This window comes from Rhea americana, unplaced genomic scaffold, assembly GCF_003343005.1.
Source record: "Rhea americana isolate MKP2758 unplaced genomic scaffold, rheAme1 scaffold_57, whole genome shotgun sequence".
In the NCBI taxonomy this organism is placed as follows: Eukaryota; Metazoa; Chordata; class Aves; order Rheiformes; family Rheidae; genus Rhea; species Rhea americana.
Window position 1 is genome coordinate 4687619 of NW_028186723.1, and position 144179 is coordinate 4831797.

The following is a 144179-nucleotide window of genomic DNA, read 5'->3' on the forward strand; positions in this document are numbered from 1 at the left end:
TCCTGCCTCCCAGAAAATGCTCCTCGGCCCAGTCATCCAGTTTYGCCAAGTCTACTTTGCCAATAGCTTGCTTCATGATCAGCAAGAAAAAAATGACACACCTGCAAAAACTAAGCACTGTATAAAGGATTCCTGTTTATTTCACCATATTTCTCTGCTTTTTAGCAATTCATCTCTCTATCCTAATTATAAAATTAATACTCTATAGAAAATAAGTGTCATGAATTTTAAAATACTACACAATCAAACAATCTGCCTTTCATAGTGAAGGAAAGTATTTTCAGTTTCACCTTGCACTGTGACCCAGGAAAATAAATATGAATTCTCAGAACTGTATTCTATCAAATCTTTTTAAAAAAGCTTTTCAAACTTCCAAAGCAAAATGCCAGCATCTAAAAGCAAAGTATTTGCTGAAGCAAAACACCTTCAGTTTACACAGTCCATGTATGTAAACCAAACTGGACAGCAACTTCTGATCTAGTAGAGGTTACATTTTAGTCATTAAGGCCTTATCCCTTAGGTAACACACTTTTCTGATGAGCTTCCATACTTAGATGATTCTTTAGTTTTAGATGAGCATGATTTGTTTTAATTAAGTGCATGATTTGTTTTAATTAAGTGCATGCTGATTTTCAATAACTTTGAGAAGATTTATTTATCAGACAAGAATTACTGACAATCTCAACAAGGACATTAGGACTGACATATAATTACATCAGATTTTAGTCATTAAAGGCATTAAATGGAGCATTCGGGATAATAAAAATATAGCCATTTTTAAATTAGGTACTAATAAYAATTATCCCACCAGCAATTGACTTAAATTGTCTCATAAAAATTTCTTAAGTTATCATTCAATAGAAGTTCTCATTACTTTCCTCTTCTAATTGTCGTGCCAGAAGTATCTCCACAACCAAACTGCAATCTTTTTCTGTATTAAAACAGCCTGACCAAGACCTGAATATCAAAACTACCTGTTTACAAGATATATACAGCAAAACCATGCATTTTCATTGGCAATGAATCAATCTTCTCACAGCACTTCTAGTGACAAATTAAGCCTCATAGCTTAATGAGGTTATTGTTTTCTACCTTAACAGATTCACAGAGAAGTGTGAAGGTCAGAATGAGTCACTTAGATAGCAACAGCTTCATCTAAGCACTATTCTCTTATATTAATGGCTCAAAAGCTATGGTACATTCCTAYCCATGAAAGAATGCAGCAATCAAGCACCTAGAAAACTTGAAAAGTTTAGGAATGTTCATTTTGGTGACTTGTATCCCCAAACAGTATAAAATGTCAGACTTGAATAGCCTTCTTTCAAGTAGTAGGTGGATTCAGTTACAAACTTTGTACCACAGCTGAGGTGTGGGATGCAGTTAGGTGTTGCTTGCAGGGGAAATAAAAACGGATATAGAACATGCAGGAGTCTCCCATTCGGTGTCTCACTGGGGACTCAGACACTCTCTCTGCAGAGAAACACTAATAATAAAAATGAAGCCCATAGATTTTCTTGAAGCATCTCCTGGAGATCATCTACTTATGCATGAGTTCCAAAGGTTTTACCTTAGCTCCTGTGACAAACTCACACTCATAGACAAAAGTGTAGGAGCGGGAACTTGGGGAAAATTAGTAAGAACAAAGCAGCTAGATACTGCACAAAATGCAAATATGACAGAGAAAATGGAAGCAACTCATCTGAGACAGCCCTGGAAGCAGAATTCCCACAATCACAAGGCATCTTTAATCTCTTTATGCATTAAGTTGATTCAGCAGTCCTAGCAGCTGTCTAAGCATTTAAAGGTTAATTGCAACGAAGATCTCTTAACAAAGATATGCCAAAGAGTAAAGGTTTGTCTCAGGAAATGAGACAACTATAATTAAGAGACTGATATCGCGGATTCATGTCTACCAGTTTTGTACAGTGCCTAACAAAGACTTCTCTACCTTTCTCCAGGACTCAAAACAATACAAGCGCATACGCTTCTCTGTGAGRTATAAGACCATAAAACCCAACAGATCATTTCCATTGTATCTAATCACTAAATCCATAACTAGATTTGGAAGGTTCTAGCTTTTTCTTTAAAAGTTCTGGATGAGCCATCGCACTTCGGACACACATATTTGAATTCTCTTTTTTGTGGCTATTTTGTTAAGAGTTTTACTTTTGCTTCGCCTGCAGATTATTAAAGACAAAGTCCCATAGTGACCCATAAAGGGGTCATTAAAAGCTAAGTGGATGGGGAGTCACTTCTTTCTATAGCAGATGGGAATCTCATTGGCTAACCTGTGGCCTCAGTAGACTTCATCATATCTTTATCTTTGTGTTTCCGTGCTGTCAGGTTTGGCTGCTGACTCTGCTCTGGTCTGAGATTAATCTAACTCTGAACAACACGGAAAACTACAGGATATAACATGAGAAATTGCTGGATGCGACAGAGAGCAGTATAAGAAACTGGCAGATGTTACTGAAGTAAGGTAAGGAATGGCTGGATCCACAGGTGGTTGCAAAGGCATTATACGAAAAATGGCTACACATCACCAGTTGAAGGGGAATACTGAGAACCTTTGGGGGAGCAGAGTCTTCAAGACTCAACATTTCCTAGGTAATYACATCAGTAATATCATATAATGCCAAGATTAGCTTTGCAATGGCATCAGAAATACCAAATTTAGCATGGATGTGGCAAAACAGATTAACAGGCGAATATGAATCAGGAGCAGAATGCTTATTTTAGATGGAGTGACAAGGGGAGAGGTTTACAAAGGTGGTGAAAAGGAGGGTCAAGAAACAAGAAAAGAGACAATTCAGAAAATAAATCATGTGACGGGAGCTGTTTGAGGAGCAGCTGGTGAGAAACTCAGCACTTGATCACCGCAGCCTAAATCAGGACAAAAAAGCAATCCTGTTGCTCTGAGGATATCCCAAGAATCAAATCTGCTTTTGCAGTCAGGRAGAACTGGGTGGAAGGGTTCTTTTCCAGGCTGGCACAAAAGCACCCAGACAGACAGATCAAGATCATTCCAGTGTCACTACGTCAGTGCCCATTCCAGCCCTGACYGCACTGACATCCACCTACCACCTCCTAGGGCTTACATTTGAACATTTACTATTTAGCTCATCCAGGGGAAAAGAGTGAAAGCAAACAATTGGCAGAAAAGAGTCTGGGCTGGTGACAGCTCTCAACAAGCAGGAATCYCAACAGCCAAGACATTTCCAAGCAGAGACACATAACAATTTCTTGCCCTAATCCAACCATAATCATTTCATTCATTTAGCATTCAGCCCATTTCACACAGAAGTGCTCTATGAAGATATTCTGAGGCAAAAAAGCAGACAAGAACCAGATCATCTGTAGAATCTTTTGTTTCAGGTAGCACCTGCCTGCTTAAGAAAACCAACAGAAAGCTAGAAACAATTCTCTTCATCAGTAGTGTCTTACAGTGCAAAGTTCCCCACATTGGGAGACTGTTTGTCTCACTGTACAGGACAAGAACCAGCTGAGACGTGGGGTTGGCAGATCTCGCCCAGTGATCCCAATATCAAATTTCTTGGTTCTACACCCAGTTCCTCTCATGTCAAGCAACATTCTTCAAAGCTGAAGATCATTTATAAGTAAAAAGAGATGCCCCAAAGCAGACAGAGTAACAAAGTCTTACCCAAGCACACAGGATCTTTGGACTAAGCTAAACTCCATGTTTATCTTTCTATCTTTACATGAGTGCCTAGCAGATATAAGATCAGAACTTTGCTACTTTAGAATAGTAGGGAACACAAAATGTAAGTGAAGAAGAAGCAAAGAAGTATGTACTGGTATCCTCTAAAAAAACATGACTGTTGAGCTAGTGACATTTCACTTGAGCAGAACCAGATCTTTGCTCTTTTTCTAAAGGGTATCTGGAGGGGTTAGTGTTGTGCCAAGAACATCCCTATTTATGAAAAAACTCAGGAAATATTTTGCATTTTCTTTAGAATATTCATAGCTCAAAACCTCTTGTCTAACATCCTACGTGCCCATGTTTTAAGACTCTTAAGTATTTCAAAATGCTTTAAAGCCCAATTACCATGGTAAAATTTAAATGTTTTGTTCAAATTTCATGGGGAGGGAGAGCGCCAGGAGAGACTGAACAAAAAAAACGCTTTCTAACACTGAATAACTGAGAAATGAACTCCTGGAATTAACTGTTATTACCTTTTATTTGAGGATTTTTTTTTACCTGTTTTACACACTTTTGTGCTACTGCTGTTCAGACAGTAGCTTAAAACTGAAACATGGAAGTACAGATGTACCCTTGCAACATCTTCTCTTAACAGAAAGAAGCAAAGCAGTTTCCTCCAGGTTTGATAAGAATTCAAAGATATTTTGCGCGGTAACTTCCCAGATGGAACAAACCTGAAGTACTGCATTTACAACTTCTTATAGTGCAYTTTGGTCCATTTGTTGTCCCCAGGAGGGAAAATGCTCACTCAATCTTGATCTTGCTTCTCATTAGCAAGGTTGCAAACTGAAACATTGAGCTAGCTGACTTTAGAGCCAGAAGGACCTGCAAAAGGAAGTGTGATAAACAATCAGTAGGAAGAGTTCTCAGTTTTTAAAAGCCATAAAGCATACRTAATGAAAATACCAATGATCAGGTCACAATGTTCTGGGCCAGAGAGGGGAAAAAGCAGAAATGCAATTTGGTTGTTACATTTAGCACCCAATTCAGCCACCCACACAACACAGAAAAGACATAATTCTTGCAATCAACATGGCAAATAAAGGCTGTAATACTAGGTGTTTTCTATTAACGCTAGTATTAATTTCTATGATGTTCTGTTAACATCACCTATTACATGATGTTAACAACCCTCTAAAACTGAGAATTAGTACCAGGCACCTCAGGCACTTGAGATCAGTCCTTCAGAGCTGTAGAGAGAAATGTAAGCGATATCAAGACCAAGCCCAGGGAATTAGCTTTCATCCATAATACAACAGCATGGCAGAAAATTATGACTTTGTCTAAGCCTGAAAAATAAGCTGAGTTCCATTTTAATAGCTTTTCAAAAGTGATTAGGGGAGCATTTTGAAGCAATAGATTCATAGGAGCCCTATTTGAGCTCAATTTTAGAAACGCAGAGGATCCCACATGGAGAAGAAAGAACACTAAAAACTAAGAGTAGTTAAGTTAAAAGACACCCATGATGACCTCAGCCTAAGTTCAAATGGGACAAGTTTTTATGCTGCCATTTAAAGTATGAAAGGACTCTTCGCTGTGCAGTCATGCAGAATCACTGGGAACAGTCTTGGCTCTACACAATAAACGAGTGGAAAGCTGTTTCATCAGAGATTGCTGGGAGGTAAATGGGAATGACACCGTATAAAAAGGGTGTGAGAAACACTGAACATCAACTATCTAGGGCTACTGTATTGTTAGCTTTACTTAACATCTGCAGAGCACTTCACATCTGCACCCCAACATAAACGAATCCTGACTGTTTAAATAATAGTAGAGAGTCTCTGTGATGGAGAGATCTACATTGTGTACGTGTGCATGCACTCAGGAGTGGTAGGGACTGGGATATGATACTCGGTCCCTTTTCTTTAGGGAAACAACCCCAGAGGACTCTCCCTGAAGTCAARCTTTGAGAATTGATGGTTAGGAAGGGAGTACAGTTCGGGCAGCTTTGCTTCCCTGTATCTGTGAGCAACCTTTGCTAGCAGACTGAGCCGAAAGGCTTCTGCAGCTCCTGCTTTCAGGTCCTATAAAGACACATTTGCCTCCACTACCATGAACAGCAGAACTCCCCAGGMTAGCAAAAGCAGACTTCTCAAGTCTAGCAAAACCTCATCTCCTCAAAATACCCCATTACACACAATCCTCCCCTGACAAAAGCAATAGAAAAACCCATGACAGATGCTAGATATTCTCCTTAATGAACTTCTAAAAAGTGTTCTGCTACTGTATCAACACTACCTGTGATAAGCTCAGCTCARTAACTTGTACAGAACTGATATTAGGCAATAGTAAGATCATTTGGAAATTAAATTCTAAGAGATATTACACTTTCAGAATTTTCCAGCCTCTAGAGGGCAGAATTGAGTTGTTTATTCAGACTCAAGCACATCTTACTAATGTAGAATTTGTATTTAATTGACACTGATGAACAATCAAGTTGCTAACTCATTTCACTTGTTCATGAATGTGCAGAAAGCAATCCATCACAGATCATTATACAGGAAATACTGTGTTTCAGCAGCATGCTGAAAGTCTTCTGCAATGTTAATCACAGCCCATTTAACAGTGACATTGATGTTAGGCTTCTCCAAGGAAGGAAAGGCAGCTCTGACCATTACATATCAACCGATATCATTAGAGTCAATTATCTTATTACCACTGAAACAGACCATAGACCTCCTCATACATGAGCAAAGAGCTTCAATACTCTTTTCAAGGCAATGCTTTCAACTAGAGATCAAAAAGTGGACATATGAAGATATCCAGCTACTTACAAACAGCACTTAGCACCTGGCAGAAYTGGATCCTTAATTAGAATTTAACAAGCTGGTAATTGTAATGGCAATGGTCTCATTAGCCTGATGCCTCATTATTGTGTGAGCACAGATCAAGTTGAGAAAGCTGGTCAACCTTGCAAGCCTTTCCAAACAATGAGTGAGACTAGAGTTAATTAAAGCAAGCACTGCTTTTGTGGCATTTACTAATGAAAAGAGAATTCATAGCCAACGTGAAACTAGCAGTAATTTATGTCACTCTTTTCAAGAATGTCTTTAGTAAGACTGGACTGGAAGGACTTCCAGTGGACTGGAAGGATGTTTGCTTCAAAGATAGTTTATGGAAATTAACAAATGACTGTTCATTGTAAAATCTCTAAAGCAAACCAGTATGTTTCTATGTTTCTAAGTCATAAAGAATTTAATGGCCTTTGGTTACCCATTATGCTTATTTAAGCTGTCAGTCCAGGTATAAATTTGGACATTGCTCAATAGAAGGGGGAATCATGCTRTATTTCATTGAAGTGTTCAACTTACCTTTGATCAAGCAAATAATGATTCTTATCTGCCTTTATTTATAGAAGATCATAGGTATAGKCCTAAGATATAGTTGTGCATTTATTAAAAATTATGTTGCAATGCTTTTTATAATGCTTTTTTTCCTTTYGATTTCAGAAATTTAGTGGAAAAGCCAGAGTTTTCCACAGACAAAACTGGAGTACAAATGCCATCTCAGATCTGTGCTGGAGAATGCTCTAAGTGCCTATCAGCTAGGTATTTCTGGATGCAGAAGGTGGATCAAGAAGGTGAGTCCTCTAGACTCTATTATTTATCTTCTTTCAATCAAGAACATTAAGTTTWCTGAGGCTAGGACTCTGCAGCAAGTCATTCTACATTTTTATCTCACCACAAGGTAGCAATGTGAGCAGAGAGTTGGTAAAACGTTCATTAGCAAAATAGCTGACTCCCTTAAAAAATAAATATGTAAGCAGTTTTAGCAAAAACAAATCACCAAAATGAAATAATATACTCTTGTGAGCTTGACTTCTGGGCATCCTATTAGACAATTCTGAAGTTTCTGTGATTACAGGGGGAAACATGTGTTTGAAAAATCTTGTACAGRAAGGAATTGAAACTTTTCAACTGAACAGTGATATAAAGAATCAACCACAAAATTCTTAAAGTGAACAGATGGCTGTAGAACAAATCTTTATATAGACTACTCTTCAGTCAAAAATACAAAGGTTGACCTACCACAGAGAGCAAACTGTGCTGTTAGTGTTGTGAATCATTTTACGCTGGTACAGGTTGTATTTGCCTTCTAAGAAGCAGCCTTGAAGAAGCAGCCAATAATTACACACTGTATGGATCATAACAGATCTCATTTAATAACTGTTATGCAACTGTTAAGAACAGTAATAATGTTCTTGACCATCAAAAGTGGAGAAACGCCTCATGAGCCTGAGGTGGTGATTTTGCAGCCATTAAAGAGTCTTATTTTATTAAGCTGACTTTAGTATCGGTTCTCCTGAGGGCCTGTCTGCAGCAGCATTACTGCTCTTTCCCTGCACAGGTACTAGTAGCTACCTGATTCTGCAGGTGGCAGGTTCAGGGAGGGCAACCAGCAGAAAAACACTCACTTTTCTTTTTTGCTGAGTTATTCCTCTGCTGGTCTATTTCCCTGAACCAGCTCACCTTGGAGTCACAAAAGCATCAGTATCATCACTTAGAGCATCAGCTGTAGACTTACAGAATTGGCAGTGAATAAAAAGCATCACTTTTATTTATAATACATACAGACAGATCCCTAAGGATGGCCCRAGACCATTAAAAGAGAGTAAAAGTGAACTTCACACAATGAGTTAAAACAAAACAAGAACAAAGAGCAGTAACACTAAGTCTAACTGGCTGTTATTGATTTTACACCACARGCTACTGAAATCCAGCAATGATAGGATTCACAGAGCAAGTCTTTGTGGAAGGCTCCTCAGTCAGCCTTCAGAGAGCTAGTTTCATTAGAGTTTATTGCAGCAAACAGATGACTTTGGTCTTGTAAAGGGATTTCTACCATCAAACTATCCCTGTGAGCTGCTGAGTACCTGTTTTACCAGACAAATTTGGTGACTCCTAGAACAACAGTTTTCTGTAAACAGCAARATCCTCAAGTCTTGCATGCAGGACACCAGGAAACTTTAACAAGTTGGGTTATTCGTCATCTTGTGCTTTATCTTGGGCAAATCATACAACCATCTGTTGTCCAAGAAACCTTAGTGGTTCAGGCATTTATGATTTGCTTCTCTCATWACTGTGTCTTCTTTGGAACATTAATGCCTTCTTCTCTAGGCAGTTTCAGCAAAAAAGAGTGTATTGGGGCAAGTAGGGGCACATSAATTAGTGTTGTCATTTCTGTAGCTGTATTCTCCCAGACTGCCTCTGAGCAACAGTGAGAGCACAGCTGAGATTTTCTCTCTTTCACTGGAGAGGAAAGAGAGGGATGTATTCCATAGCAAAACCTCAGCAGCTTCTCCACTCACATCAGAGCTATGGAGACTACCACCTCACCTAATTCTTAGCCACAGTCAAAGTGTGCTCAGATAARGCATGCAGTATGAGAGGGCTTGCARAGCTATCAGGGATAAAGTGAAAATTAGCATGAAAACTCCACTACCTGTTGGAGATTACCACAAGGACCTGCTATGTGTTTCTCACTAAGTGAGAAAGGAAAAGATTAGTATGTAGTGCCTTTCTCCAGCTATAGAACAAGAGGCAGCATTTGCCTGGCCCATAAACTGACCAGGAACATCTTGTTTCCTTTTCCACAGGTTGCAAATACTTTCAATGGAGCTGTACAAATGTAAATTAGGCCTGATTCTCTTAATCTACTATTTTGCACAGAACAATGAAGAAGCATCTGATATGTTTTAATATCTCCTCCTGCTGTCAGGTGATGGGTTTTCATTGCATTGGTATGAAACTTCCAGGCAGCTGCCAAATGAACAGAGCCAGCACAGGAGCACTGAGAGGAACATCAGAGTCAGGACAGTACGTGTTCATCTGCCAGCAGTTATCAGTTCCRCATTCCCTCTGTGAAGCAGAACACAGCAAATATGATCTGAGAATGGCAATCCCAGTAAACAAACTTGCAGTGTTAAACACAGCCAGCCATGATACGCAACTGTTCTTTTGAAGGAAATGTGTTCCTCACTACCAAAAGCACCATTTTTAGAGATTTAGCAGCACCAGTAACAATTGTATAAGTTGCAGTATTATTTAGAAGGAGAAATCTGCACCCAAACCTTGCTGTGCACCAGAAAACATACTGTCTAAATCAGACCATAGGATGGAAAGGAAAGCAGACAGGATGTCAAAATCAGATAAAGTGTTCCTCAATTTGTGAATTATTTAATGAGGTAAGAAGAGCCTGGATTTAACCTGTGTGCACCATTTATGGAGAAACAAAGCTAGTCAGACTGAATTTATACTGAAGATATTCTGCTTTGTGAAACACCCCCCTACTGAGTCATAGAAAAGCAACTATGTGTTTTCCATAGGCAAGGAATGGAGGTTTATTGTGACTAAAAGTYATATTTTAAATTTTAAGTACTTCAATATTTGGAAAAGCATCTAGAATACTCGACAGAAGAGGACTAGAAGGTACCCAGACATCAAGCTCCATAGATTTCAGCTGCATTTCCATACCTAGTTGTTTTTTTAGAAGTTGAAATAGATATTTAAGTAACCGGATATAACTGAGGTGCAGCAAGAAGTGAAATCACTGGCATCTTTCCTCCTACTTCCTCCTACCGGACTGTAATTTCTCTCCAAAAATTCACAGTGAAATCTCCATAGTCTGCACAAATTCAATAGTATGGCTTATGGAATTCTTACCTCCCCAGGCTCTTCCTAGGGAGAGGCAAAACAGCCAAGATAACGTGAAGGTGCAGTAGAGAAAGAAGAAGCTGAAAGATTGCAAAACATAAATCAGTATCRTGACAGCAAGGATGGCCCCAAAAATCCAACTTCCAAAGAAAACTGTGAGTAGCAATGAAAAACATTATGGTTTACAATCTTTGTGAATTCATCTCTCAGATCCATGAAAAGGTCTGGCATTTCACCCAGGAAAAACAATACATGCCAACGTTAATGCATAACAGCTGATAAGTGATCAGGACCCTATCCCACAACACCTGATTAACATGCTTCCCTAACACTTTCGGTAGTCCAGCTGACTTCACAGTAAGTAACTAACCATTGCAAACTAAAGGCCTCTGTATTTGCCTTATTCTAGAAGGATTTGTGGAATCATCGTGCAAGGGATTGTCATATCAGTAAGCTGTGTGAGGAAAAGCAGAGCTAGATTTTTTTTTCAAAGTTATAATTTTGTTGTAAATGTAAGTGCTGAACACTTTTTTTAATTGTTCATAAAATTGCAGTATTCTAATATTAACATTAGTTTTGATGTTAGTGAATAATTGCATTTTATGGAGTTCAGTGAATTATATCAAGTAAATTCTGATTTTAAGCAACAGAAAAGATCTTGTAAGTGGAACAAAAAATCTCTCTACATCTTATGCCAAAACCATAAAGTTATTTATTAAAGTCTTTGGCATTTTTCCGACAAAGGCATATATTCCTTGGTATAGAGAGCAACAACCACCTTTCAATCTACATATAGTCATTTGGACTGCTAACAATTTCTATTAGTTAACTGCCCATCAGACTACCCTGAAAACTTCCAGCCATCCCACTTGTACACAGCCCACAGAGAGCAGACAGAGATCAAAGRGGATCCCCTCCTGCAGTGCTGAAGCTGTAACTTGCAGAGCAAGTTTAAGGTCCTTTTGGAGAGCCAGAACCTTCTGCCCATCTAATTTATGACTTTGTCTGTTTTATGTACCTGCTGTACCTGCTAGCTGTACTTGAAGATATGGGGATGGGGACAGACAGGTGACAGGGTATCTAAGAAAATAATTTTGAGATACAAATCTGAGTAATTCGGCAGATGGAGGGAGTGCCTAACAGCATACACAGCGGGAAGCCTACGGAAAAGAAAGTACTTCAAGGCACAAGCCTTATGCTCTGGAGATGCAAGTTCAAATCTTCACTTCTCAGTAACAGTCCTTCATGATCCCAGGAAATCAAGACTGTCTGTTTCTAACCAGGAGATGTTTTCATCTCCCTGGTTCAGGGAGCTGCTATGAACAAAACTACCTGAAACACTGAAAAGCACAGAAACACCATAGTAACAAGAACTCATGTAAAATTACCTAAAGGATAGTTAAGAACAGCACAGCTAARCACTGCTCCAGGACCAGAGCTGTACAAAGGTATCCATGGCATCTGGAGTTTTGCAAAGGGCAGTTGGATTCTTAAGGTGTTAAGGATAAACTGAGTCAGAGATACTAATCCTGCAACTTCCCACATGTATAAAGACTCTTCTCGCCCTCCTGTCTCACTAACTTCATTTCTGCAGATAGCACACCACAGTTGTGTGGGTTGCATAGTCCATGTTAAGGGTTCAGATGTCTTACTAAAACTCTCAAACTTGCTGTTAAGCTTACAATAAAAAGCAGCATTGTTTTCTTTTCCTCCTCAAAGCCGGTTCAGTCTGTAAGGATGTATTCATAAGGAACAGAAACTTGACAAAAAGAAAAACAGCACCAGACTCGGTGACCACAATCTCCCTTCTGTCTTCCTGCTTAAAAAAACAGCATCAGAGACAAGACTGACATTTCTTTCCTTCCTCCATCCTCCCCCCTCCTCTCAGAAGGTGCACCACATATTTAACATGCATAGGAGGTTTTCCTGCTGTTTGTGCTCACTAGAAAGAGAGCAGCAATGTTTCCCACACGGCATATGACTGCGATTTTTGTTAACAATAGACAACAGACTCTCTTACGTAAGTGTCCTAGGAGGCCTTGCTCTCCCTAGCCATCGGCTGCACAAGTTCAGCTTGCATGGTACATGCCTACATTAGATCAGATGTCCTTTAACGACATTTGGTGCTATATTATGTTGCCACTCAAACTTGCAGGTTGCACTGTATTTTCCCCAAGGCCAGGCAGCTCTGTTGCCTGATAAGGAAATCTATCTATCCAAGCACTTAGAGGCCTGACAAGATTTGATAATGTTTGCCTCTTCTGCCCAAATCAATTGTGCGTTTTTCCCATTTGTTCCTCAGCAGCACAATGTTTGCTGTCAGGAAGAGTGGAATGGGCCAAAGGGCACCTCACAATCAAAGACATTTTGTGTTTGGCAGATACAGCAGACTGACCGCTTGCGCTGCCAAATGATTTCTTTAATCTTTCTAGTACTGTCATTCTTCAAGAGCTGTGAGCAGTCCCATTTCTTTTGGGCAAGCTTCTACCCTGAAAAAGGCCGCTTTGTGAGGTAGCTACCGAAAAATCAAACTTTGGTATCTGTGAAGGATTGCATACCTTTGCCAGGTTCCTCAGCTCTAACTTCASCACCGCCTGTTTTATACCTTGAGACAAAGGCAATCTAGTTCCAGTGAAATCCTCATTAGAAGTCTCCTAAGTAGAACAACAGTATTTTACATCTGTCAAACTCTTTGCCTATATGCATAGCTACTGTAAGTCAGCCTCTCTCCCTGACTGCCACCGAGCAACACACACAGAGGCTGGCACACAGGAATCCATTAGCTGCTTGTTTTCAAGACGAGATAGCTTTCCAGCGTGACAGTGTGTTTAGATCTAAATATCTACAACCTCTCCCACAAACTGAACCACAAGAAGTTCAACCCGAATATGAGGAGGAATTTCGTCCCTGTGAGAGTGACAGAGCACTGGAACAGGCTGCCCAGAGAGGTTGTGGAGTCTCCTCTGGAGATATTCAAAACTTGCCTGGTTGCAATCCTGTCTAACATGCTCTAGGTGACCCTGCTTGAACAAGGGCTTTGGACCAGATGATCTCCAGAGGCCCCTTCTAACCTCAACCACTCTGTGATTCTGTGATTGAAGTCTGATACGGAAAATTGATCCTGACACTGCCAAGAGATCAGCAACAACTGGTGAGGATCAGCRGTCTGAATGCCCCTAACACTCACACTGAAATGACGTGCTCTACCCCGTGAGGCTAGAGGAGGAGGTCATCCCAAATAACTGCAATATGGATCGAGTTGAACTCAGCATTTGCAGAGCAACAGTCCACCAAAGCACACCTTAACTCCTTCTCAGAAGCACACGTACAARGGCACAACGCTCATTTAATTAAATTGCTTTCAAGGCCTGCATAAGTAACGTGCAACTTCTGCAGGTTTACTTCCAACTTTGTCACATGGAACAGACAACGGTGTAACACATGTGGCTGAGAGGCTTCAAACACTAGTAATGAAAACAGCAAATAGCAGCTTGGATGGGAGAAGTGGTTCATTCTCCCTTATTACAGAAGCTACAGCCCTAGACTGAAACTTAATATTATGTGGCTTCATACACATCTGCTGCCAAATGCTTGTCAGCAACTCTTCTTATTGAAGACCTGTCCACATTCAGAAGATGTCCAGCTCTAGTTTCCCTTTTAAAGTAATACATCTCACTAAGCATTACACAGTTATACTGACATAAATCCAGTAAGCCTGGAGTAACTTTGAAATAGAGSAAGATACATCTATCCATTATCTTTTGTTATTTCTCCCTTTTCTTCTACTAACATTATTTTATTTACTTTTGCTATTGCTACAACCAAAGACAGATTATTGAAAGTTACATGTTTCTCATTTCCTCCACTTCCAGGAGATTGCCACAAAGTAAGAACAAGCCTTTCTGAAATTTCTGACTCAGAGAGAAAGCCAGAAGAAGTGACAGGTTTGCATAGCTTGAGAATAAAAACAGAGAAAACACCTGAAAATGACATCTCTTCATACATATGGAAGTAAAATATAGAAAGGTGACAGATGAAGAAATTCATACATTGTAGGAACTCACAAGTCAGGAGTACTTGACTGACAGCATAATAACACCTAGAAAATAATAGACTAAGATTGCTGGTAGAAAACATATTTAAAATCATTCCTCTGTGTCTAAGAAAGCCATTATGTTGACACTGGAAGTATGTAAGATTTTAATCTTTTTTTGGGAACATGAAGTTGCCAATATTTTCATCTTTTCTACAATACCACTATTAGGGAGAACTAAATTGCAGCATTCCTAAATGATTGCCAGTACATCATCTATGCAGGAAGACAGCAAGTTGCTTTGACTAATGCAGCTTCATGCAGCTATAGGGAGAGAATTGCTTATGATAAATAGCTTATGCTTGAGCTGCAGTCAAGCAGAGCAGCTCAGAAGGGGAAGACTGCAGTCAGCTTTAACACAGTGTAAAGCCTCCTTAGAATGCATCTGGAAAATCCAAAAAGCGCAGTCGTCAGTGGCTAAGACAGTGTTACTAAGACTAAGTCACATCATTTTTGCTTGAGAAAGGGGAAAGGAGACCACCTACTTGCAGTCATCTTCCTTCCTTAAATGAGTAGTCCTGTCCCATCCCACGCCTTCCGTTCAACTTTCTAAATACAGCATCTGCTTATCAAGATGCAAAATCAGAGTAGCCCACTCGGAAGCATATTATCCACAAGGAGTGCCAATGGACAGGCTAATGGAGGTCTATGCCCTAAAGCTAGCAGAGGAGTCAGTGGGATTTGAAGRTGTGCAGTACCTCTGCAAATCAGAAGACTTGAGAGAGCTAAAATAGAGGCTTAACATTTGACATCTATCTTGGAAAACTTCAGTTACAAATTTCAGACATTTCAGGTAACACATTGGAGGAGCTCTAACATGATGAAATTGTGCCTAATAAAGGCTTACACAGAGCACACACATTCTCAGCATGCKATCAGAGACAAGATCTTCCGAAGCAGTAAGTGCTCCCTCCTTTCTGCTCATGAGTTATCATATTTAACAAGACCTGAAAGTTCTTCAGAAAATTTTAAAAGATTAGTATCTAGGACTGCACTTTTTTTCCCTGAAGTTTATCTAGCAAAGAGAAGAATTATTTCTTTTGTAAGAATATCACTCATTGGCTTTTGGTGCAGTTTATTAGCTTTACTTTGAGCTTTATAGAAAGCATGGCACAATGGCTCAGTTAAAAGCAGCCAGCTCTGGGTTATTTTCCTATGCACATGTACATCATGGAAAAAATAAAGAGACTACTTTAATCATAGCCAAAGCAYTTGTCTGTATTCAGCACAAGAGGAATTCATCAGACTGAGGTAAGCTTAGAAAAATCCATGCTAAGGATGCAAAGTTCCAGTACTAGCTTTGTACACATTATTTTGCAGGATGCTTTAACTCAAAAATCAATAAAGCTCTTGAGATGACTCAAATATAACCAATGACTTGCTGCAAAGTAGCTAAATCTGTTTAAGAATGGAGGTTTGTTCTACCCTGGGAATTTCTAAATTGAAATACAAGCACCATTTGGTGGTATAAATAATAACATCCTCCACAGACGAACACATGCCTCCAGCATAGGTCTGAGGGCTAGCTGTTCTTTCACAATCAGTAGCAGTACCTACACAGATGTTGGATAATCCTCCTCTATTCAGCATCTAGCTATAACACTTAGGAGCATGTCGAAGAGTTCTGTTAGCCAAGAGCTCTGCCAGCCAGAAATCCTTGAATAGATCCTGCTATTCTGGCAGAAAACTGCTTTTGTAGCTTGCCCAAAGTAATTCAGCTTTCTGCTGTATTCTTTTCCAAAGCACAAGGTTAGCCATGGGCTATAGGCACACTATAATTACATCTTTAATTAAAAACTTTACTGCAATAAACGTGGTATGCAGTACATCTGTCCTGGTCTTGGGTACCACAGCTCGCCCAATCCTTCCTTAGCTGTACTGAGAATCTCAGAGAAGTCACGTTCATCTCACACAAGCTTCAGAAACTGAAAGCCAACATTTTCATTCTATTTCAAAAGAAAGAACCATTCTGTAGCAATGACTGCAGATGTTAAATCTCAGCTGTATCCCCTGTATTGCTGCTGAACTACTCTGCTCAGTCTCCTTTGTTCAGTTTGGATCTTCAAATACAAGTAGGGTCTTAGAAGATAAGGAGCTGTGTTGGCARACAGACAAGAGGACTTGAGCAAATTATAAACTTCCTTTCTTTCTTGTCTTAATACTGGCAAATCATGAAGTGGCTGATGATCAGCTAGCTTGACTTCAAAGAATTTGCAGCATATAAAGTGCCCCACTTGGACTTTTATTACTTGTGATACCAGAGTTCAACACTTGAGTCTGCCTAGTTATACTTACATGCTAAAATAGTACGCTATAAAATATGAATGATGAGGGCTTGYTTCAGTAGTTTATAGCATGGTTTCATGACTTCCTATGACAACAGGTGTAATCAAGTTACAGTAGGGCAATTCACCCATAGTATGTGGCAAGTGAGATCTTTTGCTACAGTCTATTAATACTTCCACAAGGCATTTAGTGAGCTCCCTCACTAAAAGCTTTTAAAGAAAAGAAGCTACTGAGAGATAATGGGGAAGGTTGTCTATGTGAAAAATATGCCATTTGAATGCTATAAAGAGAAGGATTAAGTGACAGTTCTCACAAGGAGAGGACACAAATGGAATCCCCAAAAAGCTCTGTGATGTGGATCATTTTAATTGCCATATTCATAAAAAGCTGAAAAGGAGGTGAACAGTGAAATGTAAAGTTCACATACTAAATCATCAAGAGAAGTACAGATGAGAATTGACTGCAAAGAATTCTATTACTCTAAGTAACAGAGTAAGAGCTCCAGATTAAGTCTACATTGATAAAAAGATGCACTGGGAAAACACAATGCTAATTTTACTTATGCAAGGAGGATCTCTGAGTCATTATTACCCACAAACGACACATTGAGATTATAATAGCTAGCTCTGTGAAAATGTTAGCTCAGAATGCCATGACAATTAAGAAAAGTCAAATTCAATGCTAGGAATTATTAGAAAAGAAATAAAGAACAAAACAGATTATTATGCCATAACATGAATTAGGTGAAAGATTTATGTCAATGATTTTGTGCCCAGTATTGCAGTTCACMACACATCTCTGGAGAGAAGCATGAAGCAGAGGTATGCATGAAGAATTCCATTTACTTCATGGGTTTCTGTCTCTTGCTTATCTGTACTCAGCAACTATGACATTCTCTGAAATAGAAGATGGAAGCAGTAAACTGGAAAGCACTAATCACTAGAATATGTTCTCAGAAGCTGTAATTAAGGGAAGAAATAGGATAATGAGCTTATTGATAAGACAATCATCAGGTATGATGCACCTCTGTATTTTAAAGGAAATGGTTCAATAGCTTGGGTGAATTCTGCCTAGCACTGATTCTAACAGACTTAATATGCCCATYATGAAAACACAGCAGTAGCTAAGACAATCGTGGCTATTACCAAGATATAACAGTAAAACACCCATGTGATTACTACACAGAGCAAACACTTTACATGTGTAATTTAAAGGGAACTTCAGGCTTGCAGCAGTTAAGATCACGTGCCTTGAACAATTTGTATTATACAAGCAACTGGGAAACGGTAGACACCTATGCAGTGGAGAATAACACAACACTCCTCTAAGAGCAACAAACAGGTCTGTTTTCTTTCTGCCCTTGCAGAGGTAAAACAAGCTCTGTCTGGCAAGTTCTGCTTCCAGCTCTTTCAGTGAAAAGGTTTCAAGCACCAGCAGTCCCTGACTAGCAACATGCCAGAACACAGAGACCCCCCCAAAAAATCTTTAAATCTTCAAGTAAGTACCGTGTGGTACCTGCTGGAGAAGTCTTTTGCTTCACATTGACTACATAAAGAATTTAATGTCAGACATCTTAATGAAAAAGTACTCTTAACATCTTATGCCTTGACCCACTACAACGTGAGGTATATGTCATTGCTTAGCCATATCTGGTACAGGAACAAGTTACTGTGAAGATGTGAATTTGCAGTACATCAGCTATTCCATGGAAGCTAACTGTGTATATACATTTTAATTATATGCTCACAGACTAATTTACAGTCGCTAAATGTGTCTGTGGGATAGCATCACAAACCTAATCATATGCACCACCTACCTCTATCACCTCTTTGGTAGTAAATTCCTACCCATGCTTATCTTGTTGTACCTTAAACAGATAACTCTTATCCTGACAAAGCACCTCATGCATAGGGTAACATCTACTGAGACTTTCATTTCTGAATTTTTTTTGTACAAAACTGTCTCCCTTGCTGATAGAAGGCAAATGGAGCACAGTGCTAACAAACAAATTACCCGCTATCTGGCAACAGAAACTAGTGATAACCTAGGTCACCTCAGAAATGACAACAGTTTGTTTTAAGGAACGATTAGTTGAAAAACAACACTAAAGAGTCGATTGGCACTATTATTAATTTCATTTTGATGTCATCAGTAGAGGAATCAGCTTCTCTGTTCTGTTAACTAAATCAGTTAGTAGAAGCTCAGAAACAGAAACACTAACCAAGTCMATCTGGAACATCCCAGGGACAGATGGAGAGAAAGCCAGAAGGGATATCTGGATAYTCATATGAAATTTTGGAGTCCTCTTAAACCAGTCATTCAAGCTGAGACAAATGAATTTAATCCTTCCACCCCCTCTGGTAAAGTACAAAGCACTTTGTCAGAGAGCTTCTGAGGCCATGATCAGGTAGTCTGTTTCGCCAATCCATTACATCTTCTGCACATTCTGATAGAAGTCAAGACTTCCTCTCACACATTACTGCGCTCCCCTCTCAAATCTAGTGTATTTAAGTGATGATAAAGATGAAATTTAGATTCTATTAACTTATTCTGTTAACGGACTTCACTGATATAGAAAATAAGTTGTTAAAYCAATATCACAAGTATTTATAGCATAAAAAATACTGTCCTATAAGACAAAATAGTCATCTGTACTGTAATTACTAGGAGAATGACACCTACCAGAAGAAGCCCACCCCTGCTACAAGTCTTCTGTGAGTGCTTTTTATCTGAAGTTTGCAAGCCTACCAAAAGATTATTATTTATCCTAGAATAAATCCAGAATTATAATCTTGCAGTGCTCTAATCGTAGTACCCTCAATACGGTTGATCCTCTTGYATCAGGCTGCCTTAGAGATCAGCAGTCAAAATCTGAGACAGATGACTCATAAACCGCTTCCTAGAAGGAGAAAAGATCCTTCTCCTCTACCAGTCAAAGAATATTTCAAGAGAAAGGTCCAGAGAGAAAAATTCCTAGTTCTATTCCCAGATGATCTTCTCTACTTTATGTAGAGACAAAAGATGAAATATTACTCAGAGTTCTACTCTTCCTCTCACAAAAAGCACAAATAGGTACAGACTGAAATCAGACTCTCTCCTGAGATCTACAGGCTAGGACATGAGTACGTGCTACAGCACTGATGTGATTTGCACACAGCAGTCTAGCAAACCAACTGTGCCAGAGGATTGCACCCTCCCCACTGTTGCACTCAGCCACAGGAATGGCACAGAGAAGGGTGCACCTCACACTACTGAGGCACATTTACCTGTTGTCTGACCTCACACAGCATATTTGTTGCTATTTTTTCATGGCACTGATGCCTTCATTGATTTTCTCTCTTTTCCATGTGCTTGAGCACCAAGTTGTTAAGATTAGACAAGATTTAGAGCAGGAAACAGCTAACGAGAGAAGGCTAGGCAGAGAAGAACCTAGCAGAGGGAAACATTAAGCCTGTAACAGTGGACCTCATTCTCAGTTTGTTTTTAATGCTATTTCCATTAGGGAAGGCCTGGGAGCCACAATAATTCAGACAACTGAGTTTCTAAGGTAGGATCCTGTCAATCCAGTCAAGTGATCCTCTCCACCAAAGATACATTCATATATCATAGAACAGAGAAGGCTAGTATGCTTTCAGGCAAACAGTAGAGTTTTGTGCCATCAGAACTCTTAAAAGCTTTGCTTGGAGGAGGAGCTCTCAGGAAGTGAGAGACAGAACTAACAGGAAACTCTCAGGCACAAAAATCCCAACCAATGTTACCAGAATACAGAGATATGCCTACCAGCAGAGCTGGGAATCTCTCCTCCTTGTCTTTTTATGAATAGTATACAGAGAATAAACAGAACCAAAAAATCTGAAGCCTGCAAGTAAGTTTACCCCATTAGGGCTTTTAAACACTGTTCTCTTAGACACCACTTTAACAGTAACTAAGACCTACAGCACTCTCTTAAGTACATGCCTATGCTTACCTAAAGAGAGAGGAATGAGCACCCCTCACTCACAACTGCTTTTCTACTTTGTACACAGTACCCTACTGACAAAGTGGAATCAAGACATAAGAGATGGTGGTTACAGTTTGCTGGGCAGCCCTTCCCTGCTGCAGTTAGGGGTCTTCACACCAGTATCTGGGGGCATAGTAGGGAGAAGAAGAACAGACGTCTAGTTTCCACACAACTTGCTACATCTGATTGGGTAGATTGGCTTCACACTTCCCACATAGCTTCCTCATTACAGCTCTCCTTACAGCATCTTCAAGTTTGTCCCGATAAAATATAGCAGTTACTCAGCAAAGTAGGCTGAAACTTGACCTACAGTTGTGTTCCATTTTGATATCTCTGTACTCTGCTGTATTCCAATGCATCCACTCTTCCATCTTAAAGAGTTCAACATTTGAATTTGTACTATGAKGGACAATAGATTCTGTTCTTCAGTTCAGAGGTGGGGGGGGGGAGRGAATCTCAGTGTCACAATGCTTCTCCAAAAAGGATGATACTTGCTGCTCCCCTTAAAAGCCAACAGGCACTCACATGCTCCTTCAGACCAAGCAACATCTCATAACACTTGTTTGTCTAAAGCTGAACTGTGTGGAATCGAGGGCAGATCATGCAGAAATCAAAGATTCAAGGCAGTTCTGGTACACAGGAAAGGGAAGATAATTGGCTAGAACTATAATCCCCAAAGTGTTTTAACTTGCTCACTGTAGGCTGAAGCAGGTGCCCTCTAGATGAGTGCCTGTGAAGGCACCAAAACATGTTTTCTCTCAGCTGGATCTGCTTTGAGGACAAGAGTCAAATCCAAGCAGGAGTTTTTTTTTTTATTCTATAGTTCTACAGAACAGTTCTTTCACTGGGTTTGTCATAGCATACATGAGAAACATTTTTTAATCACTCAAAATATTGCTTCTGTGGTTTTATTTACCTGCACAAGGGAAATAATCATGTCTAGGAAAATTAAAATGGGTATAAATACTAAGCACTGCACTCTATTYAAAGTGATTCTGCTAAAGGGATGAATCTTGCTGATCACATTTCTATCAAACAACAGGAGTCAAAAAACTTTCTTGAAAGTATTCATTTAAACACTTCCTCAAAAACTGCATAAAGGCAGCAAGGAGATCCAACTGTGCAGGAGTTGAATGCTTATCTACATAGAATGTCCATCATCYGCCTGCATCAAAGATCACCTTGGCCACACAGTGACAATTTCCCAGAAACAAGGTAGTCAGCAGGACAAGTTGAAATATATTTATACTGTTGAATATTTATATTTTCAAAAGCAAGAAATAAAATTCATCCAAAAATATTTTAATGTAGCAAGTTTGGCTACAGAATCAATGCAACATAAAGAGGACATCCATTGTATAACCAACTTTACTGCTTAATCTTAACAGAGTAAGCTACAGATGCAATAAATTTACCACAGGTCATTGGGGTAAATCAAATAGTGTAATTAGGATCATGCTGTTTGTAGTCATGGCTTTACAGCACCAATGTTTAAACTGGCCAAGTTAGTTTTACTGTAAGTAAAATGCAAGTTTATAGAGAAAATAATTTAGTATATTATGCTGTACTGTTTCATGCTCAGTCACAATGATAAAATCTTAGACAGATAAACAGTCTTTCAGCATTATGTTAATAATGCCAAAAAATACAGAATGTTTGATGCCAAGTTTACAACATAATACAGCGCTTTACAAACAGATGTCYTGTGTTTCATGGCCAAGTGAAAATGCTACATATGACTGAAAAGCATTCAAGCACTATTCATAGTGGGTAAGTGAACCACACTAACAGGAATGCTTTACCTTTGATGGCATTATTGTTCTAGAAGTTTGTGTCCAAATATAATGCAGTGTAAAGTGAATGTTAAAACCCTTGCCTCAAACGTGTGACAAAAGATCTACACATTATTTACAAACTCAAACCAGTAAAATCATTTTAAAAATAGAAAGAATTGTGATCACTTGATAAAGCTGACAAAGATTGTATACTCTATTATGTGAACTAGAATTGTAATGAAGTTGTAAACAAACTTTAACAAAATTAGGTTACTGCATCTATTCTTAACTCAAGAATATTGTCATCTCAGCACACAGATTAAATTAAAAAGCTAAGGACACTGTCAGAGTTTTCATTTTTGTTTAAAGCCAAAAATGACTAAAAAAATAGAAGATGGCAAATCAGTATTTATTCCCTGTTAGCATTAACTTTTCCTTTGCGTTGAGCTGGATTTAAAGCCCCTCAGTTTTAGCCTAATTCTGCTTCTACTGAAGTAGCTTGGAACAAAGTTGGAACAAACACTAAGAACATTTGAAAATTCCTACTAAGAGTGGTTCTGTTTTCTACTAATAGGTATGAGATCAGATTGCTGCCATTGTTCTACAAAGAAAAAACCCACTGAAGTAATAATTTTTAATTTAAAAAGAAAAAAACTGCCAAAATTAAATAGGCTTTGCAAATATGCAAAGAAATATATAGGTAATCAGACTGGACTCTGTTGATCACAACAGTATCCTTTTCATTCTCATCCCCCCCCYTTTTTTTTCCTCCCAGCCTCCAAACTGAAGGCATTGCCTAAGTGATTAATGTGAAACTGATAGAATTAAATTCATTTACACAAAGTCAAGCTACAAAGTAGAAAGAAAAAGAAGTTTTGTCCCTGCCGCATCTATTTTTTTTTTGTCTTTTTCCTGCATTTTGTAATGAACTCATACAAGCATAAAGAGTGAGTGAGAGAGAGAGAGAGAGAGAGAGAGAGAGAGTGTGTGTGTGTGTGTGTGTGTGTGTGTGTGTGTGTGTGTGTGTTTAATGCAGGCATAAGAGTTATGTGAGACAAAACTGAATAAACTTCTGCTTCACTTCAGAAAGGTCTTACATAACCAGCTCATTTCTCTTTGTAAATAAAGCTGATAAAAAATAAATCCATAGTCACCAGTTAATAAAAAATCTGTAGTCAAGCTGCTCTTTCAAGTACATTTCTCCCCTCATAAAYGAGCTGCATCAGCCATACTACAGATTAAAACCTATGTCATAATGATTAAGATTCAGACCATAGGGCCTGATCTACCGATCTCAGTCTCCTCAACTGCATCCCAGCTGAGTTCACGCAAGACTGGAAGCAGGGAGGGTGACGGGTACATATGGATGCATTACGCCACATTTATAACTTGTTCTTTCTGTTGTGCGTCTCTTGCAATTCAATGTGGTGATACCCTGACTGCATCTACTATCACCTTCCCATCACATCCCCTAAACAAGAGAAATGGCACAGGAGCCACAAAGTGATCTCGGACAGGTACCATCATCCTCTGACAATGAGGTGCAAGTCTGCCTTGGGCTGATGGAGATACTTTGTAGACCTACTAGACTGGAAAATCTTACCCACAATCCATCCTAAAAAATTTAGCTATGACAGTTTTTTTTTTATACAACACGGTATAAAACACATCTTAGCATTTCATTCCATCTAGAATTCACATCTTAATCTATTGCAATTATGGAAGCCAATGAAAAATTAATGAGAGGGATTCTACAAGAGTTGGTCCCAGTATTAAACATCAATATATATGAAAAATAAAAAGGGACAAACCATCAAGTCACTGTTAGCGACAGTCGTAAATTCAACTTTTCATCTTTGCTTCCTAAATTCATTTCCTACTGATGCAAGAGAAAAGCGTGACTTTGCAGCATGTTTGTTCACATCAGAAGTTTTCCCTCAGGAACATATTTTGCGATAACAAAATATGGTCTATAAAGTTGCAAAGTGCACAAGCTGAAGGCACGGAGTACAAACATACAGGGAAACAGATTTTAAAACAGAGGAAGTTACAAAAAAACAGGCTAAAAAAATTTAAAATTTAAAACTCCCTGACAGAAAATATATTTATATGGGACCAACTCTTAAAAGGTGATAGCATTTTTGTACTAATGAACAAATACTGCAAAATAATGAAACTTTATTATTATTAAGTAAAAGCTCCAGAAAATACCTTAAAGTTTAAAAACTAATACACTGATGTGTTAACTAGTTTTAAGAATGTTCTTAATATTAAGAAAAGAGTGCAAAAAAGATTCTTCCATTCTAATACTTTTGGAAGCTGCTGATTTCGGCTGCCCATTTCCACTTTGAAAGGATTGTTTTTCAAGGTGTGTTCCTCATAAAAATCGCAGAACAAGAACTTATTGAGAGACTAGACCAAGGAATCACGTCTTTCAAAGTCATCCCAATTGTAGCAGCAACTGACATTTTATTATATAAAGAAGAAAGTCCAAAACTCTTCTTCGAGGCATAGTTCGTATCAGAGCTCGAGTATCAGCAGTTGCCAAAGGAGGCTCCGGATACCACCTGTGCTCCTCCAGTGTCTGTTCTGGCTAGGATTAGAAGCTGATCCAGTATATTCACTATCTGTACCCCCTGGAGCTTGCACAAGCTGATGAGCCATCTGAAATTATATAAAAAAGTTGAAGAAATTCTCTCACATTAAACTTGCACTCCATGTCCTTTGTCCCCCACCCCCCTCAACAATCCTAAAAACAACATTACCTGCAAAACATTAACAATGTAAACTGAAGCTGATGTATCAATTAAACAGCCATTCATTTATTTCAGATTGTAGTAAGAGCTCAATGCCGTATGACATTTTAGAGAAGGATATAAAGTGATCATGCTTAAAGCACCATAAAAAAATAGGCAGAAAGAATGCAATAAAGTGAACTGAAATCARCAATAGCACCAGAATAGACACCATTATTCAACTCCCATGGCTACTTAATGAAAAGCTATCAGGACCTTATTTCTAAATCCTGACCTAGAATATATGGGACTAGATTTTCTCCTGTGTAAACTGTTTACTCAGCGTAGAAAATAGTCACCGATTCTTGATGGACTGGTTGTGAATGCACACCAGTTAGGGATCTCTGGAATAGAGCAGCCAATTGGGAATGGAAATATCACTCTCCTCATTCCGCACCCATCTCCAAATTTTATCAGAGGAATTAAGAAAATAAAGTGAAGAGCCTCACAGTTAAACCTGCAGCAACAAATTTTATCTACAATTGGAAGAGAATTTCCCTGCTGCAAGACTCTTGAACATTTGTAATCAAATTGCAGCTTTCAGTATCTCAGCTCAGGTTATTTTTTATATTAAAGACATAGTTGACCATTCCAAGTGGTAAGTACAACCTCTCTAAACTTTCCACTCTATGTACAAAAATAAGCAAAGAGTAATTTAGACCAGAGGTGGACTGGCTCATCATTTCATTGCCTATATGTGTATACAGACTAGGTAAAGACTTTGGGCAATCATGCTCTTAAGACTTCAGCTGTGTGCTTAAATGAAGCACAAGCATCACAGCATCAAAACCTCAGTAGCTAGGGTATCTTTCTACCTTAAAAGGCAGCTGCAGAAGCCTTGCAGTCAGCCAGGCTCTGCACCTGAAGTGTGTACTATTACTCAGAATGCTAGTGGTTACATCAGCAGACAGCTAGCTGCATTTGACACCTCCTTCTCTCCTCCAAAACCCAAAGGCCCATCATTACTTGTATGCCCAATCTGCAACAGGCCACAGCACACTAAAAGGCAGGGGTAGAATTCATATTCAGTGTGCACCCACATTATTCTTTTCCAAATTTGTTCATAAATTCTGATTATTGTACCCCTGCAGAGCCACATCGGACAGTGACCATCTGACATCCCTCAATTTAACAGAAGAAGCTCTGCTTACTCCTTTGAGAATACTCTACTAGACAGTTCTGCAACTATCTAGTTACAACTGAGCCTATGTTTCCTTGGCACACTTATGCAATTGTCAGGCAAGACTGTCAAAATCCTTATTAAAAGAAATAAAATCCTCATTAAGAAATAAAGCCAAGACTACTGCTTCTAAGCTGCCTGTGAGGTCTATCATTCTATGAAAGGAAATTAGATTTGCAATAAAATATAAGTAGGACAGTTCAAGAGGAATACCAGCTAGAGAAACACATGCACAAAAATAGTCCATCTCTTCTTGCTTTCTGGCACGAACTATAACCAGAGCTAATAAAATACTAGAGTACAAGATTCATACGTACTGTAAGTTAACTCTTCTCCAGCTCTCTTGCGTGACTGGTCACCCCTACAGAACAGCAGAAAGATAGATATTATATGTCTACTCAATTTCAAACCATCTCAAACTTACTTCTCAGGACAAAAGCACTGCTCTTCTCAGCCCACATTTTATGGCTTTGTTTTCAATGCCTTACTTTACATACAAATCTATCCAAAGAAAGTTCTCTCTACAGAAAGTCAATGAACAAAAGCAGTTTCCTCTCTTTCCTACTTTACAAATGGTGAGTCTACAAAAGCATTTTCATTTGGATCAGTAGTACAATTTTGAAGCTCACTCATTTACCAGATTTTGTAAAAAGAGAGAGATTACCTTTAAGTGAAACTAGAGCATGGAATCCAGTAGCAGGTTTAAGATTTACCATACCCATATCAGGCATGTGTTCAAACTATGGGGCCCAATTCTCTCTATTCCATTGTTGACAGTAAAGACRGAAGTTTTTTTTCATGCAGAAATAAGTATAGCAGAAACAGCACGGTAGCTTCCCCAGCCYGATCTTGGTTTATCGGGCTACTATAAACGTAGTACAGTGTTGTGGCAAAAGTGCTGTGCTTCTGCCTAGACAGATCAGTAAAAGACCAGACAGCAATAGGCACAGTTCTGTGCAAACAGTATAGCTAAAGAACATTTTCTGCTATCCCTTCTATTGTTTGCTCYTTTTTTTTTCCCCAAATCAAGACCCACTCAGAAAAGGAATGTCCTTTTACAATAAATACTAAAAATAAATAATAAATTTACAACAGTCAATTGCACTGTTTTAATTAATTCTGGGGACAGGGAGAAGCAATCAACTGACATTTTCAGAAACATCATAAAAAATTATCAAACCATCATTTTATAGAAAATAAATGGCTTAGGTACAAGGCTGAAAGAATGATTGTGTCGATTAACTCAAAATATTTCTCAATATTTCTAGGTGCATACATTTTTACAGTTTCAACATTGTCCAGAACAACTGCTGTTGAAGGCTAATAATTATTACCTAGTAAATCCATTCTGCATAAGCTCTCTTTGAAGTTTCTGGTCTTGAGCAGCATATTCCTGAAGCTCAGATTCCACAGCAGGGGGTAGAATGTTTGGGATGAATTTTGAAAATAAAGCTGGTGCCATCTGTACCCATTCTGTAAGAAGAGCGAAAATGACAAAAAATAAAACGTGGAAGAGGGTTTTTTTGTAAAAAAATTATATTCTGAAAAGAATTAGCATTTTTGATCTAATTTAAAATAACTTTTAGGATCCTGAATTATATATATCAGGCAAAAATCACATGTATGTTTATTTAAGAGCTTTCCCATCAAAAGTATGCATCACCATTGGTACTAAAGCTATGTAATTGTAGGACGCATTCTTTGAAGTCTTTCACTTTTGTAGTCATTTCCCACAGCACATATGAAATGCTATTAGTTCATAACAGTAACTATCCACACCTTTTATACRAACATAAACAAGGTTAAAGTGTAAAGAATCTGGACACCATTCTCAATATTTCACTAGACACTTAGACCTCAGAATCCAAGTCTTAAAAGTAGAATTCAGATTGTTAAAATCAGATGTCTACATCTAGATTAAGATTTTTTTTTTATTGCCCTCCTTGTCGTTAAGGTGAAAGTCGTTTCTTGTTGTGCCTCACAATAAACCCATGCAGATAACCTCAATTATGACATTACGAAGCTAAACAATCCCAAGGATACACACAACCACTAAGCCAATATACCTTAACAATCAGATCATCTGAAACAGTTTCCTCAGGGATGCTGAGTCAGAACCTCCTCTTCACATGGAAAAAAGGGATGCTTTTAAGTATATTCACTAAGGCACACAGCAAGTTTTTATCCAATTCCAGGGTATGGTTACTGGTTGAGGTAAACTAAGCTCCAATTACTTCTACTTTGACAAGTAAATATTAGGATTAGTAAACATTGAATTCCTGGAGAGTATTCTGCTGAGACATACCGTAACTGGAGTCCACACTCCAGTATTAAAAAGATCAGACAGTCCTGGAGAATTTACTCCTTAGCCTGTGAGAGCTTATGAGTCAGGTTAGTATTTCACAAGTTCTTTCTCAATAAAGAAAAGTTTTAAACTGCAGCCAAACATTCTAATAAAGAAATCCTCTAATAGCTGTATTCCTAAAGGGAAAGAAAAATGAGAGGACAGTTTCTAAAGAGATCGATTGCACATTTCTATGAGCCTGCTGAAGAGAGCTGCTCTGGGCTCCCCAAGTTCAGCCGACAGGGAGAACATTTTTAGAAGAGTGGCAAAACTCTCCATTGCCATTACCCTTTTTGCTCCTCTCCAGTTAGTCCTGTTACTCTTCCCACCTCATTGTTCTGTAAAAGTATTTTTAGACAAATGCTATTCTTGAAGCTTAGGTTTCTGTGTTTCAGTGTGACACCATCGTAGACTGTGTGGAAACTTACTGTGGAAAGTTACTCAGTATCTTCCCACCTCTGAGATTGCTCCATAGTCTAAGAAAAGGCTTCCCAATGCTGGTCCAATCCCCCAGACACCTCTCAGTGACCAGATTTTCTGCTTTATTTCCATGGTTCTCCATTTAGTCCTCTATTTCCATGATACATAAAAAGGAACATGTCCCATTGAACAAGAAATGCAGCACAGTATACATAACGTGGGTAAAAAAGAGAGGAGTAAGGAAGAGGCACTCCAAAAGTTCGAGAACCACTACCTTAGACAAACTCTTGKTGTAATTGTTTCAGAATTACTTCTCAAGGACCAGCACCAAAGAACACCTTTTTTTTTTTTTAAAAAAAAAATAACAGAAGTGTTTCCTGTGCTCCTTTTGTTTGAATGATGTTAAAGTTCTTTATTTTCTTTCTTTTTTCTCTCCTTCAAACAACAATCATTAGCTTTGCTGAAAGATTGTTCATTTAAAATTAAAAAATAAAAGCTGTCTGACCACAGTGCATATAATACATTGAACTGTTATACTCTGCTTTAATAGTCTGCTTTATTCATAGAAGACAGATATTCTTCACAAGYTTGTTCTAAAATTGACCATACAAACCCTAATCATCACCTGCACATAAATCAAACTTGCTCTTAAACTTATCTGAATGCTTATTTTGCATGCAACATTCAAAAACACTACACAGAAGATAAAATTTGTCTAGCAAAATATGAACTCCAATCCTGATGGATATCTGGCTGAAGCACTTAAAAAGAAGACATGTTCAGAGTAGGCAACACTAACTCCTGATTTTTCTGGAAATCTTGCTGGACAATATTTGGGCATTTGCACCAAAAGCCCAGAACTTGAATTAATACATTTTTTTAGTCTATATTACTAATTCCCAAAGTTATAAAGAAAGAGTTTCCAAAATTAAACCTTCAAATTCAGAAGACAAATGGAAAAAGGAACAAGTAGTATTTTGGAAGCCTTCCATATTCCTCAGGCATGACTTACAACATATAAGAGTGCTGCGTTAGAAATATGAAATCCAGTCACCTTCAATTGCAGAAAAGTGGTTCGTATGCTATTTTGCACTTTGCTTAAAAAAAATGTGAACTGCCATTTAAGCACAAAAATCAAGTCCATAGCAAACTTCAGGCACCGTTTATCTGTGGGTATTTTAAACACTTCCTGCACTGCTAAATTCTTTTCTAATACAGTCTAGAGTTCTACTGAAGTCTCCAAACCTCAAAACAAAGTTTTCAGTACAAAATTGATTAAAATCTACATGACGGGCTTCCTGTCAATGCAATTATTGTTGGACAAGTTGCCTATGATGTACTCAGGAACTAAGCTCTTCCATGAAACAGTATCAACTAAATAATGGTTTCACAGAACAAAGCCATTTATTTCACGTCAAGATCAGGCCTTCTGAAGGACTATTTGCAATAGAACTCTCAGCATTTCATTAGTTCCACTTCTAAATTTCTGCCATAACTGACTCATTAAATAGCCTTCTTTCCTTATGTGTATAAAGCACAAGAATTATGCTTCCGTGTCACTTTCACTTTGGGGGTGGGTTTGTTTGTTTTGTTTTTAGTAAGATGAATGATATCCATGTGGACATCATTCCACCTTGTACAGGTCACAGAGATGGGCAGTAAGCAGTCAGGGCCATTACACAGTACAGCTAAACATTATGATGGACTGCATCTTTTTTTTTTTCTTTTTTTAAATACACATAACATGGTGACTACATATTTAGGGAAACATTTTAGAACCACAGTATGAGCTACTCCTAAAGATTTTTCTTTTTTACCTGGTCTTAGTGTATACAGGCCTTTCACAATATTTGCCATGGTTGAAGGAGTTATTTGAAACGGTGTTGACTGAGCTTCCAAAAGTAAAGCTGAAATAAAATTGAGACATAATTAGCCATCATCTTAGTCAAAAAGAAAGGTTCCTACACATATAGTTTTGTGTAAAAGAAACTCGTTAGTTCTACTTTTTCTGTTATCTGATGTTCTCACAAAGGAAACAGCCAGGTATCTGACTGACAGCTTCATTCAGGAGTAATAAAAGATGACCTTATGTAAGAGTATCCTATTCAAATTATGCATAATAAAAATGTGAAATAAGTTATTTTCATCCTTTTTCAGTTAGGTATCTGGACCTGTAAGGATATAAAAACAAACAAGCAAAAGCTTTTTAAGTATTCAACACAGAACTGAAGTAAACTATTTTTAGAAGTAGTCTCTCACTATGAACACTGCTGTGGTAAACACCAACAGGCCCACAAATCCTTGCATGATGGTATTTAACATCTTTTTCATAAAATGGAGGCTGGATTGAAGATCTATGAATGAAGTACAAGTAAGTATGAAAATGAATATGAAATCAAATAAGAAAAAGTTGTTTGTTCTTCAAACAAGAAAGAACATTTCTAATTCATTCTTGGTATCATCTGTAGTAAACATATCAATAATGCATCTGTGTCTTGTGGAAAAACCTGTTAGTAGCAGCAGATTGTATTTGTCTATTTTATAATTCATATATATGCACAAACCTCAAATTAAATTTAAGCCAGGCTAAAGGCTCAGGTATCATAAAAAAACAAAGAAACGAGTAAAGTTACTCCAGCTGCTGCTTCTCAGTTTTTAGTTTTCTACAAAGGATTCGTGCATTATATAACCTACTATATAAAGGAGAAATGACTGTTACCATTYTATCTAAAAGGCATATCTCTTCTGCTTGCAGTATGGATACTTTTTTTTTCCTTCCCCAACTCCAGAACTTCTCCAGTTCTATCTTTAGCATCTGCCACTATGGCACTTACCAKAAAAAGGACAACTCTTGCATATTACCCTGAAACTGGGTAAAGCAGCTCACAAAATAGGGAGACTGACCAAGAAAACAATTCTTCTCTAATCTCTCAATCCAAGTYAAAGCAGCTAAATATAACTGTTACAGATAATTTAGTTTACAGATAACTTCATCTTAAAAGGGCCCTTCCACAGTTGAAGCCCTGAAATGCTAAGAGCCTATGATTTGATTTGTAATGACTCATTACAGCCTCTTCCCTAAACACTGTTCTTAAAACAGCTTCCTGGCAGCTAAGAAAGTTCCAATTTGTAAAACTGAARAGAGAAGGCTTTACAAGGCAGATATATAGATATAATACATAATCCATAAATTATCATGTTTTTAATTAAACTATAGCGACTTCAATACAAGTCTCACCAAAAGATCTCTAAAATGGCCAAAGAATTGTAAATTTGTTATTCATATTTTCTATCATACTCTAACATGTTCTATTACGCTCATTCTATATACACATAACAACTTAAAACAGAGTAAATCTAAGCAGTAATATAGACCACAAAACCTGGAGTTAAGTCACTTGAACATTAAAATTTTAAAAAATTCTAAGAAACAGTTGGATTAACATAGCTACCTCAGTTATTACTGGTAAACTGAGAACTGCACTCTCCAGTAATGTCCAGGTTATAGTCAGTAAAAGCAATTTAAAAATATTTCAGAAGCTATTTCATATACTTGTACACGGACAGTACATACTGTGGGAGAAAAAAGCCACTCAGAACTGCTTGGGGGACAAATTCAAACTTTAAAGCAAGCTACCCCACAGCTACAGTTACACATGTAACTATTTATATCCTTTGAGTAAATGAGAAACTTCAGGGCAGATGCATTCCATCCATTTCAGCTGAAATCTGAAACAAGATGCACATACCTTGACCACGCCTTTACATATACTGTCACCCTACAATTCACTTTTTGAAAAATAATACAGAAAAGTAGGTGGCAGAGACAAATGAAAGTTGTGTTTTATGGTATATATGGATCACAGAAGAGTTTCCAAGAGGCTTAGAGTCCTCTAGATTGTCTCCCAACCTCATTCCTCTCAGATATGTCTCATGTATTACAGACATGCCAGGTGTGCAACATGTTCCTCTTTTCTTTCAACTGGTGAAAGCCAACACTGCAACCTGTACACACACCCCACAAGCAGTCCCTTAATATGTTCAAAGTGCTGCTGGATGGCAGAATTATTTGCGTAAGTAATAGTTTAATATAATAATCAAGGATAATTCACTAGTACAAACATGCAGTATTTCTCCTAGTTTTCTTCTGAAGCTAATTTTCACCTATGAAACTCAATTTCACTATGATCCTATTAGATCACCTGTGAATAGATGTATTTGTGATAAGTCAAATGATCAGTAATTTTTTTTATTCTAGATTGTTGACCATACCCCAGGTAGAAACTAATTTCATGAACAAGATCAGTGAGAGAATTCACCTGGAGATCAATTCTCTTAGTACAGAAGTTATCTTCTTCATCAGTCTGTTGCAGTGTGACAGGTCAACACTTCTTTGGTCTTGGCAAACACCTTACACCACATGCTACAATGCAAGTCTAAATCGCCCACTCCTGATTTACAGTCATGCATACAAACACAACAGTACTATACTCAACATGCCATTACTTTGTTATATTATTGTTATTTCCTGTTGTTTCTCAACCAGATTAAAAAAAAAGAATATTTAATTCATTAAACCCTACAATACAAATTGCAATCCAGCCTATACTTTTTCCAAAAGCTAGATATCAATATCTAAAGGATGAATAATGTCGCTGTAGGAGATGTATTTTCAGAAGGATTCCCACAGAAATGAACAGGACTCCAAATCTCTCTGTATTTGGAAATCTCAACTCAGTTTTATAGACAAAGATGTAAATATAAAATGGATGTAACTCATTCACAAAGTCATCCTCAATTTTGCAATGAAACCTAACGAATTCCTACCCAAACGTTCAATCCAATATTACTTTTTAAACAGAGCATCATTTGAAAGCCGAGAAAGAATAAGAGCTGGAGCAGCTGTTACAGACACAGAAGTTAGTTTTACAATCTTACATTTACAAAATACCTGCAATTCATAAAGTTTAGGCTCTTACTTTTTTAATGTGAGTCTATAACAGAAGCTACGTAGACTCCTTCTACCTATTTCTAAACAGCTCTGCCTGCAGCACTTACATCAATAGGGCAGGGCAAGGCAGAACAAAATAAAATCTCAGGTGAACAACAGTGGTAATGATAGACATGATGCTATCTGACCACCTCCACAATGTTTAGTTTGCAAAATGCAATTTTACTTCACAAGTAACCAATATGCAAGAGATTTAATTAACCGCAAATAGCTTTGAAAATAACCCATGGCAGAATCAAAGAATAGAAGTGTGGGTTCCCATGATGAAATGCTTTGAATGCAGAAAGCTGTAAGATGATTTAAAATATTGTTAAACTGTAGTAAGACAATACCCGTAATTGCCTCAGGATACTGGAGGAACAGGTGGATGAACCATACTGGAGTCACTCAGATATGAACCTGCAGCACTTCAGGTACTCTGCAGTAACCAAGTGTATTCTATTACTCCATAGTAATACTGCAGCAGATTATTCCTTAATGAAGGTTTAAGCTACTTCATAATTACAGTGGGGTACTTGAGGCAAGATAAAGAACTCCAGTAATCACAAGAGGAGTAGACAATATGCTCTAGACAATAGACAATACAAGTTCATTGGTTCATAACTCAAGATTTACTTGCCAGAACTAAGAGTTCACTATTCTAAGGTTCTTTTCCTATCCTTTAAAATTCCTTTCAAAGCAGAGTTATTTCGCTTGGCAAAAATGTATTTTTTTCTGGGCAAACAGTGAAACTTCTGCATGTAGGCTCACAAGATTTTTCTTCCCTTGTGGTGATCAAGTAGAACTTCAGAATAAAATATTTTAACAAATCATATACAAGTATGGGTTAAGGCAGATATGCTCAAAAACATAATTATTCAACACTTTAAAAAAGTGTAAAACATATTCACAATAAAAGCATCTCCAAAAACTTTCACAACTAAAGGCATTAATTAGCCATTTCACTCAAGTCTCTCTAGAATAATTAAAGACTGCAACAGAGAAGCTATGCGGACTCCTTCTACCTACTTCCAGACAACTCCATCTGCAGTATTTTGCACAGATAGGGCAGAGTGAAGCAGAATAAAACCAAATAGAGCTAAACAGAAGTAGAACTGATATGTGTAACAAAGCTACAAAATAAAATAAATTCATTAGAGAAAACTTAATCCCAATGTATGAACTCTTTAGTACTTAACTCCAATATTTATACTACTCCTCTGAACTCATGGGAATTTGCAGAATAATCATTTTTACATTTCCACAGAATTTGAGTCCTTACACAATGGTAAGAATGGAGATTCTACATACACAAATGCACAATAATAACAATAGAATTATAGTAACTGCACAGTTTAAACAAAGCTTAGTTCCTTAGCACAGGTTTATATTTTTACAAGAACAGAAGCCACTTCTGAATGCAAAACACAAACATGAAAGGGAAGAAAAAACGCTAATAAGTGCACACAAGCACACACAGGTAGAAATAACTGAAGTATCAAAATGATACGCTAACACGACCATGTAGTTGGAAGTGCCATAAGTAAGCAGTTTGATATAACCTAGTCCCCCCCACCCACCCACAACAGGGAGAGAATACTACTGCTCTTAACAAAGAATAAGAAAAATTATTTTCCTCAGATTCCGTCTCTAAATCCCTCCTCACCTTTGTGACCAGTTTAAGTTATTGTTGCTTCTCAATACCAAGATGCTGCAAAAACCTCCCAGAGCAGGGTTACAGTCTAATGCTCAACTTCCTTTCTCTAGCTTCTAGGAAGAGAACAGACGTAATTGCTAACTCTTGTAATTGAAAACCAATTGATCCATCCACAAGCAGAAACAACAGTACACTGTTATTCACTTGTTTATTAACGTTTAAAAGTAAATTTGCTTTGGGCACAAAGCTGTTGATCTCCAAAAAGATAAAAACAGTTGTTACTCATAAACCACTCTCTACCACTGATTTTTATCTACTGCAAACACCAAGAATTATGAGTTTCAGGACCTGTTAATTTATTTTCATCACTAAAGACACTTAAAGTTCATATAATTTAACATTCTTCTAAACACAAAAAAAAACACACAAGCAGGATGTTTCCATGGCACTGAGATTATATGTCAGAAAACCCAGGTCTATCCTACTAGAAAAGACAGTGACTGCACAAGGACAGAAAAGCTGTACTTTTCAAATTTTACTTTTTGCAGTAGTCTCATGCAGGACTCAGCAGGAACAAGGACAGCATTCTCCACCACCACTTCCTCAATGGCAAATAGGTATTATCTGCATCTTTTCGTATTTCRGAAGCTCTTCTAAGTAAGATGGTGCATTTTTGCTTGTTATATTTAGTTAAGTAGTTTTACACAGAGTAAGTTCTCCTAAACCTCCTTACCAGCAAGAGCCAGCTTTAAGCTTTASAAGGAAAATAATTAGGTTATGTTCATATGGGGTCTACTTCATATTATTTCATATGAGTCTACTTTCTTTTGATGAGCATCAACTTGACAAATACATGCAAGCATGTATTTCGCATAAACATGACTGTGTTTGTACATCTGTGTACCGTATAATTTTCAATAATATTTAACAGCTCAGAAGCACTCTAGATACTAACAGACTTTTTTTTTAAATTTCCCCTGTCCAAAAAGTTGGACAAGTTTGCCCAAGTCAAGTTCACTTACACAATACTGCGAATAAAAAATTCTCAGCCTTGTTCACAGATACTGTCCATTTTTTTTTTCGTTTTGTTCAAATTCTCCCACAAAAAAACTTGGTATCCAGAGCTCATTTTGCATCTTCCTACCTTCAACTAACCAGCACAAGGATTGGGGCCTTTTTAAACAGTAGAAGTTTGAGCAAGATCGAACACTAAGAAATCAGTGCTTCACTTTCCCTATCTGCTAGTCATCTTTTGACTGGTTGTTTTAAATGGAGTAGGAACATTTTCTTAAATCGAGTGAACTTGAAATGTAATTATAGTCCTTCCTGAATACAACTTCAAAAAGAAATGCCAGCTTCCAGGCTTTGACAGAATGATAAGATTCTATAAACAGAAGTCTCGGTGCATGAAAAAACATACTAACAAGTTTCCAGAGCAAAAATAGATGTTATTCTTTCCCTCTAACTCTAGTTCTCAAACTGATTAAACTGATTTTTTTTCTAATATATGGAGTGGAGAGCACGTTTCTTCATGCTGAAGTGGCAGCTACATCTCTAAGAGACATCCAAGAACTCCATTTTTGTACATAAACTAAAAATTCAATGACTAATTTCCTAAGCACATCTACTCAAAGCCTTAATCTTTTTCCCCACAATACACCTTTCTGCTGAACCAAATCTACATTCAAGTATCAGAAAATAGTATCTCACATAGTGGAAGAGTATACCCGTAAGTAAAGTATAAACACACCCAGATATATATACTGTTTTCCTATAGCCCTTACACTTCTGAAAATGAAATTAATAAATCCACATCTATTCAGTAAGCTAAAAGAATAMGTGAGAAAGACAGAAGACAATACTACAACTTTCCCAGTACTTCTGCAGTACTACACCACACGCCATGCATCTTCAATTATTTTCCAGTAAATAACCGAATTTCCTAATTAGTAAGTTTAGACATTTATTTAGACAYACTTCTACTTATTTTAAAGGCACCACTAAGATCTAACAAAGTTAAATCACAGTTAACAGTTCATAAAAGTCTTTAGAGTAAAACATATGCTAAACAACTTAGTTTTAAGAAGTGAAAGTAAGACTGAAATGAAATCCAAAAGGTTAACAGTGCTCACCATATATAGCAACAAAGCAGGCAGCAGCTTTATTAGTTCAATGTATTTTTCTTTTGATTTCTGCAAACACCACACAGGYAGGGAAAAGTAGGAGATACCAGAATTTTTTCTCTCACATCACAGTACTTTTCCTTTCATTACAACTTTATAATTCCTATTTGATTATCATAATAACAAGTCACAGAAAATGAATTATATAGCAAGACAGTTCTGAAGATACTAATATCCTAAGAATCTGACTATGTAAGACTTTTGTTTTCTCATTAATATACACTTTTTCACTGCCTAGAACACGCACATACAATTAAATTGAGGTCTTGTGATAGGCAGACATTACCACATTTCATGACATTCTTAAATCTCTCTAGCATAAAGTAAAGCATCAGGTCCACAGGTTGTCATTTCTTGTTCTCCTGCTCTTTTCTTGGTGACTTGATCTGCTACAAGGCTAAAAGCTGTTAGGAGGTTTTCCAGATGACAGAAACAAGTTGTCACTAGAAATCATCATTTCCCATTCTTYCAGAGCACAAGATTCCCTAACCCCAGGACATAAATCTTGTTCACTCATTTCTCTCCCAGGATGCCCAGGTTCACAGTGACCCAAAACCACAAAGCCACCTTCCTCTAGCCTTTCACTGAAGAAAACAGAGCATTACCACCTAAATAGAAAGAGAAGAGAAATACAGCTTGATGCCAATCACCTTAACTTGGTCTCTGTATTGCATACAGATAGTAACTGCTTCAGAAAAGAGATGCGGGGAAGCTGGATGAAAACAGAGACTCAGCAGGGCCAGCATACCACAATGTAGGGTGTAAGGCTAGATAATGAATTCCATACAGTTCTGAAGAACTATCATACTGCATAAAGCACCTACCACTGCAGTATTGCCGAGGTGTTAGTAAACTGCCCGTCACTAGTGCAAACATTCTCCAATTTAAACTCCAAGACTGATTACCTCAGCYTTTGCTATTTGTCCTCTCTAAGAATAACTCTGCCAATAGCAAGATCCCTATGCCTACCCGAACACACACTGAYGTCAGCAGGGCTGCAGGCAAGCACAGAGGTTCACCACATGGAGTTAACTACACGAACACTTAAAGGGAAGCTTAGCACTAAGCATATTTTATTTGCATTACTCCTTCAGCTTTACAGAGAAAGGGCTGTCAATATTAGGCAATTCACTAACTAGTTGGGAATTCTATAGTACAGCATGACAATATCCTGTATCTTCATTCTTTGACCATGCCATATTCTTATGGCATCCATAAATATTTTAATAATGAAATTAGAAAAACAAAAGCATAAATAGCAGCACAATAAAAYGTTAGTTATCAAAATCATGACGCATCAAAATCATGAGTCTTAAGAGAAAACATACACTGCTTCTCCAACATACTGGGGCAACCATGACTTCATCGAAAATCATGCTAAAAAAAACACAGCTGAAGTGTGCCATACTCTTTCACACAGAATAAAAGAAAATGCATATGTTGTAACAAAGGCTCAACTTCAAAACATTTTTTACCAGTAACTAAAAACAAAACAGAAAAAAGCCAGCCTTCCTCAATATGCCTTGTAAAGGAATGTATTTTTAAGTCTACTAGCCATTTGTCATTTTCTCCCTATTTGCTGTGGATTTCTACAACACCTGAAAAAATGGCAGCTTTCCAGACTCTCAATTTAAGAAAAAGTCAGTAAGTTTACTTACGCATTAGGTTGTAAATGTGCTTTTCTGCAACATGGTCCGTAAACAGCTTTATAAGGTCATCTTTTAAGTCTCTGTTAAGCTTGGTTTCTATGTAAAATTTATTCTGGAAAGACAGACAGAAGCTTTTACATTTGGTTTTCATAAATTAGGTAAACGCTTTCCCCTGAGTAAAAGCAGTTCAAAATTTTTAAACAAATTATTTGACACGTAAAGCGCTCTACTTAGTAACTACATTTATGTTGTTCAGAATTGTTCTATGCAATAAAAATGTATTTAGAATTATGAATGCACATGCTACTGTTCATACTAATGAAACTACTTACATACTTTGAGTTAACAAAAATAAAAAGAAAYATGCCTAGAAGGCCTATGGGAATACACTTCATTTTAGAACTTTATGAACACTATAATACCAAAATAGGACATCATGTTTATAACAAAATAAACATTTTACTAGTGTCTAAAAATGATTAAGCCATTAAAACAGGTATATTGCAATAATAAATCATYAGTAGAGCTAGCTGCTTTTGTGCTTCATTGACAACCTCAGAGGATCAAGAGTCAAAATAAATTAAAACAATTGCAGAAATCAGTGATATATACAAAGTTATACAAAATTGAACTATGCTAAAATTTTTAGAATTTTATTACCTCGACCCATTTGGCATTAATAATAAATTCTTTTCTTCACTCCTCAGAGGAAATTCTATTGGTTGATTCCTTGAGGAGTTTTAAACCTAATATTATATTTCATGTTATTCCTCAATTCCAAGTCTGCAATAAATAGCAAGATTTCCTGTCTACATTTCATTCATAGGTGGGTTTTAGATACTGAAATAAATAGCTGTTTCAGAATAAATCTGCTATCTTTACAATACTGATGTACAGACAGACGTATTGACTTCATTTGGACAAGATATATAATAAAAAGTTAACTAGACATWGTAACAGATCAACTTAAGTGTGCTGGTACATTATTTTTGATTATCTGGAACAGATTTATTGRTTGTAAAGAGGAGTTTAAGGGGAAAAAAACTTCTCATAATTTAAATCGAGTCTTCTTCTGAAGCATTGAGGAATTTAAACAAATAGAATACAYCCTCAAAAAGCTATTAGAACAATCTTTATTTTTTTTCCTGAAACCCATACTCTTAGCCATTACCAAAACTACAAACCTATTATAATAAACTTGCCATTCAGAAACCATGTACATATTCAAAGAAAGTATTCAGCATCAACTGCTGTTATTTTATTTTTAATAAAAAACAAACTTGTTAAAACAAAGGCATTCTTAGGGCTGAATCATACCCCATCAAAGCTTAGGTTTCCTTTGCAGCAATGAACAAAAATAAGATTTTTTAAAAATTTAGCAGCTTCCCATTGCCAGTTCTCATTTTAGCTACCCTACAATATAGCCTTTAATAAAGGGCTCAGTTGTTTCCCCCTCATCTGGGCCTGTTCTTTGTAAAGATATTGAAGGAAAGACTCTACAGACAGAGCTACTTACATTGTGAGAAAAAGACTAACTTCATTTTTAATATTTTTTTGTCAAGGGTTAATTATCTTTGCAACAGAAATTCATTAAAAAAAAAAAGTGGTTGTACATTAGAACAGGTTGCCTAAAGATACGGGCCTCCACCCTTCCAAGATATTCAAAACCTGACAGGACATGGCCCTGGGAAGTCTGCTCTAGCTGACCCTACTTGAGCAGGGGGTTTGGACCAGATGATCTCCAGATACCCCTTCCAACCYCAACTGTTCTGTAATTATATTATTCTGTGTAACAGCACTTCGTAGAAGATGCACTGGAAAAATTCTTTCAAGTGCTAAGCAACACACCATAATTTAGTCTTTCACCATACTTAKTTTCCTAAACCATTTCTATCTTGAGCTTTGAGTTAGTACTATCACATAGGCATTGGTGCAACAYACAGGAATGACCACAGTATCACAAGGCAACAGTCTACCGATTTGATCCAGAATTTGACAGTGTTAAATTAATGCACCTTCTAAGCTGACAGATGAGATGCACCCAACTAAAGAAATAACTAACTCCATTCCTTTCCAAGCATCATATCCTTCTTGCATGCATCTCGCAACATGCATAAGCAGCGACTCTTCTGCAAGACTTGAAAAAGCATATACCTTGAGTTTTATAACTAAACAAGCAACAAAAACAATTTTAAGGAGGAGAGTTACAACACAGTAGTACTYGTACACAGGAAGAAGTTATACTTGAAGATTTAACTATGAAACCCTACCTAAAATAAATCCTTTGCTTCCAGTCAACAGCGCTGAAAGGAGACAGCACAAGAACTGTAGCCTTCTCATTCTTGTTGGGAGAAAAGTTGGCAGACTTTTCATATAAGATGTCACTACCTAAGCCATATCAGTATTACTTGGAAAAATGCATCAAAGTCACTTAAAGGCTTACTAGACAGGTAGAAAGATAAGCAGGTATCAATATCCGAGAAACTCAGGTATGGYTTAAGCCTTTCTTCTAGAGGTCAGCTCATTGTACAACAATCTGACCAACACTGAAGACATGATTGTGTTAAGGCCATTAAGAGGAATGAAATATTGAAATCTATTCAGCAGTTACACCTTGTCTAGCCAAAAACAAAGGTTTTCATCATTATCATGAACATTCTCTTGGATGTTACAAATACTGCAGTCTTAACTGCTGAGGATGGATTTTGACCAAGGACCTGACAGATGTGAGCCTTCTATAAAAATATAGACCTGAACAGCTTATAATTTAGTATCCATTTACAAATGCAGAGAAGTATGAGGTCACTTAAACATCTGCCTGCAGTAAACAAGTTGAGCACATACAGGTGGTGAAACAACTGGCATCAAAAAAAAAAAAAAAAAAAAAGCCTCTTCCTACTTTTTCCCAGCATTTCAAAGGAGGAAACAGGGAAAAAGTCTGTAGCAAATGGATTCCATTCTATATTAACTAGATAAAGAGTAGATTAGAGGGCACCCAGTTCAGGAAGAAAGCCAAATTTTTCTTTCAAGGTAACAAATCTACATGGTTACCCCGTACTGAAAGACCATACCAAATTACTTGGTTTCATGTACATCTACTAAAACACAGATTAGCTTTTTAAAGATACTGCTTTCCAAGTTTTTGGAACCTATCAACAACAATCACTTCAGAAATTTAATAAGATTTAAACAGATTTTGATTAAATAACTTTTTTATTCTTTTTAGTTTATGAACAAATATTTCCTTTACTCCTTATTTCTGAATGATGCCAATGCAAATATCATTTCTGAGAAGGTCATAACCCAAACTTATGTTATTCATTACAATAAAAAGGCAATAAAAATCTTGGCACTTTGACAAAAACTATGTAAATAATAAACCTCAGAGATATAGAAGACTTCATATATTCCAAAATCTGCAGGACAAACAACTATAGCTAATGGTTTCTGAACTTCTGCAAGTATGCCTGACAGAGCTAAGAAAACAAATTTGCTTCATCCAGTCAATGCTCTAGATTGACTGACCAAGTGACATAGACAATAAACAATACAGACTATTTTTCTGTCTGTAAGACAGAAAACATTATCAGTCTCGTCTGAATCAGTGCAGTCTGGAGGAAGAAATCGTCGTCTTTGTAACCTAGCAAAACTAYCAAGCCATATAACAAGCCAATAAGCTATCTCTGTTCAAAAAATATAAATAATGATCTAATTACCTGGGAAGACCTTTTTCCAATCAAAAGAAAAAACTTTTCCYCCTCCTGAGAAGGAAGTATCAGAGAAAACCAATTGTAAATTACTCAATTTAAAAGCACTAGTTTACCTTCCTTTCCCCATAAGATGTGATCATAACTGTTATGCAGGTAGCAAAATCAGGCATTAATAAAATTCTACACGAAAAAATAATTATAGCCACATTTTACTCTTCACTTTCAGTTAACATCTTGTGCATGGACATACTTGAAAGAATTTTCTAAAACTTACCATATATATGAAAAGAGGCACAATGCTCTGCAATGCTCCCATATACTGTCCAAGAGCTATGTTAAATCTTTCAATATAGAGATCTGGAGGGCTGGCCTGCAAGAAACCGTAAAAAGCAGGTTTTAATTTTAACAAGAGAAAGATCTGGAACACCATGGGCTATGCTTTCACAGCAAAACTCCAAAAATTAAAAAGTATTTGATCGATTAAGTCCACACAAAGCAAGCCACACATTATTCCAGAGTTTCTACTATAACTCCCTCCAACAAAAATGGTTTTTAATAGCAACTGGGTTTTGCCAATAACTGCGTGTCAGTGCCTAGCAAATGGCATATCCAATATTAAATGGTATGCCTATAATAAGTTAGCATTTAGCATAAGCAAATCAAAACATTTAAATATCACACATTTTTGAAAAGTTCTATGTTAAGTCTAGAATCCACAACCAAATTTGAACAAGTGCTGTGGGGTGTGCACTCAACCCTTTTCTAAGCCAGCAGGGTGATATTAAGCTGCTGCTTAGCATCTGAGCTGGCATAGAGCACATCCTCCAGCCCCAGAAAGCACTGTYCTTCACATAAAGTATTTCTAGGTGTTTGCTGGGTCACATAAGGCAAGACAAACATTCAGAGATGTTGAGCTGGARGGACTACAAAGCAACGCCTCCAAATAATGCTCTGCATTTGGCATTCAAATCAGGCCCAATAAGTCAACTACAGTCCTCCAATGGATAGCCTTATCCTACAGCCCCAAGTAAAACTTTGCATTTCAAACACTAAATGAGTCTGCTTTACGATTGGCTTTGCAAAGACCACAGTGACAGCACTGTATATTCTGTATTAAATACCATCCTTCCCAAAGAAGGAAATAAGGCAGCTAGAAAAGAACTATTCTCAGTTAAATAGACAAGGTAACCAGGAAAATGGGAAGCACTAACCACTGCTTTTTTCACAGACATTTACTTGGAAGGAAGCAGACAGAACATTCAGGAATGCCGACGCACACCCAGAGTAGGAAGCAGAGCTGCAGAAAACWGTATTCCTACAGTATCCCCATCTCTGTCTCAACCTACCTGCATACAGTGCTCYGCCTCTGTCTCACCTTCTCCCTTCCCCCTACCTTTTTTTCTTTTTAATTTGGTGGGAGGAGGGGGAAGAGGAAGAGGGCGGATGGATGGAAAAGAGGGCCACATGAGCTGCCCTACTTTCTACTGTTGGTACACCTACCATCACCACCTCACACCCCAGGGCAAAGCATAGCTTGCTTGTAGGAATCAAAGTTTGTCTTCCCTTGCACTTTTTCCTCTCTGACAGTGCTAAGCAAGAACAGTGTGAAAAAATAAATCAGCAGCAACTAGTACCTAGCAAGAAAACAAGCTGAAAGATTTTTCCTCAAGCCAAAACATACAGTATTTGTTGTTAGAAATACTCTAGACCAACTACATCTCAACTACCTCATCACTAAGGAGGTTCTTCATTCTTGRTATGGACATTTATCAGGGCACCAGAGGACAATTCAAATTTACACAGACATTTTGCTCTATGAAGCATTGTGAATTTATTTTTTTCCTTTACATTAGCTTCTTTTACTTCCCTCCTTAATGATCTTAATTAATATGTGGGTAACATTAATTTTCATAGTATACACCTAATGATACAAATAGACATTTCAGAAAAGAAAGCAAAACTGGCAAAGGAATAAAGAAGGTTATTTCATATGCTGTTGCCCAAGGTTATATGCGGCTATTTCTTATCTTGATCATAAGCTTTTAATCTTCTTGCAGATGCAGTTCTCAAGGGTGGCCAAAGTATAGTTCAAAATGCCATCAATGTATAAAAGCAACTACCAACTCCAATGGCTCCCTTTCACATATAAAATATATCYATTATTTGCTGCAAATAACATTCCAAGAAATCTGCATTTCTAAGCAGCATGTATTCCTGCCTCTTCTCACTCTTGCTCCACTTTCTTTTTAAACTTCAACTTTAAAGTATGGTTGTACCAGCTTGTCAAGACTTGTTATATAGTTTCTTAAGAYTAAAGAAAAAAGGAAAATTCTGCTTCAAAGAATGTGTCAAACTAAAGGTGACAGCAGTCTGACACAAGAGGCTGATCTTCCTACACTGAGAAGTTGCACTCTCCATTAGAGGAGACAAGAGTTATCTGAAAAGTATATGATTTAGCCACATTCACAAATTCTATCTAACGGAGTAAGTCTGGTTTGCCACTGCTGTTTACAGGAGCCTTTAAGATTTTATTTCTTTTTCCCCACTGAAGATGAAAATACACTCTTCCTTCACATCAAAGTCCATGTCATACTGAGTTTAACAGAATAATTTTAAGAGGAAACAAGAACTGTACACCACACTGTCTTCCAATAACAAYATCAAGACTTCTTTGTTTACTAACTACTATAAATTTACACTTTATCAAGGATCACCTATAAGTTGTTGACTACCGCCACCTTATAACCGAGCAGAAAACAATTGTTCTAGGTCAAGACCAAAACACGTAAGACCAAGCTGTTTCAGGGAAAGCATTTACTAGTATTAGGTAAATACTAAGCCTTGGTCTTAACCTCTAGAATGCAAAATTATAGTGTTAACTGCTTAATAAATATGTTATGTTTTTTTTTTTTTTTTTTAACATTTTATTCTCCTAATAATCTTTCACAACAAGCCTCACAGCTTGACAGTCAAGACCTTAACAAGAAAGCACTGAACAGGCATTTCCACTTGTTTCCAAATAAAAACTTGACAAATCAAGCCCTCCTCGTTTCTTGCTTGACCTGTAAGCTAATAAAACAGACAAGCCAAAGAGAATTCAAGCACAGTATTTTCAAAGTTTATATATGAATTACTGTAATCTGTGTGGAGAAAACATAGCCACCTCATTGCTCTCATTGTCTTCTGTTCAATCTGCTACTGCATGGCTGTTCAAAACTGCTAGACTGAAATTAATTTTCTTTCTCCACACATCTGTATTCATATTAATAAAGACAATCACTAGAGTGGGACTAATTTTATATATACTACTTACATTTTATAAACTAAAAAGCAGTGCTTAATATCAAATCTACTAAACACATGCTGTCATGACTACATAGATGTTGCTAAAATTTTCCTATTTAATGACCATCGTTAAAGTAGAACTCGCAGGTAAAATCTCTATATATTCAGTTATAACCATCATAAAAAAAAAAAAAGAAAAGAAAAAAAAGGAAGCAAGATTAGATTGAAAATTTTCACTTTTGGTCTTCATCCAGAAAAGACAACACATTCATTCAGCTGTTTTAACTAAGAGGAAAAAAGGTATCACATTTGCTTCTTAAAAGCCACATCTGTAAAAACCACTCTTCTTACCTCAGGGTCTGTATTAAAGTAGCTGTTCAAACACAGAAAGAAGAACATACCGCTAACCTAAGGTTTTCCAGGAAGGAAAAGGATCCTTCACCCTCCATACTGAATCAAACTGACAGCTAGGTTTATCTTGTTCAAGATACTCTATTAGGGGAGACAGCTTAAGTCCTCCCCTACAATTGCTCTCACCTGTCATTCATAGTGCTAAGAACAGTTTTCTAGCAGCAACTCTATAACGCATCTGCTCACAGAAACTGTGAAAGTTTGGTCAGATTTCTCAAATTGTGATGGATTGCATTTAACATCTTCGGCTTGTTGTTGAGAAGACTTCTTTCCTAGTATGACTTCCTATGGCTGCTGTTAAAAGTTAATGTTAAGGACATCATTTACCCTTCTCACATACCACACTGGACATCTCACAGCACTGAGACATGAGAAATACCAAAAAAAACACATTTGAGAGAGGATGACATGGAAGATATAGACACCTTCAAACAGAAGAAATAACTGGAGATCCAATATACTAAATCACTTTCTCTGATTTGAAATCCAGTAACTAGTCATTCCAATTAACTTCTGAGCAGCAAACTGAACTATATATGAAAAAGGTGTTGATTTTTCAGTTTGAGAGTTCAAAAATATTGTCTGAATATCATGCTTTGATTCACAATATGAAGGAACACCAGAACACAGGCTGCTAGCTCARAACAACTCAGAAGTGGCTCACGAGAAACAAGGACAACTTTCTTTGGCTTGTAAGTAAGYGTTTGAGAAACTAACACATCTCTGAAGTACTTCAGAGAGGAACTAATTTCAAATTTAAAGTTAATTTCAGTATTATTTCTGTGCTACAAGAGATGAGACATCAGTTCCTGAAGAAGGCTTTTTATTTCTCATTTGGCTAGCAAGCCGACACACAATAGAGTAAGGATAGGCTTCTTCACGTGAATGGTGTATATAATCTGGCCTTACATAGCTACATTAATAAAGTCTGATCTTAAATTCATTAGAAATCTGRTTAACTGAGATTACACAACAAACAGAAGCATAGATGATCCTGTCAAACATTCTGTCATACAGTCTGGTACAACTCTTCAATTACAATATACACCACTATATAAAGGTAAACATTGTACCTTAGAAGGAAAGCAAAATATATCTGCAAAAAGATTTACAGCAGAATTACCTAAAGGAATGACCATCAAGAATCACTGTGACAGGGCAACCTGATACACAACACTGTACAGTCAGGAAGAGTTCAGTTTCATCACTCACTCAAAGCACTATTTGGTCACACTTTTACACCACTTAGACTATATGCAACACTCATAACAAGGTAAACATCACAAGCTTCTTCTAAGGTTTATACTTTACCCCTTCTGTAATCAGAAGAAATAGTGAAGGTTATACAACCATTTCTAAAAGATTAATGAGCACAAAGAGCAATCCAAGGCTCGGAAGCCAGGCCTCTGACAATTACTAATCTGATAAATACAATAAGGCTATCAGATTAATATTTTAAGACAAGATGGGGAAGGAAATTACAGTTCCCTCACAATTGGATGGTGGAACCTCATATACTCAGAGGGAATAAGTGGAAGGTAAACATGAAACACAGAATGGAAAAAGAACAGAAGAGGTAAGGAAGGACAGGTTACCCACAACAGCTATGCTGCCAGATATTTCTGGGGAAAAAAAATACGATCAACTGAGCGATATGATACAAAGCACTCTATTGCTAGAGATTTGACAGTCCTCAAGGCTAGGAGAGAAGAATGGTTTTTACCAGACTACAATACTCATCCTTCCAAGTAAAAAATGGCTAAGGAGGTATTGTTATACTTCTAGRCATACAGAATTCAGGTGTTTTACTTCTACTGCTTCTGTTTAGTTTGGAATAAACATCATTCAAGCAGATTCGTATTTGTTTACTTAAAGAAAGACTAACTCTCACATATTAACTTCACTGAATATAGGAATTACCTACAGTTAATGAATGCAATCATTTCTCTTCTGCTCTAAATAAAAAGTATGCAAAATGACAGAACAACTGCTTTTCTGCTCCCAGTCACTTCCTAAAGAAGTTTATTCTAAAATTAAAATATTCATCCGCACTTGCACAAAAAGGCTACTATTATCTGGCACTAGCTCAACATGTCAGTGCATTTTGACATTTAAATGTCTTGAGACACAGGAGTAGTCTCTGTCTGAAAAGAGCTAATGGTCTCATGACAAGCAATTAATATCACCTAAGTTATTTCTCCTTCTCTGTAGGAAATGTTCACCGCTCTTCCCCCAACGTCTAACGCCCAGGCGTATCCAGCACTCCGCCCATTTTCATAGCGCCGCTGCCAGAACGGCAGAGCCGCGCCGCGCCGAGCCGAGCCGCTGCCCTCTGCTGCCACCTAGAGCGCGGAGGGCGCGCAACGCGCCCGCTCCCAGCGCCGCGGCCGCGGAACCCCGAGTGCGGCACGGCACCACGAAAACCACTCAGGGGGCTCTGCGGGGAACGCAGCGCAGCAAGAGGATGGGCTCTAGCAAGGCTGGAAACAAGCCACGGTAAGTCTGACTAGTTCCCTGAGAGGCTCCTGCTCTTACATTTTGGGATCTGACAATTTTATAGCTTGTGCAGTAGAGGAGTTTCTTCTGGGAAACAACTTGCTCTGACACGCCGCTTACACACGGATATTCCACAATCCACCTGCCAAAGAACCGTTGCACTTTTATGCAAAGCAACCGCTCAACTTGTCCAAAATAAGACACTGCACTTGCCAGTCATTTTATTTTTCACCGTCACCCACTTTCTCACCCCAAACCAATATTCCCAATATTCCTGCCTGTGCTGGGCTACATTTGTCTTCCTACATGGGAAAAAAAAAAAAAAAAAAAAGAAGAAGTATCTTGCATCAAGTCACATGTTGCCAATTAAGCAGAGCTCAGCAATTACATTAAATATTGCTGGCAGTTGGGATGACTGTCATAGAAAGCAAGATATCACATTGTGAATTAAAAGCATTCACAAATAATGCTTTATTGTTTGGCTGTACGAACTAAAAACTTTCAGGAATTCAATAACAGAAGTGACTAACATCTACAAAGTAATTGGGTAAACGTCTATCACCATATAAGAACCAAGAAAGTGAGTCAACATATTAAGATTAAAAACATATCAGGATAATAACGTATGTTCTAGGAAAGTAATTCCTTAATAGTCAGTTTCATAAACTAAAGTATATAGTTTCTTTGCAAGACGATTTTCTAAGGCATCCTAGTACTTCAAGATGCTCAAAAGAGATTTAGCATTTGAAAAAAAGTCATATTTGCTTCAGTAAAAATCACATCATACAATTAAATCAAAGATTATATCATGTTATATTACAATCATCTTTTCACCCRTCATAAGGTGTGTCTAACCTACAAAAGGAAACTTGCAGGACAAAGACTGCATTAAAGAGTTATCTCAATTATTCTTTCAACAACTCATGTTCAGCAAGGCAACTTTGTTTTTAAGCAGACGCATTTTAGTGCATCTAGGGGCTAGGGCAAACTTTAAAACCAGCTGCATCAATCTGTTTTGAAATTTGAAAAGAAAGCACTGAGGACAGCCACAGAATTCTGGTATTCTCAGAGTCAAAACAAAGCAGTATGCTATCATGGATATATCAGAGGAACTGGCCAAACCCGTACAGCAGCAACGATTCTTAGTTATCACAGAGAAAAAAATTTACAGGCTACACCGGTTCAACAGGACCAGGGAAGACTTTATTCTAAATATTATGTCCATCCACGCTGACCAACTTTACGGAACAGCTGAGGCTATCATTATCTAAGGAATAAAGACTGTAAAGCAGAAAAGAAACAAAGAATCCAGCTCAACATGAGTTAAATATTTCATAATCAAAGACTGTCCCAAAGACAACATCCCTTAAATTTAGGGACTCTTTTCTTTTAAGGAAACTAAGAAGAGGGAGAGGGTGAAACAAGTGAGAATATCATCAGAATGACAAAAATGCTGTATTATATGGGCATACATGTTTAGCCATCAGTATCTGACATGGCATAAGAAATTAGTTATCAATTATTAGAAGCACTGTGAAGGGGCTGCTACGATTTAGGTTTCCTGAGTATTTAAAAATCTGTCTGACTCATTGCTATTCAGCACAGAACTCTGGTATCAGTTTTGGAAGTAACAAAAGCTGTAAGGAAATATAATAGCGTTGTTGCTACAGCAACAATAATTTGGAGATTTGAAAAGGAATTTCAGACAAGGAACACACAAAAAACAAACATGGATGCACAAGTAAGACATGTAGAGAAGGACAGGCATACACAAACTGTATCAGGACCGCTGTAAACCACTGACATCTAGAGATAGGTACAAAAAATGCAGAATAATCTGTAGCATAAAATTTTCATATGCAGTAATTCATTATACATATTTCATAACTCATATCTAATTCACTTCAAGTATTTTCTCTGGATATTCACTTTAGCACTGCTTCTGATGCACAAGGACCATAAGCAGTTTATACAGATTAACTCAGTATCAGCTTTGATATCATGTGCTCAGATCCTGTTTGACTGAAATACTTACAGCCTAGATTACACTCTAGATTTTTTAGTATCCAAACTTTGATTCTTTATTATATTCAATTTTAGCCATGGTGCTTCATTTTTCTAAGGCTAATCAGAGGCACGTAATTTGACCTAAAAGTTGGTGTTCTATTTCACAGCCAGTTAGTACTGAATCAAGTAGTCCACAGTTCAGTAAACTAGTGTAAATTAGTCTTAATTGCAATTCCCTCCATGGTCCATCTACATGCTGCTCTGATATAACCACAGATCCCAGAAAATACAGAATTAGATTGTGCAGCTTCTTACCTGCAGCTCCTTTGAGACTCTCTCTAAGTGGTTAGTTATCTTTTTTATTAGGTCACTATACATCTGTTCCGAATGCTGCTGGCATACACACTTATACACACAACTGCAGAAACAAATATAGGAACAAACAATGAACTTACAACAGTTTGCAATGAAGAGTAACAGACTTTAAAATATTTTGTTCAAATCACAATTTAGAGGATAATAGGTTTAATGGAATGATTGCTGACGTTTCAAATACAACCTAAACTTGCAATGAGTTCCCAGTGACTTCCCAGTCACACCAGAAGCTGCAGCATCCCATTCCCTGACTTCACTTAAATTTAAAGTGAACTCTCTTAACAGTGTGCTTCTAAAAAACTGGGATAATTCTCAATAGCATGTCTCCAATTCTGGCTTTTGTTTCTGCATCCCCCCCMAAAAAAACCTATGTGAATAAAATCTCCAGTACAATAAGGTTACATAAGAATTATGTATATTCTAGGGCAAAATTCTTCCTAAAAGATGGGCAACACTGAGAAATAGTTATAAAAGTTGCATCAAAATAATGCTGGTGTTTAAAGGGAATAGCAAAAGTTACAAAAATAGATTCAAGCAAGTGACTCCATCCATTGTTACTTATATTCTGAAAAATCCCTGTATCTTCATAACATAYGAAGATGCAGTGAAAGAGCAACGAACTATACATTCCATGGCTTGGCTGTATTAACTCTGATCTTCAGTGTTATTTCTGCTTTCTAAAAATATTTTATTATTCTTAATTGGCATGCTATAACAGCTTGTCTGCAATAAGTCTATGTACTATATACAATACATTCAGAAACAGTTATAAAAGTGGATATTACTTTCAGTAAGAAATTACATTAAGTTAGTCAATCTTCAGGACTGACACTAATGTTATTGGTATCAAGTAGATTTTAATTTTCTTTTAAGACTTCATTCTTTAGGTCAACACTTTGAAAACTAGCTACAAAAATCCATAGGCACAAGGGAGACTTTACTCGGTATCTTGGATAAGCTGACTCTCATCCTCCATGCCACTATTTCTGCTCTCCTCTCTCTACCCTTCTACATGCACTACTCGAACAGCAAGCAATTTAGACCAGTGACTGCTCCTTTAGCACATATCCATAAAACACTATTTTCAGTAAGGTTCAGATCCCATACTTGAATTCTGTCTGCTTTCAGTAGCACTTAAAGGCAAAAGCCATGGCACAGCAACATTCTTTATGCCTCTCTGGTGCAGTGACTTGAACTACAACATTACAACTCTCTTCTGAGGAGGTAGTACAAAGAAAAACAACTGCAAAGATTAAAAAAAAAAAAAAAAAAAAAAAACTCTTATCCTATTATAATCTTCAAAGTTATTATCTGTAGCTAGACGTTATTAATCTCTTGGTAACAGAAGTCTGTTGTCTTTGGCATAGAGTCTACCAATAGTAGAACCTATTTTGGAATAAGCAAATATAAAAGGCATTTTTATATGATGCAGTAACAGCAAAAATAGCAATCTAATTTGGATCAGAACAAAACACACAGGTGAAAAAAGCCAAATTGATTTTTGTGATCTCTTACGAACCAGTCAGCCAGGTAACAACAGCAAACCTCTGTATGGTTTTGTTTACTCAGTAACTCACCAGTATACAGCCACTTCCACAAGTGGACAATTTCATTTCATTCCTATAATTAGACCCAATTTTAAAGTACATGCCTGCTTAATGTTACACACTATTATTGTACCTACACTTGCAATACATTCTGTCATCAAACACCAGTCTTTGTATGTACATGCATAACGTGTTTGTTTTGTTTGAACACTTCTACTTAGAGGTTACTTCCCCATTTTCAGATCCTGTTTTCAGTTCCTGATTGTGGGTAGATCAACTGAATCATCCTTGCCCTCCTACCACCCAAAATAAGTCACTAGCTGGTTAGTCCTTCAACATAATCCAAAACCTTAAGAAAATAAAGCCCAAGTAGGATATGAGAAGATAACCAATTAGTAGAGTGAGAAGAATGTAGATCTGAGATTCTCAAGTTATCTTAAAGAATATTGATATAATTGCATTATACTTGATAAGTAGTTATAAAAGTTGCCAGAAGTACAACTTTTTCACATTTTCCTCACCTCATACGTTTCCTTTACAAATTTCTGCCAATATTTAAGCCTTTTAATAAAAGGTGACTATATACAGGCCTGCTGCGGGCTCAAACGTGAAAACAGTAACTAATCACACTGTGGTAACTTACACATTAACTGATCCATGTAAATATCTATATACACACTTCTTTCAGTGCTGTGTACTAGACACCTACAGATACCACTGATCAGATGAAATACAGCAGTTCTGCTATCCAAAATGGTATTTCCACTTTGTATTATAGAAACCTTGACTCCTTTAGTGAGCACGAAAGTGATCAAAAAGACCACCGCATTTTCATCTCAGCCTCACTATAAGAAATATAAACAGTGAAGAATCCAAACCTTAAGTTTGCAACAGACTTTCTGTAACATTCCAAGCAAATGTCACTACTAGAATTCAATAAAAAAGTTTTTCTTCTGTCCTCACTCTATTTTGTCTAGATTTTAAGTTAAGCAAAGAGACACTTTCTAAAAAGCGGGGAAAAAAAACAGTTTACAGAAGAGGCTGTGTCAGAGTAATCACGTTCATAAATGCAGTATTGAGGAAAACTTCAGAAACTGAATGCTAGCTTTATCAGTAATGCTAAACTCTAGACAACACCACTAAGTATCGTCCCAATGTGTATATATATTATCTAGGAGAAACTTAAAACCTGTAATCACAAAAACTTTCAAAAAGTAAAAAGATGACAAAGAAAATCCAATTATCTGGAAACCGTAACTAGGTATAGATTCTCTCCAGATATTACAGCATTGACTTTACACATGAACTGTTCAGAAGAGATCACAATCAGTACATGTCAGCTTATGCTATTTATTATTTACTCTTATTGATTGCTGTATGCACAGAGGAGATTGAGCTGGGGAGATTATTTTGATTATTTACACTGAAGTCTGAACATTTCTCTCAACTCAAACTGACCACCTCAATTATTCACAGAGACGCTGCTATCCGAACAGTTCCAAAAAACATATGAGAAGAATGGAGTTTATTGAAGTGACCAAGCAGAGTTAAAAGGGAAGCCCAACTGGAGTTAAAATGGAAGCCATTATTGTATCTGTATCTACTCTAAAGCTTCAAACTGGAGAGACAAAGCAAAGCACGTGAGCACGAGACTGCTCTCCGGCAGTAGGGCCAAGAGGCTTAAAGCCTCAAAAAAAGAATAACAAGTGACCAAGATGCCTGTGTAATTTTTTGGAGTGCAACATGATGGCAGAGAAGAGAGCACTGCTACTTGTAATGCTAGCAAGGGCCAGTGGTTTTACTGGCATCTTAGCTAATAAAACACAATAGTTTCTCACCAATTTTCCTATTAACCTACACCCTGGATCACCCTATTCATCTACACCGAACACCAACCAAAAAAAAATTTTTTCCTTTTTATCCAATCCGCTAAGAAACTCTCAGGTCTCTAAAAATTGCACTTAATTTAGCAATCCGGTGTGGCGTAGTAATGTATCTTTGAAGCAAATCTCCCTACTAACACAATTCCTGTGGACTGGCTTAGTCTGTAGGATAATTTCAACGTATGACCCAGGCTCCTTCTGGAACAAAGTACAAAACAAAAGCTCCATGGTAGGTGCAAATCAAATGTTGCCCAGATTGGAATGAAGACGCAAGGGTCTGGACGAACAACTGATCAGACTGTCTCTAACCAGGAGTGCAGCAGGCTGGTTGGTCAAAGGGAAAACTGGACTAAATCTAGTCTGAAATCAAATACTCAAATCACAGAGTTTAGACAGAGGGACCTCAGTAACTTTGATATGTTTCTGCACTTCTGTTGCATCAAATTAATTGCTATTAAGCATGACAAAGCCGCCTTTTTGAAACATTACCTTTGAAACAAACAACATGTCATTCTCTTACTCCTCTATAGTTAACGATGTTGAGATTTTAATTTATTTTTTTATATATTATACTGAACAACTGTGGTGGAGTTTGTTTTTAACATTAATGTTTTCAACATTTATGTATGTCTTATGTAGTGTTTATTCCTGCTAACACAAAATTTAAAGATATTTAGAGGGTATCTTTAACCAGTCTAAGCATCCTATACCGTTCCCATCCATACACACAAAACATGATATATGCACTGCCTGTAAAATAGAACAAATATTTAACAACAGTCACATAGCGCGTAAAGATTTCCTTACCTGTATATTTGTTCATAGGAGATAGGGATGTAGTCACCAGGACTCTGAGTTAAAAGCTGATCTATGGCACTGTCCAGCTTTGGCCAATATGTGCTCTTATAATCTTCAATTGTTATAACATTCATTACTGCAAGGAAAAGACAAAACTATGTTTAGCAACTTAAACTAGAAGAGCAGAAGCAAGGGAAAAATCAGCAGTTTCAGATCATACTGGTAAGTTGGCCAAAGAAAGGGAAGAGTTCACTTCTGCTAGGATACTCTCATCTAAAAATAAAGCCCATAATTGAAATTGTACCTTTATATTTACAAAAAAAAAAAAAAAAAAATCAGAAAATCTGCCAAATTAGTGCCCGGATACCTATTAAGCCCCATATAATAAGGAAAAAATGAACTCCTAGGAATTCTGATATGACAAAAATAAATTTTTAAAAAAGCAGCTCAAAGACTTGAATAATAAATTACACAATTGTGTAATCCACAATTCACACTGAGGTTCTTGCATACAGCAGAACAAGATCCAGCCAGGATTGGTTGTTTTTAGAATACTCCTTTCCAGCTAATGTATCAATTTTACAAGTCTCCCACAGTGCCAGCAGTTTCTTTGGCTTCAAAGTTTATGCAACTCCCTTCACCTTCAATCATAGTTAGGCACCTGGACAGCTTTTTTTTGGTATTTCAATTCCGCCCCATCAGGCACAGTTGTACTGCCCTTTCTAGATAGGAATCAACCCAGTGAAGAATGAGAGACATTTACTTTTGTGTTCCTCATCACTCCCTGATTTTACTCCTGACCCACCCAACTGCACTCCTTCCTCCATGCCACTTTGGATGCCTTCAGAGACATAGAAGAGTTTTGAGTTCTCTTTTTTTCATGCAAGATTTCTGAAGTATGTACTTATGGCTGAATTCCAATAGCAGTCACGTTAGAAAAGATAAAAGAGCACCTTTTCCTCCAGTGACAGACTTGTAGGACTAACTTGCTGGCTTGTCACATCACCACAGACTGTGAGCATTCACTCAAAGCCCTTACTAACCAGCAGTACAGAGCATATTTAGTACCAAACCTGACCAGTGCAGAGAATCTAAAGTCATTTCTTTATTTGAACTCCACASATGGGACAGCACTGTATGGCACAGAGAAAGAAGATAGTTCTCACCCCAAACAGTGCAATTTAAACACTACACTGAAAAGGAATACCTTGAATAAGGATGCATTTTAAATGCATATCCAAATGTACATTCACTACTGTTTTTGAGGACTAAGATTTCTGAACTCAATTTCACTAAGGCTTGAAGACAGTTTGGTCTGTCACTTTGTCTTGCTGGTATTCAGAAAAAGTGTTTCAGGAAAATAAAGACAGACAGTTAACAGCATCACAACAAAAGAGAGGTATAAAAAGAATGTGGTCTAAAGAGATGTATGAGACAAGAAAAATATTTGAATGCTATACTAAAGGTATACAAAAGTATTACAAAGATTCCCATTGTGTATCTTTTGAGGGGCAATTTAGACAGAAATCTGCTAAGTGAAGAATTTCATGCAGTATTCCCAGTCCCCCTTCATACTACTCGCTCTTGCTTAGTATCTCATATAGAAACCAATACAGTGAAGGTCACCATTACCAGGTAGTATAGGATGCTTTCCCAACACAAGTCTGCAATCTGAAAGCACACTACCATTTGCTGTCAAGTTCATAAATGTCAAAGTTCATAAAAGCTCCAACTACACAATTACTAAGACATAAGCTGCACGTCAGCTCCGTGATGTAAAAGCATCCATGTTATCAAGAGCAGCACAGCAGCTACTTGACAGTAAATTTACCTCCTCATTCCTCTCATAATGACCTGAATTCTCTTCCCTTACAAAGCCCAGGCTCTGCACAGGTATTCTCTGCARCAACAGCTTCCACATAGCAGCTTTGGAGATTCATGTTTACACCCAACAGCAAAACTGAAGCACTTGTATTTTGCTTAGCCACCAGAAAAACATAGGTCTCCACGGAAGTGCTCTGCTTCACAGAAAATACTAAGATCGAGTCAGCATAAATATTAGTCCAAATTTGGGGTTCAGATTTTACCATATAATTACACCCACATTTGGTTTAGCATATTAACTAAGTTCTACTCATTTGAAAGAAAATGAGTCAGGTACGAACTGAACCCTGCAAAATAAGCTTTTAAATGGGCTGCTGAAGAATCAGGTTTTTTTTTATGATATTTATGATATCTATATTTTTATGATATAGAGAAAAGAAAGTATCATAAGATAGGAAGGCCTGCCCACTAGAATTATTGCAAAGATAAAGGATAAAGTGCTTTCACAGACAGCATGGGAAACAGATGAGTTCAAAACTAACATTCTGTAAAAGTTTCTGTTTTATTCAAAAGACTCTTGTAAGTATTACTCATTCCATTTGATTTCCATAGCTGAGCTCTGAATATGAGCCAGCTATAATGTTTATATATCAAAGAGTCCAAGGACTGCATATCAGACACTACTATTTTTATTCCTCTAATCTAAAAAACAAATTATTCTGAATTACGCATCAGTAATATCCTTTCTTCACTAGCAGTGCTTCCATATACACAAAGTAAAGGATGATTTAACTAAGTTTCCTCTAATTCTGAACTCTGCAAAAAAAAAAAAAAAAAAGAAAAAAAAAAAAAATAAAAAAAATTCAAAAAAAAAAAAAAAAAGGAAGAAGAAAAAAGAAAAACAAATCATCATCCCTTTAGAAATATTTTTAGGCTTTTTTACCTATCTTTTTAGAATGTCATTCCTAAGTGTTTAGTCTTATACTAGGTATTCAAGATTTAAAAGAGTATTTGTCCAACAGCCTGTTTCTTGCAAATTGGAAATGGGGGCAGTTCTGAAAAACGAATTTTATTTTCTTTTGATTTACAAATTTCTAGTAAGCAATACAGACATTTAATAACAAAGCATGCTAGAATGCATGTTTTTATCCAACTACAGCAAGGAGGTGGGGATGCAGGAGAGAAATCAGTCTTATCAAACAGAAAAGAAAAAGCCAATATTCTCTGACAAATTATAAAATTAAGGTATCACAAGTAAAGTCAGAGAAGCAACTGCTGCTTTCCCTTACATAGGAAAATTTCAAAGAAAAACTATTGTAGCCCTAAAACTATTTAAGTGAAAAGGAATACCTATGAGCTTCATCTTATAACCAAGATATTTCAACACCTATAATTGAAATATATCTTGTTCTAGGCTACAAAATTCTTTGATATTAACTTTAATCAGAAGAATGACAAAAAAYACTAATGGTAGTGTTGCTTCTGTTAGTTATAGAAAGCAACTTAATCTGAAAAGCTATTCAAATAGTTTACTATATTCACATATAAAACCTGTCCATCCTTTTATTTATTATATGGCTAAAAAAAGGGAGTGGGGAAAAAAGGGAGCAGGTAAAAATACTGGCAACGAAGCAGAGTTAGTCTGATAGTTATCTGTCATTTATTCAAACAATAAAAAGGTGAGGCAACAATTCTAAGAAGCTTCAAATAATTCATATGACACTTTACTGCTTAAGCAGCAATGTTCACTACAATGCCAAAGTATTTTGTGAAGTCTCAGAATTTTTCAAGTAGAAGCTTCTGAGTTTTACAGTAAAAATCTACAGATTACAACTATTATTACGGATCTGCTGTTTTCTTTTTCTCACTAGTCRTACACATTAGGAGAGTAAGAGTTTATACGCCCAACACATTCTAGTGTATGTTAGCAAGTTTATGAATGTGTTCTATAATGACTTTCTCTTATGTGCCTACTCAGTCTCTACTAAGAATGGTTATTAAAATAAAGTTTAATCCCTTTTTATTCATAGACAATTTGTCTATGCAACAAAGCATATACACTATGTTAAACTATATTATTTCACTGAGTTGTCAAAAATTAATGGATACACCAACATTCAACAGTCACGTGTGCCCACCCTAACTGGAACCTTGGACTAAACACATTGATATCAATGTTGCTTAAAAGGAATACAAAAAACAAAAGGAAAAACTCTGCATTTTCCCCACAACTAGGATATGCTTCACCAAATAGCATAGATGATGTTTCCTTTAAAACATTAAAAGCTCTTACTCATCTTTTCTCCCTTAACAGCCTTTAAAAAATATTTTACATAACATTATCCCTTTATAGATCTGTGACTGCAATTGAAACTGATCACCTAWAAACTAACATTTAGTTATAGGTTTAATATAACATGGAAAATTCTCTTAGGTTATTTTTAATGAGAATAAAAATAGAATAAAAAACACTAAATGAACTATGCATTATTCTATCTGATTTTAGTTACCAGTCTTACCAAAATTTCAAGAAAGAACTGTATTTGGCCTCTTAGAAAGATTTTAAAGGGTTTCCATCTAATCTTCTTCCTCCATTATCTGTAAGCTGAATTAGACCAAAAAAGGGCCCAAAAAAGGGCTGACTGCATCAGTCTGCAACTAAAAACAGGAACAAAACCATTATACCACAAGTAATTACATAGTAGAACACGGCCATAATTTTTTGTTTTGGAGGAAAGAATTAGAAGGGAGAGATCTGTCTAAGGTCACTGGAGTTCTAACATACCATGGGACTGTAGGAAATGATAAGTGACCCACATTTTTGAAGGTCACATGACCTTCATGTCATGAAACATGAAGAAACATGACCAAGACTAAGCCTCTGCATGACACAAGCAAGAAATGAGACCTTCTTTGGTGAATGAAAAGCCTTCTGATCCCCCAGAAAATCTAAGTAATGGATGCTGAGCAGTTCAGGTCTACACAGTCAAAAGCATTCAAACATTCAACTTTTTTTATTCCTGATACTAAATCTTACCTATGACAACTTACACTTCAGTGAAAGAGGAGTTTTTTTTCTTTCTTCAAGTACCCTTTGCAACTAAACAACTTTCAGCTCTATTTTCAGCCGTATTTGTCATCAGCATCAATTATACACAATATGCAACTTTCCCACCACTGACAAGCAACTTCTAAATACATCGTTTGCCACTGTTAAGATACAGTAGACAGAAGCCAAACTAGTACATTCTTTCTCCCCTTTTGCTGTATATTTACCTCTTCAGAGGATCCTCAACCTGAACCAAGTGTGAAATCACCACTCTCCCAATTTCCATATATGAAAATTAAACTGAGGAGATTGATGCAGCCTTTGTCAGGATCAAGATTACAATTCACGGGATCCAAACTCAGCTACTACTCATTTTCAGTCTGTGCTGCTTCACAAATACTGGAATTGTTTTTCTCATATACACATAACTTCAAAGGTACATCAGGCAAAAGGAACAGAAAAGTTCTAATGAATGCAATATCTCAGAGAATTTCATGTTTTATATGAATTTTAAATTTMTTTATAATAAATATATACATGTGGGTGTGTACAAATATATATATATATAAATATATATAYACACACACACACGTACACTTAGCAGCAGATGTTGTGTTGGGATCCTGAGGGTTAAGAATTGAAAACAAGAACTCAAAAACCACACAATAAGCAAAATTGTGCACAGCTCTTTCTTCTCCCACTCAGACTTACACTGTAAAGCTAGCTGGAAAGTAACCTTCCCATTTTGGGGAACTCCTAAAGTTTAAAAGCTCTTTTCATTCTGAAATGAAAACAAAAACTCTGAACTCTCTAAACTTCTGGACTGGGAATTCAACAGCTTATTTTCATTTCAATCTTCTCAAAAGTTTACAAGCCACCCCTAGGTACCTGGAGCCCTGACAGCCAGGCAGGCAAACAGCCAGAAAGCTCAAGGTGTCTGGGAAACTTAACTTCAAAGCAGCTGGCCTTGGCAACCTGCCTACAGCCAGAACCTAGGCTACCAAAGAACCAGGAATCTAGAAGCCTGAACTTCTAGTTTCTAACCCACTCAGAAGCCAAGCTGCTGAAAAGCTGTACAGGTGAGCTGGCACAAGAAAAAAAAAAAAAAAGTGTGTTTCCCATCAGAACTTCAGCATGGCAGTTACATTTCCGCACATATTTTTAATTAGCCAAATTCAAATTTTTGACAGCCATTAGAGATAATGATGTATTTCACCTAGAAGCAAGTTTTGGAAATAAAAACAGAACTGAAATGCACAGCAGAAAGATCTTCCTTAGATCTTTGCTCAGCAAAAACATAGAACATTCTTTGTTTGCCTTTACTGTAAAAAGCTACATCCAAAAGATTTCAGAACATTTCAGAACCATTTTCTTGGGTAAATATGCCTTTTATTCTAATCAAGCTTTCACAGACAAGTACATCCCATCCAGGATAGTAGACACTCTGCATATATCACCATTCCACAGTTTCAAGAATCAGGACCAACCTTCACTGCCACCTTTCAGGGCATTTGTCTCTACTAGTGTCAATCAAAGCCTAGAATTAGTTCTTAAGTCCAAAACAAAAAGTGTTTAGGAAAACCCTAAGTAAGGTTTCAGGAAAAAGACACAGAATCTCCATAGCTCTGAAAACCCAGAATACACTCGCTCTTCCAGTTCTAATGCCCAACATTCAGACCTAGTAAGTCTCCTTGCCAAGACAGAAAAGCAGCAGTAGAGGCTAAGAAGCACGCAAGAGAGATTATATTTTCTCCTCCCAAGGAAGCAATATGTGCTAGCACATTTGATTTTAACTCAAGACTTTCAGACCACTGAATGCTCTGTTCTTCACAGGCCTGTCCCAGGACAGGCCTGAGACCAGCTACAAGCATAGCAGAACACAAAGGGCAGCCGCAGGGAAGCAGGGCAGAAGGGAGGGAGCAGCAGCGGACCCCTAGCTAAGCCGGGCGAGGGTGACAGTGCCGCAGAGCCGCCCCGGGAGAGAAGCCTCCGCGCGAGCCAAGCCCTGCCGGGCCGGGCGGGGCCGGCACGGCTCCGCAGGCACGGCGGGGGCGGGCGGCGCCCGCGGAGGGCAGGGGCGGCCCGGCAGGCGGTCGGTCACTCACGGAACTTGGAGGTCGAGGCGTTGATGTTGATGGCGGCGGCGATGGCGCCGGCACCCCCCTTCCCCGCGGCACCCCCGGGGTCGCAGCTTCTCAGCACGCCGTTGGCCTCGGGCGTCACGGGGAGCTGCGGCGCGACCGGGGGCCCGGCGGGGCCCAGCCCGCCGGCGCCGCCGCGCAGGAGGCTGTCGCCGAGCGGCGGCGCGGCGGGGCCCAGCAGGTGCCGCCCGTAGCCGCCGGCCCCCCAGTTGTTGTGGTTCTGGTCGTCCATCATGGCCTCGCAGCCGCCGCCGCCCTCTTCCTCCATGCTCTCCTCCTCCATGCCGCCCGCGCAGGGCGGCCCCCGCTGCGTGCCGGCGCGGAGGGCAGGGCAGGGCAGGGATCACCGCCCGCCGCCCATGGCCGCCCGCACACCGCCCGGCGGGGCACGGCTCCGGCAGGGCCGCGGCACGGCAGCGAGCGCAGGCTCCCGGCGTAAAGCGCCGCGCCCGCGCCACGACACTTTACGGCAGGCGGGAGAGGGAAGCAGGAAAGTGAGGAGCCCGGCCGCGAGGCGTTCTGGGGGGTGTAGTTCAGCGGGACGGAGCGGCCACGGCGGGGGGGCGGGGGGTGGCAGCCGCAGCGGCGCCGCCGCCGCCGTGGCTCGCCGGGCGGGAGCGGCTCGCTCGTGGGGACGGTGTGGGACGCCGCCGCCGGGGCCGTTAGGGCGGCGGCCGGTGGCCGAAGGGGTCGCGGGGCCGCGCCCCCCGCGGAGGAGAGACTTCTCGCCGCTCTCTGGGACGGGGGGGCAGCGCCCCGGGCGAGGCTCTCACCTCGGATGCGCTCGGGAGTAGGAAAGCCTGCGTGCCGAAACAGCAGTGGTCGCAGGAAACACGCAGGCGGGAGTCACCAGCAAACTACGGAGGAAGCAGGCATCGTTACCTGCTTGTAATTAAATCCCAGGTCACCGACTTGGCCTAGTCTTTAATGCTCTGGTTCCTGGAGTCCTGCATGGGAAAGGAGGATTTGAAAGGAGAGTAGCAGGATAAATCTTTCCTAATTAGAAAGTGTGAGGGAGCACGCTCAGTTCTGTTGTTTGCCTTTTATATTTAAATTTCTAACTCTGGATCTGTTACCCAGGTAAAAGCTAGAGGACCATAAAACAAGAACACAAATAATATACAGGTATTTTCTCCAAGTGTTAAGTCACGTCCTATTTTTGAACACTTGAGATTAAAAAAAAGTGGAGGCAAAATGCCATTTAGCAGATGAGGCAATTTTTTTTTTTAAAAAAAGGCCCACTTGCTATTCATCAGCCACAAGCAAGTAATGCAGTGCATCTTCATGTTAAGACTTTAAATTTTCAGTCAAGATGTTCCAGGCCCTTCTTTCAGGCCACAACTGAATGCAGAATCTCAGATTAGAGATGGAGAACAGGARAGAAAAAGGAATTTCAGAATTTCTCTTACCATTTCTCACTTGTACTATCAGCACTAATGCATGACCTGATGAACTTAATTATTCTGGAAGTGCTTAGCTGGTCTTCATATAAAGGTCTTTTGCATACATCTCCCTCTAGTGGGAAATTGCTTTTACAGACAGTGTTTGGATAGAACAGTCAAAAGACACTTCCAACTCAAAAATTCCCCTTATTTTTAGTTATTTTAATGTTACTGTAGATACAATATCATCTTTCCAGCTCTTACTAACTTGCGATCTTTAACACACTTGCAAAATCTTACTATTTTACAGTGGTTTTCTGTACTATTATTGAGGAAAAGCCTGCACAAATAATAATCTGCCTTCTTTGCAGAATTTCTTACGTAAGGAACGTGTATAGGATGCTGCAAATAGAAACACTGGTTTCTATTTTAATATGTGAYAAAACTGCCCTATTTTGTAAGAACAGAATATGCCAAATATGTCAAATGACAAATASAATTTGTAAGAATAGAATTTTGCTGTTCTTTGAAACAGGTCCATCTTGAATTGCTTAGATAAAGCCAAATGATGACAATAATTTGTCCCTATTGCATTTTTATTGTATATTTGAACTAACAATATTTTTCTCATATATGAAGAAAAAAACAACAGCAACAAATTGTGAGTCATTAGCGGTTTGGTCAACCCAAAATTTAGTACTTTACATTTTCCATCTTATTAAATGCCAGTGAGTCATTAGACTTTAGATAATGAGTTCAGAGTCTTTACACTCCTGCTTTTTTCCTTTTTTCACTGGGAGTTTCACTCAGTCTGTGAAAATCCCCCCAGGGAAGGGAGGGATTTTTTCCCCCCACTCTTGCGCACACTGGTTTGAGCTGGCTGGAACCGGCTCCTACTGGCCCACAGCGGTTGGCAGCCTCCTCCCACACAGGAGGAGTCGCCTGTGGCCATTACACACGGCTTTATCCAGAAATACCCTCGCTGACTTCTGATGATGGTATAAAGTACAACATGCGTAAGGGGGTTAGATCTGTCCCTAGGATTTTTTTTTGTTTTGTTTTGCTTTTAATTGCAAGCAAATCCATGGCCAGTTAGCAGGAGCTGAGGCCTTATCTTTACCCTTAAAAATTGAGATCTTTTAATTGCTGGTGGTTCCCCATTGACTGKGTGTTTGTAGATAATCAAAATAGTTCATGGATTTCTACAGTTAGAATAAAAGAAGGAAAGCATAAAGATTCCATAAACTACAGGGACGGACCTGTTCCAGAAACATATTTAGTTTCAGATGTGGTGACCTGCGGAGTTTGTCTTCATTGTTTTCTGGGCAGAAAGCAGACTTGTAGTAAGTTTTCATAATAAGAGAAAAGAACAGGTCAGGATCCCAGTTCAGTCAGTGATCCAATTTCAGTCAGTGATCCATTTTTTTTTCTTCAAGCTTGATTAAGAATGATCAAGGTTGCCTAACAGGCACCCATGGAAAGTGAATTGTTAAGTATTTTCTACACTTAAATTTCTAGAAATAAGGCTCAAAGGAGCTTTTTCCTTTATAGGCTCTCTTTCCTTTATAGGCTATGGCACTTACTTCTGCTGCATCATTATCTTTTGTGTAATTTCAGTTTTATATGAAATCAGTCAGACATAGGTGTTTACTTCACCCTCATATTTGTGTAAAGCAGCATTAATAGGTACCCTATAGCTGCCCTACATCTCAGAACTGGGTGCATTTGGGAAGCAAGTAAATGATACATGAAGCGTATCTTTAAAAAAGATACATGTACTGGTTTATTTCTTGCTATTGATAATAAACATGATATGGATACAGTCCTCCTCATTTTAAAGTGACCATTTTGCCTTATTTCCTAAGTGTCCTGTCTACTGAAGTCAATAGGTAAGTTTTCATTGATTTAAATGGGATTTCAGTCAAACCCTAACACATATAAAACACTTCCCAGATTTATAGCCCTGGTTCTAAACAGCAGTGAAGAAAGAAAATAATTCTGACAAGAAAAAAGTATGAATGCTAAGCAGAGCCTTAAATGGCACTTTATTGGGGGAASAATGAAACATTGCTCTTGCAATGGCAAATAAGACCTCCTCTTGCAGAATCCTGATGGAGAGCAGGTAGAAAAGGAGGTTCTAGYGCTTGTTATTTTTGAGCCCTTACAGTCCCTGAGAGGTGACCTACTTAAGCTCAAAGAACCAATAGTTCTTCTGCAGACTGGTAATCTGTGACATACCCCTTCCAACAGGAACTAGCACTTTGGTCTAGCTGATTAATGTTTTCATGTAAGTGTGATGGTTCAGTACTGCAAGGTTAGCTATGGATGGACAACCCTTTATATTTCTTGACTAAGTGCAACAGACTGCAAACATCATCTGTCTCGTTCTGTTGCAATCTTTCAGTCTGTTACTGAACAGGCAAAAAACAGCTTATGAAATATGCCCTTCAGAACTAAAGGCTATTTGACATCAGTGATACTACTTTCTGAGAGTTCAGAAGAAGGAAGCACAGAACAAGGAGGAATTAACTGCCTGAAGAGATGATCCTTGCCATCTTGCACAGGCAGAAGGAAAGCAAAAGAAAGATACGTTTTGAATGCAAGGAAATCTCAGCTGCCCACCACTAGTACACTGGGGGTGTGCTCATGCCAGCATAGCACCTTTGATAGAGAAGGGAAGCGTGCAAACTGAATCACAGAAGTTCCATCTGAACATAAGGACCTTTTTTGCATTTGGCAAATAAGACTATTCCTCCTCTCCAGCCTTAAATAGAAACCATAACCTGGGTTTGTATGAAGCTGTTTGTAGTATAAATATGCTTTCACACCAGCTCCCTTTTCTCCGCCCAAACACTGACAGCAGCAAAATACACACACAGAGCACAATGACTACAGTAGAGTAACATCTAAAATTTTCCTAATTTTTCCCACTAGTGATCCTCTTCCTTGAATTATTTATCTATGGTGTTAGCACCYTGAATGTACTAATAGACCTTAATTACCCTCACTGGCTTCACCTGGGGCTCCCACAAATCTGCCCCTTTACCCAGGAGCTCCATTTAAGCTCAAGACTAGAGGTTTAGTTCTTGCCTAAGCTGTGGGGCAAATGTCCTGTTACCTCTTGCTGGCTTGTTTCTGCATGTTGCTCTCTCTACTTCATGAATTACTTGACAGAATTATTTCAAGGTCTCTATCACTCAGTTCCTGGATATGAGGATAATTTAGTCTTTGGGCCAGGTGAATTGTACCTAGTAATTGCCATCTCCTTCTAGCTGAATCTAGCTACTTTGCAACTTTCATATCTACCAGAAACACTTCAGTTTTATTTTCAAGTCAAGGGTGGCTCCATTTGTTTAGGGAAGTACCTTGATGGTTGGTGGAAAAATCACAGCTGCCCCTCATCTGCTTTGGTTCAGTAGCAGAGCATCTTCTCCAGCCATGCTGCTCCTCATGGAGCAGGGCACCAAGGCAAAAAGTTGCCCAACTCCATTAAAAGATAGCCATGGTTTTACTCTCTGGTTCAGATTTGTCTTTTCTTATGCCACCACTCTGTCCTTCCCTTATCTATTCCTGGGAGAAGAAGCCGTGCCACTGCAAGAGGCATCCCAGCATCTGGGAAGAGGTTGGAAGCTAACCATCTGGCACCCAGAGCCAATGGCACAGTCTTGTCTCTGTGCACATGGGTACAGAACTGGAGAAAAAAAAAAAAAAAAAAGAGAGAGAGAGATACAGACACAGACAGGGCTTGACCACACTGTGCTGGGAAACTGGCATGATCTCAGTGCCCCAAATGGTGAAATGAAAGGGCAATCCCTCTGCCACTACATAAAACTTAATTTTAAGTCCTTGAGTAATACAGTCAGGCCTGTGTCACCTAAATACTAATGATTTGGGGCCAGTATTGAGTATGCCAGTTTGGGTAAGGTAAATAAAAATGTGTGTGAAAGTAACACATTTTTACATTGCTCATTAAGCCTACTCATGGCTTTGAGCTCTAACTCTGACATATACCGTTGAAGTCCCACACTCACATCCCCAAAACCTTGAGTCAAGTTCTCCCTCAAGTCTAACTGCAACGTAAGTGGGTTATTGCTTCTTCTCCAGAGTGGGATCAACAGAAGAGTGATGCTGTTACCTCCCACAGCTTGGCTGATACCAGTTACTTGCCCATAAGAACAGGCAGAACAAGAACGACTACCCAGTCACATCCCTGGGTTGGGGGCCTACGTTTAACATACACTGTAAACTTTATCTCAGTTAACATATAAAGCAATGGCTTATCCAGAGCCATGATGACAGAAGGATGGATGACAAATGTATGCTGTAATTTTACAGCACACATATTTTGCTCATACAGATTTAGTTTTACAGCACCAGCAAAAAGCACAACTCTTTCAGCATAATTACACTAAAAGCATTTTTGTGGTGTATGATACAGGTTAAAGCCCTTCTAACTATGAATGTGACCTGACTATTCTGTCCCATAAGCCAATATCAAAAGGAACTCACACTTAAATAGCAAAATGCTTTGGCTGTTATTCATCAGTAACCTCATTTTTGTTGTTTCTTGGACCTTTAGTCAGATCTAGTATGCCCGGACTAGTGGCCTAGGGCCACTGCAAGCAATAGARCGGATTCTCTGAAAATAAGTGTGTTTAGCACTTTACAAAACCAGCTGCCTGCCTCCAGGTAATAACATGCTGGAAATTTAAACTTGTCTAGTTATTTCATGACATTTCTGAATTAAAATGTTCCGACAGTAAGGCTGGACTAGCTAAGCACCAAACAAATCTGTCTCTCTTTCTTTCTATCTGCCATTTCCAGCAGGGGGCCTTTATGTCTCACAGCTGAAAGGGATGTCATGAAATATAATTTGCAAATGTAACATTATGCAACTTGTATGTAGGTCGTATTGAAATCTATGGCTTCCAAGTCAGTGTGCTGTGGGTTTTTCATTGAGATTTCCTCCCTCAAAGGCTAGCTGCCTGTCAGAAGCTGGTGTAGGCTCTGGCCTGCCCCATCAGAATGAGCTGGCTCCATTTCCCTGCGTAACATCCACCACCTGTGTTCCGGGGGAGCTGAATTAGCACGAGTTTGTTTCTGTAGAGACCAAAGTATATATATCATTTTGGATCCCCTAATGGATTGAAGTTCTTCATGAGAGGCCTGGTGAATTTTATGTGGTAAAAGGCTACTGAAGATATTTCACCATTTCACTGACACTGTTTTTCATGGGGTGTCCCCCATGAGTATCACAGAGCTGGCTAGGGCTGTGCAGGTCATTAGCCACATAAGTTCATACAGTGACACATGCTTATAGTGTATCATTTGGCAATAAACCCGATGACTCCAGTTTTATTAATGCAAATGGAAGAAGCAAAACAGTATGTAAATTTTCTGCTGTTTCATTGTGGTTATTTAACTTGCTCCGCTATCTCTTGCTAATCTTCTGCCACTCCTATGCCTCCGCTTGTATGTGCAGTCCATTGTAAGCTCTCTAAAAGCACACCATTTATCAAACAAGTGCTTCCTGACTAAAAGCAAAAAAGAAACTCTAGACCTCTCAGAACAGATTTTGTTTTTTCTATGATTATATATGTTGTTTCTTTCTCAAAATGAATTCAGAGAATATGCAGGAGTCCGTGAAAACTTTAGTAGCATTAAAATAAATCTAAACAATAGAGTATATAACATTTTCTAAGAATCTACCAAAGCTTTTTTGCTATAATTTGGTTGGGCTTTTATCTTTGATACCTTTTTTATACCCTGTAGATATAAAAGCTCAATAATTTAAGTCTCCCAAAAGAAAAGTGTGGAAAGAATTTTGATGTTAACCAATGACAATAGGATTTTCTCAGTAGTAATTTATTTAAAAGGGACATTACCAATACATTTAAGCATAAAATTTAGGAAATGTTTGGGAGGGTTTTTTTTTGTGAAGACTCAATATATTATTTTGCCCATGAAAACTTTCAATCCTCCATAGACTTTCTCCAGACATATGAAACAGCAGCATTGTGCCAATTAGTGAGAATCATCACTGTAACTAAACTGTCTGGTTTGTTTTTTCAGAATGAACAGAATAAAAAAGTAGCATGAACAGTGATGGACYGATCACCCTGTAAGGCCAACTGTCATTCACCTAGAGGTGAAGGCAGTCATCTGTAGGGCTGGAACATAGAGAAATGACATTTTCTGAGCAATAATGCAGGAAAATGAAAAATATTAGCCTGTGTATTTGCTTGAATAGCTATGTATATGAGATACATCCTAACCAGTAGTGATCACTGTAAGTTTTAGAATACAAATTATGTGACAGGCACAACAGAATTTCTCAAAGGAAAATATGGAAGGGGAGATTGGGGGTGGAGGGCAAAAAGTAATTACACAGGCAAAAAACATATATAAATGCAAAGAGAACAAGTATGACCACCATTATAATGTCTTGCTGYCTTACCATATAGAGTCCTACTAATGTTTTTTGTGTTGCACAATGCTTTTAAGTGTTAGGCAGCACTTCTCTTGCTGTTTTGAAAGCAGGTCTTCCTAGGACGTTTTAATCGGAGAGTAGGAAAGCTTTCCCCATCACGCCTTTCATTTGCTTTCACATATAGGACACCGAAAAATAATTTGTGCATCACATATCCAGCTGGCATAAAACATCAGCATGCAACAGAAGAACTGACGCCTAGTCTTTGTTTTGGATTAGATACTGGATATCGACTTCCTCATTCTTGATTTTGTCTAGTGTTCCTCCTGCTGGAAGACAATGCGTGAATTTGTCCTGTTTAGGTTTTAAAATTGGAAAAGCCTTATCTTTAAGCATAAAAAGAGAGGAAATACTGATTCCTTAAAACTTTTTTCTTTTTCAGTAAGTTCTCATGCTGGGTAAGGTTTTAATGATAGTCTTTTTATTCTTATCATACTTATCACATGTGATTTCTTGGTCTGTTCTCAGTTTTGTAATTAAAAAGTTCCACTCACATRTTCTGTGGGATCTGTGCTGTTTCCTGCTTTCCATTCTACATTGTTCAGGTCCAGAAGTTGACGTCTACCCTGACCTGTTCCAAAATCTCAGCTGGCCAAATTAACATTCCATCTGTAAAATCTTTTAGGGTGAAAGGAATTATACAAGTGCAAAGTCTTTTACAACCAAACTTAAAACACAGAAATAAGAAGTGATAAAGAGATTTTTAAATGTTCTTAGTCAGCAACAAAGACTCTGGACCTTATGATTAACTGAAACTGCTCTCACCAGGCTGCAAGTGACCTTTTCTTAATCAAACTTCACAATCAGTGCTTCACAAACTGCACAATCAGCCACATTCTCCTCAATCTGCTCAGRGCTTTGGCACCATTCAGCACTTAAAATCTTGTCCTACCTGGTTTCTTTGCTCAGTCCTCTGATTTTCTTCCTACTTCAATTATTTCTTATCTCATCTCTCTTTTCCCCATCCAGGTTCTGTTTGCAGTCTGTTGCTTACTTTTTTCCTTATCTCCTTCTTTCTGGCAGTAATACAATCTCATCATATAAAAATATAAGCTCAACCTCAACATGACCRAAAGAGAGCTTTTAGTTTCTCTCCCTATTCATTAACTTCCCTTATCTCTTTTTTTCCTGAGTGCAGTAGCATTATCTTGCCTGGGTGCTGTCTTGGCTTAGGCACCTATGTCCCATATTCTAACATTCTTGGAAATTCTATGTAAGTAACATTTTGGCATACAGCCTCTCTTACCTATCCAAAGATGTAAATCTCCTAACCAGATTCTTTCCTTGATTACAGCGACATTTTTTYCTCCTTTACCCTCAACAAATGCAGTCAGGTACCACTCTTACCCACTCAAACAAACCAAGTTTTAATCTGTGTCAGATCCCACTTGAGTTTCTTTCTGGATCTTTTTTTCTATTACATCAAAGAAAAGCTTCACTTGCAAGTTTCTGTATGATCTAGTTATTGTCTTTCATTAAGTATCAAGAAGCCAACTCCCTCTTCCAATCAATTCATTTTAAATGCTATTATCTCCCACTTGTTAAGATGTTCAGTCAGGCACCTTTGTGCTTTTTTCCCATGTTGCATCTGCAAAGCTATCCTCATTATCCAATATCCCCTTAAATTTCTCCTTTGACATTATGTCAATAAAACCCTTAAGTGTTAGGCTGTTGGTGTGCTGAAACCATCTGACTAAATGTCTCATATTTCTTTTTGCCTGCCTATCTGCCTGTAATCCATTCATTAGTTCTTGTTTAATAGTGAGATTTCAGGCTTTGAAGGATGTACATGGCCTTTCTGTTTAACAGCCTCCACCACAATGGGGTCTTGATGCATGACCAGCTGTTATATTGCAGCAGTAAGGGAGTAATTAATCCGTGATCTCATTCCATCAAAATTATGCTTCAAGATGCTTTCTAATTAATAGTACAATTGTCCCGAGTTCACCATGGACTATAGGAATATATGGGCATATAGTACATATAACATAATAAAAGGAAGCAATGAATCGGCAAAAACATAGATGAACGTTATTGAGGAGCAATTCTGAGTTCATATCAGAATGAAATAAAAAATAAATATAGAATTTCCAGATAGCATGCAAACAGAGAAGTGATGAAAACATGCAAAAGCAATCCTGTCCAAGCTGAATATGTAAAATATTTAAAATTTGCATCTTTATTTCTGCCAAGCATTTCTATCTAATCACTGGTACACCTTATTGCAAAAAATATCAAATCCCATCCCGGTTGTTCTGTGGTAATAAATGCCAGTAACAGATTACGCCTCAGCACAAGTGGTTTCTCTGCTCTTGTCACTCCTTCTTGCAAATGCTGCTTCCCTAATCAAAAAATAGTTCACCAAGACAGATTTTATTTCTAAGTCAGAGTCCTATCTTTTCAGCTTTGTAGAGATCTCCCCTGAAGTCAAAGCAGAATTCAAAGAAAACATTCTTTCATACTAATGTGGTCAAAAATTTGTGATTTCTGTTAATCAATGCTTTCTAAGTCATAATTCTTTTCCAGGGTGACTTTTGCTGGCAGAATTATAGTGGCAGCAGAACTACCATAACGTATGTAGTGTTTTACATTGCAAACTCCACAAGTTTTGCATATGCCTAAGCCTAGAACTGAYGGACTAGGCTTTTAAATTGGTTAAGCCATTGATACAGTTTCTTTGATTTATACCAGCTGAGGATGTGGCCCAGGGTCACTGTGATAATGAAGATACTACAAGACAACAAAGTGAATAGGAAATGATACAAGAACAAAAAAATGCATATATATATCAGCTGAATCTACTTATCTTTCACATGGTTTTCTTTAAGTGTTCTCTGCTGAGGTATGATGAGAATTATTATGCTGTAGGTGAACTTTTATGTGCTGCTTTTTAAAAGAAGTTAGCTTCTATGCAAAAATAAATAATTAAATCACAATGGAGGATTTGGTTGAATTGGAAGTATTTGGAAGCAAATAAATATGCAGTAACCAATTTACTTTAAAAAAGRTAGCAAGCAACCAGCCAAATAGGTTAGCTTCAGAGACAGGAATTGACTCTAAGTTCTTTAAATTTTTCTTCTTTGAGCAAAATAGGTAAAGAGAAGTCCATGCAAAAATTAGGGGAACTAAGTCAGCTTCTGGATTCATCCATCAGTGTAAATGCAGTCCATCTCTAGCTTATTCAATTCAAAAATCATTTAAAGTGATTGTTTTCAAGTCAGTCTTCCATCATTCACCTTTTTTTGCCAGGTGCCAGAAATAGCATCTCATAATTTATCCTCTATGTCAAGTTTGCAATAGCTGCCCCTTTCTGAGCCACTGAACTCTGTTTACTGCATCTGCTTTCAATATACAYTCTAGAACCATATTTTCTGTATCACTTTCACCTGTCAAATATGGTTTAAGGAAACATGCTTCAGACAATGCTAAGAAAAGCTACATAAACAAGACTACTCTTGTGCTTATAATTTGATGTGTTTGTGAACTGCTTTGAAAAGCTTACAGAACTTCATCACACTGCAACACATTGCAGGGAACTAATACTGCTAATTTATATTTGAGAGTTGATACCAGAGACCAGTTAACTGATCATTTTTAAGTTTCAAAATTGGCAGTTCCTTTGACCTCAAACTTTCCAAATTTCTGCCAAAAAGAAGTAGTGAAAACTATCTATGTTTTTTTCCAGCTTTCCTATATTGTCACTGACCTAGCAAGCCGTATGCGGTATGAGTCTCAAGAGCCCTTCCCAGGTCCTACGTCAGAGTGCAGATCCCCTCTGCATTCTAGCTCCTCCAAGCTGAGACCTAGACATGAGAAGTGCTTGCCCTTCTCCATATTAACACTGATTTTCTGCTTTGCACAGGAACAAAACTTGGGTGGATAGGTCCAAAGAGAGCATATTTTGACAGGTCCCCGTTCTAAGCAATCCAGGATATGACTGCACCATAACTTGTACCTGCTACTCTGCAAAGATAAAGCACCCTTCCCTTTATAAAAGCTTATTACCTAATACCAGTGTACCCAGGCTGTTATGCACAAGTTCTTCCTTCTCTGCAGTTTTCCCAGAAACTCTCAGGCTTTTCACATTAGCTAAATGAAATTTAGGCTAGTGTAATCAGAATAACAGTGGTGGAAGGGACCACAATGTTCTTGCTATTTATTATCTTTTCTAGAAGCATACCTATATACCCAGGCCCAGGCAGCTACCGTACCAGGCAAAAGACAAGAAAGTAATTTAGCAACAAATCTCTTCCCTCCACTGTTTACTAAGCGAATGTCAGATAGGATTAAAAGAACAACTTCAGTGGCAGAATTCTCCTGAAGCAGAACCAAACCATAACAAGCTGCTTATCATTTTCTATACCCTTACTGTTCTGAATCATCACATTCACCATTCCTCTAAGAACATGTGCAGTAAGGTTCAAGGAAATGGCATCTGGCACACGGCAGCTTGTATCCCTTTATCTTAGTATCTGCCTCTTCATCTTTAAAATGTAGGAACAGTAGCCAGTCCAAACTAGAATCCAACCAGTTTCATGTTGAAAAGATAAAAATTCTCTTTAAAAGGTTAGTATTCAGCTTTAGCTTTGTTCAGTGACACCTCCTGAATAGCAAGAATTATGTTTGAAAAGGTATGTTCTTTTGAGCAGTTCCTGAACAGGAAAAACTATAGGAGACTGCACATTTTTACAAAGAAAGAATGTGCTCTTCTCCATTTACTGATCCAATGCTCAAAGAGCACAGAAATCACCTCCTGCAGGTGCCAGGGTTTGAGAACAAAACAAAACAAGGAAAATGGATATTCTGGTAACTATGGAGAGGCTAAAAAAAACCTCCACATTTTTCTAGGTCACTAAAAGCAAGCAAAACACAGGAAAATGTTTTCTATTTCTACTTCATTCTCTTCCCCTTTCTACTCCTCCCAAAACATAAGTAGTTCTATACTGTGATTTATTGGATTTTTTTTATTGTTGTTGAATCTTGAAAAAGATCTATAATTGCTGTCTCCATGTACCAATAATAATGAGAGAAACCAAGATATATTTTTACATAAAGCAACATGCTATTCATTAAAATTATTACTGCACGAGTTGGGGAGTTTCTAGGAGAAATAGCATTTTCTTAGAACATACTGAAAGGGAATTAGATAAACAGAAATTGTCTCCTCTTACTTTTCAGCAACACATCTAAAACAAAACCTGTCTTTCCTTTAGTAGTTACAATTCTGTTAAAATACAGTGTAGTGCCAGTATTACCAATACAGTAATATATGTAATGTATTTTTAATTAAATTCTCCATTATTACAATTGTGACCAAAACAGTTCCTAATGAAATATTTCATCTTCTATCATTGTTTGCTTTTCAATTGTATAGATTTAAACAGTATTGGAGTACTTGTATACTATTTGTTACACCACTGCAATTAAATGGAAAGCTAGATTAGGCTTAAGGGATACATTTTAACAGTCAAAGTATGTAATTATGAGTAGTGGCTGGTAAGGAAAGCGGTAGATTCTATGTTACAAGTATCCTCACTCAATAAATCGGTTCGTGTATGATGCATTATGGCTTATCTGTGACGTGATGATGCAATGGTCCTTTACAGTTTTAAAAGCTTCTAGAAGTGCTCTCCACTGATGTTGTCACCTCTCTGCTGCTGCCTGGCATACAGCATCAGCAACWGACCTGCTAGACCTCAACGGCATTCATTAAAAGAGACTTTGTATCATGCGAAATCCCAGAGCTCTCATGCAACAAATGTAATGGTATACCCTTGGTCAACAGCCACTCATTATCTACCAGGTCCTTCTCTGCAGGAGAGGCATCACCCAACAGCAGAACCCAGGGCCTAGCACACAGGGGTGCACAGCTGGGAGATGAAAGTGAACATGCACCTTTTTTTTTAAGCACCAAACACTTACAGAGTCAGTGATATGCCATTGCCGAGGATGCACCTAGCTGTACGACAAATGCAACACATCAATTGCTGATACTATCAAAGGAAATAACATTTCCAGCCACATGGGAAATATGTCAGCAAAACAAATGGATTCAAATAAACAGTAGCGGAAGGCACATAGTAATATTGATTCATGGCATTTTATCCTCTATCCTTTTCAAGCAGTCCTGTTCCAGCACTCAAGCTGCTGTGATAAATATCTCCTCCCCTTCCTGCATTCTTGACTACTGAGGATACATTTTGTATGATTTTCTAAGTAGAGAGAAAAAAAAGAAAGAGAGTGATTTTTTAGTGATTCTGCTTCTGAACCACTACCTTGCCCTGCTGTATCAGGTGTTTTGAACTTCTCCCTAATACAACAGTGGCTGATTTGTATCAAGGTGCTTCTCAGTAAAGGCAAGAAATCTGAGCAAAATATTCAATCAATGTCATTAACAAGAAGATTAGCAGGAGAAGTGCATCAAGGAAACAAGATCAAAACCACTATAGAAGTGAGCAATTGAAGCAATGGGAAAAGTCCTTCCCATTCAGATAGGTCACCTATTCAAATCCACCTAAATCAAAAGTGAAAGTTAGTCTTCTGTAGTATGGGAGATATGAGGAGAGAGGTGTCTTCACTGGGTTTCCATTTGACAGACAGCCCCATTAAAAACACAATTACTGTCAGTTTTAGCAGAGGACAACACGAAGTGGCAAGTTTGGCATAATTCATTCAAAACATTTGTAAAAATAATCAAGCTCATTTTTGGTATAAACCCCTTAAGTACATTTTTGTAGAATAAAAACATGCAAAAGATGCAGAAAAGGGTTTTGCTGACTGCTGGTTTTTGTGAATGGAAGAAAGAGGAGGCAATGACGCAGAGGCAGAATCTTAGGACAGTGAGCCTGAGAACCCTTGTGGTGAATGTGTCAGCCACAGGGGATTATGAGCTATAAGCAAAAGTTGCTTCTCCTGCCCTCCTGCATCCATCATAGCTGTGTCCAGGGAAGCACAACTCTATGGTCTTTGCAGACAGACAGGATTTTATCAATGTCATTGAGGTCACCTCTTCACAGAAACAGTATCTAAAACCTAATTTAGATTAGGTATTTGAGAAAATGGGAACTGGGCTACTGTCCTTCAGCATACCTAAAACCTGTCCTCTTAGTGCAGAACAGGGCTGCCAGTTCAAGTCTAGCCTGTCCCCTAGACAAGACAGTTCATCTTCAGAATTCGAACAGCAAAGGGACATTGCTGATTCAGTACCCTTAAGGCCAAGTTACAAAATATTGCTCAACAGTTTTGCACTTTTTACCTCACATTTGCTGCAAATTTAGGTCTATCTACTTCTTAGGTCCTATGACTGTTTTATGAAAACATACAAAAAAAAAAAAAAAAATCTCTCTATAAACTAAAGTAACTCTATGGAGCTACTCTTATCCGCTAACATCAGCCCATTGGACTTGCTGTCCTAGCTGACACTGATCCTGGGAGAAGACAGCCCTTCCTGCTCTAGGGAGAGGCAAAGACTTAAACTCCTCCTTAAGCTTTAGGGTTCATGGCCCATAGCACAGTTCTGGCAGAGAAAAGGAGTAAGCTTTCTAGAAAGTGCATGCTTTCTACTAGGTGATCTGTTTTTACTGCCATAGAAATGTCAATGTGATTGCATGAATAACTGCCCCAGATGAATTTCAAGAGTTTCAACGGGTGCTTTAGAAGCAGAAGTCATTAGCACACATCTATCTGGCCAGTGACAGTTGAAACAGTGAAAACAATCATTTAATGACAGTTAAGGTTAAATATATTCTTGTTGTATCATTCCTTTTCCCTAAATGCATGACATCAAGCAGTAAATGTTGAGGAGAAGGACGCTGAGTTACACAGTGTGGCACATATAACCATCAGCAGCAGGCTTTAACATCAACCCAATTCAAAAATGGGGTCTGACAAATAACCGGGGGGATCATCATATTATAGTCTCACCATCTCACCCAGGTGACATATTGGAGGCAGTTCTTCAGTAGTCCATAACAGCACACCTGCGACTACAGTGATATGTGCGCTGTGCATAAGGGAAATGAAACAGGAATTGGGCACAATGCATCATTTCTTTTGCTGATGGGGTTGGGAGAGAAGATCACACACTCCATTTTTTTCATGAGAAAATAGACTGCTTGGTACTTTGTTGATATGAATGTGGGAGTAATTTGTGAGTAAAGAGGTTATTGCACTGGGGAAGTGGAGATTCAAGGTCACACCATGGGTCAGTGAAAGAGAGAAGCAGAACTTGGATATCCCCAGCACCTAGCCATCCACAGGATAATTTAGTAACAAGGTTTTATCACAAATTTCCACTGTGAGCCTATGGATTCTTTTATAATGAGAACTCTCCCTATAAATTACAAGTGTGAGGGTGCTGTAAGACCTTCAGTATGGGTGTCCAGGCTGGAATTCCAGGTTCCTTTAACAGTCTGCAAAGGTAATTTAAGCTTCTCCAGAGGACTATTCCAAGCACTTAAAATTCTTACATAATTTAAAATATTAATTGTATTTGCAAATAAGCAAAATAAGTATTTAAACTGTATCTCTTCTCAGGATACATTATTTACTGTCCTAATTTACAGGTTTTGAGAGTGACACACTACTGTGAGTCAACAGTCAACTGTGAGTTCATTAGCCAGTAATGGCGGTGGGAATTAGCTCAATCTTTGCAAAAAGAGAGGGAGTTATTTTGAATTTTGGTTCTAGAGGAATAGAGTAGTCAGTGCTGAGGGATGGCACCAGAAGCTGAGCATCCTTCTGAGCAGAATGTTACAGACCCCAACGTATGTCACATCCATCCCTATGAGGCGGGCTTGGGACTGCCCCTCCGCCTTAGCTTCTTCTCTGTTAGAGAAACAGAGTGTATGATGTCAGACATAAACACCCTAACAGGTGATTAGGACACTAAGTACATCCAACATACAGCCTATTATCACCTTAATCACACCGAAAGATACTTTTATTGTTAAAGAATACCACCCCACCTGATTTCAAAGGCTATGCCTGAAAAGCACAGTATTACTTWGTGTAAAGGAATCTTCTCAAGTATATTACAGATGCTGACCAAACTATGGAGTCTTGTTTGGGCAAGATTTCCTGCTGACTGATGAGAATTTTGTCCGAGGAAAGACTGACAGCACAGTCCTGTTGCCTCCTTTGTGTAGACACATCCTAGGACTGTGTAGTCTCCGTGCATTGCGAAGGAGACATTTTTCTCCTTTTTTTCTGCAGCTACAGACTGTTCATTCCGTGGGTACTTAATTCTGGGGGAAGGCAAGTGTTACTGCAATCTCCATAGTGAAAATTTAGGGATTGTGAGGTGGTTCATAGCATAGTCCACCCCTTCTCCTATGGCTGATCCAATAGTTAATGAGAATTCTACCTGTGTTTTCTTCAGTTCTCTAATTCAGTATTTAGGAGAGTTTCAGCAGAAAACAGAAAAGAGGAGATCTATGCTCAATTCCATTTGTCATACAACATCTTTTAAGTCTGCCTCTCTTCAGAATCTTATCCAACCATTTTCCCCAAGCCAGCTTGGAAAGCTTGCCAAAGTGCAAGTCCCTCTAAGGTAAAGCTGAATCAACTTCCAGGAAGATACTTTGTAACATTAASCAAGCCGAACACAGATGCACCCTGGCAACTTGCAGCAGTGTTGCCCTATCTTATTTCAGTATAAATACATACAAGGTTTGGATCACCAGTTTTTCAAGAAAAACTAGCAATATCTCTATGGCCTTCTATTTTATGCGTTTACTCAATTCAATCTGCAAAGCTAGAGGGTAAGACACCAGCAAAGAAGAAATGCCTATCAACTCACACTGATGAAAGGAACTTACACTGCTTTATGTAGGTACAGCAAACTTAGCAAATGAGAAGAAACAAATCCAGAAAGACAAGATTTATTTAGAAAACTACACTACATGGCATGAAAAATGGCTATTCCATTCTCAATGTTGCTATTTAAAGGCTAAATTTACCTCAGAAAGGGAAATTCAGGGTAAACCTTCCTGAAAAAATTGCATCCAACTCTCCAGCTATCGCCCACCAAACACACACCTTCACCCCCCACTAAGCTCTATTCCATTCACTATTCCAGAGATGAAGCTGAAAGCTTGTTAAAGAAATTGCCACTGCTTCTCCATTCAAAACCTTCCATACTTGTGCTGGCTGGCACAACTCATCAATACTCCAGCATATTCACCTGCTGTAAGATAACTAGAGTACTTTATACCAGTAGAGAGTGAGGAGAATTAAACTCTAATCTACAACTCAACATGGCTTTTGCACTAGGATACCACTACACAATAACAAAGCAGACATAACAGCCATTACTGTCCCCCTTGCAACAACAGACAACTTCTCAGCCCAAGTTTCCTATATGGTCATTCACAGCACAGAACAGGTGGAGATCATTGCTATTCTGATCTGTAGAATTAACATTTTACACCCACTCTGAATCAGCGTGAATCGCAATAAAGAGGTACAATGTAAGAGACCAAATGCATAGCTCAAGTGATCTCCTGAAGAWAAACATTTGGAAGCTGCTGGTCTCCATGCCCACCATTGCATACCTGCAAATAAAATTACTCTGACTGGGCAAATTAAATTGTGAGATGCTTTGGAGTGCTGACAGAATAGAGATTCATTTCARATACTAACAAGTAGCCATTTTCAGCAGAAAGCTGAAGCAGGTGAAAATCCTAGCTCCAAACTGTGCATTGATTCTCAGGTCATCTCACCTTTTGTAGATTTACTCCCTCTCTAGGAAGAAGGAGAGGCAAACTCACTCTTCTTGCTCCCAACAAATTTGCATCTGTCATTTAGCATCTGTATTCTCTTATTACAGAGCTGACAAAGTGACAGCAATAATTAATCTTACTGTGTACAGAGCTGATTGATATCAAGCAGAATTAAACTACTGTAATCAAGTTAGTCAGTTGCAGATGTGTGAAGCACTACAGTTTATCAAATTCTGAAGGCACATAATTTGATTTTGCAGAACAAGGAAGAACAATACTAACAAGACAGCAGATAGTCAATAGTATGATGCACAATTTCATGAATTCCTTTCTTTTTTTAGCTCTTAAAAAGTGCCACACTTGTCGACTCTACAAAAGGTACCATGACATGTTAATATGTGTCTTGTCAAAATTCTCAAAGTAAGCTGCACACTGGATCTGTGGGTTATGTGCTCTGTGTTCAAATACACGTGTACATGCACACATTTATTGTGAGATACCAGAACTTTAACAGCTGAAAGTTCCTTAGCTCAAATAATAGGAATAAATGTACATATCTATAAAGGTGTGAAAAGGTGCTGCAAAGCGGGACGTTGAAATAGAAGCAAGACTCAGCAAGGACAATTATCTCTGTCAAAGGCTTTCTGTGATCGATGTCAGCTGCCATCACAGTTGGAGGAGGGAAAACCACAACATGAATATTTGATTAAATTAGGCCAACTTGAAGTCTCTGCCAGAGCATCTGATGCAACATGTTTTCTGTGGGATGGCAGGGTTTTTCTTTCCCAGTGGATTATCTTTGTCTTGCTTCACCTGTTTCTTTTTCCTCTTTAAATGAGGTGCTTTTAGCTCTCATAACAAAAGGTACAGCTTGTCAGTGTTTGAGACATCTGGCATTCCAAGCCTGCTCAGCAGCAGATCCAGTCCCTCTGCAGCATTCTGCCAACTAACATGAGGTGCAGCTATTGCAAACAGGCTGAGGGCTCAGTCAGAGCAACAAGACAGGCTGAGATGAACTAAAAATTGGCTGCCTACAAAAGCAGGGAGTCCTGTTCTTCCATATTTCCTCTCTCCCCTATGTATGTCTACACATTCCTGCCCCTTTTCTTGGTGCTGGCCCTCACACTGACCCCCCCACCCCAGCCCTCCTTCAAACCGATTCAATGTGCTGTGCAGATTGATATCTAATCTGGGGGTCAAAATCAAGTGAAAGTTTCCTGTGCCATATCCAGTGCATGGCAGAGGGACAAGAATATGAGCAAGGATGCCAGAAGATGGGGGAAGAGGCAAAGCCCTTACAGCAATAACAAGCTATTGGCTCAACTTTCTCAACACCTAGAGGAGTTGATGTACTCAAAAGGAGCTAGTGCTATTAGGCATTTTATTTGATGCACCTTAGACCTTTGGCAGCTGAAACAGTCATCTAAGAGACTGACTRTACAGGATTTGCTAATGTTTTGGCATTTATTCCCTCTTTACTCATGCTACTTTACATCTAACCTAGATGATAAACCTTCTGTACAGGATCCTGTTCTTTCCCTTCAGAGAACTAAGCTGCTGCCCATTCCTTTGGGCACGCTATACTATTAATAAATCACTTGCAGTATGGATGCTTGCTTGCAAAGACTCACCTGGAGGAACTGGCATGTTTTCATTAGCATCCTGTACTAGAGTTCAACAGAGTCCAGAACTGAAAGGTATACCCAAAGCTGCCCACATTCAGTCTCTTGTTTCAAAGACTTTTTTCTGGACTGGGCGGTCTTTTCAGACAGATGCCACCAGAATGAGAGGCCCTTGGGTAACTCGAGCAAAGACCTTTGCTAGGGCTGAAATTCTACAGACCAGGCTGCCAAACATTCATGTTCTCCTGCCCCAAACATGCAACCACAAAGAGAGATATGTGGTCCCTTCCTATACTGTTGACTCCCTTCCCAACAGTAGGCATTTATGATCCACTGAGGCAACAAAAAATTAGCAGGCAGAAATGGGTCAGACAGGAAACTGGATACTCCCTCCCTAAGGAAAAGCCATACATGGTGGCATTTACTGTATGTGTCTTTGTGAGAGCAACACATTAGTACTGGAAGAAGCCTTCTAAGTTACTAAGACTCACCCCTACTATCACAAACAGCTCTGTAGTATGAAGTCACTCACATATTGATCAAACTCTGTCCTTAAACTAAGTTTGTGGCATCTGTTGCAAGGCTATAGCCTTCTAATGCCCCAAAACCCTGCTAGTGTCCAGCCTCTGTTCATTCTCGAGCTGGTTTATACTCATATGCTCTGTTTATCTCCYATCAGTTCCATTGACTGATTTCTTGACCCCATATTATTTAGTGTTTCATTGTAACAAAAGGAAGTGCAAACACAGTAGAATACATTCAGAGCAGCAGGAAGAGCCATACAACTCTTAGTAGTTATGAACAATGGAGAGAAAGGTGAGAAACAGCCCATCATCGAGTATCGTAGTTTTTCCTATAATAAATAGCCAAAGGGGGATTCCAAAACTGGACCCATTTTTTTAACACAACATAGGTCTTTGAAATTCTTTGGAATGAAACAAGATCCTCCATGCCACACTCAAATGGAACAGCATTAACAGTCTTATATAGTGGCCACTACATTGTCAGATCTSTGTTGAAATGATGGGGTTAAACAAACAGCCAGAGAACTGACTTTGCAGGAGCAGAAAAGCTTCTTTGTTATGGAGTCAGAAACATAACTACTGGAAAGACCCAAGAACCCAATTTACTGTTGTTGGACTAACACAGTAAAACTCACCAGACAGCTCTTGTAAATAGATGTGAGAAGTTAGGTTACGCATCAAGCCTGCCTGAGCTTTAAGAGCTCTGCAGAGGGAAAATGAACATGAAGAGCTTGTGTATCGCCTCTGAGCAACAGAGTGCACTTCATTAGGGTTGTTTGTTTCCAAAGATCTTCCAGAAGGAAGATCAAGGTTCGGGAGCTGAGTGATAAATATGTTAGAATTGATGCCAGTCAGAAACATCCTGGGACATGTAAGACAACAAGGCCATGGAACAATGAAGACTCCATCTTTTCAGTGATTTTCTCTTCCCTGAGAGGAGTTCATTTTTCAGTCATGCTTCTCCTTTTTCCACAAAAAACAGCAGGTGCCTCCTCAAAATTACCAGACTGAATATTACACAGGAACAGTTAAAAGAGAGAGTGAGCTGTCGAAATAAATAAATTTTGCCTTTGTGAAACTTTCAAGGTTGTCTTTCATGGCTTTCAGGACACTTGCTTGCAACATCTCCTGTCTTCCTGATCAAGATTCAARGTTTCCAAAGTCTTTTGTAGGAAAGCTCTGAAAATATATCACATAATGGCCTTTCAAAGAGAACATCTTGGAATGAAGCAATGGGAAATACCTTCACAGGCAATGTGCAAGAAGGTAACTTGACAGAGAATTGTTATAGGAATGATTAACCTTTTTGCTACTGACAGCAAAGAGTTTATTTAGTTGATATAGAACTGGGAAATAGACCAGGAAAAGRTGTAAAATATTCTCCCTTGACTGAGAGCGAATACAAAAGCTTCTAGTCCAGTTGTATATGCTGAAAGCAAATAAAAACCTGTGATGAATTCCATGTTTACAAAGCCATAAGAAGCTAGGAGTTTAAGTATCTACAAAGATCTAGTTTAGTTTCAGACAAATTCTTGTGAACATAGCAAACTATTTGCCTTTATGTGTTTAAAAAAGTTTGAGAATTTTTAAGTTGCAACTGAAAAATTCAAAAACTGATTTTTGATCTAGTATTGCAGGAGTTTAGYTTTAAGTTGCCAGAAACCACTTTTCAACAATTTTTCTCCAATAAAAAACTAGCAACTATCAGCAAAGATGGCATGTGGGGTGAAATCTCCATTTCTTTCACAGTTTTRCCAGTGAAAAGTTCTGGCAGAGATTTTGTTGTTGTCCTTGCTGTTGCTGCTGGCTTTACTGCTCATTTGTAAAATCAGGTCAATTGTTAGAGAAAAGCACAAGCAATTAGTGTCATCTTTATTGCAGTAGAGTCTTGTTTTTCATTTCGTTTGAAGTTACTGCTGGTTTGCACCAACATAAGAGAATAGATTCAGGAGTAAAGTGAACAGGAACAAGGCTGGTGTAACAGCTTCCTTCCGCTGAAGACGAAGGGGATGCCCATGCTCTGTGAGCCCAACAGTACCTGGCACTGTACACACAGACTCCACTCCACAAACTGACTCTACTGACAATGAGGCTGGAGTGGGGAATGATACCTTATTAATTTCCAGAAATAGAAAATGAGATACAATGTGGAGAAGTTTTTGCTGCTTAGAAATGACAGAGCAAATGAGATCAAATGAGGCTTCAAAGTGTTCACATTCTGGTCATGAAGGAACATGAGAAGTACTGCAACTTAGCAGAGTGATGGTGATTGATTAACACCTAGCAYAATTTTAAAATTGCAGTTCACAATTTCACTGTTTTTTTCTGGTAGAAACATGGTCAACCATTCATTTTCACATTTTCAGAACACTTGAAATGTGAAGAATTAAATGTTTGAAAGCAATTTTTTTTATCTTCTTTGTTTTACATTTCYGTGGGAGATCAACCCACAAATATTTAATTCACACTTCCTTAATTCAGTCAGTGAACCAAAAAAACAATTCTTCACTCATTTCTAATGTGCAGAGTCACAAAATGTGAAACACATTCTTTACAGTAAGTCATTCCGTATAAGAGGCACGATACTCAGTGAGCAAATGGCTCTAAATCTGGAGACACCAAAATTGAAATTAAACTAGTGTGCAGCATCCCCTTCTCCCTGCAAAATACAGGTATGAAAGGGAAATGATTGTCTAAAAGCTCATCCATGTGTCAGCTAAATTGTTCAGTAGGTTTTTATGACAATTTTGCTATCCTGTTCAGTATAAATAGCAATTTACTACAGGGGCTTCTGCACAGAGAAAATTATTGGACATATTTCAATGAAATATTTTTGCTAATCATCGCCGTTATCAGGTTACTTTAATAAGTGGAATGATAGTAGATGAATATTTCTTCTCTAAATGTACAATTTTCTTTCATTTGCCTCTTTAGAGATGAGGCCTTTATATTCAAGTAGAATCTGAAAAAAAAGGATAGCAGTGAGAGCAGGTCTCTTTTCTGTAGCTATTCAATTCTTAGCATCTATCTGCAACAAAAAAATTCTAGGTTTTTACACAGCATGATGAGTGGGTATATCTTGATTTTCACCATAAGGATCCTCTTAGACCTATCACAGCACAATTAAGTAAAGCATTGACCTTGTAAGAAAAAAGAGAGAGGTCATTCCCTTCCTGCCTCAGCTCAGCATCTTTGTTCAACCAAAAAATAYGACTCTGTCTCACCTCTTCAAAAACAGAGGGCTGGCTTCATTTGCAATGCTTTAGAAAGAATTTCCAACATTTTCTCACAGTGAGTAAGAAAGAGTCAGGGAAGAGGAGACATGTTCTCCTCCAGCATGGCCAGCCCAGCTGTCCTGGCTCTAGCACACAATCCCCCTTCCAGCCTCACAATTCCCAACATAAGCAATACAGCCACTGTTTTGTTTGTTTTCCTATTCACACCTGTTGGAAACACAACCAAGTACTTTATGATTTGAACAGAGCATGAGACAAAGCACCCCTGCATCAACAGGCTGTTGGAAAGCACAGCAGCAATGGTCCCATGACTTCAGTCAAAGTCTTGGAGGCCAGCATGCCTGCCGCTCCAGCAAGTGAGGGAAAAGTTAGGGACTGGAGATGTAATAGCAATAGGCATAGTTTCTATGCCTCCCAACCCCCAGAGCGTTCAAACTCAGTTCTGTCCTCCTTTGCTGGTCTTTCCCTTTCCCCTGGCAGAAGAACATTGCCTGGATCTGTCCTGCCCAGCTTTTATCTATGAACTTGGAAAGTGCAATATTGCCAGTACTGCTAGTGAACCGCAAGCCAGAATTTGGGACAGCGCACACAGATCAGTGAGCAATGCCAATTTTGAGGCTATGATGCAGCTAATCCATAGCAGGATCACAGACCTCTGCCCTTACAAAAGATCAGGGACATCCTCTAACTGGAGGGATATCCACCTCCATTTGGAGGTGTCATATGTATTAGGGGTACAGACCTGGCATGAGAAAATTAGTCCTGGAAGTTCAAGCAGAGATTTACAGGTGGAAGAAGAGACCAAATGTATTTCTTTCTTCAGTACTGCTATGACGGTGTATGTACTCTAGTTCACTCACTCTAGTTCACTCTGTAATATGTTCATTCTATAGTGTTCACTCTAGGACATCATTATAGCTCTACAAACATGTGACTTTTCCTTAGCCATATATGAACACTTTCAGAATGAAGTTGGAGTTGTAACTCTACCATATAGCTTTGTTACAGTTGTCACTAGTTCAGGAAAAAGTGTCATGAAACTCCTCTTCCATTCTGGGCTAACCACTGAGCAGTATGTTAGTTTTCTGGGTCAGCCTTGAGGATTTTCCTTTTCGTAGCATGCTGTTCGGTAGTCTCCAATCTTTGACAAGTTCATCTTTCTACAACTTCTGTAGCAGGAAAGTGCTTAGACCTCTCTCAAGCAATTTCTTTCTTCTTTTATTATGGGAGCCCTGGACAGTCTGTTATGCTTCAACCCCAGTGCTATATTTAGCTCAGCCATCTTGTTCATTCTTCCCCTCTACTACAGTTTGGCTGAAAGGAAGAAATTGCAATCATGAATAAAATACCAGAAAGAAAATCAAATTGTTCAGCAAACTTTTAGGCAAATTGCAGCATCATGGAAAAGGGCCGGATTTCTATAATGTTCTTCATTGTACTTAGGAAGGATTTCCATACAACTTACTGATCAGAGATGAAATGCCAAATAATTAAAATGATGCAACCTTAAGAACATAGCAAATGGGACAAAATTTAAAACAGCAGCCATATAGGAATACAATTTCTCTGATCACAGTCAGTTGCCTCAGAATCCTGAGATAAGTTGAGTGCTTGCTTCTGCAAAGTAGGTGATAGCACAGGCAAAGAAAAATTGTTCCTCCCAGGTATGTATTTCACAGAATATTTTTGAAGCAGATTTTGATCACCACTGTACAGTCTTGCTCAAAAAAAAAAAAAAATTCAAAATGGTATTTGTCATCACTTCCAAAATAAGAAAACTCCATTCATCTACATTTAGATGTCATAGCACTACACATACCTCATCACTCTTCAAGTTAATTCTGACACCCTTTTGAGACAATTGCACTCTTATATTGACAGCGTGCAGCCACAACACAATGAAGAGGAAGAATGCAAATTAGGGCTGCCTTGTTCTGACATTGGTCATATGGTTGTCCTGTCTCATCTACATCATGTAGATACATAGATAGAGCTTTCGCCATCTCATCCAAACAGTAAGGAATGACAGTATTCACAGTTCTGAAATGTCTTATGCAACAAGGCCTACGGAAGGGGGTAGCACAAGAACTAGCTATACTAGATTTTCCTCTCAGTGTCAGTCCAGCATCTCTAAAGTTTAGCTATTATTTTGTTCATCTTTAATAGAGGCATATTYTCCTGAGGTGTAGTACTTGCACTGGAGGTAAAGAGGCCAGCTTCTTCAGATATCTGTACCTAAAATGATGCTCCTACCTACATGCAAAGGCATGTGGATACAAATAGTCTGATCTTCATAAGGATGATGGATCTGGATAATTTTTAATGACTTGCGGACAAAAGTTGCTAATTCTGCCTTTATTTGTCTAGTTTTGTAAATATGACATTTTTAGTTTGTGTTTAGCCTGAGAGCTTACAACTGAGAAGTTCCATGTTTTAACCTTCAAAATGTTAGTACAATGGTGCTAAATAGTCTAAGTGACATTCTGCTCACCATTTTCACAAAGCAGATGCTGGCATGCACACACACTTACAACACAGTCATTTGGATAAGCTCAAATTTGCAGAAATGTAATGTGCTGAAAAAGGTCATCAGCAGTCAATTTTCAAAACACTTTCAATCTGCTCTGTTTTGTACTTTTCTCCTGGTGACAGCAAAAACTTGTGTAAATCTGCTGCATGTTCCCAGTGATAGAAGGGGCTTGCATACATATTGGCAACAAATAATGAGTTCCACACTCAGCTTTGAGAACTAGAATTAACCAAACTTAAAACCCACACACAAGGCATGACACACATTAACAAAGTTTCCACTCCCAAAGCACCATGTGAGAAGAATTGTTTTTTTCCCTGAAAACACACCAATATTTGTTTAGTAATCGGTTAATTGAAGATCAAACTCCTTTTACATTTTACACTTCAGGTTGGTCTGACAAATCAATCAGAAAAAGAGATCAGCCAAGAGAAACTGAAGTCTTTAGCCTCAGTGACACTTCTACCACAGACAGATGCTCCATATCCCCAAGCCCTCTTAATGACCACACTGCCAATCACAATATAAACACTATCCCCCTCTGCATCCTCGGCCGCGAAGAGCACAGCCAGCCACTGTCCAGTGGCCAAGGAGGTCTTGCCTATTTCCACTAGGCCTGTGATCAATAAAGGGGGTGCGGAAAGGCCAGTTGCTTTGCACCGGGCGGGCGGGCGGCTGGGAGATTGGAGGAGGGCCAGCCTCGCCCTTGTTCGGCCAGGCTGCTCCCGAAGACTCCCCTTTCTACTGCTTTGTGTCCTTTCTGTTGCGCCAGACCCAGGCTAAGCAGGCATTTCCTTTGCTGTTAATGAAATCTGCTTCAATTTCAAAAGTTCTGTTTGCAGGCTGTAATCTCAGCCTCAGCTCAATTTAAATATCTGTTGTTTTGGTGGTGGACTTCTGGATTGTGTCCCTCTAGCTCAATGCCAAAAACATAACGGAGAAAATTTCACCCGCCGTTAGAAGCCATCTGGTTCTTCTGCTCTGAAAAGTGAGACAGATAAGGAGTTGTATGATACCCATGTAAGGCAATTTGCTGGCCTGTTTATCATACCTGACTCTGGGGTGCACAGCTTTATTTTGATTTGATAAAAAGCAAAGGAGTGCAGCTGCAGCACACTGCTGCTCCACTAAGCGACAGATGGGCATCACTGTAAGGAAGCCACATGGCATTTTTTTGTTAAATTCAGCTCATTAGGTTTTATCTGCAATATGTTGCTATATTGGCAGAAAACCTTTTAGCAAGCCGAAACATTATCCAAAGTTTGTCAACAGATATCAGAAAGATCCTATTGTGCGAGGATATGTGCAGGGACTGGGGTGTGACGGGATTGCTTTTAAATGCTCAGAAGTCTGCTCTTCAAACTTTTTTCAGCTAGCTCTATAATTTGTACTGTAATGGTGGTCCTGACTGGCGTATTAATAGAGTTGCTATTCACAGTTTGCAATTGTTGCTATATTTCAAGGCAATTCACAATCACTTTATCTGAATAGATGCAGAAAGTTTGTCAGCAAAATATGGAAAGTAGAGAACTTCSTTGCCTTCAGCAAATAACAAAAACCCAGATACAGAAATTTCTTTAAATGTGAGAGGTGCATTTCAAAGCTGAAAAGCATGTCTACTTTTACAGCCTATATTGTTTTGAGATATTTTGAGCTATAAACAGTCCTTTCCTATCTTAGGCCATTGGTTTAATTGCAACAGACTGGCTTTAATTTCTTTAAGAGGAAAATCAAGTTAAGTTCCATATATTAATAGCTTTGTCTATGGATTGGTAAAATTAGTATTTGGAAAATAATCCAAAGTATTTTCAATTCACAGATGAAACAACAGAAACTTTGGAAATACCCACTTCCTTGATGAAAGGAACTGAAGTCCTGTTCTGGGAGATCTCAAACATTTCAAAGTCTAGTAATGGGGGAGCCCCAGCACTAGGCATTTCAAAGAATCTGGCCTAAGTGAGGTACTATGAGCTCTCACAGGCCTCTCTGACATACAAATGCGCACCAACTTATTAAGGGCCATTTAGTTAGTTAGGATGCTAGGATGCAGCCAATTAACATTTTAGTTCAGACCAGGAGTGTACTATTGAAATGGTTGTCCTGATCACTCTCACTTACTGTGCTTTGGCTGACATTCATAAAGCAGGCTAGGGGCAAATGAACTGCCTTTTTTTTTTTTTTTTAATGAAACTAAACCTTAAGATGAGCTGCAAGAAGACCCCAATCCTTAATGGGCACTCAGTTTACAGGACAAAAGTAGGATTAGTGTGGAGCATCACCCCCCCACACCAACCATATATGATACAGCCATCAGGGCCTCAGTACCAACTGTTTCTCCCTACATAGCCACTCCTATAGCACTGAATTACTTTCTGATATAAATGTAGCTTCAGAGAMTCTCTCTTATTTTAATTTACTCATGGTAAATTTAATTTAATTTTACACTGGGGGTTTTCATTTGCTTTGAGCCCAAACCCAGTCAAATCAAACTCAGCCAGAGTTTGTAAGTCTAGCTTAAATCAAAGCAGAAATATCCACACAGTTTTCTGGTGGAGTTTTCTAGTTACTCTAAATATACCGGTTAATATGATACCTTGAATTAAACTAGACCAACTCAGCACCTAAATGTAACCTTAGTATCTGTAAAAGAAAACATTATTCAGTAATGCAGAGACTTGAGCTATGTTTTCCATTAGTGGAAAATGTGATCACATTCAGAGATACTTGGTATTTTTATACTGGCTTTTATTTTTAGCCATTTCTGTGTTAGAACAGTGCCCATTATCTTGTTATAATTAAAGGTCACTGTTCCAGTTACTATCTCTAGCTATAAAACTTCATGGTACACTGCCAGATCTTAATGCAGAATTAATAGATGTATCTTAGATCACATATTTCCCACTTTTCCAGTTGTCTAGCGAGTACACATATAATAACTGAATAGTAGTAAACACTTTCCAGCTCTCAGCCATTTTAGGAGTGTGTCCGAAAGGTACTGCAAAAAGATAAGATCACTCTGTCTCTGGGAGAAGCAGCAGTAATCATCATTGATATCAATCATTTAGACCAGGATTTCTGCCAGCAAGGAGCCTGCAAGCTCCCCCAGAGGGGACACACCATCGCCACTGGTTTGCTGTCTGTTTGCCAGGGAAGACTGAGACCTCAGTCTCCTGCTATGCACGGAGCCCGGAAGCAGCTGTGGTTGCCGCTCTTTCTGACTGAGAGCAAGGTGTAGGGCTCAGCATACCACGTTTCCTTCCTATGTTATAACACTGGAGGTAGCAGGGAGAGCTGATACCTTCAGCGATCACTGTTCTCCTTCCATAGCAGTGGTACCTGAGCAAACTAAGTGTGAGAATCACTGGCTTAAACAGAAATCACTCTGAGGGTAAGTTTGTCTTTTTGCTTGATTTCTGTAGAGCATCCAGCAAAGCAGAATGCTAGCCCATACATAAAGCTTACTGGCATTTTTGTAATACAAATATAAATACAAGTACTTTAGACTTATTGCTATCTCCCTCTGGTCTTATGCTATGCAGTCAGAGATTATTTTCCATAATTAAAGTGGACTCTTTAGATGCAAGAGATAGTTTCTTGTGTAGAAAAGAATAAACCTAAATCTGTTGCTATAGGCTTTTGGCCCTCATTACCATGATGATCTGAATCTGTTAACCAACCATGCAATAGAGACTACAAAATAAAAGAAAYATTTATCCCCTCAAAAATAGTTCTATTTCCCAGCAGTCCTTAAACTCTGCTAGTATCAAGACCAGCGTTTTCCTCCATCTCAAGAACCAGAATTTTTTCTGTCCTGTTAAACTTCAATTTTGCTTAAAAAAAAAAAAGATATCTGGTCACACTTGAAAGAGCTAAGCTCGATGGTAATTGAACAGCATACATTCTACACTGCAAATTCTGCGCAAGAGCTTGTGTGGATTTTACCTTTCAAGGGCAAAACAGGAAATGGCTTTTCCTGATAGCCATTGCATATATAGAGATAACAGTAAAAAAACAGAGGACTGTCAGTGTGGTAGCAGGGAATGGGAAGAAGAGATGGCAGCCTTGGCTTTGGAAAACACCCTCAATTTTCATGTGAGACAAGGTCTGTGTAGAGAATTAGGTTTCGTCTCTGCTGAAAGAAAAAAAGTTGAAATTGATATTCATGAAAATGTATGGGATTAATGTACTCACCCAGCACTGCCTTTCAACCTTATAATGAAAGAGTCAGGTATGAAAAGAGAGGGAAAGGAATAAAGAGGTGCAGGAAAAGTAGTAGTGAAACAGGGAAGAGGAGTTAAAGAATGAAGCTGATGATTGATATAGCTCCTCTATATGCTGATCAAATGCTAGTCTGTTTTACACCCTGTAACACTGGAGTTACATAAGATTTACCCTAGTGACCTGAACTACTAAGTTACTCTAGATTTATGCTCTTTTCATGTGTGCATCAGAGTCTGTAGCAAATTATTCCACAGGAAGATTTTCTGATCCTGGAAAAACAGCCGTGATGGTTTTCTGGTTGTTTTTTAGGGACACAGGACAAAAAGGGCCCTAGGTCAGTAAGTTAGATTTCCTAGAGTTGTGAGGAATGCTGAACTAGCAGTGTCACACAGAAGTGTCTCTAGAGCTTTCATGTGACATGCCAAAAAAAGCTTCCCGAAGTCCTTGTGCAAATTTAGATCTTGTGATTAAAAGAATCACAGAATCACAGAATGGTTGAGGTTGGAAGGGACATCTAGAGTTCATCTAGTCCTCCCACACACACACACTCAAGCAGGGTCACCTACAGCATGTTAGACAGGGATGCATCCAGGCAGGCCTTGAGTATCTCCAGAGAAGGAGACTCCACAACCTCTCTGGGCAACCTGTGCCAGTGCTCCGTCACGCTCACAGTAAAAAAATTCCTCCTCATRTTCAGGCGGGACTTCCTGTGGTTCAGTTTTTGCCTGTTGCCTGGCACCACTGAAAAGAGTTCGGCCCCATCCTCTTGACAGCCCCGTTAACATATTTGTAGACATTGATAAGATCCTTTCTCAGTCTTCTCTTCTCCAGGCTAAACAGGCCCAGCTCTTGCATCCTTTCCTCATAAGAGAAATGCTCCTGTCCCCTCATCATCTTTATAGCCTTACCCTGGACTCTCTCCATGTTGTTCTTGTACTGGCCCAGAACTGGAGACAGTACTCCAGATGTGGCCTCACCAGGGCTGAGTAGAGGGGCAGGATCACCTCCCTCCACCTGCTGGCAACACTCTTCCTAATGCACCCCAAGAGACCATTGGCCTTTTTGGCCACAAGGGCACATTGATGGCTCGTGGTCAACTTGTCATCCACCAGCACTCCCAGGTCCTTCTCTGCAGAGCTGCTTTCTAGTAGGTCAACTCCCAGTCTGTACTGGTGCCTGGGGTTATTTTTCCCTAAGTGCAGGACTCTGCACTTGCCCTTGTTGAACCTCATGAGGTTCCTCTCCGACCAACTCTCCAGCCTGTCCAGGCCTCTCTGAATGGCAGCACAGCCTTCTGGTGTATCAGCCATTCCTTCCAGCTTGGTATCATCAGCAAACTTGCTGAGGAGGCACTCTGTCCCCTCATCCAGGTCACAACAGAGCCACAGTATATTATAAGACAGGGACAAAGCAGGAAAGAAAAAGGGCATCCAAACTGTGACTTGTGTTTCTTCTCAACTTCCTCCCTCATTCCCATAATCTACCAGCCCTAGTTGCTCGGGAAGGATAACTTTCCATTATGCTACACCTTATATCTCAGCAGAGAAAGTCTTTCACATCTTTCATTCCCTGCTAGACCACTGAACTATATATACTGTCTGACTGTGTCCTGAGCAGTCAGCCAGCTTTTGAATTGCCAACTCAACCAAAGGGCAACGTGTTAGCAGGCATCTGGATGTGTCCAAACAACTGGCATTCTCTCCTTATTCTTTGTCAATGACTCCCTTACACCAGTCCTTTCTCTGACCAGCTCATTTTCTGAAATGCTGCCATCAGGTATGCAGAAGATCGTATCTGAAGTATTCTATTTCAAGGAACAGTAGGCTCTGCATACTGATGCTGTTTCTACTGCAAAGACCAAGACCAAGAAAATGCATTTCTCAAGCAACCTTCCTGTTGAACCTCAAGAGAGTCCTTCATCTATCCCTATTCACTTCAAGATAGTAGAACTGCATGCACCAGACACATTCTCTTTACAACCTCTTCAAAGCAATTATTGTCACCCATGACAAAATTTTTCAGAAGGTGAAGTGGTCCAATACCCTGACAATCTTTTCAGAAGTACTAGATCCTCATACAGTACTACATGGTATGTAATTTCAAGCCAAAGAGCAGGTTTAGCTCAGGGGGGCAGGTTTAGCTTAGTTAGTTAGAGCATGGTGCTGCTAATGCCAAGGTCGCAGGTTCAATCCCCATATGGACTCTGCTCAGGGTTGGACTAGATGATCTCCAGAGGACTCTTCCAACCTWACAAGTCTATGATCTTTCCTGATGACCTCTTTGCACTCTTCTATGACTAGCCTCATTAACAGAGTTTCAGTATCACGTATGTACTCTTGCAGAAATGATACTGTTCCTCAGAGTTCTGGAAAAATGCAAAGTATAGCTAAAGAACTGTAGGAAGGACTTTGTTCAGACAAGTATTCGGTGTAACTATTCTATGGATCAAAATCATTCTGAAGGGCAACATTCTTGCTTGTAACTTCTGTATCTTACTCAGCCCACACCTAAAATCTCTTCTCCTAGTGCTGTGGTGTAGTTCAATGGTTTTATAGTACATAATCCCTTCTTTTTTGATCAGATTTGCTGATATRTCATAGTGAGTACAAGTACAGCACATTTGATGACTAGACTACAGTGAAAAAAAAGAAGCTTATTACAAAAAAGAAAGCAAAAACCTAAATATTGCTACAGGAGCACTAACATAGACACTCCTCAGGGTAATTTTTCCAGCACTTCAAAGTTCTCCAGAAGAAACACTTCATCGTGTTATACCCCATCATGCATAGATAGTCTCCTGTGTGAGGAGACAGTTGGTTTTGGTGCATCAGGGAGCAGGTACTCCATCTGGGAAATAAAATTCCCATAAAACATCCTTTCAGTATTTCTAAATAAAAATATTTTATTCTCAGGCCTTCAGTTATGTGACTTAGATGAAAAAAACAAATGCCAAAACAGGAATTTTTCTCAAAAGGTTTGATTCAACTGAAAGGCCAGTTTGCTTTCAGAATAAAGTTTCAGTGGARGTTTTCAGCTGCATCTAAGAGTTTCTTGAGGCCCACAGCTGCGTGTGCTAGAGTGCACTTTGATTCTACAGGCTGTTAAGAGGAGCACAGCAGGAGCAGTGTTTGGGGAGGAGCTGCTGCCAGGCAAGTGGAACAGCTCTATGAACTGTGCTGTCTACTGAAATTGATTTAATTGMTATTTTTCTTTATCTCTTAGAAAGTCTCGCTGTAAAAAATAAATTCCACTTCCTCCTAAAGATCATGGAAGAATATGCCACATCAAAACCTCAGATTCAGTCCGGAAGAGATGCCCTACCTGTACTCAGGTATGGTGTACACTTAGTTAAAACCAGATAGAATATTGCTTAGGACCCTGCTCACACTTACTGTGTGGTAACCACATTGCTGCACATGTGCTATTCTTTGCTCTTCAATGAACAGAACATGCAGGTCGATTGTACGCTCTGTCTCTGTGAACACTGCAGTTCTAGCCTGCAAGATGAGGAAGAATTTCACTTCCCATTGACCCTAATGGGAACTGAGGGAATTCAGAATTACATCTCAGCCCCTTGTTTTGCCACTGTATCTTGTTTAAAATGGTTGCTTTTAATATTATGAAAGAAGTAGGTCAGAGATAACCCTTGCCATTCCTTCTACCCACTTTGCTACTGCTGTGGATTAGCGTACAAAAAAAAAGTAACATTATTCTTTTCTCACATAAGGATGATGGAAATTACCTTCTCATATTTAATTCTATCATTAGGGATAGAATTGGCAATAGGGATGGGTGAGCTGTCCACATCTAAATTTGATTTTATTCTGTACATTTTTTGCTGATTTCTTAGCATTTCCCCTCACCCCTTTCATATCAGCACAGAGACAGGACATTGTTAGGTTTACCTTTTTGTATTTAAGAAATAAAATCTGCTGCCTTCCTGGCACTGAAAATCCCAGGGGACAGAAAAAACACTTTCTGACCTCCAAAGTATTTTCTGAATGAAGTAGGTCCTTTATTTTTCATCAGAGACCACAGAACAAAGCTGGTACTGATCAGTCTTCATGAACTGAAAAAGATACTGGGAACAAGTGTAACTCAGCATTCAGTGTGCAGTTACCCCAGAGATGAATTCCCTCTGTTTTACTTTCCTGGCTTTGTTTCTTTCTTCTGTTGCTCTACTGTCCTCCATCTATGCTTTTCCAGTGCTGAACAGGGAAACCAGTGAAGTCCAAGCAGAAAAAYGGCAAATGAATTCCACTGCCATACTCAGCTGCTCTTTTTGTGCCTTAACTGACTTTTTAGATCAATGTAGACTTTAAAGGCCAGTTTTTCCTTATCTCAAGAGCAACAGTACACATATGGAATAGAGACATTTGTAGCTAGCTTCAGGAACAGAATGCTAACTGTATTTATCTTTCCAGGCAATTGTGCCAGACTCATCACCATGGTACCTGCAACAGAAGTTAACTGTGGAATATGGAAGCAGTATGATAGCCATCATCCAACTACTGGGAGCCATAAAGTGCAAGGGACCACTGATGTAGTTTTTGCGTGATTTGGGAATGTTAAGTCTTGTTAATCATTTCTTACTTCTTGCATCATAGTATGCTCTGGTATGCTAAGTGCCTTAGCTCTCCTTCCAGGCTGAAGGTTTGTGGATTATTAATCATTCCTACTTTCAAATTTATAAATCATGATAATGGTAAAGGCAAAGAAGGAGAAGCAGCAATATGCCATTAACTCTTCCAACTCAGAGGATGTTGTCTGTCCTGCCTGATTTAATTCCCTAATCCCAGCTGGGGTCCTGGGTTCTCCTGTGCCAGTCAGCTCTCCAAGAGAGAGGTCCCTATATTTTCGAAGCTGTCCTTAAACCTCGTCATGCAGTAATCTCTCATCCAACAAATGTGGGCTATAGACCTGGAAGACTGTGGGGTAGGACCCAGGTGCTAGGCTCCTGTAATGAGAGAAAGCAGTTGGCTGGACATTAGACCCCATTTCATTCATTGTACAGGAGACTGGGACAAAAGCACAGCAGCAGTGCTGCAGACAAAAATATATCTTTGAGAGGAGAAAGAAAGGAAGAGACATAGGATATTGAAAAAACACAGGGGAAATATGATTACTGAGACCTTAGAAATTGGGATCATTTAACAGACTGACAGATGACTAGATGCAAATAAAATCCTTATATTTTTTAAAAATAAAATTCCTCCTTCTGTGTTATTCTTGCCTTTTTCTAGGCTAAAACAGTATTTTTGAATGGCAGTAGATCCTCCTCAGCTGGATTAAATATTTTGGGATGGATCAGACTTCTGCTAGGCTAAATGCCCAGGTTCAACTAGTCTTCTAAGGCTGGAGCAAGGGTCTGTCTAAGCCAAGCCCACAGGCTAGACAGTCTTCTAGTCCACAGGAAGTCTTTCAAACTGTACAAACCTCCTTCTCTGCCAGAAATCTAGGTTGACTTCAGTCCCAGCTAATGAAGTTTTCAAGAGCCAGAGGTTTCAAAACCTCTGCTCTTGCTGGAGCTACCAGCTCTGGTTTCTCCACACTTTGGTGGTAGGGAATCACTCCCAGCCAAGAAARAGGATGACGCTAGCTGGAACTTGGGACCAGTCATGCTATTTAAGAGAGATGTTACTGCCCTGACCTCGCAAAACTGGATCTGCCCACCCATGCCTCCAGAAAGTAAGTTTCTAGATAATGTAGAGGGCTGGCAAGATCATTAGGCTGAATCTACAACAGAAGTTTTCTGCTGGTATAACACTTTACTTCACAGAAAGCTTTCCCATATCTGTGCATAGACATGGAGATTGTTCTTATTGACAATCCTCAGCTTGCTCTGGGGAGAAGYTGCTGCTGCTTAGCACAGAAGACAGCTAGTGTTGCAAAACAACCACAGACCTGTCTCCACATGCCCACAGCACCCGCTGCTGTTTCTCTTTAACTTCTCAGTCCATGAGCAGCAAGCCTGATTCTCTAGGATGGTCTTATTCTTCCCGCCTCCAACTTCCCTCGTGTCGTTTAATCCTTCCTTTCCCGTGACACTAGCTCTCCAAGTCTTCCACCTCAGGCTCTTGCCATGACCCAGCTCATTTCAGGGCAGGTATACCAGCAAACCTTTTCTAGTGTAGACCAGGCCTTTCAGAAGAGGTTTTTCCTAACCTTTTGTTAAAGAGGCGGCTGATATAGCGTTATAAATCTGACACAGGAACAACTGTACATATTCTGATAGCACTTAGTCCAACATCTTAAAATTAAATATAGCAATAACTTGTTGTTCTGTGCTATTTGCCATGACTTGTTTGCATGTTTTATGCCATCACACAGACTAATATTTGGGGGGGGGGGAGTTCTTGTTGTGCTACAACGTTTATAGCTAATAACAATAAATCTGCTTTTTATGTCACTAATCAGCCATAATGTTCTAGAGGCCTTGCAGCAAAGCAAAGCAGCTGAAATCCTAATTACAGTGATGATGACTGAGAGCTGTAGTTGCAGTTTTTCTAAGTGTTGGCTTGATTTCAGGTTTAACTGTATCCTTACTAGGCATATTTATAAGAGAACACAAAAAGCAGGCTTGTAAGTGTATGCAGCCAGATCCTTATGTAAATCAGCACAGTCCCATTTCAGTTCCCTGGGCTCCAGCCCAGAGAAACAGTTGATGTCCATGGAGCTACATCACTTTACAGCAGCAAAGCCCATTACATGTAAGAGTTTGCAGGACCAGAGTGGGTCTTAAATATTGAAGGTTTTATCCTGCAATGGTCTAAAAGGATTCACATGTCCWTGCAGCAGCAGGCATTTAGTGCACCTCAGGAGGAACACAGTCCTCTGCATAGTCATTTTCTCTTATCATCTGAGCAAGGCTATGTAGGTGCTGTCATGGTGGGTGAAATTCAGCCCTATGCAGACAGTCTGCACAGAGCATACCTCAATTTGAAGCTCACTTCAGCTTTTGAAGTTAATACAAATTAATTTATACRAGAGAAAAACTCCATCCTCTCTAAATTATCCCTCATATAGCCCTGAAGCTAAAAGCCCTGTGCATATAATTGTATCATGAACATGTATTCAGAGTCTCTGCAGATATGACTAGGGTCAGTGTAGTATCTTTGTTTAAATTTAGAATGATAATTACAGAAAGCAGTCTCAATGTTTCTAAAAGGAAAAGCATATCCAATTCCCCGCTGTGTTAAGACTTAATAGATCCAGCATAAAATGTCCATAAAACCAGCAGTATCTCAACTGACATAATAACCAAAATTGTTTGCATAACTTATTCAAATATTTATAAATAGCTAAGAAAATTGAGAAACTTGTAAGTTGCCCGGGTAAAAGCCAGGAACAAATAAACACAAAATGAAAGTTGTTAAATAAATGTAAGTTGCTACAAAACTTTCTCGCATAGCTGTGATTAAGCCATGGCATGGTTTGAGCACTTGGTATCCTGACTTGTGGGCGAGGATTGGCAGAGGAATTTAAATCACACCTATGTTGTCTCAGAGGGTGAAAAGTGAATGCAGGTTCCCAACAAGGGTACATTATGTTAGTGCTTGTTGACAGGGGAAGCTTACTGCATAGCCCTGCATGCATGACCGTATAGGAACAGTTATGCTACCATAGCTGGTGGATTTTTCATGTGGATGGTCTCTTCAGCTGTCCATGCAGAGGAAACAACTGCCACCTAGAAGAGCTGCCTCAGGGAGCACTGTCCTAAGACAGATACAAAGCTGCTCTCTAAGTAATTATTCAATTATGCTAGAGAAAGAAAAAAAAAAAAGTTATCTTTGTTTCAGAATAGCCTGATCACAATATTCTAAAATACCTGTATAGGAATAGTTATTCAAGGCCAGCTCAGGCAATCTCTATGCCCACACAAACAAGCCATCAGTGATTCGCCTTGCAGAAGGAGAATGCCCTTTCATAGAAGGAAAATTTAACAATAAAGGCTTGTGCTTTGTGCTACAGCTCAGATTACATCTCCCATACTCTGTTTATACAATGAACTTCAAGGACTCATCTAAAACCCTTTGAGATGAGAGGGACCCAATTTAGTTTTCACCTGCGCTGGTGTCAGTGGCTTTAACCTCATATAATTAACATATATTAGCTCATTTTACTTTTCATCTTTTTCCTCAAATGCCAGCTCTTTTTTTTTAATCTACCTAAGAGTAAATATTGCCAGGAGCAAGACTCTTCTAAGAACAGCTCCTGAATCATTCTGTTCTCTAAGAGCATTTGAATTAGACCAAGAAAGCCACTCTAGTGATATTAGATATATATATTGAGCATACTCACTTGGTTACAATCACTTTGAATTTTCTGGGCTAGCATTTAAATGGGAAAAGACATTCAAAATGGGCCAACATTAGATACAAGCCTTGCAGGCAAAACATTTTATTGTACAGAAAACTTAGAGTACTGCAATATGAATGAAAAAAATATATTTTATGCAAATTGTAAGAAAGCAAAGAGAAAAAAACATTAACTAGAGATTACTGAACCCATCAACTGGATGCTGCTTTACAGGCAAGTTCTTCAGAAGAAAGCCGTAGTAACTTATGTTCTTCATACTTAAATTSAAAATGCATTCATAGAATCATAGAATTGGTAAGGTTGGAAGGAACCTCTGGAGATCATCTAGTCCAAYSCCCCTGCTCAAGCAGGGTCATTCATAATATAGTAGATTTTAGCTTTGTGAAATATTGCAGTTTTCTTTATTTGACTTTACAGGTTGTTATATTTAAGCACTACTTATATTTCCCCCTCATCTCCAAATTTAAAAAGCAATAAATTGCTTTACTCTTTTCTTTTCCTTCAAGAGATTTAAACTGATTGCCTGAATCCCTCTACAAAGTTTTTGTGTTTGTTTGTCTGTTTATTTAATGAATAGAGTAGGATAAATTTACCAGGCCTTTGCCCTATTTAACTCCACTTTAACCCCAAGTCTACTTTCTCAAAGACCACTACTGCAACAGTTCACATATAGCAAGACAGCACAGCAGCAGCAGCTTTCATAGCCTAATGTCAATGTTGCTCTGCAGACTGGAGGGGAGGGATGGGCATGCTAGCAGTCTCCTGTACTTCTCAGCTCTGTAATACGGAAAATGCAATAGGACTCAGAGGAATAAAGGTGTAAAGGACTCTCCTTATAGATATTCTTTGAATGTGCCTGAAGAATACCTCTTCTTGAGCTAGTAATTGCGCTTGAGTAAAAACCTCTGTGTTTATATTAGTTCAAAATCTGAAACAGATTGTTTTTCAAACCTTCTGGCTGGCTGAGGGACAAAAATCATCTACAGAAAAGGCATAAAGTAACTTGATCAACTTAAAAGCAGGATGTTGCTAAATGGCATCGTTTACTAAAGTGAAGGTGTAGGCTAAGGCCAAGAGTATGAACACATCAGATTCCAGCCTCAGGGTACAAAGTGGCAGTCTTTGCTAAATGGAGCTGCAGCACTTTGAGATGCTTTAGGAAAAGTCTGTGAAGTTCTTCCACAAGAGGTGACTTTCTCCCCTGCAGAGGTGACAGGACAGGATCTGTTTCTATGCCTCTGCCTCTGCTCCCCAAATCCGCTTAATGCTCAGTTTAAACTGCCTTGAAGGTAGCTTTGCACAGAAGCATTCAGCTGCTGGCTGGGTTGGCTGACTTGAGGTGGAAGTCAAAATGGAGATGCAGGATGATGAGAGCTGTGTGAATGCCTGAGTCCATCTTGTCCACATAACTTACAGCCTGGCCGTAGGCCTTGGTCAGGGTGAGTAACTGGCGCATGGTACTTGGTGGTGACATCCTCGTGCTGCAAGAACCACAGCTCACCTCTAGTGCCAGAGTGAACCCCCCTCTGAGCCTGCAGGCACTTTCAGGCTCATGAGATCTCTCTATTGGCCAGCATGGTTAGTCAGAACCATATATCTATCCCTGTGCCTTCTACTGCTTGCACATTGGCAGAGAGATAAGGAAGAACAAACTTGTATTAAAATCAAAATCTGTATCTTAAAAGTCTTTCAGTCATTTCAGAGTCTCAGAATTTTGCCTCCACAGCTAAGTTTGGGGCTTGGTCAGACTTCTTCTGCTTCTGTACATCACCTAAGACAATGGAGACCTGAGTGATGGTTGGAGCCCTTAAAAAGTACCTATTTGTATAAAGATCAGAGCAAGCGCTAAACTTCTGTCAATTCAATTTCGCAGCAACTTATAGAGCCCATCATAAAATCTTTGAAGGACAAAAATGTGGTAAGAAAKGAAGCTTTTTTAGAATTATCTGTACCTTTTGACTCTGCCTGTAAGAAAGTAAAAATGTAATAGTGCTGAGAAGGGAACAAATCAATCCAATGAGGACACACTTGCCTGTGTGGTTAGATCTTTCCAGGAATAATGATCATTTCTTAAGCAAAACCATATTGCCATTCATTCCACACGTTCCACAAAGCCTCATCAAACATCCTGCATGTAGTGCAAAGTGCAAGCATGCTTACTGTCAAATGACAGGAAGAAAAACGCTATCACTGGGCCAGTGCCTGCTGCAGCAGATCTGCGAAATGGAAAACTGCAAAGCCTTAAAGGCTAAGGCCTGGCAGCGTGTCTAAGTSTGTAAATAACTTGCACGCATCGAAAGGAAGGTGCATCTATTAGAGATAAGACAGACAACCAGGCAGCTGAAGCTGGCGTGCACAAGCAGTACGGGTGCATGGCTGAGGAGTGTCAGCCATCAGAAAGCGTGTAGCCCTCATTACATTCTTTCTCCTCTGCTTACTGAAAAGTGTCACTTCCTGGCTTGCTCGTTTAAAAAGCTTCCTAAAAGCCGAGAGAATCTATGAGAGAAATGAAGCATTCTGCAAAATGMAGCCACTTGAGTACATTACATGCACAGAAAGCCTGTAATCCTATCTCCACCCTCGTCTGAAATCTGGTGACAATCCACTGACTGTTCCCTCTATATTAAATTCAACTGAGAACAAAATTAGCAAAGAAATATTGGGTTTAATTAATGCTTGCCTCGGTCATAAATGAAAGAGATCTTTAATTTTTTCTGTATTTTACTAATCAGAGACATTCAATATCTTGGATGCTAGTAAATTAATTCTGAACTAATGAAGTTAAAGGAGGTCATTTGTTAGAGAAAACTGATTACATGTTGGGATCTCTTGGGGACCTAAATGAGAAAACTGCTATAATGAAAAAATACTTTAAATGATGCAGGTCAACCAAGAAGATCATTAAGGATACAGGGGGACAGGAAATATTAATGACACTGTGACAAGAAAATGCTGAAAGGGAAGTGGGCTGACATAAGTAAGCAGAAATGCATTTACAGTGCTAGGTTGGGTATTTTCTCTTTTAATAATTAAAACACTTGAACTTCAAAGCTTGCCTCAAATCAGTCACTTATGCCCAGATATTTTAATGACAGCGTAACAGCAAAATGCTGATGTTTAATAAGGTTATTTGTGGAGAGCATAAACATCTTTTTTTTTTTATATAAATCACCCTGGCACCTAAGACCACAGCAATCTATAGGCTGCATTGTGTGAGACACACAAGAAACACACAAGAAAAAATGGAAGGGAGAGATCCTTGCTTCCCAGAGGTTTAATTTCAACAAGCAAACAGCAGTAGAGGAAGGGAGGCTGACACGGCACGTTACAGCATTGCGTTACAGCAAGCCACGCTAGTGCTTAAACACAGCTAGCTAGACCAATGGGAACAGTGTAGCCTGGATGAGTAAGTGCTCTAATGGGGTCAAAGCTCTGGTTTGTCTAGCCCAGAAGTCCCATTGCATCAGACCATGGCAGCAGGAGATGCAATTTAGGAAGAGCATGTGAACCTGATGCTGTATGCGATCTATTCCATTTGTACTCCTCCAGCATCTCTAACTGCTGGAAGAGGGACATTTCAGAATACAGCTCTACCTACACTTTTTATATCCATCGTGGATCTACTGTCCAAAAACTTGTTTAAATACGTTTTGAACCTGCTGACAGTATAAAACTCCACAACCTCTTGTGGCAATAAATCCCAGAAGTTCACTGCCTTCTGTGGGAAAAAGTTTCTTTCACCTGTTTTATCCTGATCTCCTACTACTTGCCATGAGTTCTCTCACCCTGCAGTAGTGCATAATTTGGTGAGTAACAGTTCTGCATTTGCCTGATTCACAATTTTATTAATTTTGATCATATCTTCCTCTCAGGATGACTAGGAGTCCTAGCCTTCTAAGTCTTCCCTCAGGAGGCAACTTCTCCATCCACTCAATCATTTTAGTTGTCCTTCCTTGTACCTTCTCTGCCTCCTCAGTGTCCTTCATAGATGTGGCGATCAAAACCGTGCATGGCACCCCAGAGGTGAGCACGCTAAGGTTTTATAACTATCCCTATCCTTTTATTCTCAGTACCCTTCCTGAGGATGCATAACACTGTGCTGACTTTTGTGGCTGCCCCTACACATGGATCTCATGATTTCAAAGAGCTGTCAGTGATGACTGCCAGCTCTTTCCTCATCTATAACTGCTAGTTCTGAGTCTGACATTGTGGGGCAAGATTTAGATTTTTCTTTTCCCTGATGCACCAAGTACCCTTTCAAGAATCCCTGAAACATCCCTCTTGCCACATTCATTAACTCTGAGGATGTAACTTAGGCTAATCCTCTGTGGCAAAGCACATAACCATTCAAAATGGGAGCACCCACACATGCACTAGGTTTGCTGTGTTTTACTGAGCCATTTCATAAAGCATAAAGAAGAAAAAAAAATCTGGTTGAATGTAGAAGCCAAACAAGGCAGGAAGTACAAGCAATACAATCCCATAGGGAAAAGCAAAGATAGCATATCAAGGAAGCTTGCATGGCATAACTAGATAAGAAGGGAAAAACAGATCTCTTCAATAATACAAGGATCTTCTCATGAATACAGTAAGCCAAAAGTAACCTAGGGAATATTAGAGGATAAATTAACATGGCACTGCAGGAGAAACAAAGAAGTATCAATGACTTAGCTGAAACTGTTCTTTATCAAAAGGCAAGCAAAGGAGACACAGCACTAGCAAACCTGTTTACAAAAGCTCATCGGAAAGCAGTTTATTCAAAGAAAAAAGATACTAGAAGTGATCCTAGATCTACTAAGTCCACCTTTTCAGGATTTCTACAGCTAATTACACACCTAGAATTATGCCAGACTTACAGAGCAGATATAACACTATTTAAATAAAGTACTACAGGCAGTTTTATCACAAAGAAGTGTAATTAGATTTGAGGAGCCAGTATCTCAAGCACAGCCTGAAAGGGTGATCAACAGTTTAGAGCCTGGAAAACTCCCAAAACTGTAAGGCTATGAAGCCAAAATCTTCAGAGCATTTAGATAAAAAATCATCCCCTCATTAACCAGAGCATTTGCTGAAATTCCAGGAAGGCAGACTAGAAGGAAGCTACCACACTGTTCCCACACAGAAAAAGGCAATCCCATTAATTGCTGAGGGCTCTTATAATTTATTTCTCTCTTAAATGCAGATATTAAAATTAGTGCTTAAAAACTGATGACAAGAATGGAGATTACTTTTTTTAGTGGCAAACATATCTAGCCTTTTAGATGCTAGTTGTTTAATTGTTTAATTGTGGCCTCCAGATGAGCAGTAATAGCGATTGATTTATGTTCATTTAACTCTATTATAGAACCAAGAATTAACCTTGATATTTTACAATGTAAAGACAGCATTAAACTGAGTTGAGTTTGGGTATTCTGAGCTGAGAATATTAATTGCTGCGATTAATATTATGATGTTACTTTGGCTCCAGGTTAAGTATGCCTCACAGTGAGTGAAAAATTAGAATGCCTTTAAGAACTCCTTGACTAAAGAAATATTCCTCAAGAAGGGAAATAGCCAAGCATATCTGTATCTTTTTAATTAATCTCTCAATTAAAGTTTTCTGACAACCTCCAGATAAGAAACCCCAACAGAGGTGCAAAGAGTTTTAAGACTCAACTTTTGTTTCAGTATAAGCATATTATATTGAAATACTATAAGAACAGGTATTCAATATTGAGAATTATCAGCTATGTAACGCTGCAAAACCAGCAAAAACCTGAAGTCTTAGCAAGCATGCGTAATACTTAGTAAAAAGGGCTGGAATAGTCAGCCAAAGATACTAGTCTAGTACAAACAAACAACAGGAAAAGGAAATGTCAGCTCTACTGGGCTGAAAAAGAACAGATTACTGACACAGTATGTTCACTTTGAGAGAAAAGAGGTCTTAAGAGTTCTGAGAGAAAGCCAGAGATCACAACCAGCTACGTTAACAGATTAGGCTTATACCAGATCTTGGATCATTGAGAAGTCTCTCCCACTATAAAGTCCCAATATTTTTTTTAGAACAAAGCCTGCTACAAGGCTGTCGTGAGCTTTAGACGTTCTTCAGCCTTACAGTTCAGTGCGGTCTGGAATAGTGAAAAACAGGAGCACCTTTGAGATCTTGTAGGAAATAAGATGCAGTGAATTTCTCAGCAGTGATCCACAGGCCTAACTGAACTTCATTGCAGGAACAGTTTCCACCTACTCACATTCCTGTGTAGCCTAAGACCATTGAAAATGCAGTTTAAAACACTCCTTAATTATGGTAGCACTGAGAATATGAACATGACTCTCTTCCACTTAGTGATAGTGATGTAAACCCACCCTACACAACGGAAGTGTTACCTGAGTGATGTTTTGCAAAGGTAAAAAAAAGATACCTGTAGACTTGCAACAGAAAATAATAAAACAACATTCAGACAGTGCATTCTGTTTCAGATATTGGCCTCCATTTTCAGCTGCAGAATGTTTCACTAACTCATCCAGCAACCAAATAAAAAGCATACAAAATTTTATAACATGAAATTAATATAATACACAAGACAGGACAGTAGCCTTTACCTTCATATTTCCAATGATAARCAATGCACAAAAGGCTAATTAGCCCCTGGAGTAATTGTCCAGGAGACAGTAGGATTCCTAGACACTCAATAGCTGGATATCACAGGCAGAAAATGTAAAATCTTCCACTATAGTTGTAAACTAACTAAGTATGAGAGAATACTTTGTGTGAGGAAAAAAAGCTTTTATTTCAGCACGCAAATGGAAAATAGGTTTAAGATAACACTATTTCCACCAGTATAACCATCCTCTTGCTGGGTCACGAGGATTAACCGCTGCCTTATCCCACTTGTGTTGCTGTGTAGATGCAGACCATGTAATTACTATCACACAAGCAGAATAGCAAAAAAACATGAAGTAGAAAGAAATTTGCAGTCTATTCACTCTCATCCCACCAGAATAGAAAATAGGATGACCAAAAGTATCAGTGTGATAGTTCTCACTCCACTAGTCTTATGCAGATAAAGACTACATTTATAAAGCATCTAATTATAGTCGGAATCATAAGCAAGCATTGAAGCTTAGTTTCTCTGTACTTAGGCACATGCGTTTTCTCTTCTATGTAACTTGGAGTAAATCTACAGTGGGATATGGCTGATGCTGTCGTTCATTGTAGTTGAACTGGATGGACAATGAACAGGAGTTTGCCAAACTTATTATCTGTATTTTGAGTGCAGTGTATTGCTGATATAACAATATACCGCTAGAGAAACAATTCCTCCATTCTTCAAAATGTAAAAAACATATATAATATAAATATATATATATATATACGCTCACACACACATATATACATGCACATATATATATATATATATATATATAAAATATGCACAGCACAAACACTTTTTTTAAACAAAAAGTACAAATTGGCCTAAGATACAACAGTTGGGAAAAAAAAAAAAGCTCTCATAATAGCTGTTCTTCGCAGTTTGGCATCACCACACAAACTTTATAAAAACGTTTGTCTTTAGATGCAGCAGTCCTTGGAATGTATACATTTCGGTATATTGGCATGCTCTGAGTTGTATCCACAGAGATGAGTTTTGGTTGCCTATGGAAATTCAGGTTGCATGCCTCAAGATGCACATATGCTCAAACAGGAGTATGACATCTGTTTTGATGATTATAACTTGAAAAAGAAGGTGAAATTTGTTATAAGTGAAACATTTATTTTCAGTGCCACTGTTCTACTCATCTCTATCAAAAAAGAATGCAAACATTACTAAATTTTAGCAAAAAATATTAGTTCTATAATAAAAGGCAACTCTAACCAATAATGTATTTATGGAGAAGCCAAGTGACATTTGCTGTTGATGGAGCCCTCACCACCATTTCATGCAAGACCTTCTTGCAAACTGTATTTCTCATTTTTACGACAAGAATGATGTTCAAGAGATTTATCATTAAGATATAGAGGTTGGTTTTTTTATATACCATTYAAGTATGCTCATTGGGTTTCAGCCCCACTGAGAGTTGAGAGCAGACCTTTGTTCTTAGTTACTACATGACACAATACGATTAAAGTGAATCGAAGCACTGTTTCAAAATAAACATCTCTGCCTGATGTCYACTGTATGACATTGCATTGCAAGTCTAGAAGGCTAAATTACTTCTGGTGGAAGACTGATCAAGCATCTCCTACAGCTGGTAACAAAAGCATGTCTTTTTGCATAACCCAGAAATACTGCAATCTCATGACCATGAAAGAAGAGTGTGTCTAAGGCTGAACCAAACGGCTTCACACTAATGTTAGGTTAGTTACAGGAATGCTGCCAAATGTGAAACATATGCTTTGTCCAAAATTGAATGAAGAATCCATGTGTGTATATATGTATAGAATTACTAAATTCAGAAACCCACAGTAACATCTATAATGATATGTACTGCTGCTATTATTATACAAAAAAAAAAAAACCTCTAAAGCCACTTCTGATCAAAAAAGATCCCTTTAAATCTATACCTGGTTTTAGTGACATTACTGTTAATGCAGCTGATGAAATATTAAGCATGCAATTACTGTACATGCTCTATAAATGGCTTTCCTGACATTCAGGCTATATAGAAGGCTGTGTCAAAATGAGAAGGAAGATATTTTTATCAAAAGGTATCTTTTTCCCAGAGAGTCTACATTAGGTTGAAAACATTTTACTCAGAAAAGATGAAAGCCCCAACCAAATGCTGCATTCATTATAAAAACAGACTGGAAGAGAGAAACCAGCAGAGCTCCCAATTGCTATCTTGAAAGAATGTAGGGCAGCCATGGTCTGGCAACACACCTGGGGCTCCCATCTGGTGCACGTTGCGTCACTCACAGAAGCAGGCAAGATAGAGGCAATCTTCTTAAGAAAGCTTGTTACAGCCTTGCAAGCACAAGACATGTATGAAGAGCATAGGATAAAGGTCACTTCATGTTCACTTTTCTAGGAAAACGTAGTATTCAGAAGTGAGACACAGCTGCAGCCTAATCACTGCCGCAGGTCATGCTCCCTACAGTGCAAAAAGGGTGGTTTATTTTGCAGGCATGCTACTTCCATCCTACTCTTGGAACTGCAGCCACAACTGGTATTGATTGTGATTGTCTTATGGTCTGATATCTATGTGTCAATGTAATTGTATCTACACAGGCAGGTATCAACAACGCAGAAATATGAGTATTTGAGGAGCTATAGTATCAGCCAAGTACACAAGGCTCCTGGTAAAACCAATTTCTCAGTATAACCAGCATGTAATTCCTCACTGTAATCAGTATATTGCGTCCTCTCATTGCATGTACATACACAGTCACATGTGTAYGCACACTGTAGCATAAGCACTGGTATGACTAATGATCATTGGTATAAGTAGGTAGAAGCGCTACTAAAACAATTTCACTGCAGGATATCTGTAGCTAGGGAAATTCCCTTTGTGATTAGCCCATTAGAAACTTCTCACACTGTCGCAGAGCACTTTGGTTATGGGCTCATTTTTGAGCCAACATGCTCACAAAAGGAGGTCTTTTTACTATCCTAGGGAAAATGCTACTTCTTCTTTACATACAATAACCCTAAAGTTGTACACCCCTGGCTGCTGCTGCAAACTGAGGGAGAAAGCACCTGTTCTGGGGCATTGCTATATATTCTCCTCATAATTACTTTCTTATGAAATGAAAGAAATTGGCTGTCAGACTAGTGAATCCTTTCAGTTCAACACTTACTAGCCTCAGAGCTGTGCCAGAAACCCTCATTCTCCCTGGACCTACGTCATCTGCCTACAGTCCTGGCTTCTGTAGCACAATTTTGTCTTAAAAAGAGCATCACTAGTCCCTTTCTATTACAAAGATGCCTCTTCAGGAAAAGGCATAGCTGGAAGAATCCCAACAGCTGGTATTTATCCCAGAGACTGATAATTGTGTGCAACATGGGCCTCAAAAAATGATTAGTGCAGTAGAGACTGCTCTTGCTCTATAAAGATGTAATATAAAGGAGGTCAAGCTAAATGCAACAGTCCCTTCTGGGCTTAGATCCTATGAATCTATGAAAAAAAAATCATTTATTTTATTCAATGTCTCATAACTAAATGATTGTGCTCACCCTTTCTCCTAGCACATCACTATCAGTGACAGATTTGCAAAATAATACTGCTCCAAACAGAATGAAAGAAAATGTGCTGGCTGGGGCTGGGGTGGGGGAAAGGGGAAATTTACAGTATTTAGATATTACTACCAGGAGGCACAAAGATATTATTCATTTTGGTTTTGTATTGAGCAGCAACATCTGCATCAGAACAGATGTGTTTTCAAAATAGCAGCTAAAAATACCCAGCACATGACATATTTCTGATGTTTTGCATTATTTTCATGCAACTGAAGTTCTACATCCAATATCCTAATCCTCTGGATCAAGAAAAAAAAAGTTCTTTCCCTTTGTTCTCTTATGTTCTTAGATCTGGGATACTGGATGATAATCTAAATATTTAAGCTAATATTTTACGTCTTTAATCAGTTCTATTAAACAGTCTTTCTGGACATATTCCAATATAAAATAAAATGCTTTGTGTTGTAATGGAAGAATTATTGCTATTAAAGGATTTAATCCTAAATATACCACAGAGTATTTCTTCATACATCAAGCACAGAGTCTGAAGGGCTGCTATTTTTATCAGGCTTGTATTTTATAGATAAGCGTTAACTGCAGATTACAGTATTGGTTCACTCCAGGTTTCCCTATTGTGTAAAGGTAGAGCTTTTCAAAACCAGCAAAGCTAGGCAGTTCTTAGCTAAAAGTACTGCAGGTTTAAACATCATTAACGTATTTTTATGACTTGTTTCTCTGATTAGCCTTTTCACAGTAGCAACTCTCCCTGTTGCTAGGATAGATTCACTGGCAACCAAAGGAAAGGTCTATAACAGCTGGAAGGACAAAAGGCAATCACAGAGGATGGGCATGATTATGCTGGGCTTAGCAACATGACGTACAGCCTGAAACGGCCACCTACAGAGCCTGCTGCCCCACCAGACCCAGCATAGCTGAGGGCATCTGAGCAAAGAGAGCACTAAGAGTCCAGCTAAGGTGATGCTACAGGAAACGTGACTAACAGCAGTGGTGACACCAGTGTCATCAGAACCAAGTATTGTTTTAAGAAAAGCAGAGCATCCACCATAAAATAGAGTTAGAATATCTTTYAACAGGGCCTGGAGGGAAGTGTAATATCAAAGGCAACGTGTAAAAATTAAAGCTGAGAGGGTAAGGAGAATTTTACTTCAGAGAGGTGTTTGTGGCAGAGAGCAAGATTATTCACAATCATTGTTATTTTTAGTGCAAAAGGATGATAAGAAAAGGGGTGTAATATAGGAAGCTAAAAATGATGAATGCAGTGATTTGAGAATTTTTAAGTATTGCTTTCATTCTCACCAGAAAATGGTTGCTGTAGCAGTTTGGAGCTGTTTGGGAATGAAATTCATTCAAACGAGAATGAAAGGGCGGAAAAATGATGTTCACAAATCTATCTAAGGATGCAGGTAAGAACTATGGGCTTGTGTAGAGAATGGAGATGAGAGCAAATGAAGAAATGGGAAGCAGCAGCTCTGTGGAAAATAAATAAAAATAAATAAATAAATAAATAAATAAATAAATCTCACCAAAGGATTGGGAGACAGGAATCCCATTTCATGAAAGAAGCACTGGAGGAGAAAAGAGCAAGCCCAGAGGAAATCACTATCAAATGTTTAAGAGCAGTAGAGAATGATGGATTGAAGGAGATTCCCAGTTGATGCAAAAGGGGAAAAAAAGCCCTCAGATGTTACTTCAGAAAATGACTGAAGGTAGGTGAATTCACACTGAAGAAGAGATGACAGAATTAGTTCTGAATACTTCTGCAATCTGATTTTTTTTAAGGTAGCAGTGAAAGACTTGATAGTAAATAATATGGCATACAAGCAGGACATTAACAGGCTTGTGTTTACAGTGGTAATTTTCAGAAAATTTCCCTTTGATGCAGACGGCTCACCTCCTGCTAGGAACAACAGGAGTGCTCTCCTATAGAGAGCTGAAGACATTTTTATTACTCTCTCACCCAGATCTGCTCCAGTTATCTTTAGATAATGTAGCAACAGAAACAGTGACAATGGTCCAATAGAATCATGACTTGCACTGGTGACACTGGAGGAAGGACAAGTTTGCTGAATTTGGCTCGGAAGGAAAGAGCATGGTTAGTGACGTGGCAGAATAAGCTGATGACAGAAATTAGAAAGGAGTTACTCTAACCTGCTTCTTCAAAGAGGAAGGACAAAATTGTCCACCAACCAGAAACTAAAAAGCAAATAAGGAAAGAGGAGCATTTTTTTCTAATTCAGTCTTTCATATGCCAGAGCCAATTTCTCTCCAAATGAGAAAAATAGGCTTGTTTTGAAGTACCAGCTCATAATTCTGAAATAATGGTTTCAAATTCTGACTCTGTGCACTCTTTTCCTACAGCAGTGAACATAATCCATATCATTCCATGCTTCATTTTCCACATGCAAAAATAAAGCACTAGCACATCTGCATCTCAGAGCTTTGGGAGGAGGCTGAACACCGCAGGAGGTCTAGGCTCAGGAATGACATCTACATAGACAGAAATCCAGGTGAAAGTCATAGGTTTGGGGGATGTAAAGAGCAGTACTCTCATCTGGGTCAGAGCTGATGTTTTGGGGGTGATGGCAAGTTTGTAAAAATAGATAAATAAATAAGTCTTCTTGACTGAATTGAAGCTTTTGTTTTTAGGCTAGCTGACAAAGTGTGTCAGAACAGCATTTCCAAGAGTTAAAACAATTTAATTCCTCTTCATCCATCTCATCACAAACAGGCTTGGAAGAACTCATGTTTCCACAAAAAGAAAAAATTGTGTCTGTTGTAAGTTCAGGTCCCATATTACAAGCATGCATAAGTTCATAATTCTAGGCTCTCATACTGTTTGGCTGTAGCCATGGAATGTGCAAGTACGTGTCTAAGGATTTGCCAGAATATTGCTGAAAAATGACCTGAGTTTCCCAAACCAACAGGTAGATGCTTAAATATGCTTTAGAAGAGGTAGAAACAAGTCTTCTAGTTTAACAGCTTCAAAGGAGCTCAATATAAATGAAGAGAAGAAACTTATCTAGAACTGTGAAGAACATTTTATCTACACTGCCTAAGAAGATGAGAAAATAACAGGAAGATCAGAAAATAATTACACTATTCAGTAACACCCCACAAACCTGCTCTAGTTTATAACGGTGTATGATGGGGCCACAATAGACATCAGCTAAAATGACAATTAACATCAGTTTTGAAAGAGTCGTTTCATAGAATCATAGAATCAGTAAGGTTGGAAGTGACCTCTGGAGATCATTTAGTCCAACCTCCCTGCTAAAGCAGGGTCACCTAGAGCATGGTAGACAGGGTTGCATCCAGGTAGGCCTTAAAGATCTCCAGAGAAGGAGACTCCACAACCTCTCTGGGCAACCTGGTCCAGKGCTYCGTCACYCTCACAGGGAAGAAATTCCCCCTCACGTTCAGGCGGAACTTCCTGTGCTTCAATTTCTGCCCATTGCCTCTTGTCCTGTCACATGGGACAACTGAAAAGAGTTTGTCCCCATCCCCTTGACACCCTCCCTTCAGGTACTTGTACACATTGATATGATCCCCCCTCAGTCTTCTCTTCCCCAGGCTGAAGTGGCCCAGCTCTCGCAGCCGTTCCTCCTAGGGCAGGTGCTCCAGCCCTCTGATCATCTTTGTAGCCCTATGCTGGACTCTCTCCAGTAGCTCCATGTTCTCTTGTACTGGGGAGCGATTTCCCTTTCAGAACAAGTAATTAAAAAGATGGCAAATGACACAACAAGCATTCTTGTTCCTAACATGCGTTAAGTGTCAGCAGTAAAATACTCTCAGAGAAGCTCACTGTGGGTCAGACAGGCAGCTGAGCTGCAGGGATGTGGTGGCCAGAGGAGGGAGTTGAGGGGCAAGGCAATTCCACCCTGGCTGCAGTTAGCTGCTAGTTTAGTAGCAGCAAATCATCTACTAAGGGTCAAGGCAGCTTCGGACAGTTTCAGCCGGCTGTGCCTTTTTTGCCTCTCATCCCCAGCCTTGACCATGTTTTCCTATCTCCTCCTTCAGGGGACCCAATCAAGGAGATGATCTAGCTGAAGAATAAATAGTGTTTATTCTTCATTCATTTTCTGATAGATTAGATCTCTTCACTAGCTCAAAGCACAATTGCCATTGCTAGATCAAGGAATGGAGCTCATGGACAAAGGGTCGTGACAGTCTGGATTTCAGCTGTTTAAGCTGTTTAAGTGTTTAAGTTGCTGTGGAACAGCAGTTCAAAGCAAAGAGAGCAGGTCCTGGCATTCAGCAGTCCTTTCAAATAGTGCCCTTCTTTCTCTCCAGGTGCTTTCACTGTCTCACAAAGGAAAGTAATGATCTGACATCAGCAAGATAAAATTCACCAAAGACAGGTTGAAAATGTGATTTTAGAGAAAGAGAAATCAAACACTCAAAAGTGAGTCAGCGATAACTGGCGAGGCAGATTTATTGTAGAGATAGGTGTGGCAGTTATCACAGACCATCAACAGTATCTGAATCACTACCATCATGCTTTTACATACAAGGCTAAACCTGCTCTAGGATATACTGGCAGACACATTACATGCAATGGGAGGCRACTCTCCTGTTCTACTTACAGCTGTGAGATCTCAGCTGGAATTTTGTAACTGGACTTGTGCATCATACTAAGAAAAATAGGGACAATTAGAGATGATTCAGAGCAAATCGACAAGAGTCATAAGAGGTTTTATAAGAACAGGATTTACATGTAGAAGTTGAAACAATTGTTTTTTTTTTTTTTTTCACCACAGAGAAGAGACTGAAGGCAAACAGGGCAGCAGTCTCCAAATCAGTACAAAATTTAGAAGAAGGTACAGAGCTTGCCCAGTGCTAAAGACAACAGTGAGTTTAATATGTAGCAAGAACACAAAAATCTAAGATAAGTATTAGGAAAATGTAAAATAATTACAAGAAAAAAAGATAAGAGATAGATAAGCATGAGCACAGACTGCCCAGGGCTTTGAAAAGCCAGTCACAGCAAGTTTTTAAGACTAGGCTCGATAAACATGCATCTAGCTGAAAGAGACTTGTTTCTGCCACAGAGCAGGAGGATGGACTATCTCTTGACCTTGTCAGTCCCTTCCAAACTTAAATATAGTAACATATATCACAGAATGCAATATTGAAATAAAGTGTCTTTGTTATGATGTTGTGAAGCAACATAGCCATCAAAACCATTAAAATAGCAAGAGGAAAACTATCAAGATAACATTCAAGAAGGGCAAGAAGGATAATCCAGGGAACTACAGGCTCACTTTGGGGTTTTTGTTTGGTTGGTTTTTGATTTTTTTTTTTTTTTGGTGGTGGTAGGTTGTATTTGTTTTATTAAAAAAAAAAACTACAATAGCTTCTCAGTTATTTAAAATAGAGCTGCAATTCCATTGTTTTCTGTTTCATGACTGGGACAGTCCCTGGCCTGCTGTTGTATGTTCTCCCCAGTTCACACACATGGTGAGCTAGTAAGCTTGGGCCTCATGTTAGACCCATACATAGTGCATTCAGCCACATCATGTACCAAATAAAGTCACTCTAGGAATCATGAGGGTCTTGTAGACCAGCTAGGACTTCTCATACAAGAAAGTGCATTGCACAAGCTCTCAGTTAGATGTTCTGAAATGAACAACCACACTCTTTGCTTAAAATCTAGCTAATTTTATGGAAAAATCCATGACAACAATTTCAAAAATCCTTGGGCACAGCTTTCAACCACTCCATTACAGAGTTAGGAAGACATTTCACTTTTGATTGTCAACCCATTTTAACTGTTCAGTAGTTTTGTAGGATTCCTTGCAACACACAGGCTTCTGGTGCCGCAGAACTGATTTCTAGCTTGAAAGCTTGTCACTTGCATAATGGAGAATGCAACTTCCCTCCCGTGCTCCTAGCTGACAACCAATTCCCACTGCAGTTTTGACAGTCCATTTCTCTACTTCTGCCTTCCCTTCAACAAGGCAGATGTCAGTGCTTCAGGACTTCACAGGAACATGTAGAATACAGACACCAGATCTACTGTTTCAAATGCCCTTTCTCTTCCTTAAAAACCTGACTTTTAAGTAGTTTTCAGGCCACACACAGGTCCCAGAAACCAGCACAGCAATCATTATACCAGGAGGCCCACCTGCCAACATTCAGGATTTTTGTGATAATTGCTGGTTGTTGATGCTCCAGAAGATCACCAGAGGAATATACATATTTACCACAAGGAAAGTTTCTTAACCCCCAAGAACTGCTTTTTATCCTGAAGCCTCGTATCTTATAAAATTTTAGCTAGCAGAGCAGCAGATATTCTTATTTTCCATGCAAATGCATAATTCTTTTATGAAAGCTACTAAGCTCTTTACGACAAAAAAAAAAAAAAAAAAAAAAAAAAATCAATGGAACTCTGGTTGTTTACATCAGATTTGTAAAAGACTTTGAAGATTAAAAGAACTGTGGAATTGTGCAAGTGCTGTCGTTATTTTGGCAAGGAATCCAGACCAGAAACATAGGCTATTACATACAGACCCCATTGTTTCCTGCCAAAAGCTATCCTTATCAGCATAAAGGCAGAAGCCAGCTAAACCGAAGCAATCTGATAAACAACTATTTGCGATTCAACAGTGATTTTTATAGGATATTTTCAGAGCCATTTTTAGCAGGGTGGTACTTTATGTCCATTAATAATCTTTTCTTGTATTAGCTCAATTTTTTTTAATAATTATTACCATTTGTTTGACATGGGTTTTGGCCAGTCACTAGGCCAAGCTGATATTTGGGGGACTTCCCAGCAACAACAGTTTATGCAGATGAAGAGGATATAGAGACTGAGGTTAAAAGGTTGGTTATAAAGAACAGCTGAAGGTGAGCAGGCAGAAATAAGGAGTGGAAAGAGTACTCTGAAGAATCTAGAACAAAGCAAAGGAAAGAAACCTAGAGAAGTTTCCAGCACAAATTTGAGAGAGCAGGTGCAACTTTGATTTTTTTTTTTTTTTTTTTTTGACAAAAGTTTATAATTGTTAAAATTGTTTATAAGATAGATTTCAGGAAAGTCTGCAGGACCCAGCTGAACCTGCTGCATAATTCTGTAGAATTTGAGCAGGCTCTGACAGCATCACACAGAAAGCATTAGAGTGAAATCTATGAACACGTGACATMGCAAGAGATTGATCAAGCTGACAGAAAATATTTACAAGTCACTGCATGCAGCTAAAATAGACAACATGATGATGGAATGGTAAAGGACGACTATAGAAGTGAGATAGGGATGCGCATTATGTCCCAATTTATTCCTCCTAGTAGCTGAAGCTTGCAGGTTGTAGTCTAGAAATGACTTTAGTTTGGAAGGTGAAATAGGAAAAATTGAGCTGTATGAGAAGGCTGTAGATCTACAAACAAAATTGACCTCATATCATGGGTCACAGGGACTCTACAGAGAAAAACTGGAAAAGCAGATGAGAAGGGCGTAAAACTCAATCTAGGAATTGCCACAAGACAATGAAAAGTGACAAACAGCTAGAACCTATGATACCTCAAAATCCTGCATGCCCTAGAGGACTCCAAGGGGAGAATGGAAATTTCGAAGCTACTGAGAAAAACAAAGACCTATTGCTGCTGACTATAGMTGAATCAGAAATATTACAAGATCAAAGKTTTTTTTTTTATTTTTTTAAATAAAAGCAAAAAAAATAGTTGAGGTAACTTGGCAGGCTGGAATATGAGGGAAGCAGGAGAAGAAAAATCATTGGCTGCAGAAATGACTTTAGCTAAATGGTAACAAATTACATGGAATAAAAAGGGCTAGTAGCACAAATTGCTAGGATATTTTATATCATTCCCGTTGTTGCTGTTGAGTTAATGGACACACTTCACATTCTGGTCTACAGAGTGCAGAGGTGAACAAACATGTCAAGCAACCTACAGCTGAAGCCTTCTAGTGGCTTAAAAAAAGACACAGTGTCACTGAGACATGAACTTGAGCCAAAGTCTACCAGGGACATGTACACTCAGAGCACACTCCTGCAGATCTTTGCAAGCCACAGTCTAATATAGCAGGTCAGGAGATAGCGAATTCCCCTGGCAGGAAAAGACTGAAGGATTCAGCATAGACCTCTGCATCTGCTAGAAGCATGGATCTAGTTTTTCTAAGATCAGCTTCCGTTTCTCCATCTGCCTCTGCAGCCATTCCAGACAGCATTTGGAAGGGTCAGGAGATCTCCTTCCTAGAGGAATAATCGTCAGACAAGACCAGCATGGCTTCCTCCTCCCTGCTCCCCCATCACGTTATGCACAGGCTGCACAGCATTGCAGGATAAGAGGGATATAATGTCATTCTACGTTATCTTTCTCCTAGATTCCCATCTCACAGAGGGGCAAAGGGCTGCCCTGGACCCCCATGTCCTAACAGCTCTTGATGAAAATAAACAAACAAACAAACATGGAGGGACAGGMGTGTAAGTGAACGTAAAAGCAAGGGCTCACTGCTATGGTGAATTTTCAAACACTAAGTGAGTCCCTAACAAAAGAAGTTTCTACATGCTTATGTCTTCCAGCTCAAATAATATTATTAAATCCCCTTTGCTACTGACTGTAAAGAGCTTTATTATTGCAATGGCTAAGTCTGAAGATGAATCACTTTTCCATTGTACACGGCAGGCGGTTTATCACAGAAGTCATCCAGTTTCCTTTTAGGACAGGTGGTATTTATTTAGAGAAAAATGCACTTTTTAGTGTTTGTCTTGTATCTTTCTGAGCAAAGATCTCACCCATTGTCAGTTCTCAGAATAATACACTGAGAAGGCAACATTTAAGGGGGGAAAGAAAGAGAGAATGCAAAGGTATTCCAAAACTAGTGATTAACTCTTAAGCATCTAAGTATTTTTTTGCTTTATGGAAAGAGGTGAAAAACCCAGCAACCCATTATTGATATCTTTTGCAGACAGAATTTCTGTTGTTCATGGTAAGATTTTCCTTGAGTACAAACTGAAGGATGGGCCAAGTATTAACAAAGATGTGGTCGTACTGTTGCTGTGTAATATACCATAAGATACACAAAAAATAAAGGCATACTTCAAAACTACACATTTCATTTTAGCTAATATTTGACTGTGCTTACATGTAAACAGGAAAAGCAACAAGATTTTGTAAACAGTTTGGCAAGGAGAATATTGAGATCTTTTGTTTTTCTGGCCAAATTAACCCAAAGGAAGTTGCTGGGTGTTGAGCACAGTTTAAAAAACAAAACCAACAAACAAAACACATAAGGTCAAGGGAATCAGAATGCCTCACTCGTATGCCTTTAACAGACAAACACTACTACTTCCATTTTTACAAAGGGTCAGATACTGTAGTCCCTGCAGAGAGCAGGAGTTACATGGGTAGTAGCACAGCTTGGGACAAATCAACCAAGCCCTCAATCATTCTGAATTAGGGCAAATGAGTTCTGTGATAGGTCAAATATGTTTCTTCTTGTTACTTCACCAAAGCCACCACTAGGCGAGAATAAAAAACAAACAACAACAACAACAAAAAGACAAACAAACAAGACAGCCCTCAGTGTTTTGATCACTTAACTACGTTTTATCCCATGTAATAGTAATTATGTCTGTTTTTTCTTTTTATATAGATATCTGATATTACATGAGACCAAAAACAAGTAATACAAAAAAATCCTTTAAAAGGCAAAAATTAACCACCCTTGGAAAAACAATAAGAAAGGAATGTATATAACAGTATTTCCTGTGGCGTGTATACTTATCTCATACCATAATGATCAAGTGGTTTGCTTGTCTCTACCCGTTGCAAAAGAGATTCTTTGCATTTTCACATGCTGTACAACCAACCACACAGTTTTACTACTTTGTCTTAGCTATTTTGGTGCTTAGATAATCAAATCCTTTTCCCCCTCCCCCAGCTAAGTAAATTTTCCAGGCAAAAGTTCAAAGTAAATTCCAATGTGATTATATAAACACATGCATGCTGTAGACTGACATCATACAATGCTATTCTTTGTTGCTGGATTTTTTTTCTTTTTCATTTGTAACAACTTCTGTATGCATGGCTTGCTTCCCTAAAAATAGTAGTTCATTACACCTTATTGAATAGGATAACATTGTATTTATTTCCTTGGCAGTTTGGGCTTCACAGGAAAAAAAGGTCATGTTTTAAWTCATAAAAATAGACTTACAAAGGAAAAATAAGAGTAACAGACCTTATGACTCTCCCTGTTTATTAATGCATGTTATTAGTGGAGTGGAGAGAAAGCAGGTTTATATGTTTCGGTCCATCATGACTGTGAAATTGAACTGTAAATGGTACCTAGTGCAGCCAAGTGAAACAGACACCATGCAGGGAGTTAATGGAAATGCAGAGAGCTTTTCTTTTTAACAAAGTGCTCGAGCAATTATCCCAGCACACCCACAGTGAAATGAGATAAAGTTAGTCTGTGCATTACAAAGGCTGTTAACTGCAAAATAAATTTACTGACAGCCACTTGGAACCTTTAGTTCATTGTTCCTTTTTCTGCACCTATTAGCTAAAAATGACAAACTGTGTGTGTGAGAATAAACAGCAGCGCTTCGTGGGATGGGAGAGGGAGGCAGGCTGTGACATTTACTACAGGCATATACTCGCAAACAGTGACTTGACTTCAGGTTATAGATACTGCTTAACTCAGAATATAAGTAGCTAGTTCAAGAAAGCAATATGCTTCATTTTCCTACTCACCTGAAACAAAGTGGGGTTTTCAGAGAGCTCTGAAGCGGCCTTATTCTGCCATTCAGGTTATGCAACTGCTAAGTGCTTCTGACAGCCCCAATCCCACTTTGCTGTGAGGGCCTTTCTATTGACATTAACCTTTTATAGTAACAGTAAAAATATATCTGAGCTTCCTCACAAGCTCAGCTTTCCCACCATTTCTCTGGCTATCTAAAGCACCAAAGAATGAAGGTCATGTTTCAGGCATTACTTGCTTCAGTGCAGTGTTGAACTCAAGTAACAAACAGGGTGAACGGTTAGTCCCACCTGTCCTCTAAACCTACAGTCCTCTGCATGTTTAATAAAGATCTCCTTCCCACCGCTCCGCCTGCTTCCTCAGTAGCGGTGCACAATACCAGCATATCTGATGGCAGAACTGATCCCTTGGGGCTGAATTCACCTCCATGTACACAGTCACCCAGAAAGAAAAGCTCCTCTCATGTACATGGCTGGGCAGACCTAACAACCCTTCCAAAAGGACCTTCTGTTTATGAACCTTGCAGGTTTAAACAAAAGCACTTCTTCGGTCAGGAAGGAGGAAGGAGCTTGACTTTCTAAGCAGAAAAGGAAAGTCTGAAGCAGACATCCAGAGAGAAAGGCTATCCATGTAGAAAGTATTCAATGTCCACAGTGCTTTTCTATAGATTTTCCACTTAAGGGAAAATCCTTACCTTTCAGGAGCTCGTTAGAAAGTACYACTGGTATGTCACAGGTATGTTCTGGCTGAGCAGATATAGATAACAGGATCTTGCTCTTTGTGGAAGATATAAAACACAGAAGGCCACTTTAAGTTCATTGTGTGGTCCAGCCTTTCAGAAGAAAAATCTTTCCAGGAAAAGATGCTGCACAGAACAGTAAGAAGCCCAGTGGCCTGGACATACCTGTGTAGGGTTCCCTCAAAAATGCTTCCCACCCACCCTGAAAACTCAGTCAAGTTACAAAACTATGTATAGTGTCAGCATTTTATGAGAACACATAGATGATGATACAGAAGAGCTGATGTGGGAATGATGGTAAAGTGTTTTGAAAAGGCAAAACATTTAAACATCGATTGCAATTTTATTCTACAAATTCCCTCACTGCTAGCAAGAGCCATGTTTAAGTCTCTTTGATACCTTCTGTTGTGATGCCAAAAGTAAATATTAAAGAACATAATACCATACTATTTGTTATCATGTTATTTTGGAGCAGCAGAAATGCAAGCCAGCACCAAACACAGTTCAGTGACACAAATTCAAGTCATGTTTTATGCAATACCAATGACATCTCTTACTCCTAGAGTAACACGGCCTAGTTCCTATTTGCAATTTCCATGAAGGTGACAGAGAGGTCTATTTCCTCACAACTCTTCGGTCACTATTCCTGGGGTCTGTGCTGGAGCCTTGCTCTGTTCAGCAGGTACCGTGAGTTCCAGAATTCTCTCTGCTGGAGCTCAGTGCTATGGTTTGTTGCCATAAGCCTCAGTTACTCAACCTTTTAAAGCACCCAAGTTCTAAATTAATACATTATTCTTTTCAGGGAGGTATAATTTGAAGATGTGTATCTTTTGYCTTACAGATCTTATTTATGGCAGTCAATCACTCAACAAAAACAGGCAACCAATGCCCCCCTAGCCCTTGGCAGACCTTTTACTGTCACTTTTTCCTGCCTTTTATTCAATGCAATCAAATTCCATTTTATTTCTTCAATTCTTGTGTCTTATATAAGCATTCTATGCAGCTCTAACACAAGTGCATCAGAAACAAAGATACTCTCCGTTCTCTCCATAACCTTAATCACAACCCCAGCAAATAAGAGACTTATTTGGTCTGAAATTGCTCTGATTTCAGCCCTCCTGAGCCATTCATAGGCAAAGCTGCTCTCACATAGATCCTTACTGCAGTGAAGGAACACTGAGTCTGCGGCAGTAGTCAGACATGAAACTAGCCTGAACTCTGGGGAAGACACCGTTTTGTCCTGCCCAGAGCTGCTAATGCAGATATACTGGCTTCTCTTTCCGCCTTGCAGCATTTCCATTTCTTTGCATGTCTGTCAGATTCTTTTCACATTGCTTTTCTTTTGCTGTGCAGTCTAGCAAGATGCCAGCTTTCTATTTTTCACATAGTATGCACTCTGGGTCTAACATTATGCTTAAGATGCTATCAGGTAGCCAGATGAGACACACTTTCAAGGTTGGCCTCAAGGCAGCTAGCTAGCAGAGCAAGCCTTTCAATCACAATCAGATACCGATCAAAAATAGACCAGGGCTGACAGAGGGCTTGCATTATATTACTGTCTTTTTCCAGCTGGTTTAGTTCAGGATGTTTGTATCAACTTAGTCTCCAGCTCACCTCACTAGTATGCAAGGAAGGCAAGAAGGGAAGTGGTTGTACAAAATGAAATAGTGGGTGGTTTGTGATTTATAGCTGAAGAAAAACAAAGACAATAGTTTCCCTGATTTATTGGCTGTAATTGTGCCTCTAACACCATCATGAGACAAAGAAAATTCTAAAGATAAAATCAATCTGGGGGAGGAATGGGGACCCACAGCTACGAAGGCATCATTTCAAGAAGTAGTTTTTCTCTCTCCACTTGCATAAACACTATGTCACAGCTATCGTAAACCTGCAGTTCCTCAAATAGCATATGTCACATCTTAGGGCATGGCAGAGATCACTCCTGACTTCAAAAGAACAAAAAGACACTGCGAATTTTTACCTTTAATTTGCTGTGTTGATATTGATCAGGGAGATTTGTAGACTTTGATCTTCTCTTATTTAATTAAAGTCAGACAGAGCTCAGTTGAAACATGAAGTTTCAACTTCAGCAGGGGAGTCTATGGCCCAGCAGAGTTTTCACTAGTCTTTCATCTCAGTTGATCAAAGTCTCTAATTAAATAATTTGGCTCAGTTTTCAAAAATTCATTGTTTAACCTGAGCACGTTACAGATGAACCTAACACTGCCTATTCCCTGAAATGCTACCTCAGCGTATTATTTTTCTTCTTTCCTACTCATTTGTCTCACTTTCAGAGATTAATCTTGGAGTTGGGGCAACAGCACTGTTGTAGTCAGAATACCTGATTACAAAGGAAAAAAAAAACAAAAAAACAGCAGCCTATGCAAAGTCCTATTAGTTTAGTCAAATTTTCTCTTGCAAAGTTCCTTCCAGGCACAGACCTAACACCTACCTCTCACATGCAGTCTCTTCATTCTGCRATAGAAGTGCATATCCTCCAGCAAAACCACCACATGTCATGATTGTGGCTACCTATGGCTCCAAGGCTGCTCTTACGGTCCATAGTGATTTATCTTGCATCCTGAGAGATCAGTAGCCTGGTCTGCAGCAGGCTCTCAACAGCCTACAAGGCTGCCACAAAAACACAAGGTGGACAAGACATATTGTATTTTCTGTTCTTTCACCACTATCAAAGCTGTTACTGGATTGCACTAAAACAAGCCATACAACTTTCAAGTGCCTCCATTGGGAGCTCAGGTGCTTCCATTAATTACTAGGGAAATTAGGAACATCTCACCACTGATCATACACAAARCCAAGGCTCCTACTGAAGGCACTAAAATACCTGTCTGAGGTTAGAGGCTCTGAAGACCACCCATTACAGGAAGGCTCTGTGAAAATGCTACTCAGTAGTGGGATCTGGTTTTGCTAAAGATATGACAACCAGGCCTTTCTTGCAAGGGAAGGATCTTAGTGTTTCCTCAAAGTAGATGTATCAGTGGGAGCTAAATGTCACCATCTACCTTTGGCTGATTAAAGTATATTTTGCTACATCTGATACAATTTTAAGAGTGCACTTATGCTGATCAGGCACATGTTCTGTGCAAAATGTCAGGCATGTTTATTATTCACTTAAGCTGCAGCAGGTTTAATTTCAGATCTTTTGATTCAAGTGGTGCAATGAAGATTAAATGTTAGGCATTATTGAAGATGCAGATGTGGTTATATTGAATTATAAACCTCATTAAGTGCAATGTCCTAGACAGGCTTGTGAGATAAGCTACAAAGGACTTCCTTACTTCATACCAAAGTTATTAAAATATTACAAGGTAAATTTAATCATAAAAATATTGTGATAGAATGAAACCGATACTTTGAAAATCTTACTACAAAAGACTATATTTCTTTCATGTATAATTACTTCCCTCTCAGTTTAGATTGCAGGATTTGATATTAAAATGCAAGCATTTTTCCTCTTTTGAATGCACACACAAAGTAAATACAACGGAGTTAAAATTTGTCACTGCTTTCAGCGTCTAAGCTATGAAAGGTCCTCTTCCTCATTGTCAAGCATTTAGATCTCATCAGCATTAAAGATATCCACTCATGATTACACCTGTAGCACAGCCATCCCCACTTGTGTGGATTAGCAGTTGAGACACAGCTATATAGAGGAATATATAGAAGAGATTTTGGAATGTCTGAGGTAGCTGAATTTAGAAAGGAGACCAACAACATGGAATATGGCAGCGACTCATGAAATGATAAAAGCACACAAAGAGGATTCTCAAATTGTCTCATCAATTCCTTCCTTTAACATCAGTCAGTTGCTATAGTCTTCTTTTTTTTAGTAGAAGAGCAAGAAGATATATAATGAAACTGAAGTGGCAAAAGGAAAAAGGTTTAAAACTACCAAAAGGAGTTATTTTTTATGAGCTATATAATGATCTTGGGGAACTCATTGCTAGGAGACATGAAGGTTCTGCATCATCCCACTGCACAGGATTCCCTACCTGTACAGATAATAAAAACATCACCGTATCGTTTGTGGGGATAAACGACCTATAAAAAATAAAAGCATTGATGACCCAGAGCATAGGCCAACTGCTAACTGACAAGCAGGGAGAAAAATGCTCCCGTGGGAATTCAATAATTCCTCAGCCTAGTACTTCCCTCAGAAGTGTTTTGCTCTGTTACTATCAAGACCAAAATGCTGCTCTGACTCAGCAAGGCAATTCCAGCTCTCACACCGAACAGGTACAAGCCATTTTACACACAGCAGGACTTCTGTGCRTTTTGTCAGAAGCAGCCAGAAAATYGTGTCCTATTTCAGGATATATTCTGACTGCTCCTGTGTGATAAAGCTGAGTTCCCCCTTTGCAAAGCAAAGCTGAGCTATGCTAAAACCATTGCCTGACTCTTGGGTTTTGTAGATGGGCTACATCCCCTTCCCAATGTAAAGGATATCAACCACTTGTCTTAGCCTTGATCACCCTAAAAAAAAAAAAAAAACACCCATAAAATCCTTCAGTACAAGGTCTTTACAGGTTTACAAACAGGGTTTTCTTGTTTTCCCGTAAAACCATAGCAACTCTTCAACTCAACAAGACAAAGGCCATTCTAATACATTCCAAAAGTACAGATAGTARTACTACTTCTTGTCTCCTAAAAGATTGTCTTTTTTGAATTGTCTATGAATTTAAGAGCATTTTCTGTGGGCATATTATACAAACTGAATGAATTAAGTGACAGCAATGAGTTTGATTCATGATAAGTATTTGAATTTGCTTGTCTGCAAGACTTGCTAGGACAGATAACCCGATTTGTCTTCTGGCATACACAGTAAGACTCTTCAGATAAAGCTGGAAAAAATGGTACTAATTGATTTTTTTACATTATATTTTATATTAAAGGTTCCTTTTGAGATTCTTGTAAAAGTTGGCATTCATTTATAGCCATCTGTCATTGACCTAAGGCACCTGATGTCAAAATTTGCAGGATAAAGAAGCTTATCTTATAAATGAATCTTTAAGTCCACAGCTAAAGCAATGACTTTTTGTAAAGTAAGCAATCACATTCCAGTATGTTAGAGTTGAATTTTGCAGCTGTTATGAGATTTTGAAGATAAAAATTGAAGATACCCACTTTCACTAGGAACAGAATTAAAGAATGAAAGACTTGTAGCAGAATATCCGTATCGGTAATWACATTTTTTGCAGTAGAGAGCTACAAATTTTCCTGCTTCCTTTTAGCTGCTTTCTGTACAACAGGCTAACCATTTTTAGGAGAAAGGAATTTCTCCTATACATAAACCAAATTGTATTTAGCTTCTAATTTTTGCATCTAGCTGAATAGATTGACAGGGTTTGAAGGAAAAAAAATCAAATTATTTATGAGGATTTCTGAGAAATAGTGTGATTGGATATTTTTATCTTCATTTCCTTGTCTTCTGTAATTTTCATTTGAGAAAACTCATACAATATGAAATGTTCAAATAAATATTTCATTTGTAGTGTGTGCGGCAAGAAGGAAAAAGATATCAGTGCTCTGTAGCTCAGTTCTTATGTATTTGCTTTGGTAGGTACTTTGTTAGTGTAAACTGGAAAAAAATAAATCAAATTCCTACTGAGAGCAGCAGCTCTGGAAAAAAGGCAAAAAGTAGTAAAGCACAATAAAGAATTCAGCTGCTGTAGACAGGGCTACTAAATAAAATACTCCAGTGGAGGAGCCAGGACTATTGTCTCTTCTTCTGCTCTATAAACATAGGTCTGTGGAACTTTGATTGCTTCTGTAGCTGGAAGTAATAGCAGTTCCCATATCCTCTTTGAGCAAAACCAGTCATGGCAGCATGATCTCTCACAGCCCGTACTTTCTAGCACATGGACGATTGTGAGATGACTCATCACACTTAATTGCAGCTTTGACTATTAAATCTTTTTTTGGATTGCTGAAGACTAATTCTGCTTTTCAGTTAAAAAAATCATCAGAAAAGAATTTGAGGGTTGGGTCAGAAAGTTCAATTTTTCTTTTAAAAATCGTAGTCACATTCAGCGAGCATCCCTAAGGTACTGCAAACACCAGGAAAAAAGCATAATATGCACCATACCAGACCAACCTCCTTATTCTTTAACACTCTACATTGATAGATACTTCTTTATTTTACCTACCATTTCCAGATCAGATTTTTTCTGCTATTCCTTTGGTAACCTACCAAAATACAGACTGCCTTATTTTCATTGCAGGTGGCCTTCTTCTGACACTAATTACTATTAACTCTTTTTAGATCAGTTAGATGCTATTCATGTTTTCCAGTGAGCCATTATATTCAATCATTAAGGAAAGCACCACTAGATGGCCCAAGGGACTGGTAGGCTGGAACTATTTCACAGCGGTATGTAGACAGGGCGTTTGCGGTGTCCCCAGAGAAGTGGGATTCTCCATCTCTGCGAGAGCAGTGTGCATCCAGCCTCTCTTAGCCACCGATAAGGCRGCAGGAGGCAGGACTCAGCTTTGCCCTGGTTTGGGTCAGGCGTCCAGCAGCGTGGCCCCGGCGGCACTGAGCACACGCACCCCTCCACGCACCTGCCGTGGGGATGAGCTGCCCTAGGTTGCGGAGGTGCTATGATAACTGCAGACACCGAGCACACGACGGACCTTTAGCTCTCAAACTGCAAGCCTTAGCAACGTCTCCACAGGTACCACCTTGGCACACGTGTCCCTGCTGGCACTGTGGACGTGGTTGTCAGCCTTTGCACCTGCATACGACACTATTCGCCACACCATTGGACAAACTTGCAGGAACCAGTATCATATCTCTCTGCTGAGCACACAAAACCAGCTTGTCTTTTGTAATACCCTGTTTCAAAAGGAGAAAGGAATGATTTTGCCTAAGAGTCTGCCCTGTTCTGATGGAGTCTTCCCCAGTGAGCAGCCCCATTTCTGAGGCTGCACACATTGTTTTGTGATACATCAACAGTCAACAGAGGAAAAAATGATCCATCACTGACACATGTAATTTGCTCAGAAATACTCATTCTGGTTCTTTTCCCTCAYATAGTCGCATGAATCCCCAATCAACTTGTCAGTGACTTTTAATTCAAGCTGATGATTAATGCAGTTGGCAGTCATAATCACCAAATGTTTTTTCACTGATGTAAATTCCTCCCCYGACGGAATCCCAGGACCTTGCCACAGCCTGACTTGCAAGGACAGTTCCTCTGTGTAGTCTGTGTGCAAAGAATGAATTTAAGCATTAGCTTAATGGACTTTTAATTCTCTCTGGCCATCAGCCCCAGAGATGTGCATCCAACTGGCTGCTTCTAATAGTTAATTTGTTTCACACCTGGAGAGGGAATCTTTTCTCTTTAGCAGTGTCTTTAATGGGACCACTTTTCCTCTAACCAGTGTCAGATCTTTTCGAGTTCCATAGTCGCTTTAGATTTACATTGGTGCAAGGAAGGTAAAATTCAGCTCCTTATTATGCGGCTGAGCTTGTCTGCTCCAGGAAGTGCAAAGAAAGTGCAAGGAAATCATAAGAGGAAATGGCAAGTATTGTTAATAAAAGCAACAAAAGAATCACAGTTCTTATCCACATGTGTTATAAAAGTTCTCCCAAAACAATTCCACTATTGTATAGTCTTTTCCCTATAACAGCATTTACTTCATCTACTCACTCTTTGGCAATCTTCAGGTGGGCACAGTCTTGCTCATGTCATTTTCTTAAGGGAGAAGGTAAGAACTGTAGTATTTTTAATGTTTCCAGAAGTTCTACATACTAGTAAACGGAGATTGATAAGCTACATAAATCTGTTTTCTTTAACTGAAATGCAGCAGTACAGCAGCCAATTTATGTAGGAGATTTAGAAATGAAAAATGGGTCAGTCCACTTGTTAACAGAAACTTTCGAGCTGCAAAGAGAGCTTTTGGGCAGGAAGAACTCATTGGCAGGAGTTTCCACAAATCTTGTTTTTGTTAGACTTCTTACAACAGAGCAACATAATCAGGTGAAATTAAAATAGCCCTATGTTAAACAGTCAGCAGAAAAGAGGTCCCAGCCTTCAATTAKTGTCACCACTAATACACCATGTGAAAGATAATACAATGGGTCTTGGCTGATTTCCTGCCAAGTCTTCCAGACCTCACTTTGCTTTTTTGACACACACAGTATCATATTTAGTAGGACTAATGAGCCTGCATTCCTCTAATGGGCCCACCCCAGTATGTGAGGGGTCTTTTTTTCTTTTGTTGATGATCTCCCTTCCTTGAGAAATCAATGTTTTGAAGAAGATAGAGTGCAGCATTATCACTCCAAGGTCTCTGCTCTGCCTTCACTTTTAAAGCACACAATCATTTTTGCCTAGCAGTTTCAGAGGAAATGTAAAAAGAATGTCTTTCTGCAAGATTACAAGTATTTCTTCTCCTATTGCAAGGGCCCAGTGCAACTCAAACTCTTGCACTTTATTGGGGAACTTGATAAAAGGAAACAGAGTAACAGGAGAGAATGAAACGAAAAGATGGTCAGAATTCATGCAAAAAACCCACACTCTGTTTTCTGAAGGAAAAAGTACGAGTACCAGACATCCTTCATCAGTGAGATTTTCTCAGGATTAGCTGTGAGAGACCTGCTGAGGAGGTGAGAGTCATAATGAATCTTCCCTGAGACCAGAGATAACAGCAGCACCACATCCTTAGACCTGGAACAAATGTGCCATGTGGGACTGGGGGTGCTGAGAGCAATACAGTCTTCAGCTTCCTGTTCTTGGGACATTTTGCCTGGTAGATTTAACCCCAGATCAAGGCACCATGTCCACAAGACTCAGAAGGGGAAGCTGCATGAGCACCACAAAACATAGGAGAAGTCTGTCCTAAGGGGCACAGAAAAGGCCAACATACTTATTGCCTTCTTTGCCTCAGTCTTTACTGGTAAAACCAACTTTCAGCAATCCTAGGTTCCTGTGGAGTAAGGAGTAAGCAGTGGAGAAGGATCAAGTTAGGGAACATTTAAACAAAATTATAATAAACATGTCCATGAGACCTGGCAAGGTGAGCCCACAGATGCTCAGGAAGCTGCTGGATGTCCTTGCAAGACCACTCTCTTTGAAAAATCATGGCAATCAGGAGAGGTTACTGAGGGCTAGAAGAAAGCATATGTCACTCCTATCTTCAAGAAGGGCAAGAAGGATAATCCAGGGAACTGCAGGCCAGCCAGCCTCACTTCAGTCCCTGGGAAGGTGATCAAGCAATTAATCCTGGAAACCATTTCCAAACATTTGAAGGACAAAACAGTGACCGGGGATAGTTAGAACAGATATATTAAGCTTGACAAAACTGATAATCTTCTGTGATGAGATGCTCAGTGGACTAGGGAGAACAGTGGGTGCTGTTTAATCTCAGTTTCAGGAAGACTTTTGAAGCTCTCTCCCATAACATCCTCACAGACAAGCTGAAGAAGGACAGGCAAGGTAAATGGACATACAGTGAGGTGGACTGAAGACTGGCTGAACTGCCAGGATCAGAGGGCTGTGATCAGCACCACGAAGTTCATCTGCAAGCCAGTCCCTGCAGCAAGCCTGAAGAGTGGGGCAGAGCACACCCTCAGCAAATGTGCAGATGACACAATTCTGGGAGGAGTGGCTGATACACCAGAGAGCTGTGCTGCATTTCAGAAGGACCTTGTCAGGCAGAGAAATGCACAGAGGGCAGCTTCATGAGGTTCATCAAAGAAAAATGCCAAGTCCTGCGCCTGGGGAGGAACAACCCCATGCCATGCCCCAGCACTGGCTAGGGCCCAGCTGCCTGGAGAGCAGCTGTGCAGAGAAGCACCTGAGATGCATTAGGAAAAGTGTTGCCAGCAGGGAGAGCACTGCTGAGGCCACACCTGGAGTGCTGGGTGCAGTTTGGGGCTCCCTAGTGCAGGACAGACATGGACTTCCTGGAGTGAGTTCAGCAAAGGGCCATGAAGATGGTGAAGGGACTGGAGCAGATGGCATATAAGGAGAGGCTGAGTGAGCTGGGACTGTTTAGCCTGGAGAAGAGAAGGCTCAGGAGGGATCTTATTAGTTTTTATAAATACGTTATGGGAGGGTATAAAGAAGCAGGAGCCAATCTGTCCTCAGTGGTGCCCAGTGAAAGAACAAGAGGGAAAAGGAAACAAATTGAAATACAGGAATTTCCATTTAAACCTAAGAAAAAACTTTTTTACTATAAGGGTGATTGAATGCTGAAACAGTTTGTCCAGAGCATCTCAAGCCCAGAACATCTCAAGTGCACCCCAGTACTAGGCCTGCACTGAGCAGCCAGCAAAACGCTCTCCTAGCGCACAGGCTGCAAGATAACCAGAGCTGGAAGGATKCAAGCTAGAAGGCGCGATGGAGGCCAGCATAGCTGGGTTGCTTGGAAATCAGCAGAACACTGAGCCCATCCCCATYCTGCTACCAAACAACAGGGCTTCAGAGGGAGTCCTGACGCTGTTCGCTCTCAAGGGGACAGCTTCACTTTCAAACATCACAAGAATCAACAAAGATAATGACTGATACAATCTTCTTAAGACATTAATATTAATAAAACTCATCCTGAAGAGGCCCAGCCAAAAGTGCTAAGCAGATAATGAGCTACAATTGCAGCAATTACCAACTGACTATGTAATGTGCCCTGACTTTTGTTAATGTCTTGTCCTTACCCTCTTCTCCCCCTCCTTTGCTCCTTCTCCAGTTATTAGGTAAATCTTTTTTAGGCCATGAGCAATGAGCTATGGATTAAAACTTTGTGCATGAGGTGCTTTATTGGCTGATAAGTTTCCCAAATTCCATTTTTTCATTCCTCACCCTCCCCCCTTTCCCTCACCCTGCCACTGATTTTGTAGAGGTATTTATAGGGTCTGTGTCCTCTGTCCAGCTGTCTCTTTTCACAAAGCCTTCAGTGACACAATTATCTTGAAGGCATTTGCCTCTTTGTCAGGTGAAACCATCCAACAGCTTCTGATATGCACACCCTCAGTAAGGCCATGTCAGCTTGCTTCATATCAGAAATCTTTTTCCACAAGTTTTTCACAATAATCTTATTTAGAAGAATCCTCAGGCAGGGATCTGCTTTTGGTACTCCAGGGGAAAATCTTCTTCCTAAGAGAAGTACAAGTAGCAATCCTTAGCCTGCAAAAGCAGGATTTTAAGCAAAGTAAAAAACAGACCTCTTGGAGAGATTTAGTTAGGTTAGCTGCCCTACTGTTCATATTTCTACAGCAGTGCTGTTCACCTCTACAATTAAAATCAGCTAACACACTTGCATGAAGGTCATGCACCAGATTCTGCCACGAGACCTGACRGATTCACTGATAAGCTTCACTTCCAGGAAAAGCTCATAAGAAGAAAACAAAATATTGACATTGAATATTTCCAGCAACGCATACACGTACACGCAACAGGCAATACATATTTAGAGTAAGTTTATTTCCTCGCTTTTAGTAGAAATATATACTTCTAAGCTCAACCTTTTGAAAACCCTGCCACATAGACCAAATAAAATTGATATTTTAAATGAGACATGTAACGCAATCACAACTAGAAATTCTTTAAGTACAGTCAAGTGCTTGTGTAGCTAACTGCAAATGAGATGTTCTGAAGAATGAATGAATACTGCACTAATATGCAGAATATCTTTGCACAGTAATAATAGAAGAAAAATGAAATTATTCCAGAATTTAACTAAGCATTGAGTGGAGTTATATGAGAATGTAAATTGTGGAGAAAAAGGGCCATATCTCTGCATTCTCACCAAKCTTTTGTAGGTAATGACTTGTTTAGAAAATTTAGTTAGGGTAAAAGCTTTTGAATTGCAGTCTGACAGTCCTTCAGGGTATTCTTAGAGGTTATCTCCTCAAGGCAGGTGGATGAGTAAAGAGACAAGCTTAACCCTGTAAAAATGATTATGATATATTATTAGCAATCAATGGCAATCTAATGGAATCTTTTCAGCAAAGACACCACTGGCTGCAATTTCTCTCTGTCATAAGCATAAAAAGCAATTCTTAATAAAGATTACATTAGGGTAATTTCTCAAATCCAGTGGAGTTAACAAGAAACTTTCTGCAATTGAAACTTTACAGACTTCAGCATATTTCTTTGCTACTACTAATTGGGACACCCCAGCTRGGCAGCATGCAGCAAGCTTCAGTACTTAAATCATCATTAGAAATCTGAGGCAGTGTGGTCTGGTAGATCAAGCATGTACCTGGGATTAGAGCAGCCAAATCCTACATGACCTGGTCCATTGCTACCTCTCTTACTCTAGCTCCAASACCTGGAGAGTGCAAGTTACTGTGGATGGCTCGTTGCTGCCTCCCTAGGCACTATGTAGCCTATCATGGACTCAGACTGACTATTTCAATAAAAGCAGCTAAGCCCATTTTAACTTACAGTTGTATTTCCCTTTCTTTTACTTTTGGATTTCAATTCGGATAAGTGCAGATTACAGAAATCTTCAATGCATCTTTTTCAAATCAACAGTTCCTCATGAATTCACTGGAAACCTGTGTTATTTCAATGGGGTAACTTATGTTTACATCAAACATTTAAGTCAGAATGCAATTATATTTAGCTCCTCTGTAGGTGCTACAAACACAATATCCTTTGCTAGGCTGTGATGCCATTTTCTTCTTGAGATTCACGCARCTTTAGTTGTCCTCTTGGGTTTGACACCGCATACATAACAAAACCGTGTCTAGGAGCTAACAACACAGTGGCCTCCACAACAACAGCTGCAAGAGGACTTTTCACGGTGACATCACTCACTGATGTGCAATAAACAGCGGGACCTGAAAAGCAGAGGGATCAGAATCTGGGCATTCCCACCCAGGCATGCCTGGAAAAGGCAGGAGCTCTGAAGTAGAGTTTACAATTACACAGCAAGAAGTAACAGCTGGGCCAGGCTGGCACTGGAGTCTTTGCAGCAGCGAGAGGATTGGGAGGGACTTGCTTTGGGGTACAGTGGTGTTCCCAGCTTTTCTAGCTTGTGCAGCTCAGAGAGAGAGAAGCATAACTATTTAAGAAATTTCCCTTGCTGCGCTACCATGTAGGATACCACAAAGAAACTAAAACTGCCACAGCCATCACGATACTGAGGCAGAAAAGGTCTGAAAGTTCAAGAGACCAAGGGGAGCTGAGGAACTCTAACAGCCCAAGGAGAGGGAGCAGGTGAATGGTCTATTCCTAGGAATAGGAACAAGTGACCAGACCTGGGAACACTGATCAGGTGCTACACCTCAGACCTGAGGGCAAGAGGAACCAAATGAGCCCTTGTTGAACCTCATGAGGTTCCTCTCCGCCCAGCTCTCCAGCCTGTCCAGGTCTCTCTGAATGGCAGCACAGCCCTCAGGTGTGTCAGCCACTCCTCCCAGCTTGGTATCATCAGCAAACATGCTGAGGAGGCACTGTGTCCCCTCATCCAGGTCATTGATGAAGAAGTTAAACAGGATGGGGCCCAGTACTGAGCCCTGGGGGATGCCACTAGCCACAGGCCTCCAACTAGACTCCACGCCACTGGTGACGACCCTCTGAGCTCTGCCTTTCAGCCAGTTCTCAATCCACCTCACTGTCCACTCATTTAACCCACACTTCCTGAGCTTCTCTAGGAGGATGTTATGGGARACAGTGTCAAAAGCCTTGCTGAAGTCAAGGTACACAACGTCCACTGCTCTCCCCTCATCTACCCAGCCAGTCATTCCATCATAGAAGGCGATCAGGTTGGTTAAGCAGGATTTCCCCTTGGTGAATCCATGCTGGCTACTCCTGATCACCCTCTTTTCCTCCATATGCCTGGAGATGACACCCAGAATGAGCTGTTTCATCMCCTTTCCAGGGATGGAGGTGAGGCTGACCGGCCTATACTGGCCTGGGTCCTCCTTCTTGCCCTTCTTGAAGACTGGAGTGACACTGGCTTTCTTCCAGTCCTCAGGCACCTCTCCAGTTCTCCAGGATCTTTCAAAGATGATGGAGAGCGGCCTGGCAACAACATCCGCCAGCTCCCTCAGTACCCGTGGGTGCGTCCCCTCCGGGCCCATGGCTTTGTGGACGTCTAGCCTGCCCAGAAGGTCTCTATCTAGGATAATCCTATCCTCCTCAACCAAAGAGAAGTCTTGCCTTCTCCAGACTTTCTGTCTCGTCTCTGGGCTCCAGGGTTCTTGAGGGCTGCCCTTAGYAGTGAAGACTGAAGCAAAGGCGGCGTCCAGTAATTCTGCCTTCCCTGTATCCCTTGTCACCAGGGTCCCTGCCCCATTCAGGGGCCCACATTTTCCCTAGTCCTCYTCTTGCTGATGATGTATTTGAAGAAGCCCTTCCTGTTGTCCTTGACATCCCTTGCCAGTCTCAATTCCAGCTGGGCCTTAGCCTTCCTCACCACATGTCTACGTACTCTGACTGCACTCTTATAATTCTCCCAAGCAGCCTGTCCGCTCTTCCACAGTCTGTGTACTTTCTTCTTTGGTCTGAATTTGGCCAATAGCTCCTTGCTCACCCATGCAGGTCTCCTGCCCCTTTTGCTGCACTTCTTACTCATAGGGATGCACCGCTCTTGAGCTTGAAGGGAGTGATGTTTGAATACTAGCCAGCTCTCCTGGACCCCCCTTCCCTCTAGGGCCCTAACCCATGAGATTCCTCCAAGAAGGTCTCTGAAGTGCCCAAAGTCTGCTCTCCTGGAGTCCAGGGTTGCAGTCATGCTTATTGCCTTACTTGTTTCCTGCCGGATCCTGAACTCCACCACCTCGTGGTCACTGCAGCCAAGGCTGCCCCCAACCTTCACATCTCTAACCAGTCCCTCTGTGTTGGTAAGGACAAGGTCCAGCAGGACACCCTTCCTCGTAGACTCCTCCACCATTTGTGACAAGCAGTTACCATCAGCACATTGCAGGAGCCTCCTGGACTGCTTGTGCCTTGCTGTGTAGTCCCTCCAGCAGATGTTGGGGTGGTTGAAGTTCTCCATGAGAACCAGGGCCTGTGATCTTGAGGCTACCTCCAGCTGTCTATAGAAGGCCTCATCAACTTTCTCTTCCTGGTCAGGTGGCCTGTAGTAGACACCCACAGCAGTGTCCCCCATGCTAGCCTGCCATTTGATCTTTACCCATAAGCTCTCAACTGCCTCCTCCTCCTCCACCCCTAGGCAGAGCTCGATGCATTGCAGTTGCTCTCTCACATAAAGAGCAACTCCACCACCTCACCTTCCTGGCCTGTCTCTCCTAAAAAGCACATAGCCATCCATGGAAGCGTAGCAGTGAGAGCTATCCCACCATGTCTCTGTGATTGCAAAGATTATTCTTACATCTCTGCTTCTGAACACTATTACCTTAAGACCACATTCCTCATGCTTGCTAACATAAGTGGCAAAAAAAAAAAAAAAAAAAAAAAAAAAGTGGAACCAAACCACAAGAACACTGTTCTGAATTTTCGGTACTTTAAAAGTTCATAGATGCCTCCAAAAAGAATTCATGCCAAGCAGCATGGGACATGTGAAAAATTTAAAGGTTCATTTAATATTTCAAGTTCAGAAAGCTGAAGTAAAATATCAAATTTCCATCCTATCTTCTGTGCTTAGATTTGTCCAAACAAATTAGTGTATTTCAGGCATATTTCCACTTTCTTTGGTCTATCTGGTTATTCCAGAAGAGTTAACATGTAGTATTTCCTTTTCTTATCCAACCACTTGAATAACATCTGCCCTCTTCATCAGCTTCCTAAAATAACTCTTTGGCAGGTTAGAAATATTTTTTATTTCTCCAGTACAAAATAGCTGTCCAGTAATAAACTTAGGGCTCAGCCCAGCAAATATTTAATTTGGCAAGGACTAAGTTTTAACTAGTAATATCTCATATTTGCATTCGAATATCTAAAAGAGGTCATACATGCATAATGCAAAATGCTAGAAGCAAACATCATAGCATTTAGAAAATAGCTCCAGATTTTTGCCATGGAAATTATTTCTGCTTAAAACGTCAATCCAGAGTAATTGTATATTTTGTTTAGAGTGACAGCTGAATTTTTCATGTATTTTCTGTCTTTTGATGGCAGATAAGTGGGAAGGGAAATGCGCTCTCTGAAGGCTTTTATCAACGAAAAATCAGTCAGAAAATTGCACCATGGAGCACAGCAATATTTCCATATTTTACTGCACTTACAGAGAGAAAACTGTCATTAGGGCTAACAGGGTGTCATATAAAAGAGATATTTCTTTTTACAGATACTTTATTTGGCTGGAATTTCCACACCCTCCTCTCAGCAATTGCAGAGGGTGGGAGGGCATTACAGCAGATTTTAAGGCATTAGGCTTTTCAGTGAAGTGCTGCTAATATTTTAACAGGGGAATCCAACAAAATTCCTGCCTGCTCTGTAGCCAATGATAAAACCCAGGATGGGACAGATCGACCTAAAGAATCTATTCACCTGTATTGCCCTTAAACAAAAGGGCCACTATCTTGAACCAAAGAGGGAGCAGACATACACCTCTAAAGCTTTGCTTTGCTGTACAGACACCTCTGTTTCCCAGAAGTTACGGATTGTTCTTTCTGGAGCTCTTCATGCATGGTTTGAAGGGCAGACATTTCAGGAGAGCATCAGTAAAGGGAGCTAAGGGACCAGAGAAGAGAAGACTGAGGGGGGATCTTATCAATGTGTACAAGGACCTGAAGGGAGGGTGTCAAGGGGACGGGGACAAACTCCTTTCAGTTACCCTGTGTGACAAGACAAGAGGCAATGGGCAGAAACTGAAGCACAGGCAGTTCTGTCTGAACATAAGGAAAAACTTCTTTATTGTGAGGGTAACAGAACACTAGAACAGGTTGCCCAGAGAGGCTGTGGAGTCTCCTTCTCTGGAGATCTTCAAGGCCCGCCTGGATGCAACCCTGTCTACCATGCTCTAGGTGACCCWGCTGAGCAGGGAGGTTGGACTAGATGATCTCCAGAGGTCCCCTCCAACCTTACTGATTCTATGACTGCCTTTCCCTGAAGAGATTTGGAATAGCTCTTTGTTTTTAAGTTCAGGTCCTCTGCAGGATTTGGGTCCATTTGAAAGGGAAACTGCTCAAGAGCACATTTGTAAGTGACCAGCCTGGAAACAGGCTCCAACACAGGTAGGGAAAGCTCAGCAGGATTTGGGGAAAATAGGTATGCTCTCTGCTGGGCAGTGATGGGGGCTGTGCCAAGAGCCCTGCAGTGTACTCCTGTCTTTCCACTAACTCACATTTTCTAAAACTACCAAAGCCTTGGTTGTTTTCTGTTAAATGTGAGAGCTGAATCGTGGTAAGTGTTGCTGCTTATGGTTAGCAATGAAATTCCCAATGAGCAAACTTCTGTGGATCCACAAGGATCATCACAGCAGGAGTAAAACAGTTCCATCTTTCTACAACTCAACCATGCTGCTAGTATTTCAATTTATTTGCAAGTTTTGTGAACAATGCTATTCTGGGACCTTTCTGAAGCACCAATCTCCTTCTCCAAATGTCACCAGCTAGCCATGGCTTCATTCACTAGGAGCCACTTCACCTTGGGAACCATCTCACCTACGTGCTCTCACAGATAACTCTGCCATCTGATCTGCAGAGCACTTTATGTCTATGCTCTGGCTACTCCTTCATGTTTCCTTTACAGTCATCTCYTGAAACCCGCGATGCAGAAGCCAGCCTCCAAAGCAGTTCTGTTTGTGCTCTCTGCAGATTATTACAGCAATAAAAGCAGCAGCTGCCTGAAACAGATTTCTTCTCAATAGAGTGGTGAAAAATAGCCAAGCCTTTCCTGTCATCCTAGCTTAGCAAGTGACAAGAAAAGTTTTCCAATCAAGCAATTTGAAATATAAAAATCTCAAATACTGCTTCTAACCCAAACTAATATCAGTATTAACAGGGGTGAACCTTTAACCCAGTGCCAGGGAAAAAATAAACAGAAAAAAAATGAATAGAAACCTAAACAATCTTTTTTCTCCCCTTCCTGACTACCTGGAACACCTTAAAGCTGCAACAAGTCTATCACAATATCTGGTATCAGGCGAGCCTCCCAAGGTACATTTGTCCCTACAAATAATGAAAGTTCCAATCCAAATCATTCACTCTACAGCCACTAAGCCTTCCCCAGTATCCCAGCCTTCACATGAGACCAAAAAGATTGCCTAACTCCTACTAGGGCAACAGTTAATGGTTTGATTTATTTGTATTAGGAAGAACATATATCTGGGATGTGGTACAGATAGATTCCCAGACCTCAAGACTGTAATCATCAAAAATTATGGCTAAAATTGAACAGACAACTTCCAGGGGTAGGAAGACTTAGGAGAAGGAGGCATTTGCTGAGAAAGCTAATATGTACATGATGTAGAAAATCAAAAGGCTTTACCATTCATAAGGATATACTCTCTTCCAATTAGGAAACCAGGCCTAGATTCCTCTTCAGCTGGGACTGGGGAGCCAGTTGCCAAGATCATCTTTCCCAGCATTAATCAGACCTGGGATTTCAGTCTCTGCTGTGGTCTGCAGATAGCAGTGAGATGAGGAAGCCAGGTGGAGACACAGGCTGCTGGGCGGGATATGCATGTGGCACTGCAACTGTGTCTGAAAGTCGTGGAGTCTGCATAAATCTCAGATTGTTGCTGCCTAACTTAATAAATGCAACGACAGTCATTCGAGTGTTCTTGAAAGGTGACAAATTCAGGCATTGAAACTCTCATTAATCAAGCCAAAGAACTCATTATCTGTATGCAAGTAAAATGTCCCTAGCTGTCATTCGGGTGTCCCAGTCACAGTACCCTGTGAACCACTGTCCTGGCTGCTGAAATCTCCTCCTGGCTGGGGCCTTGTTTACTTTCTCCATACAGATCTATATGCTGTCAGAATCATTAGAGGACTATTTACTTTTTTGCTTCATATTACAGATTTCATCTTCAAAATTTTTACCTCAATGATTTACCTAAATTCACTAATGTCACAAACCTTATGTAGTAAGTATGAAACAGCAGTGGTTTCTTATCATGCCAATATTCAGCTCATTATCCACACTTCCAGCAAGGAGCTGGTTTTCTCTTTATTAGAAATACCTCATCATTCTTTTAGCAGTCAATACAAGTAGTGTAGAAAATAGTGATTCTATTGGAGCTAATAGAACTAGCTCACTATTAAAAAAAAAGTAGAACGGAAGACCCCATAAAAGCTGTTGGCCATTCCATAAACTAAGTTTATTTTTAATTGAGAAGTAATGGAGGACGGAAGAATGGGTCTCAGTAAACGAAACTGTCAGAACTTCCCAGTGCAACATTGTAGTCAGTGTGTTGCAATGTTATCTTGTAATTCAAATTTTTAAGAGATTTGAAATAGAAGAAAGTCAAAGCCTGCTGTAAGAACATGATTTTTTCTCCTTTACCCTTCTCTTCATTCTACTTTTAGGAAACTAGTAGTTTCTAGTTCCTTCATAAAAGGAGGAAATACAAGTGTTGGGTAGGACAATTTAAGGGGAAGAAGAAAAACAGTGTATGAGTATGTACTGGTACTGGCCCAAGTCCATCTCCATAGTGTCCATCTATACTGCAACCTAGATAATATGAAAGTCTACTGACTGACTCGGTTGTATTTAGACAGCAGTCTCTCCCTGGAGAGAAAAGTACTCAGAAGAGGTGTGAAAATAAACCAGGAATACTGGTTATTAGAAAAGCACAGGCTAGGTTCTTTCTCATTTGCCCAAGTAATACCTGACCAATATTGCAGACTTCCACTGCTTTCAAACACACCTCCCCTTGGAGATCAATTATCACAGAAGACAAGTAAGGAAATCAAATGCTGCCCAATCAAATAGTCAGATTTTTTCCAGTAGATGAAGTGTCTGTCTCTAAAAATAACTATCAATGTTTTCCTACATTTTGCAGATAATTTAGTTGTCATTACTTACAAGAGTAGATCCTATGGATTTATGTGGATTACATATTTCATTCTGGCCTTTAGCCAGAACTGCTTATCATTTCTAAATGCTTATAATTAATGTTTTTGCGTAAATTCCACTCAGAAGCTCCGGACCTAGTTCCTTTACTTGTGCTTGCAAGAATCCTTTCCAAATGATAACCGCAGAGAAAATGGAGTATATGAATTCAAATAAATTATTACACAGGTTTTCAGAAGGGAAAGATTGAAAAGATCTTACAAATCACCTAGTTCATTTCCCTGACAATAAAAGATCAAGAGGTTTTCATGTAACATAACACTGTATGTTAACAGA

General features: G+C 39.2%; 1 protein-coding gene and 1 pseudogene across 3 annotated transcripts; both read right to left on the reverse strand.

The window, feature by feature from the left end:
* Positions 1 to 22039: 22039 nt before the first annotated feature.
* CACUL1 (CDK2 associated cullin domain 1) lies at positions 22040 to 63712 on the reverse strand. Of its 3 annotated transcripts, XM_085319047.1 has the most exons (9): positions 63237 to 63712; positions 56268 to 56394; positions 51971 to 52073; positions 43731 to 43826; positions 39756 to 39858; positions 31085 to 31174; positions 27838 to 27976; positions 26821 to 26864; positions 22040 to 25192 (listed from the first exon to the last, which is right to left on the reverse strand). In XM_085319047.1, exons 1-9 carry the CDS (start codon positions 63553 to 63555, stop codon positions 25152 to 25154), a joined length of 1062 nt encoding a protein of 353 aa, XP_085175173.1. In that variant the 5' UTR covers positions 63556 to 63712; the 3' UTR covers positions 22040 to 25151. The 3 variants fall into 3 exon arrangements, with proteins under 3 accessions (XP_085175173.1, XP_085175175.1, XP_085175174.1); XM_085319049.1 differs by lacking the exon at positions 43731 to 43826; XM_085319048.1 differs by lacking the exon at positions 31085 to 31174.
* A 34301-nt stretch (positions 63713 to 98013) lies between these two features.
* On the reverse strand, positions 98014 to 103791 carry LOC146587754 (uncharacterized; annotated as a pseudogene).
* Between the last annotated feature and the right edge of the window lie 40388 nt (positions 103792 to 144179).

Coding starts and splice junctions, on each gene's coding strand:
- CACUL1 (XM_085319047.1), bottom strand. CDS start 63,555: ATGGAGGAGGAGAGCATGGAGGAAGAGGGCGGCGGCGGCTGCGAGGCC. Junction 56,395..63,236: donor CGCCTCGACCTCCAAGTTCC/GTGAGTGACCGA, acceptor TTTTCCTTGCAG/TAATGAATGTTATAACAATT. Junction 52,074..56,267: donor TCCTATGAACAAATATACAG/GTAAGGAAATCT, acceptor TTGTTTCTGCAG/TTGTGTGTATAAGTGTGTAT.